Raw genomic sequence first — 144,179 nt, 5'->3', positions numbered from 1 at the left:
AAGTTATTAGCCTAATGCATCGGGAGGAATGATGCATTAAGACATTAAGAATCAAAACAATCACATTAATGCTTGACAGCGTAAGGAGGAAACAAAAGATGAGAGCTGTAATACAAACCATATGGCTTAATAACTAATCTCTCATTTAAGAACCATTATTAAAACACCTCCTAAATGTTTAGGCCTTAACAGAACATCTCAGCATCATTATTTTATATATTTATCCTTTTATTCCCTCCTCCCCCAGCCTTCTCCCTACTCTTTCCTCTCCCTAAAAATATTTTCTCTGAAAAGATCCTCAAACTGCTTCTCCTTTCACGAAGTCCAAATCCTACGTCAACCCAATTAAGCCTACACAGTCATAATAAATGAGTGTTGTCAGTTAGTCTCACTTGAGACACAAACTGCAGCTAATATTACTCAATATGCAGATGTTTTCTGTCTCTTTCTGTTGGAAAAAAAAAAAAAGTATTATTCAGATGGATTAATGATAAATTGCTATTAAAATGAAGAGGATATGCTACAGGATGACACAAGGTTGCAGAAATGTCAAGTGGAGATGTGTGTGAACAATGAAGTCCTCTCAACATGATGCGTTTCAGTAATTTATGGATTGCTGTGTTTCTGGACCGCGCCAGCCAGCCCTTAAAACAAAACAAAACAGGTTGCATACAAACGTTAGACCCTCTTACGTGGGTTCCAGCACGCAGATGGTGCTCAAACTGATTTCAGATGGGGACCTGTCAGAGGGAGGCCTTCCCGTGGAAATTGCTGAGCTCATTTTCAACTCCTAGGGAAGTTGCTGGGAGTTACAAGTGCTCTGAATTCCTGAAAACAGTTTGCACCTGATTCTAGAAAGCAAAGTGGCTGCAGTACAAACGCAAGGGTAGCGGCTCAAGTGACTCCAATGAAGATGATCTCTACCCAAATTAAAACATTGTCTCTGATGTGTTTTCAGCATCCTCAGCGGCACCAAGACCAACTTCAAGTATTAAAAGTTGTCTCCAAAACCATCAGCATTTGTTTGAAAACCATCCTTTGATTTTATGCTGCTTTTTCTATGATCCTTGGGGTCCCTTCCAACACAAGCCATTCTATGCTTTTATGATTCTACAGCTTTCCTGATTTTTCTGTTGTTATTTCCCAGATCAATGCATACTGCTAATGGCAGAAAACTCAAGCTGAATTTCAGACATTTCAAGGCTTGGGAAAGCATTCAAATCCCAAGTCCAAGACTTATCTTCAAAACAGAAAATGTATATTTGAGTAACAGATGCAAGAAGAAACCACCAAAACAGGTCTGGGAAAGCACTTGGAGCAATTTTTTAAAACAGTATCTTTAAATTTATTTTTAATTGAAGACATCGCTGCTCGGAGGAGCTGCAGGGATTTAAGAGGAAGAAATACATACCATTCTGTATTGCTCTATTGCTCGGCCAACATTAAGGCATAATGCAAATAATTCCAAGTTCCCAAGTTTTCCACAAAAAGAATCAGAAAGGACCTGCAGTTTGCTTCCTCCTCAAGAACCCTCTGCTGCATTTTGTACTTCACCAATCACATGTTCCTTCTGAGCAGAAATATAAACACTGATGATTATGATCATTCTTTGCTTTGCTTTCTCCCTGTCCTACAGTTAAAGATTTCTGCAGTGTAACCGAATGCACGAATATGTTTACATTACAGCCAATATTTAACTGAAGACAGAGTAGTGTTTTCATTCAAGAACAGCTTGCTGGAAAGCACCCAGAGTTTGAAATTTTGATGATGGGTGGTTTTTCTTTTCCTCTCCCCCCACTTTTTTTTTTTTTTGTTTCCTGCATTGTTTTCAAGGTAATTTAATAGGGCATGAAATGTTATGGAAAAATCAGATTTTCAATAGAAATGAGCACTAAAAAAATGAATCTCTTCTATTTAACCAGTCTTGGCATAAAAGCAGATGCACTAAGTGTTGAAATTCCAGCTATATCTGCCGTTACATAAACAATAACATATTTCACCAAAAGCCAACTTCTACCAACCCTTTTAAATGAGGTTCCAATAACTACCTTGGGCTGATACTTCTGTTGAATTACAGCTCTCCAGAATGAAAGCAGGAGTTACCATTTAGTCTCTGGATTACGTGTGCAACTCCACAATTGTGCAAAATTGACCTCAGTTGTGCAATTTGTTACTGCAATAAGTCATCTACCTTTCAACATTTTAAGCTTCTTTTCTAGAGAGAGGGAAAGGATTTGATTACAGTTATCGATAAATAAATACAGACTATTTGTGGTTCTAAAATTGAGATGCCGTAGATCTGTGTTGAACTCAAATTATAACAGTGTCATTTGTAGCAGTTACAGGAGGGTAAGTTCATTTACTTAAGACACGAGGACGAAAGGGGGAAAGGCCCCACAGCAAATGAACATGAAGGTTGTCTGCTTGGACTTGTACATTACTCAGCACCACCTGTGCTTTGGCAAAGCTTAACAAAACAAGCTTCCTCATAGCATCGTAGAACCTTTTGAGTTGGAAGGGACCCTAAAAGACCATCTGGTCCAACTCCCCTGCAGCACACAGGGAACCCACAGCTCCCCCAGCGCTCAGAGCCTGATCCAGCCTGACCTTGGCTGTCCCCAGGGATGGGGCATTACCCCCTTTCTTGGCAAACTGTCCCAGCATCTCATCACCCTTGCTGCGAAAGACTTCTTCCTTATATCCAAATCTAAATCTCCTCTCTTTTAGCTCAAAATCATTTCCCCTTGTTCTATCACAACAACCCTGCTAAAGAGCCCTCCCTTCTTACAGCCCCTTTAGATATTGAAAGGCATAGAGGAATCACAAAGAAATGATGATTCCAAACTGCATAAGAAAATGCAGGAAAGCTTAGATTATCTTATTTAATTTTTTATTCACTCATTTTGCATCCTCTGTTCAGAAAGAGTTGGCTAAGTGTGTCAGTTTCCTGCCTTAATTGGAGTCTCTGTCTACTGAGATCTACAGTAAGTAATAAATAGATTCTCACCTACCTACTTTCTGAAGCTATTCGGAGCCCACCTGGGCTACCGATGTTCTTGCTTACAATGGAGAATAGAGAAGGAGCTGAAGGATTTGACACTGCCTGAAACAGACACTTAATAAATAGTGTTCTCTTGAAATGATTAAAACCAGCTGGCCTCAGTAAAAGAGTGTAGAATTCAACTTGGAAGCTGAAATAAAGATAAAGTCAGAATAAATTCATCCTCTCTTCCCAGCCTCACCTTCCTCATCCTTTTCCCCTCCCCCAGAACAGCAAACCTGTTTTTCATAAAAGAGGAAAAAAAAAAAAAAAAAAGAAAAAGAAATAATAATAATCCCGGAATTCCTACTAAAAGAGATGAGCCAAATTTCAGCTGTTCCAAAAAACATGAAAACCATTTGAAAATCTTCTGTGTCTCCAAGAGAATTGTAATTCCCAAGATTTGGCTGCTTAGCTTCAAAAACTGAGGGGGGGGGAAGGAAAATTTAAAACACAGGAACAAGATTTCCAGTCATGAGTGATGATTTTCAGGGACCTAGACTGAAATACACTGAAAAACACCTGCCTGACTGATAACCAATTCCCTTTAAGAAACATCAGATTGGGCTGCCTGGAACAGATTCACCTAAAGTGATTTATTTTTTTTTTTCTTCCACTTTGGAGAAAAAAAAAAAAAAAAAAAAAAAAAAAGAAAAAATCTGAGCTCTGAGATCTTCCATTAAAATAACATCAATCTTTTTTTATCCCTAAAGGAGTCGCAAAGTGTTTCAGAACCAGCACATAAGGGAACCTCTGTGCTCAAGTGAAGTCCAGCCGCCACTTGGGTGATGAGCAGCAGCTGCCAGACAGCACACAGCAGAGCTGCTCAGCCCATTTAGCAGAGCAGAGCATGTCAGCTCAGTGGAAGCACAGAGAAAACGAAGAAGTTGGAGCATCATTAACTGGCATAGAGTTTCACCAGCATGACAGGGCCAGTATCTGTACTTACAAAAGGGTTTGTGAAGGCCTTCAGTTCTAGAGAGGGGCTGGTGCCTGTTGTACTGGGGGGTCCAACACTTGTATTGGTAGTACCAGCACTGCAGTAACCCAAGGCAGTGCTACTATCAGCTCCACAGATAGTGAAAGGCTGACTATGATCAGCTCTGTGCGTATAAAATGAGCTCTGTGCGTATAAAACAAGACCAAAACAAACCTAACCATTTGTTTCCACTCAGGTTTGCAGGAACATTCACTCTCTTGGCCAGGAGCTGAACACATCTATCAGAGGGGGCACACCTAAAAGCCATTGCATAGTTAAGGAAACTCAGCGAAGGGTTTTCTGCACAAAAGGTTTCCATCCAAGACTGAGAGAACAAAAGTTGTTTTTTTCAGACAGAATGCAGTGAAAAAGAAAAATATTCTTAGAACTTTCAGCGTTCTAGAAGCTCATTTGTCATGCAACACATTATAACTGACTTGAAGAAATACAGACACAGGCTGAAAAAAACAAAACCAAGCAGTAATTTTTGAGCTTGTGTTCAGAGGTCACAGCTTGAGGTTGAAGGTAGGGGAAGAACGTTAACACATGCAGACAGAGGGAAGGAGTCTGATCTTTCTTACTAATATCAAGCTAGAATGATCCCTCCAATGAGTCAGCAGCAATATACTTGAGATTAACCTCATTATGAAAGCTGCTTCAAGATATTCAGAAGTTCAGGATTTAGTTAGGATGTCTGATGGCCACACCTTGAATACGTCTCCTTCCCAAGACATTGGATTTACTCTTTTATCCCTTTCCCCAGAGCATCAATGAAAATTACACACCTATATCTAAGGGGGAGGGACAGCCTGATGTAGCCTACAAAAAAAGCCAGACAGCGTTTCCACAGCCTTGACCAGGCAGGTGAATGGATAAAGCTGTCAGTAAACCAAGGCCCTCCATTTCTGGCAGCCCACGCTGCCTCCCTGCTCTTCCTTGCCTGTAGCATCCCTGCTTTTGCAGGACAACGCTTCCCCACGTATTCCAGAGTTCTTTGCTTGATCCAATGATAACATGATTTGGAAAAGAAAGAATAGAATTGTCTTCTATTTTTTTCCCCGTAGCTAGAACTACTTTACTCATAAACTTTAAAGTATAGGAGCACAGTGTGTTGTCTTACTTAGATAATAGGAGGGGTGCACACATTCCTCTCCCAAAGCAGAGAAGTTAGCTACACACCAAGACGCTGCATTTCATACTAATTTTATTTATTTATTTCCTTTTTAAAAACAAAGGTTCTATTAAGATACCTAGCTGAAAACCAGCAGCACCTTTTGTTACCAGACTATTTGCTGGAACGCTCCCATCTGCCTTTCAGAATTGCACGGCAAGCATGATCTGAAATCAGAAAGCTTCTCCAAAAACAGCAAGTCTATGTGTACAAAGGACCCCACTTAGCTCCTTCAGCCCCATTTCCCAGTTAAGCAAGGCTGTTATCTAAAAAGAACAAAACACCAATACTAATTTTTACTGTATCCACGAGGGTTTAGGCTTCCAGTTGCATTCATTTTATTAGGAACCGGGTGATCAAATTCCTTGGGCAGCCTGGGACACTCTGAAAGCAACATTTTCACCGCCTTATAACGAGAATAAAAATCCCAGTTGGTGAAAGTAAAATACTTGTAAAGAACGTGTCACCTCCTCAGCTGCTGGGGGTGCTTGAAGCGCTCCGTAAGAATTCCCTTCCGCAGCCACTTAACAGAACGACGCCTTCGCTGCCATTCACTGAAGTCTATTGGTGCCAAAGTCTACGGCTCAACTCCTGCCAGCCACCTGCTGCAGCGGTTTCTTTTCACAAGAACTCTGTTAGGGTTGTTAATCTGGGGGCAAATTTATGACCCATTATGCACCACTGTTAGAGCTGAGAGTCAAAGAATGAAACCAATGAGGCTGACTAGGAACAGGCCCTAAAAATGCATGCTTTAATTTAATTTTAATAAACCAATGTTCAGCTCTGGCAAAAAAAAAAAGTCTCTCTTCTGTAGATTTCAAAGCTGTTTGTACGACAGAGCCCAAGTCTTTATGTCACAGATAGGGAAACTGAGGCAGAAAGCTGCATAACGAGTTGCCTAGAGCCATATGGGAAGCCTGGTTAAGAAGCAGAAGTAGATCCTGACAGATCCACGTTCTAGCTCTCTTCATGGGGTTGACAGAATCCTATGGCCATTGGAATAAATTAAATGAGCTGTGATGCACTGAAGTCTAGGATGAAATGTGGTCTCACTGCAAGAGCAGAACAAGTGCTGAGAGAGAATGTCCATGTCCTGAAAAACATCCTCCAGACAGAGTGGAAATGGAGAAACTGAGGCAGAAGAAGTGGTGGGTGCAAAAAGCAACTGCTGTACGGGAGATGCAGAACAGAAAGCAACCTCCTCTATCCACTACTATGAATGCACAGAATGGCAACAATGCAATTTGAGGTCTGCCTGACTTATCACGGGTACAAAACAGAAAGGAAAAAAGGGGAGAAGAGAAGAAAGAAAAACAGGAGAAAACACAGAGCAAAGAGAAAGAACTTCCCCCAAAAAAACAAACATACAGAGCCTGACTAGTGCTGGTGTGAGCGGCACAGCTGTCCCAGCAACAGGGCAGACCTCCCACACCCGACGTGTTGCAGAGCTTACCAGCACTCCATAGGACTATCAAGAGACTGCAAATCACGATGCCAGCAATGCTCAGCCCGACAGGAGTGAGCCCCCTGACATGCCATTAACAGTATGAAATTAGAACACCAGCCTTGATTTATGGAGGCTGGATGATTCCGTGTCACTCACTCACTGTAAATCGATTAGGAGACAGCGAGGTCCTATTAGAGAGATGTCATATTCATGCAGTATTTATTGCCTGATCTCACAGAAGCACATGGGGAGACCGCTAATTGGGATCAGCCTTCCCAGGGACAGAAGCCCTCAGAGCCACCACAGCTCCTAACAGAGGGCTGGGACACAAGGGAGGAAGGTGCTCCAAGGTGGGACCTGCAGACAGAAGGACCTGGGCAGCACGAGCCGCTTCAGATCTCACTGCTAATTAGCAACAAGCTTCTAATTGCTTTCAGTAGGCTTTGAATCAGGATGAGCAGGTAGAGAGCTGGCAGCTCCCTAGAGCCAAAAACCTGAAATAGTCACTGGAAGGTGGAATCCCAGCGTGGCTCATGCATTGCTGCAGCCACATCCTTGCTTATGGGGAGCAGCATTTCAAACCCATTTCCCGTGTGTTCTACCTGTTTACCACTGTGTGTGAGCACCAAGACGATCTGCACGGAGATTTTCATCTTCAAAGAATTTTGCAAACCTGCATGTCTTTGCCACTGCTACAAAAGGATAATTACCATCAAGCAGACAGCACGGATTTGTTTAAGTGAGAGAAGACTCTCAGTCTAATTTTAGGGATTCGAACAGAAGGCGACACTCCAGCTGGGAGAAGATTTCCTCCGAAAAGAATTTTTTGATGAAAACCAGAGGGCGAAGGGGGAGTTTCACAACATTATTTCCCTCCTTTTCCTAACCTGCTCAGTGAAATACACACGGGACACCCATTGGTAACAGCCATTATCACTGAGGGAACTGCGATGGTCCCTGCAAAGGCTGTCAGCAGAATGCAAACCAGAGACCTTCTGGAACAAATATAGATCTCTGCCAGAGAATTTAACAGAAAGCTGGTGGGCCAGGCAGCGCAGACAGAGCACACTTTGCGAGTTGTTTTCATGGCAAGCGGGGCAAACTGGCGGCCACAAAGTAGAGAACCTTTGTGGATAGCAAATGCAAGCAGAGCACCACAACCTTGCCTTTCCTATTAGTGAACAGCCCAACACAGCACAGTGAGGAGCAGCCATTGCCTTTAGCTGTGGCAAAGAGAGAAGGTCCTCCACCTGCTGAAACGCGTATGCTTCTGCTCCTCCCAAAGAGCAGGACTACAGGAATCTACCTGAACTTTGTTGCCATTGCATTTGTGTTGGCTTTTCCCCAGAGAAAGCAGATATTTGGCAGAAAGGTTCAGTTAGTGAAAACTGTGACATTTCCCAAGGAGTTAAGTGAGGTGTTGTTGATCAACCCTGGTTCTGCTTCACGTGCTCCCTAAATAATAACGCCCACTTTTTAAGGGCAAGACAAAAGCAGAAAATTCTCAAGCCAAGGAAGGAATTATTCATTCTAAATCACAGAAGTAAATTCTCTTTGAAGCACACATTTAAAGTACAAAAATAAAATTAAATCACCAAAGTGCAAAATACTGCAAAACTCTGAGTTACTCTTTGAATTGATCATCTAGGAATAACTATGCCAAAGCAGGAAATGCTGGAGGAAATTCTGAGCAGAATTCACCCCCTCCTTCTCATACGCACTGCAGCAATGCACCCCTGTGCACTTTGCTTTCCCTCTCCTTGCAATGCATGCCAAAAAGAAATGAGACAACGGACCCGGGGCAAGTGTCCCTTGGTGCCCATCCAGATCTGTTCCAATTCAAAGAAAAAAAATATATATAAAATTCAAGTTGCTTAAAAAACCCAAACGAGTATTTATAGCTTCCTGATAGACCGGATTGCACGAAGGTTTAAATTTGCTGCAGTCTGCCTTCCCTTCTGCTTCTCCTCTCCCCTTCTAGATGAAGAAACTCGCAGCTCTTCAGGGACAGCCATCGCTCCCCCAGATCCAGAAACAATGGCTGGCATCTGAAGACACCCCTCACTTTTAACAGCACCTTGCTGTCAGCATCCTGAGCTGTCAAATGCTCTGCCTCTCCCGTGGCCATCTCAGGGCTCTGAGCTCCATTAGCGCGTGTTTCTTGAGAAGCCCTGATTTAGAAGATAGTGGAAGGCACAAGAGGAAAGCCTTCCAAGTAGTAGGTTTAAGCGATAGAATGAGCATGAATCTTGGCAAAAGCCACGGTGGGACTGCCAAGAAATTCTATATGATGCAGGTGCAAATAGTTTTTTTTTTTTCCTTTTAATTCAGACTCATTAAAATATGTATTTTGCAAAGCAAATTAAATTAAAACATCTGGTAAGTAAGGGGAAAGGCTGGGGGGGTTGAGAGAACAGGGCTAGGCATGCGTGTGCACACACACAAACACACACAATATCTTTGTTTCCAGTTAAAAAGTGGGTTTGAAGGCCCCAGACTTCATCAGGATCCATAATTGTGGGAAAGTAACCTGAAGATGCCAAACAACAGGAAATTACCAGAAGAATCTGTCAGCACAATCAGATGCTATTTTCATTGTTCTTTGGCAAATTTATACACAGTCGGGAACACCTGGGCTGGCACACAGCCCGGCTTTGACTAATTGCCAGGGGAGAGGAGCAGTCATTTGTCTTCGGTGGGGTTTCCTACACTCGCTCCTCAAAACATGTGGTTTCACTTTTCCCCTCTCTCTGCAGGAAATGGCAGGACAGTGAAACGCAGAATAAATGAGTTCGATTCCAAGAGGTTGCCTCCTCAGAGGCCACTCCAAAAATAACTGTCTTGTGAGAGGCTGTTAATAACCAAGATTCTATATACTGTCTTCAGCAAACAACATTTCAAAGGCACACTGTTCCTTTCCTCTCCCCAGACCCTATGTGCATTAAAAACATTGTGGGGAGAAGAAAAGGGAGGGAGAGAAGGAAGAACCTCAGCAGTTAAGAGCCCCATATATTTTTGTGGGGAATTCACACTCCGCAAGATTGCACCAACCTCAAGGAAGCTGCTTGGGTTTTGCTTCGTAGCTGAGCAGAACATCACTACGTGTTTCCAGCATTGCTTCTGGATGAGCCTGAGAGTGTTGGTAAGCAGCCGTGCCCACCCCAATGGTCATCTGTTGAGGCACTCCTCTTAGTGTGACATTGAGGACGTCTCCCTCCCACTCATGCTTGCCATCCCTCATCTCAGTAGGGTCACACCAATTTTCGACAGGCGATTGTTCAGCATTTGGGCACAGGCCCACCAGGTTATCAGCATGGAGTTACCAACACTACTGAGGTCTCCGCTGAGATCTGCAAACCCGTTGTTTCCATGCCCTGCATTTCAAGGATCAGTTTCCAGCTCGCTAAGTATTCCAAACAAATACTCGGTGCATGTGTCTTGTATTAAAAAACCAACTCCCTTCCCAAACGCAACTTTTGAAACAGATTTTAAAGCGTTATGACAGACAACAGAAGAGTCCCTGCAATCACCTGCATTATAGCTTTATCTCTGCGAGACGTCGGCTTTGACATGCTAAGACTGCACTTTAAAAGATCACCTCTTTACAAGAACCACCTGTCTAAAGCGACAGCTTTTTCCTTTAACCTCTGAACATGTTTTTAAGGTTAGCATACCACTAAAATAAATAAATAAATAGGTGGCCCCCTCCTCCCATTCCCACTGATTCTTCACAAATCCAGGCCATGATGTCCCCTCCATACAACAAAAGCGTTTTGTGTGTTGCTCTTTTCAACCTGAGTGCTTTCTAATTCAAGTGGCATCGTGCTTTACCATTTTGGATGGTGTCACAGCAGCAGCGTGCTTTATATTGAAGTGTATATTCGGGTTTGGTATATTTTCACCTGCATCTTGCCCAAATCCCACGATGATTTAGTGTCTTGGCACTCTGACAGCAAAGAATCAACTCAAGAAAAAAAAAAAAGTTCTTAAAAAAAAAAAAAAACATTTAAAACATACAGCAGATGATCATTAGGTTGGGCAAAGGAGCTGAAGGAACATTTGGGTTTCATTTGGTTTCTGTTGCAGACTCCTTAGCAGGGCAGAACTAAGCTGTAATTCTAAACTGACCCACCTCTCCTTCCCTCTCCTCCACAAAAGGTGAAAAACGCGATGGATTTTACAACATGCTGCACATTGGTTACACTGCAGCACTGATAGAGTTCAGACTTGGCTTATTTTCTCTACGACTGAGATGTTTTGACATGTTTATTTGTTTAATTTGTTTATTTTGACTAGCTCTGATTATAATTGGCAGCAACGAGCAGAATTAACATTAGACAGTGTCTTAGGCTTGTCGGTAACAATAACACAAAAGGCACATGAAGGCAAATTCTCCAAAGAAGTGACAACAGAGTTGGGTTCAGCTGCACTGTGGCTTTGCTAATGGGTGCTGAATACAGACAAAGCAGTGCAAATACACACTTCTGCTGACTTCCGTGATAAGGGATAAGAGCCTTAAACAGTTGAGAACAGCTCTCAAAGCTAGAAAATTTCTTGCTTGTTGCTGAGAAAGCAACAATCAAATCCCAACTGAAATAGATGGGAGAACCTCCAAAGCAACAGGATTTGGATCAGAGCTTCGCCATGAATACTGCAGCTCAAGGATAGTGCCTTCACCCTGTGATGTGAGGTACACTTGCACTCACAAGCATTGTGGACTGTAAGACAAGAGCTCCTCATCTCCAGAACCAGACCCTTGGTTGGCTTCTTATTCCTATCGAAGGAAGCCTCATCAGCTTCACTTGGCTGTGAGCTTCATTCATCATCATCTCTACTCCCTTGCACCAGAGCAATGACTTCTAGGGTAACAAACTTATGGACTTTTTTTTGTTCTTAGTTGTAGTCACTGAAATACGGGGAGAAGGGAGAGATCTATTCAAGACCCTGTGAAGCATTTTCTTCAAGCCATAGCAGTCCAAGTGTTTTGCTTCCGTTCAGTTTTAAACAGCATGTCTTTAAACTGTCAAAAGCAAGACTATTTTCTGAGCTGCTGCATCCTTCACACAGGATGCTCTGCCATGATATTGCAGCCCATATGTTCCACGATATCACACTTCTCAATGCTACCTAGGTAAACGATCATGCTAACAAATCCCCTTCTGTGCATGTAGACAATACAGCATGTGGGGGAGAAATCTGGACCCAACCAACAGTTTGCCCTCTAAATCTTAAGGCGCTCTGCACAGGTGAAGGCACCCTACCCTTCTAAGTTTCTCCCCTGCTCCCTGCCCTAAAACAGAATTGCAGGCCACATTCTTGGCATCAGAAGACATTCTGAGTGCAGATATTATTAGAACACAGGGTTGCTGCCCTGCTGAGCACCCAAAGCATTTCCTGCTGAACCTTGAACACCAACCACAGCCTCTACCAGTTGGACCCAATACTCCATCCGCACCCTTCCATGATTCCCCCACCTCCCAGACCCTGGCTGCAAGATCTGGATATTAATGCACCTTTCTGAAAAGACTGACATTTCTAAATGCAGAGTCCAAGCACCTTCACAGTGCAATAGATACCCAGGCCAGATATCAGTTTCTTCCACCTTCTCAAAAGGGACATTCAGAGGATCCAGAGAGGATCTTCCGACGCTTCACCTGCAAATCACCTTAGAGAATTATAGAAGGGGGAGGAATATAAAATAATTCCTTAAAAAAAAAACAACAACAACAAAAAAAAAACAAAAACAAAAAAAACAAATAGTTGAGAATCTGAAGCACAAAGAAAAATGTGATGTCAAACATAAGACCGTAGAATTCAGTACATTTCTTGGTTCCACAAAATCATTGCCTTCTTTTCCAGAAACAGGCGTTATCACTAAGCAAGCTTGTTGATGACCACTGGTAATACAAGATGTAGAACAGAAAATAAATGTAAAGACCACAACAACTCAGTAACCAGGCTGTCTAAACACAAATAATATAATTCACGTCCCAGCAAAGGTGGCAATAGCATGGAGAAAACAAAGCAAACGAAGCCTTTGAGCAACTGACTGGATTAAATCTGTATTTACCATATTGAACACAAAGGTAATTTTTTTCCCACACGAAGCCTCTCCAAGAAAAGCAAATCATCTACATATCCCACCACTAATTAGCCAGGAAAAGCAAAGATGCTGCTTTACTCATATTTTCAACAAAATATTTTCTCAGTGTGCAGCATGTCGCATTATTATGTGTGAGACCATATGTGTGGCAGTGCAGGGGGCCAGGCGAAGGTTCTCACGTTCACACCGAGTGCTACAGAGAGTTCACCACATGGAAAGGGGTTGCTTTCAATACCTTTGCTCACTTGCTTTGTACTTTTTAATTATTTAAAAGGGGGTTGAATACACGCTTCCCCCTCCACCAAGCCCTGTCTTCAGTTTTGGGGTCTCTCCAACCGCTATTTAAAATATCAACACCACCTGGAGCTACACTGAAGCACTGCACTTGCACTTGGAGTCAGTTGCAGCAGAAGGCAACAGACGTGAATACAACAAAAAGGTGAAATCAAATTGTTTTAGACTCAAAAAAAAAAAAAAAAAAAAAGCAAAGATACCAAGAATTTCTTCTCGCAATGAGACAGAAGGATGAGGCCCTGCTGAGGAATGTACTGTGCTTATTGTCCTCTAAGTTGTATGCATTTGGAATGAAAGAAACAAAAATGGAACTGAACCTCAACACACTTTCTGTGAATTTCTGTGGCAGTCACATTCTTCTTGCTGAGTTATTGTGCCTGTCTGTCAAATATAAAACATGCTTTAAAAAAAAAAAAAAAAAAAAAAACAAAAACACAACCTTTTGGGCAAAATCTACAGAGTTAAATGGAAGGTAACTACTTTGCAGTTATCAGAGCAGTCCTTTGCATCGGGGGCAGCTTCACCATAGCTGTGAAACTCAACATTTCAGCGATGAAGTCAACATTTGTACAGCTCTGATCCCATCAAGGCACTTGTCAGCCCAGAAAGTGGCTGCTCCTCTCTTGGAACACCATGCCTATCTTTTGAGAGCACAGGCAACAGAAACACAGACTGCGGCCAAAAGAACCCAAGAACCAAATTCCTTCTCAAAAGCCATCCAAACAAAAGGCAACCCTAAAACTTTGACGTGTAAACACGTGCCAGAGTTTGGAGGCTTGTAGAGTGAAACAATTCGTCCTGGCAAACTATTTGCTTAGCCCTGCTCTTTGCCTAGGAACACATTGTCAGTGCTTATGTAGTAAAGAAGTCTAACTGGTTTCAAACAAGGTACAATTTTATCTTATTGATTTCACAGAAAACATTGGGGTATAGTGGTTAATACTGAACAGCATCACAATGAAATATCTCTGCACTTACATGGCAGTTGTGCCTCTTATCCAGCAGTTATCTCTATTTCATACAACTGGAAAGTTAACAACATTAGCAAATAAGGTACCATCATAATCTTGCTTTCATACCCCAACAAAAGAAGACGTATGCCAAAAATCACACTTGCTCATAATGTACAGTTTCAGAGTGTACCATTACCATGAGCTTCCATTAATTTCAACATATGAACAGACTGCAAGGACAGTGCAGTTGTAATGGTAGAACCCATCTGTTAAGGGCCCTGAAGGCACAATATTCTTCTTTAGAGGTAGAGCAGGTGGCTTCCCTCACTCAGTCTGTGATCAAAACTCTATGAAAGATTATATCTAAGGTAGAAAAGCCAAGAAAGTTAAACCCATCCATCTCCAGATTTCCAGCAAGAGCTCGGTAGAGAAATGGAGATGTTCTATTCACACAGGTCCGGAGTGAGCCCTTCCAAAGCAGCTCCCACATGAGCACAGTCTCTGCACACCGTGATTGAGCTTACAGACAGCTGAAGATGAAGCTTCATACGTCAGTTGCTTAAATGAAACAAAGCTGCCTGACTCTAAGGCTGCTTTCACTCCTTGTTTTGACTATCAAGCCTTTCTAAGGGCATCAGACCCAGCACCTGTAATCGACAGCTGAAAAACTCGGCATCAGGCCTCTGGCCAGAGTCTGACTATTGCTGCTAAGAGGCTTGAGAGTCCCTCATAAACATTCTCTGACCACTACAGTCTCCCAAACTGAACAGACTCAATCAAGTAATTGACATTTTGATAGCAAGATGATTCATATCCCTCCCCCCCAACCACACACACACACACAGCCTGTGGCAGAAGGGTTGGAACTTGATGATCCTTGGGGTCCCTTCCACCCCGAGCCATTCTACAATGTGTAAGCAGACAGGCAGTTAAGAACACTGTGTGGGATAAACTCTCACCTGCCAGTCAGTAGGATTTTGTGAATAAGGTGAGCAGGTTTTGGCCTCGTGGTGAAGAACAGGACAACCAGCTGCATGCATTCAGTTTAAATATTCAGCCAATCTTTCAGTGAAGATTTGTTTGTCACATCCGTTGGCGCTTCCCAGCCTAATTATTCCAGGGTATACATCCCTCCCCTTCCCTCCCCCCATCTATTGTTTTTAAAGTGATAGCATACAGCTCAATTGAAACAGAGAAAAATAACAGGTGGAAACAGGCAGAATTTTCCATTTCTATTCTGCACTTCTGTAGAGGATAAGAGGCAATGGCCTCAGGCCTGCATTGCACAGACAGCACTTGCTCTATAGAGGACAGCATTGAAGTCCACCTGAATACAAAATGGAAATACCCCATTGGTCTTCACAACACAACAGCTTGGAAGATGAACACGCCTCAGTAGAGAAACGGCTTTCAGAAGAGTTGCAGAAAAGGCATTTCTCATCTTGTTCATGCTTCTGATCCCTCAATATTCACAATAGCATTTTGCCACTCCACAGCACCTTTCCAGAACTGATGTCTTTACATTCCCTTTGCATATGACCTTCTAAAAAGGCAAGCTTACAAACAAGCTAAAATCCCAACGTCTGTTTAGGAATGGTTCTCATTTAACAACATCACAGTCCAGATCTTCTATAGAGTTCTCACAAAACTTTCATCCTATTTTGCAGGTAGGAAATGAACAAAGAGTCATTTGGACAAAAGGGACATCCACCAAGGTCATATCTTAAATTGCCAATGAGTTGGAAATGCATCTTTCTGTCAAAGCATCAGATGACAGACCTTTCCAAACAATTCTACATGTGCAAAGGGGATAAAATACCTGTAAGAAAATTTGTTCTACTGGTGAGCTTCCCGGGGGGGTTGAATGACAGAGCATACAACACCTTGACAGTGTCTATTTAAACAAAGGAAGCACATTGTACATGTCTCAGACATTCCTCCATAGAGTTCAAGGCAACAAAGGTCACTGTATACTATACCCTTAAATAAAGTAACTGAGATAAAGGGAAGGAGCCCAAACTGGATACTGGCTGCTGCTGTGACAGAGCTCTGTAAGCAGCTGTCTGTTGCCATCTAGTGGATTGAAAAATTAAACCAAAATCAGAGTAGCGAGGACCCTCAAGAAAATTCAGCATCTTTCCTTTGGACAACCATGGAACTCCAGTTCCACCATGTCACTAGCTGCTTGCTGTTGGCTCGAAAGCTGATGAGTTTTTGTTGTTGTTGACTGAAAAATCCAATGAAAGAACAGCTTGGATCAAATACAGATTTCCCATGATTTGTTTGAAGGAGGCTGGAGGAGAGAAGGGGGATGGATGAGACAGAAGGGGAAAAAACAGATTAAGCTCTTACACTGCATGGCAAACAAAGGGTCTGCTTTACAATTTCATGGGTCAAGCAGTGGTAAAGGAATGAACACAACGAGAAGTTTAAAAAGGTACTAAATTAGTGTGTGTTGGAAAACCAGCTAGAAGTTTTCCTTTGTCATTAACAGCTGTGACTCAAGTTACCTCCTGGCTCTTCCTCTCCCACTACAGTTTACCCAGAGGTGAAAGTGCTCAGTGTGATTTATGCAATGCCAAGCCATGGGACTATGTTGACTAACTCTGTAAAACAGGATCTTTTTATGCCTGGCAGCCCTTTTCAAGTCACAGGTTCACGAGAGTGAACAGCAAGAGAGGGAACCGGGAACTCTGCCTGTAGGAGTTGTTATTCCTAATCCCACCCTTTGAGATTTATGCATGTTGGCTCAGATCATGAGATCGGACAAGCTCAGCAGCCCGCCAATAACAACAGCTCGTACATTTGCATCACTTGCCATGCAATCCAGAAAAAGCCTGCCTCAGTTTCCCCACAGAAGCAAACACTGTTCCATGCCCAAGTCTGAAGCATCAGCACATCAAAGCAGTAATCTAGCAAAGTTACTGTGATCTTCACTGGAATATCAGCCCCACACCTCCGTGCTCTGCTCAGAATACAAACGCACAGAACCCCTAATCTTACCTGGCAATACTAAGCAGGATTTGCTCATATGCTTTGATTCTTCTAAAGCACTTCTGGCTCTGATTACCAGCATAAAAACTGGAGAAGCCCTTCCTGAGTGCTTCACTACCCTCAAACAACATGCTGGGAACACACAGCGTGGTACCATTAAAGACAGACCTTAATTTGAAATGACCTGATCAGCACCACTACCTATTAGCCAAACACCCACAGATCTCTAATAAGTGTATTGACATCTTACACTGCTTGTCTTTTAAACAGAACTTCGGTTAAGTAAATTACCATCCAGTGGACAATATACGAGTATAGGGAAAATGTTTTCTAGTTATACCGTGCCCCCAGGCAATGGAGGCAATCATTTTCAACCTGCTACAAAGGGCTCCATTAAATGGTAACAAACTACTTAGGGCTACATGCTTGTACTTTTTAGTAACCACGCGGTAACCAAACTTCGGTGTTACTCCACTGAAAAGCAGATCAGAAATGGTTCTGTCTGTACAGTGGGGCAGACTCGGAGAACAGCAATCACACCTTGCTCATTGCTGGGCTGAAATCAAGACTCAGAATGGCTGGCAGAAGGATCTCCACACTTACCTGGGTCCCTTACTCTGCAAATACACCATCAAATTCAGGAGTACTCAAAGAGCACCATGTGCAGCAGAAGCTGGGTTTTGTTCACCTTCCCTCTCTACCTGTCCTTTTAACTTTCTGAAAGCATCTGGAAAATGTGGTCCAGCTTTGTGACTTCTGTGACTCCAGAAGTTATGGAATTGGGTCCTTTTCTTGGCTTTGATGTATGGTTGAAGGAAAAAAAAAAAAAAAAAGAAATAAAACAGTCTTTGTGTTTTCTGTGTCCTCAAATCACATCTTGAGGTGCTAAGCTGTTTGGGCAAGAAATGCTCCTTAATAGATGTACAGAACTGCACTTCTTCAAATACAGACTATGAAGAGGCACTGAATCTACTCCAAAGGCACCAGCTGGAGAACTGGAAACAGAAAAATGGTGTTGTGGTCCTACATCTGCATGTGTTCCATGGAAGAAGTTGAACTGTGAGCCCAGACTGCTGCAGTGAGCTGGATGAATAACCCAAATCTTCCCCCATGCTCGTTTGCCTTTCAGATGCTGTTATTTGTTTGGCAAACCAGGCTCTGACTTCTAAGAAGGGCTCCTGAGTTCAGATCTGGTTCCTGGTCTTACTGCAGAGATCTCCAAGTGTTCACACAGCAGCTGTTGAACCTGTGCAGTTTTCAGCTCACCGCATATAGAATAACCTTCAATGATTTTGAATTACCCTAACGCTTATGATTACACAGTTTGAAAAGGAATTGCCACCAATATTTCAACTTAAATTCATCAGTCAGATTCCTCAGTTTGCCGGGATGGATTGCATTCCTGGCACGCCTATTTCCATGTGATTAAAGTGTCCAGGAACATTTTCAGCTGGTAAATCAGCAAGGTTTTCACATTGCCCCCAGAGCTCAGGGAGTTCTGCCACCCTCAGCCTAAGCTGACACAGGAGCAGGAGCCCAGCTGCACAGCATCTCAAGGGAGCAGACCACGAAGTAAAGCGCCCTGAGGGAAATGTTTTTTTCTGACCATAGCGAGTTCCTCGTTGATGATGCATTCAATACATACAGGGGTCAAACGCACCACCGGATCCATCAGCATCAAACAAAGTAACTCACTTCAATCTGGAAGTCAGTTGGCGCTGCTGCAGGATATTAACCTCAAAACTTTAACCCGGGGTTCACGCACACCAAACAGGGCTCTAGCAGCACATCATGGCCATAAGTTCCACCAGTTGACTTCCCACATGCTGGTGAGTACAAGAAATCTAATAAGTGAACTACTGTGGCGAGACCTCCAGTGCAATTTCTGCAGATGTCCTGATAAATATCCATTTAGGCAGTTCTCCAAGCACACGCTGCATTCAAAACCTTTGCAAGACCTGCTATTGTTCTTCTTCTAAAAACTTCATCTAGTTTGGAGCGTGAGGCATTTGGAGACTTTTTTTCCCCCCCCCCCTTTTTAAAGTGCAAAGTGAGTGATGTGAAGGGGAGCGATACATTGGAAACCCACCCAGCCATATTTACCCTGCTTTGTATCATTTAAGAAAGGAGCACTAAAAGGCCGAGCAGAGCTCACCCGACTTTTTTAATGTACTGTAATTTCTCAGGAAAACGCTTTGTGAAAAGTAAGCAATATATCCTGGCCTATAAGTATGTAACCATAGTTTCCCCCACCATGCAAAACATCTGTGACCTTGCATAGAGGTCATCACTGCAGCAGTGTTTCTCTTTACTTTTAAAGAAATGTCAGGCCATTTTTTATACAAGACTTATGACAGGGTGCTGTTTATTGTATCACAAAGCCACTATAACTCCAGCACAAGGAAACTGCTATTATTTGGAGAGCATATATCTTTTTGACTTGCAGTAAAGATGAAAATGAGAAGGGTTCTTTCCAGAGAGGGCAAATCAGAGTCTCCCTCAATGATACCAGCATCTTCCCCACGTCTGAAAGCAGAATCATTATTGGGCTGCTGGGTCTGATTCAAGCTCAGATTTTATGCTAGGATTTTCTATTAGGCCATGCAGGGTTTGTGCTCATCATTCCCTGAGAAGAGCATCCAATTCCTATTTTTTGAGGTTTCTAAACAGACAATACCATCGCTTTAACCATCAGACTTCAAATCCCAGCTCCCCACAGCACCACTTGTTTCCCTCCCACACTACTTTACATTGAATCAAACTTTTTGTTTCACATGGAAAGCATTGGAAAAAATGCCAAGGACAATTAGGGGCAGAAAGAAAAAAAATGATTCCCAGTCACCTCTATTTCCTTCTCACCTTTATCATGGAAAATTGCTTGTGGCTTTTTGTGGTAGCTCTGATTCAGTCCTGAGTGAGTACACTGGGGGGCACCAAGCTGGGAGGGCTGCATCTTTTAAATCAGGAGTCTAACTGAGATCCTAACTAGTTGTGTTCATTGAAGGTCCCTCGGTACTTTTTGCAAGACTAACCTCTGTATCCTGGCCAAATTCCAGCTCAAGTAATTACAATCCACTTTCCTAAATACCCCTCTTCTTTCCCTGCAGCACTTTCAATTGCATATGAAATTATTCTATTATCTAATTATAATAATGCCCACAGACTCCTGTCAAGCTTGGGGATTCTGTGAGGTGCTATAGAGAGAACAAATGCACACACAGTCCCCTGGTTTCCCAGCAGCACACCATGCAAGTGCTGAGAGCTGGGACTGCCTTACCATGGCCCTGAAATGCAAGACTGAAGAGCAGTGTTCAATCTGAAACACAACAGCAGAATAGCTGGAAAAAGTGGGAAAAAATGGGAAAGTTTCAGGGGGAAAGAAAAGCAAAAGCAGGCCAGGTCCCTGCTAGTGGTGTTTTTGGCTGCATGCTGTTTGCTCTGTATCTCCCCTCATAGAAGTTAGATGGGACAACAAAGTTTCTCCTAACCATTCTCCATCACCTTTGATACATTTAAAACAGAATCAATAGAACATTCACTGATGACAAACATCCCAGCAACACAAAGGGCAGGACAAAATAAAGCAATCGGAAAATTGTCATCAATCCCATTGAAACATCTGTACATGGTTCACTGTCATGAGGGAAACTCATTTTGTGACTTTCTGTGGGGAAAAGAATCACTTGTTTGTTGTTCTCTACTGTTACTCATCACAAGCCTTGTATTTTTGTAGTGCTATGAAGACATTCCAGTTTAGATTTTTGCTGCTTGTGTGCCTTTAAGCACAGGTTTTGAAGTACGTAGTCTTACAAGACTATAATTTAACTTCAACATTTTAAAATGAAAATGGCAGCAGGATGCAGCCAGCATATGCTATGTAGTCCACAGAGGGCAATTATTAATTTCCCAGTGGATACCTTTTCTTATGGTGACTGGCAGTGTTGGTTTTTTTGTTGTTGTTTGCTTTCTTATATTATTACTCGTGCCCTTTATTTAAAGCATCACTAGATGTCTGTATCTCAATACACCTGCTGTGCCAGTGATTACAGTGTGTTTAATGGCACGTCTATCCTGGGAGAGCATAGCCAAGCATAAGAGGAGACTGCAGAGGACAATAAAATGGCTGTTGAATTTGCACATCCCCGCATTCCATTAGAGGAGCTGTCACCAACCTGCTAGGGCCTGGAAAGGGCCGTGGTGATATCTGAGCTCCTCCCCTGATCCTGACATTAACGAACTGTTGGGTAACTAAAGGCTGAAACGGTGCAGGAAAGAAACCAGCATGAGCTCTTGCAGAGATAGCCCGAATCTTCTGTTTAAACACAATGGATATAAGGATAACAACTCCAGTAACTATAGCACCTCCAGTGCTAATGAAAACATTTCAGCAATGAATTTCCAAGGTACAGCAAGCTCATCCCTAAAGATGTAAGTCATCATCACAGGTCAAAATCCATTGATGCCTGAACACAGACTCTGGCACTCAGCAAACACAGATGAGGAGAAAGCATGCAGAGTCAGAGCTGCGTATAACTGCAGGTCTACGTCAGTGGCTTTGCCATGGGTCACTTCAACACTTCATATTGGTCCCTAGCCTGGGAAAGATCAAGTCTGGAGATGGATGGTTCCTTGTTTTAAACGTGCCAGACCTCTGTAGCTACCAAACACCTACCATCAGAGCTGGGAGATAAGTTACACATTACAGACACCAGCAAAAATAAATAAAATCAGTGGGAGTAAAGGTTGGATTCTCATAATGCTTGGACAGTTCTTTATTAAAAAAAGCATTCCATTAACTGCATCTTTTCTAAGTGGCCTCTTGTCATCCTTGAGGCTGAAGTAGTTACTGAAGAAAGATCAAGGGTTAAGCTGCATGCTGCACAATAACACGAGACTTTAAAAGAAATAATAAAAAAAGACTCATCCAATTTTTTTTTCCAAATTAAATCAAGAACATTCATAATTAGTTTTTACACCAGAGACATCTAGTGGGAAATGAAAGAACTGAAAGAGCCATAAGCTGCCTTCGCCCTTTCATTAATATTTGCTCCCAAATGCAGGTCAAATAAATCTAACTCACAGTTTGAAATGAGTAGCTTTAAAACTGATGTATTACTTTCTGCTCGGATTTATGCCACCCATTTTGGATAATTACTCCCAACGCTTTTTCCCTATTGTATTCAAAGCTTCTTCATAAGAACGAAACGAAGTTGGGCTCCTTGAGATCTTTTCTGCTTTTAATAACTTTTCATTCTCCCCCAGCCCCTCCCCACCCTCAAAGATTACTTCCACCTTTGCAATCTGAGGCAACTGGATTTGTGCTGGCAGACACCTTGCACTCATTTATATATGGGGTTTGTTCCATTATGATAAATTGCACCATCCAGGCACACAGTAAAAGACCATCCTGCCCCACATTCAAGATGCTATGAGCATTTACCCATGTGCTTGAGTTTATACACTGAATAAATTCACTGAAACACGTGTGTGAGCCCTACTCTCACAAGATTTATGCACACCAACAGGGTTACACGTAGAGCACAAAGCTAAGCACGTGTTTAAGTCATTACAGGACTAGGAATGAAGCAGAGAAAGGGTGAAAGGGAAAATGGATGCACAGAAGGGTGGAGTAACTTGCCCAATGTCATCAAAGCTATATCCAGGTGGCATAACGCAGCAACTGTCCTCAGACACATGAACTAGTTCTAAAGACTGAACTCTCTTACAGAAAGCAGTTTAGTCCCACCAGCATAGCAGCCTGCTCAGGCTAATATAACTACCAGGCACAAGAGCTAATTAGTCTGAGCAAAGCATCATGCCAACACAGCTCTACAGCTTTAGAAGCCAAACTAAAATAGCTATCACTGAGGAGCATCAGACTGTGCTCGTTAAGGGCACAGAGAGCACCAGTAGGAACAGGATTAGATTGTGGTTGGACTCTATGATCTTTAACATCTTTTCCAACCTGAGCGATTCAATGATCTGCCTTTCTGCTCAGCATTTCATTTTGTGTCTACTTTTCTACATGTGGTGAAGCTATCCTGGCAAAATCCACCATAGGATTATGTCTGTATGTCTCAGTGTGATAAGAAAATGAACCTAAGGGAAATATCTACTAACTTTTGTTCAGAACACTGCATTGTAGAGAGGAACAATGTTAAGAAGTCAACCACTATAAATTCAATATAACTTAGGAGCTAACTCGGAGCGTTTGGTGCTGCAAATACAAAGCATTCTTTAAGCATGAGCTGCCTATGCCCACATAGAAGAGCCTAAATACTCAGAGAAGCCCTTCCCTACTGGGAAGCAGCACTGAGGCATTCCAAGTTGATTCACTGGGAACATTTACATTGCATTTCAACTTAGGAAATAAAAGCCTTTTCTGCTTCCCCTCTGTTGATATCTGCAGGCTTTTAGGGTTCCTTAAATGCTGTATTGCAACGGAGTTAAATTATACTCTTTAAACAAAGGGTGATTGCTTTTTATTGGTTTCTGGCTCCTACATACACAGAAAATTAAGGAGAGGAGCACACTAATGACTGTTTGCAGGCTATATTTAGAGTTAGCAATTGCATAATATTGAATTAGCCTACTGCTGAACTTTCTATTTAATTTTTTTACTTCCAAGATATAAATAACTGTTTAGCCATGGCTTTTCCCCCCTCAGTTGTTCTCTGTAATATGCAAATCAACCTGCTTTTCCCCCCACCCCCCATCAAAACAGCACGTACCCAGGTGTCTTAAATCAAAGATAACAGACCCAGACCCTTTTTGCAGCTGTTAACTTGCAGAACAGAAGGAGAAAGGAACCATAGGTGGTTGCCTGAATTCAGCCCATCTTAAACCAGCAGGGCACACAGAAATGATCTCATCTGGACAGTTCTTAGTCTAAATCTCAAACTAAAACCACACCTTTCCTTTGGCTGTTTTACAGGCAGCACATCCTGCGCAAGCAAAAACACACCCTGTGAGGGCTTCAAAACCCAATTTCATGCTTGGCTTTTACCTTCATTGAGCAAACACCCCCAATACTCTGCTCTAATTGCAATCAGGTTCTGCTGAAACACCCTAAAGTTCATCAAGGTTGTGGCTGATATCTATGAGCATTTCACATTGAGTTCTTTCACTCAACAGTAAGTGAAATTTCAGTTGTTCTACAACCTTTCAAGAAGGAAAGGAGCCCAAGCATCCTAGGAGAACCAACTGAAAAGGAGGGTGACCCAGCTACCAGAGTCAGGTTTTTTTTTTTCCCCAGATGCTTTTTAATCAGGAAACTCACTTAGATGAACAAATTCCATTAAACACCGCAATTAGATCAAAGAATCACACCACTCAGATAAACTCTGAGGAAAGCCATTGTAGGAAGAAAATAAGCATTATCACTGTTATCTACAGCTTTTCTTTAACACAAAGCAATATTTTATCCCATACACAGAGCACAAAGCTAGCCCCAGGGCAACACCCCCAGAAAGCACCCTTAACAACAGGCAGCACATGGCTTCTACCTTTAGCGATCAAAATTATAATTATCAGATCATAAAAGCAGAGAAAAGACAAAAATAAGAAAATCCTTTCAGAGAACTCACCCTCTGCAGACTCGGTGCCAACTGACCAGTGCTGAGGAGGGAGCAGGCTGTAAATAGGGCTGATGAGCAGCACCTGAGCCCAGCCAGCCCCGCAGCTCAACAGTTCCCCTCCCTTGTGAAACAGGTGTGTTTGGGCTGATCCCACAAACGTTTGTGCAGGGAAAGAGGTATTTTGCTTTCTAAACTTCGGCGTATCTGGAGTTACGGTCACTTCTGTTGGGAAGGGGAATGCTTGTGAACTTTTGGAGTCCATTTGGGGTTCATCGCAGTCATTTAATCACTGTGCTATTGATTCCCGTGCACGTGTATACATTCCTTTACAAAGTAGTGCTCTTTGACCATGCTAAATGTCTGAAAGGGACAAGCCAGCATGTCCCAGCCTTCCTTCTCTCTGTGCGCTGTGCCTGCTGAATCTTTGGATTGCAAAGATTGGCTGTGCTGAGGTGTGGTTTTCGAGCAGCACTTTACAGAGGAAGTGCACGCCCTTGGCAGTCATGAAAGTCTGATTTCTCTACTTGTTTATTTCTTTGCTTGCCTTCAGCACGTCTAGCAAGTAATTGTGAAAGGAAAGCTCTCCCAGAATTGGAAGCTCTATGATATTTGAAAGCTGCATGTATGTGTGTATGTTTGTATAGAACAAACAAGAAAGCAACAAAAGATCATATTTGCTTACTTCTCTGGACAGATTAACTGAAGCCCTGCAAGTTAACAGCAAAAAACAATGAAGAGTTAGAAGAGGATAAATAGAAGGGAAAATAGGAATGGTTTAGGTGTGCAGGCTTTTTCCTCTGCTGAAGAGAGGAAATGAAATTGGTTCCTCTGTTTTGATTCTTCCTCGATTATGAGGGCACAAATGTTATGAATTCCTTGTCCCCACCTGCTGGTAGCAGAGCGTTATGTATTTCCTAGGCAGGACTGTAGAAGATGTTTGAAATGGAAAACCAAGCGGTACGGTGATGTGAAGGAAGGGGAAATTTGAGATAGATTGAGGAGTTTGCTGAAGTGCAGCTTTGGCTGAAGCAGGTAAGATGCATGTGGCACTTGGGCTTAATCGTGAGTCAGGCAGGCTATTTTCCACAGTGACTTGCAGCTGCCCTGAATGAAAGCAGGAAATTGCATTTTTGCTATTTATAAACTGTGAGACTGAAATAACATGCATACTGTATGCCTCTCCCAAACCCCATCTGTAGGGTTTTATGTATCTCATAACCCCCAGTAGATTTTGCTTTTCATATCTTGTAAGGGCACTCTTATTGTACCAACTCATATTGTGGTTCAGTATAATTGCACCATTATCTTCCGTTGTATTAAGTTGGAGAAGTTATCTTTTGGGTCGTAGCTCCTGCGGAGCTCAAGCTGAAGTCCTTCTCTTTATTTCAAGTAGCAGGAGCCAAGGATTTTGGAACCTCTGCTTCCTCTGCACTGACTTTGTTACCAATGTAACCATGAACGACAGATATAAAATCCTAACGGCTACAACTTGCTTACAGGGCTTAGTGCTCCTGGACTAATTCATGCCTTGTAACTTCTTGTATTTCAGAAATGCAGTATAAAAACAAGTGCAGCCTCCTGTGAAGTCAGTGCAGTAATGATTCTCTCAAGTCAACCCAGTCTGCATGTAACTCAGCATGAAAATGTTTCAACGAGTCTGTGACATTGAAGACAAGTGCTGGCAATAAAAGTGAATGGGTCTTTTCCCATTCTAAATGTGGGTTATTCCATCAGCTAAAGATCAATAACAGATTTGGCATCATGCTGCAAACAAACATTCAACTTTGGTTGGCATTACAGTAAGATGTACACATACAGACTGTGTACCTTGTGTAAGGAGCACAGCTTGGATTGCAAGCAAGATCCTATATTTTGCAGCATTGCTGTTCATTGCTATTTCCCAAATGAGTCCCCTATGAGAGTTTACAATGAAGCATGAGTTGTTGCCCAAGTGAGTTGTTCAAATAGATTATGGCTTGTAAAATTCCCCAAGTTGAGCACTGTTAACTAGAGACTCCGGTGCTGCACTGCTAACCAGCTGGGAAAAAAATGCAGTTCCTACCAGATATTGTGAAGTTCAGCTTTTCAGGGCAGAGAAATTCCCACAGGGATGGGAAAAGCTATGGCTGATGAGCACATCCATAAAAATAATAAAAAAGTGCTTGTGATTGTATCGAGATAATGGCAGGAAATAAAAAAGGTTTCATGCACTGAACACTGCAGTATATTTAATCAAAATGTTTTGCCAAAATGGCATCGTAACTAAAAGCTTGCTCTGGCATTTTGGAGTTCGTGCAGTGGGACCCCTCCTGTGCTGTCACATGTAGCAATCAGCTCTATAGCCTGTGCAAATCTCATGCCCTTCCATGTCAGACACTTTTTCCCTGTTGACAGGAGGCTTGTTAAGACTGATGTCTCCAAAGAAATTGGGAAAAGGACACAGTTTTCCCCACAATGCCGCATCCTCAGATCCCCCAAAATGCGCAAACCTGCTTTGCAGAGCAATGAAAAGACAACTAACTGTCCATTAAACAGGTTGTAACCTGAACATTCTGCTTGTAAATGGAATAAAATGGGAGAAAGTGTCTAAGGGAAGGGGTTACATAAAGTAATGCTTCAGGGCACAAAAAGAGCAAGCAGAACAGCCCATCAGCTGAACATGCAGCTCCAAGAGTGTCAGCTGATCTAACCAGCACGGTGCAGTCCTTTCTCAGATGTTGCTTGCAAGCAAGAGCCCTTAATCTGACTTCTTTTCGTCCTACAGAATCCTTGTAAGAGAAGGCTAAAAATTGTCTATGGTCTTTTGTTTATTTTTGCCCTTCTCTATTTGTCAGCATCCAGTTTCAAACAAAATGGCCAGAGAGCTCTCGGCCCAGGGCTCTCTTGCACTGCCCGACAGGACAAGCAGCACGCAGCCATGAGGCTGTGGCTCGGTGCACCTTTAAACCAGTTAGATCAAATCAGAGTCCAGAAAGAAGTGATTACCTCCCTTCACTTAAACATCTATTCTTTCTTAATAAAGTATCTCAGGCATTAAGTTTCAGGCCCGGTGTTTTCAGGGATATACGGGTTATTTCCAAGCCGAGCTATTACTAGTGAATGCGGTGACATTAATATGAGTAAATGCAGGAAAAAGGATGAAATAAAACATATCCTATTGAAGGAAATGAGAGCTCCTTAAGAAAGAAAAACACACATAGGAAAGACGTGGGCATATCAGGATACAAATGGGACACTGGGGAGTGCCGGATTCCACAAGCATGATGTTATTGAAGTGTTTGATACCAGAGTAAGCACCTGCAGATATGAATTACATCCTTGTTCAGACCACTAACATCGGAGTACTGACATCTCAGGAAGTGCTTATGTTATATTTCAAATCCCACTGCCAACTGCATAAATATCAAATAAATCAATCATAGATATAAAAGACATTATCTTAAGGACTTTAAAAAGCTGAACAAGCCACCTCTCTTCTGAAAGCAGCACCACCCTTAAATCATTGGGGCTTTTCCTGTCAGTCACACCTGAACAGCAGTAACATTAATGCTGTTGACCATCAGACATTAACTACTTCACCTCTGTACCCACAGATAGAATTGGTATAGAAATAGTTAAAAACAGCAGCAGTTCACTGATAGTGCCTGAGTGGCTGGCACGTTTTCCATAGCCTGCAAGAGGTGGAGAACCTTCCATTGCACACATGCAGAAACTGAGGCACAAAGCTATGAAGTGAGCTGGCCGGCATCAGAGCTCCAGAATGTCACGAGCAGAACAAGTGCAGAACTGAGTCCTTGTAATGCTTATCACAAGGACAGAGCAGAGCAGACAGAAAATGCAATGTAGAAGTGTTTTTGAGACAGAAGCACATTTTGTCCCATGCAAGTAAATATCAGATCAAAAGAGAGTTAAAACACAACTGCAGAGTTAATCTCACTTTAAAGAAATCTTGCCATCCAACTGAAAGCATCCATTTTGTGTTGAAAAACGGAGGTCTTGTGAGTCTTAATGCATTTTAAAAAGAATGGAAAATGTACAAATATTGAAATATACACAGGGAAATTAATTTGGTTTTTAATAACTCTTCACATTTTAATAAGATTTCACTTCCGTTAAGGAGTTCTGGATTTTAAGTATGCCTTTCATTTTAAGAGCTTCCCCATAAGTTCTTATTAGATTAATTTGTTATTTTTCTTCGCTTGCCACGGGAGTCTTAATTACTATTGCTCCAAATGCAGCTACCATCCATCTTAATCAAGCTGGGACTATTTGGCCATACTGCTAAATCATCTGGTGCAAGCAGTTTTGAGAAGTTTGTTCTGCAGTGAAAAGATGGCTGAGAAGGGAAGCACGAGTAAATGTATCTTTTCACTTCTTGTTAACAGCAGCAGGAAGATTAAGTGACCATTCTACTAAAAACTCCTAACAGTTCAGAACTGCTAAGCAATGTATTAAGAGGCACATTCTGGGAGACGTTGCAAAGGACAGTTGTTGAATTGGAATGAGTTTGTGCATTAAAACTAAAGTGTTGTAGAGCCCAAATGTCATTACTGGTGATAATTTTACTCCAGCTCCTAAGGACACTCATTCTCCACAAGAAGCTAATTGCCAATCAGAAACATTTGTAGGATCTCTATCTTGCATGGATTTCGTGGGGAAATGCAGCAGCTCTCCTCCTACCTCACGGCTGCTTATGCTGTGCAAGGGACTGAAATCTATTTTCAGAGCAGCACCCACATTAGAGAACGCTAACATGACTTGTCACTTGCTCCAGAGATGGCATAAGTCTTGCAAACCAAGTACCCCCATCTGCTGCATTAGAGAGCTTGGATGCAGTGGGAATTGCCATTGTCAGAAGTAGGCACCATTATCAACTTTGCTACATTCATCAGATGGCAGAAATGAGTCATCTAAATTTACATCAAGGTTTGGGACTACAGGGCAAAGCACTGATGCTAAAATCACAGCCTTTTTATATTAGAAAACAGTATCAGTGATACGTGCTCACCTGGAGCACGCTGCAGCCAACATGAGCATGTCCATTGATTTCAGTTTATCTCCTTTTCCAATCATACATTATCTACTGTATGACTTCATAACCGGAATCCAGCACACAGAATAATTAGTGTGTGTATGATTACATAATTCCAATCTATTTTGGCAGAAGAATTTTACAATCCCATGCCAATTTCCAGTCATCAGTTTTACTACCAGTCCCTTAGCAGCTGGACCAGCTTAATGGTCCTCCTTGTTAGGAACAGCTCAAGTCTGCCCGTTCTTTGGGTTTTGTTTTAATGAGAAAAAAAAACACATCGTTTAGAAAGCACAGATATCAAACAGGAACAGAGAAAGCATTTCCAGGGCTTGACCTTCCCTTTAGCCCCTTGCAGCTATAGAGTATCACATCATTTGAGAGGGAGGATAGAAATTTAATTAAGCTCTTACTCCTTTTTGATTCCTAAGGAGTGATTGAAGGTGTCTGACAAAAGGCTCAGGACACAAAAATCATCTTTTTGTCCATCAGCCAAATCCGGGGTAGCAGAACATGTTTTACCATGGGAACATGACTCAGAAGTATTGCCTCCTTTCTAGCTCAGCTCCATGCACCATTTGGGCCACTCATGAAGCACCAGCGTGCCCTGCCCTGGGGCATGTTTGTTTAGGAAGTTATTCTGGTAATACCTGCCTTCTAAGTTTTATTACGTGAGTATGTGCTTTCAGACCCTGAAATGCAACTGTATGAACTAAAGAGGAAGAAATTGAAAGCTTCCTAATCAACCTTGCACCTTGAGTAGGCTTTTAGATGCTGAATTTGTCTGAAAAACAAAATGCAGACCCTTATGAAACTGCAGGCTTACCAGGTTTCAAAGAACAATTCTACGGAGCACAACTGCTATATTTTAAAAAAATCTGTTGATTTGCACAACTAAACATGAGGAGTACGTTCCTTCTTGTGCTATTTTCATTTGATAAAGGAAACCGTATCAAGTGCCTCCATCTCTGATGCAGAACCATCCCGTACACAAGAGGTAACACAAAACTGTTCCACCTCAGACGTTGTTCACAAGGCTGCCTTCCCACAAATCCACCCAAATCCCTCCATCCTCCACTCTTCTCAGAGGTTCCTCTCATTTTAATCCTGAAACAAAAACTAAATCCGAAGCTTCCATGGAAAATATCGTAATTAAGATTTCGTTAACAGTTTGCATACAAGACAAATGCTCCTTTACCCAGCACTGCTGTCAAAAATGAGACGTTCCCTTATCAGAGTTCAGTTCACAAGATACAATAAGGGGAAAAAAATAAAACCCCGTAATGACAAAAACAAAGAAGTTTCAAGTTTCTTTAAAAAAGCCTATCCACCCCCTACCCTCTCTGTTCAGCTGCAGCAAGGTGAAAGGCTAAATGTGGACAGAATGGTAATATGTAAGCGGTTTCTAAGCTTTCTGGTGGGAATACTTAACAGCATAAGTATGTTTCCCCTGGAGACCTTCTCCACCATTTGGTCCAATTTCTTACTCCAAGAACTGAACCAATTCATGATGTAATGCTCTAGGGAAAACATTCCTCTCAAAAAAGAGTATCTTCCTAGGGAGAAGTTTGAAGAAAACATCTTAATATTGTTTAAACAGCTTTTGGCACAGTCATACTACTTGCACTGCATTCAATGCTGAAAGCAGAGAAAAGCACACTGAAAATATGGAAATGGAAAGTTTTAGGATTTAGTTTAAGACTTCTCTTCAACTACCACCTCAAGCGTCCAGCTCTTGCTGATCCTTAACGGAATGAGAAAAAAGACATTTTCAGGAGCAGAGGTTTTCCTTGTAATAAAAGAGGAACAATGTGTAGCTTTGGCTATTCTGTGTGTCAGTGTGAAACCACATAATTAATTCTGTCTGTGGCCTTATCATTTGCTTTAACTCCTGTACAAGAGTGCAATCCCAAGGCACTTAACACCAAAGCTCTGGTTGTGCCTTAAACTTTTTGTGGCTCTACTCGGAGGCACTATGTTACAGGCACTGGAAGTTCCTAGAAGCAATGCTTCCATTTGCTATCTGGTGTATACACATATTCCCCGTGCTACAACTGCATTGCTTCCCTTTTTGGACCATTGCTCTGCAAACCAACTTGTCACATTCCAAACCAGGGGCAGCAGAGCGCTGTGAAACAGGAAAACTCAGCAAGGTACAACAGATGTCTATACTGTGAGAAGCAAGCAGTAGGAATGATGCAAGAGACCAAAGTACATTTAAGGTTTATATTCTCTAGCTTATATTATGTACTGCTCAGCATTAAGCTGTATGTACCTTACGTACTGGTTATATAAACCTTACAAAACTTCCCTTGCCAAACATACCATGAGTACTCAATTTTTTTCTTGAGGGGAGCATGAAAGGACCTTTTTATTAATCACAAATCAATGTTAGTAACCACGTAATTCCTTTTTCTCAATAGTACCTGTGAAGACACTGAGCATCTCCAAGTCATAGTTCAAATAGGAATTCCAAAACTCTGTATTACTGACCTTTTGAGGATGGCACTTAGCACATTTGTTTGTCCAAATATTTCTGAGGTTGGCAAATTATTTATGACAGAGTGAAGCACGACTTCAAAAGTATCTTCAGTATAACTCAGTTGCTGTAATGCTGATATTAGATTTCTATTTTTCATCCTGTCGCTACAATACTGGCAAATAAATGAAAAAAAAACAAAGCAAGGAAACTGAGTAACACTTAATTCAAAACCAGCATAAAATCAAACCCTGACCTCAGAAGGACCAAAAAGCCCAATCTTCTAATTCTGAGCTCATTTAATTTACTACATCATCAGGTCTTTCAAGAACGACCACCATTTGTCCCAGCAAAATCTCTTCAGATTTTGAGATACCTTGTTTGTATCTTCAATGATTTCACCATAATGATTTTGAAAGTGAGGGCCATTTATCTACTTACAAACCTTTGGAGTTTTGTATTTCATTTGCACAAAGGGATTTTTGCTTGGAGGGTGGGATTGTGAAGAACAGAAGATTTGTTTGCAGGGCTGGCAGGGAGCTGTTGTCCAGGCATGGTGTCTGCTTTAATAGTTTATGCTTTCAGTTCTTCGTTGTTACAATACCTGAAGGCCTCTGGGCATAGGTGTCTAAATTTAAAATTATTATTATTAATAATAAATACGGTTGCTCAAGCTGTAAAACACGTTGCACAACGTGAATTATCTCAGTAACACACAGCAAGGTCTTCACTGAACTGATTGGCAGTGCCAAAAACCAGCAGTAAGCCTCCACCATAAAGAGGGTATTTAAACTAAACTTTAGTGGAGCTGGAAGCCAGTCCATAGCAGGTTTCTGTCAAGAGGTTTTACTGCTGGTTTGCTGGGTCTCATGTTTGTAGAATTTTCAGTTTCTTGGTAGACCCTAAACTTTTAAAGCCTTGAATCACAGCTATTTATCACCCATCAGGGAGCTACATAAAGTGTGTTTTCCTTCAGAATGACTATTTTCTTTTTTTTCTTTCTTAAACCCTCATTTAAAAAATATTCTTGTCTCTTTTTTTTTAACATTTACAATATATCCCAACCAACAAGGATTCTAAAAAACTAAACAGTATGAACTGCAAAAATTAATGCCACCTGCAAGCTGTAAATATGTGTATTATTTAATTTTTTTCCAAGTATTTTCTTTGGCTGCTACATTCAGCTGAACAAGGCCTAAAAATTGTCAAACTGAATTCTTGTTTAAGAGTAGAGCTCTAACTACTGCCAGTTTGAGTGAAACACACATCCAGGTTTAGGGAATATGTTTTGTTTGTTTTGGCTGCAGCACAGGGTAGAACATTTTCCATCCCATCCGAATGCAGTCAAAAAGGTTTTGAAATATTGCACAATAAAAGCCATTCATTATATCTGTCTCCTCTCCCTTCCAAAAACAAAAATGGCTGACCAGTTCCAAATCTGTGCAGGGGGCAGGAAGATGGGAGTCAAGGGGTCACTGGAAATAACCCAAGACTAACACCAGGTTTTTCAGGTTTGAGTTAGGGAATATGTTCCATACCCTCATTCCCAGTGCACATTGGTTTTTCTTCTTCTCCCTGCAAAGCTTGGTTAAAGTAGTTAATTGCTCTGTTATGCACAATTTACAGGACTTAATTACAAAACTAATACATTAGCCTTTTTGTCTATAAGTTAAAGGCACAACTTCATCTTTTCCACAGGGACACAGCAGAGTGAGACCTCACCTTACTGCAAGTTAAAACTGTGATTTGCACTATTTACCTCCTGATCTTAGAAGGGTGCAATCTGAAGGAATATTCAGCCACACACTGCAGTTGTTTTCCAAGTTATTTCCATTGTTTACATACCTGTTAGGTTGAAAATGAAATTTCTTCCACTGCCCACTCCTGTTCCTCTGTGCTTAAGCTATACTTGGCGTACCTCACTGGCTTTATTTTTTTCTTCTTCCTCTCTCCATCTCCTTGTATGTAGAACTACTTTGTTTGCTTCTTTGTGCGTAGGTCAGCTCATCACTAATTACTTCCCTGGTCTTAGTGAACTGTGAGTGCTAGAGGATGCAGAGCTGGAAAGAAAAGCTACAGCACGAAATTCTAAAGAACCACACAGTTATCACCATTAAATGACTATAAAATAGCAACGTTCACACGCAGCACGGAGGCATTTCAATATCTACTTTATCAAATTGGTCAGAAGCAAGGAGAGAAAAATAAACCAAAGCCACGAAGCTTTATTTACAATTATTTTAAAATACAGCTTATCAGTAAATCAGAAAAATGGCACAAGTTGTTCTCATTGTTTACTTTCCCTGCCTACAGTAACTACCAAGTTGAGAAAGTTGTTTTAATCCTGTTAAACCACATGTGAGAAAACTTGAAAATATAGTCTGCATTTTTGTAACTGATTCTTAAGTATGGCAAAATATTAGCATAAAATGATGACTGGGAAAGAATAATATAAAGACCCTGCTTTTCACTTTAAAGTTTTCTGCAGGAAGGGGTGGAACACCTCCCCTACAAGGACAAGCTGAGAGCTGGGGCTGCGCAGCATGGAGCAGAGAAGGCTCTGGGGAGAGCTGATAGCAGCCTTCCAGTATCCAAAGGGGCTGTGAGAACCAAGGGGGCAGACTAGCAGGGTCTGCAGTGACACAGCAAGGGCAGATGGTTTCAAACTACAAGAGAGGAGATTTAAAATGGATATGAGGAAGTTTTTAAAATAAAGGCAGTGAGGCACTGGCACAGGCTGCTCACAGAAGTGGTGGATGCCCCCATCCCTGGGGACACCCGAGGTCAGGGGATGGACTCTGAGCACTGATGGAGCTGCAGGTGTCCCTGTGCACTGCAGGGGAGTTGGACTCAATGACCTTTAAGGGTCCTTTTTAACTCAAATGATTCTATGAAAACATGTGTATTACTGTTCTTTGCATTCTTGACTCACTAACATAATGCAAATTTAAGAAAAGACCATCCGAAGTGTGATGTACTTCTTGCTAGCTCCTGCATAGTCAGCTATCTACAAACACATGAAGACTGTGTTTCATAGGACAGAGTAAACAAAAGCAATATGATTACTTTTACTTATTAGTGACATCATAATTACATTGGACTGGCAAGATAATCAGCCTTTCTAGGACTCACCACTTGTTCTGTTAATCAGACCGTGATCGATTCATGGCAATCAGCTGAATACAGTTCCCTGCAGTGTCTACTCAGAGCTACTTGAAGCCATTTCATGTCTATGCAATGCAAAATGTAAGGTTGGTGAATACTTTGAAATACAAAATGGCCTTTTATAATAACCCTCTCTTCCTTTGGAAAAACAGGGAGAACGAATGAGAGCTGAAAGAGACTGTCCAACACTATAGATTTCTTTATAGTGCTGCAATAGCTGAAAACTAGAACTACACACTTAAAACATCTTGCACACAATATACCTACAATTAAATTGCTATATCCTTACTCAGAAATAAAGGCAAGAGACCAGCCTGGAAAGTACTTCTGCTCACTTGATAAGGACTGCGAAGTTGTTGGTCCTTCAAAGACTAATGGTAACTCAGAACAGCACTGTTCACTCTGCGGTCCACGCTTCTGTGTAACAGCACAGCCATCAAATCATAGGTTCCACAATTGTTGGGGTCTGTAGAGATGGTTTGCCTCAGAAGAGCAAATCACATGAGAGCTGAATGTTTAAAATACTAGAGGACCATCTCATTACCTTACTTGAAGGGCTCTTCCCTGATTCCCCAGTTAGTTCCCTTGCTACACAGCCCTCAGAGTCAGCAAATCTACTCCCTGTTCCATGACAAATTCTGGCTCAGACCTTCATATTAGCCAGTCTCAATTCACTTTGTAACCCTAATCTCTAGCAATCAGCAAACACAGCCAGAAGGGACCTTGAGAGCCTGTCCAGGCCCCATCCTTACCCCAAGGAAGTATCGTATGTCATTTCAGACAGATATTTGTTTAAACTGTTCGTAAAAGCCTCCAGTGATAAAAAGATTCCACAGCTTCCCAAGGCAATCTGCTATCTCTGGTGCTGGAGCTTCCTCTTGCTGCTTAACCAGATTTTTTTTTTTCTTCCCAATTTAAAAACATTTTTTGTACCATTTGGTAGTGACAAAGAACCAACCATTAACCTCCACCACGCTTCTGCATAACTGAAGACTTGCCTCCTCTCAAGTCCTCTCCATATTAAACCCAGTTACTGTAACCTCTTATTTTCTGCAGGTTCCAACCTCACCTTCATGTGAGGCAAACTGCCATTGGGTACGTGGCATCCAACTCTTTATTGACCATGTTGTGCCAGGAGGCAAATCCCAGCTTTGTTTTTCTCCTTACCCTGGCTCTTCTACTTTTGATTTTATTTACACTTCACATCTGAAGTGCACTTAACACATCCACCCAAGGAACCTCAGGGGAGAATACTCTTCCACTGCTGCTGTGAGTGATGCATAGGACAGCAGCACCACAAGAAGTGTGTTCTAGGCAGATTAAGCCCTCTAGTATCATCCATGCTAATTTACTGCCTCTCCCTCCAGGATATCTCAATGCTTGACCTGTTTAAGGCAGATCTTTAATCTGACATCCACAGCCTCAAAAGGTTTGCCTTGCTGCGTGATTTAACAGGTAGACCTTAAAATTTCTGCTGCAACTCTAGAGAGCAATGCTGTATTTTAAAGTGCTATATGATTTCCACATGTAAAGTCATATCTGAATACAGTGCCTAAGTGTTTCACTTCTCTGGTATTGACTAATTTCAGTGCTTAGTTTGTTATTTTGATTTTTCTGAACGTTAAATGGTAGCAGTTATTATTACTTAGTTCTGATGTCACACAGCATCTGTTCACTTTATACATTACATTTTCAAACTAATTCAGCTATGACCACAAAACTCATGTCAGAGTGCCCTCTCCTGGTAAGCCAAAATCCTGCTATCACAGCAAAGCAACCCAAGTAACTGTGGCCACCTCTATTCCAAGCCTAAAAATTGCACTGTGACACAAATACAAAGCCTGAAATAAAACATCAGGGAGTCTGTTTTGACAACTTCAGTAATGTTTCTATACAAGTACAAGATGAACAGCATTTAATCAGTGAAGTTTCTTTCAAGTTGCATTAGGAGTTCTTGTCTCAGGAAAAGCTGATGATGTCTGCAGAGAAAAGTAAAACATGCATAAAAATGAAACTGTTCTGTTTGCTTTCCAGCTTTATAAAAGCAGCCATGTTCATGAAATATTTTATTCCATCTCAATAATGGTAAAAACAAGGTCACAGAAGAGACCATTTTCAGCAGGAAGCTCTATTTACTGAAAGGTGACACAGGTATTTCACTGGGGCTGACAGAACAGAATGAGAAATGAAAGCAACACCAACTATTTAAAGGGCCTGTAGTCATTTCTTATTTCTACACTGCTCAAACCAGAAGTACTGAAACAATAAGATGACAGGTCAGCTGAGTATTATGCAGTGTATGCACAGCACACACACAGGATTTTAAGGGCCCAGAAATGAAAAATCAGTTCTAAGATACTCAGAATATTAATAAGGAAATAACAAGTAACAATTTAAGTGGAATAGAAAATTAGTATCTTATTTCTAGTCAAACTCACAAAAAGAACATAAGAATCTAATACTGACCTTCACTTAAGAAAATGAGAGGCAGCTGAAACCTCACTACGTGGTAATGCTATTTTGAAGAGGTATGTTCATTTCTTCAGAGTATTCTTGGCTACTGCTGTCTCTCCTATATACAGAATTTGTTATGCTCCTTTTCCTGGTTTGAGACCAAGTTCTTGTTTCTTGAGGTGTGGATACACAAATGCTTTTCCTCCTCCTTCTGCAAGGACCACCAGCAACATGAACAGATTCACTGTTCTCCTTCCCTGATGCTGCAAACTGGATGTGATTTTCTTCTTGATGGTGAATATTCCCAGATTCTGTTAGGACAGATGTGCTTATTCTTCTCCTGGTTTTACAGGCGGGAGCTAGCAGAGAAGGGTTCTGCAGAATCTCATTGGTTACTTCAATCCATGCAAGTCCTTCAATTTCTGCATCTTTCTGTAGTCTCATGCTGCGTCTCACCCGACTTGTTTCACTGCTCATACTTGACTTTCTTCTCAAGGGCTTTTTTAAAGAGTTACTTTTTAGCTGTGGAGCAGATAAAACTTCTTCAACATCAAAAGAAAACTGAAGGTCCTCTGCAGCCATTTCAAAATGAGACTTTTCAGTAGGAGGAATATTCACAGTACTGCTACTTCTTCTTTTTGGTGGCCTACCTCTTGAAGACCTTTTAGGTGGACACTCAGTTCTTTGGAGAGTCTCATGTACATCAGTGTCCTCTTGGTTTGGAAATTCTAGCTCTGATAGCCACTCTTCCTTCTTTGGGAAATCTCCCTGTAATTTCTCATGTTCTATCAAGAAATCACTTTCTGTTTTCCCTTTTAAACATGCAGTCTCTTCAGCTTGATGGAAATATGTATTGAGAACATCATTTGTGTCTGGCACATTTGGAAGCTGCAAAGAAAAAAAATTAGAGGCAAAAATAATCCATACAAAATTTGTTTCAAACAGCTGATAATTAAAACAAGTGCTCTAGATTTCCTCACTAAGTTGAGTCATTCTCAAAAATAAAAGCTAAACAACTAAAAAAAAAAAAAATCCAAATTCATGGAACCCCACACGTTGGAAAGAACCTGCTCCAAAGAGGAATGCAGTTTATGCTGCTTGAGGCCTTTTCAGCCAAGTTCAGAATGACTCCTTGCAAGGATGCAGATTCCATGATCTCTCCAGGCATCCTCTTTCAGTGTTTGACCATTAACAGCTAATTTTCTTTTTCCAATTTCCCTAAAATCTTCTTTATTATTTTTTTTTAATATAACAAAACCAAGCACAAGACTTACTTTCTAGCACTAACATTAAGTAGATCAGAAACAGACTTCAGATCACCTGAAACACTGTATTGCTGGGGCTGCCTTCTTCCACAGCACCCAGTTCCTCAGAGCTTGGATACACGTGAACAACAGGGATGATTTTCTCTCCCAGTCTTTCAGTCACTTGCTCCTGTTGAACATCATTATGAACATCCCTGGGTGTGGAAAGATCTAAAAATACAAGGAATGATACATGGTTACTTGGCTCCAGTTGTGAGTGCATGATTTCTGAAGTATTACAATAAAAAGTCTCTAGTATTTTACCACATAGAAGACTACTAAATAAGCATTCCACATAAACAGCATTAAAAAAAACTCCCCAGAAAGCTACTGCACATCATGTTCCTATTTGTCAGTATCCAGTAGAAGTACAGAATCTTTTTTTGTGGTGATCTTTTCACTGGAGCCCTGTAAGAGTTAAATTTATGCAGCTGGAGACTAATAATCTATTAGATGCTTTGGACTCTGCTTTATTTATTTCTACTTCATTTTACTCCAGAAGCCATTAAAAGTGAAAAATGCATATTGGGCTCTTTATCTGTGCACAGAACTGTTTTGTAAATAGCTATGAAATAAAAGCAAAGGAATGACTAAGGCAAAATAAGACTAAAGAACACATCACCTGGAAAATGTGCAATTGTCTTTGGTGAATTTGGAGATGAGGAAGAAGAGAAAACTTCTGGAATCTCAAGGATAGGACTCAGAAGAGGTTTCTTTGAAGCCATTTCTCTTTCCCCATATAAAGATTTCTTCACTTTTCTCTTTCTTCTTTTCCCAAAGGTTGCACGTTTTGTTTTCTGAAGAGATCAAGAGGACCACATTAGAGCACAATGCAAATACAAGGATCCTTTTGGAAAACACCACAAAGTAATTTGCACCATTACTGCATTTTATGGAAAATAATTATCTCCCTACAAATTATGCCCTGCTTGTTCTGCTTTCTTCATATGAATCTAAAAACTACAATATAAAGAATTATTTCTCCAATGAGATCTGATTTTTGACTTAACCAAATTAAGAAATCAAGGAGTTTTTCAGATCAAAACTCTCTATTTCCAGTTTTATTTGCTCTCCTTTCCAACACACAAAAGGCTCAAATACTTCAGAGGCCTCACACCTTTGTAACTCTTAAAGCAAACTGGGCAAGTTCAAAGAATTATCAGCTGTGTGCAGTTGACAAGGGAACCACAAGCTGAAGTCTCAAAAGTTGTGCTCTTCACTTCTGAAGTGCCTTCTTTACCCTACAAGCACTGAAAGCCCTGCCAGTCAGCCCAAACAATACGGGGTGATGGTAAGTCAAGGAAAACAAGAGACAGACATGGTGAGGAAAGTATTGGCAGCAACAGGAAACAAAAACACCCTTTAGAAAATCTGTAACATAAACATCAAAATAACCATGGAAAACATACAAGAAAGAAGACTGATTGTGTGAGATGTTGGGACAGAGAAATAAAGGCAGCATTCACCAACATCACTGGGCTGTCACTTACTTGCTTCTTTTTGGCAGCAGAGGCAGTCACACTCTTTGGTCTTTGCAGTTCATTCTTCCTTGGATTTTTAACGTCTTTAGCATTCTTAGTGCTGGTTGCTCTTGAGATGCTGCAGTCAGTGCCCTCGGAAATGGTGCTGTACTGTTGAAGAGTAGGAATTTTAAGTTATTGGGGTGAATTGGGGTGAATTAGGTGCATGCTTGTTTCCTCAAAAAAGGAACACAGTGCAACAGCCCTAAGAAGCCCTCTGTGACTACATGTCAGTGACTGAAGCCCTTGATCCCATGACAGCCTATGGATATCTCTCTTCCAACTTTGACAACTCTTTGGAAAAGTTCCTGCAACAGTTAACAGAAATAGTAAGCTTAAGCATCAGATTGTAATCCAAGCTGGTTCTAATAACTGAAAATCCACTTCCTGTCAAAAATGAGATTTCCTTCGCTGCACCAAGTGGAGATATTTCCATCTACCTGGGTATCTATAATTCTGATATCTGAGGATGCAAAAGCTCTGATGTACTTCAACAGATATGCAAAAATATCCTTGTTGGAAGAAGTAGAGAAAACAAAACCCCACCACTGAAGAACCTCACCTTCCTTTTAGTAGAGGAGCGAGTCGTTTTCATGTCTGATTTGTCAGTTTCTGCTTCTATACATTAAGAAAATAAGAATATTGGTTCAGATCAACAGAAGTCAATCATATTTTGAGGAAATTATTCACACCATTTTAACACTACGCACAGCATGTTTAGATCTTAGCCTTGAGTAGGATTTTGTGCACAAAAAGTTATCAAACATGGCAAGATTAAAAAAAAAACCAACAACTTGTTTTACAAAGTAGATCAGAACAGAACAGAATAATACTCAGTAACAAAATAATTAACACCAAGTTTTCTTTGAGACACAAAATTACAAATATCCTCCTCTATTTTCTTACAGCTTTGCTCACTATTTTAAAACCATCAGTACCACAATATCATAAATCCAGATAATAAGCCCAGTTATTTGAAGCAGTAAGCCTGACTATATCGCCTTTTGTGCGGAAAAACACAAGCTCAAATAACGTCCAGTTAATCTAAACACTAGGCAAACTCTGGCAGCTACTGCAATGACCTTTACAGGAAAGGAAGAGCATTTAACTTCAGGCACAACACATCCCATGTCGAGCAAACAAACAAAAAAAAACAACACAATCGTGTCATCTCTCAGTTTTCAGGTACAGAAAGATGTAGCGTCTAATGACAAAAATATGACTCAAGATTACCTTCTGCATTTTCAACAGGTAAGAGCTTTTCTGAAACAACAGAGCTCTCCTGTAGCTCCTGAGGAGGCTCAATACATTCCTGTAAGATAAAGGAAAAAAAGGTAATATGTTGAACACTTAAAGAGCTGTGAGAAGCTGTTGGTGCAGCTGTAAAGAAAACGAAAGCTTACATCACTGCAATCGAAGTTTGGCTGAGTTAATGGCTCCTCTGTGAGCCCTGCCCTCGTGCAAGGGCTGCCATGTGCTGACCCCGAGCGGCAGACCGGCGTCGATCCTTTGCGCAATGGAGTATTTGCAGGCAAAGTTTTATCAAATATTTCTGGGCTGAGATCTTCTCCAAAAGTCACTTTTTTCTTCTTCGCCCTTCTGGGGCTGCACTGTTCAGTTCTCTCCACTGCAATAAAATACAGCAACTGCTTAGCAGGCTTAAAGCAGAGCTTTCACAGAACAGAGACTTTTCAAGGCCTTTTTACAGGTCTTAACATTCCCTTAAATAATCACCACCAACCAAACAGCAAAATATCGCCCTTAGACATCAATTCTACAGGAACTTTTAGTTTAGCATTATCAAGATATATCAAGATATATCATATCAAGAAATGAGGAAAAAAGAAAATAGAAGTCTAGAAAACACCAGCTATCTCTCAAGTTGTATCTGGTAACTGTAAAATCTCATGAATAACAGGATTTTTTGCAATATTGGTATCAATATCACTATTTTTTATATTAAATATTTTCTGAAGTGTATTTTTTTTTCCCTTGGTAACTTCATTTTCTACTTCACACCATACGTTACCACTTATGAGCTACTTCAGTGGTGGTTAATCCATAATACCCTTCAGATCTTGCAAATCTTGCAATTTACAGAACAACAACAGAAGAAAAAAAGAAAAACAAAAAAAAGCCTGAATCAAACCTGTTTGCAGCGCCTCACAGATGTGATCAGAGAGTGTAAAAGATTCACCTCCTCCTCCTCTGTGAGCAGCATTGTTTGAACATTCCTATCAAATGTGATAAGAGAACCTATTAAGTACCATTTAAGGACTGTCCTTTCTCATATCAAAAGCGACAAAAACTCCCTCTGAAGGCAAACTTTGTAATCAGCACAACTCTAACAAACCTATTTGTTGTTCTGAGTAAAACTTAAAGCATCAAAATGGATCTTCTCATAAGAAGAAAGCTTCAAACCAACCACGATACAAACAGAGAACCACTGATAACCATCTCCAGTGCATACAAATAGTCAGGAAGCATCTTAAAACACGAATCAATCCCACTGCGATGTGATTTAATTAACCAACCTTCACGCAGTCCATCAGTTGCTTCACTGGTGTTTTCTTCAGCACAGACCGCAGCTGGGAGCCGCTCACTGTGGATTCCATTAACGAAGCAGCCCTCGTTTGGAGCGGCGTGACAGGCGGCTCACTTCCATCATATATCCCCACAGCCAGTTCTTCTGCAAAATTAACCTTTTTCCTGCTCTGATCTGATATGACATTACTTCTGACTTCTTTACTGATATGGTCAGGACTGAAATCTTTAAAGCAAGTATATAAGAAAATTAAAAGACTGAAGTAAAACTGAGAAGCCTTCAGCATCAGCTCTATGAAAAGCAGTGTACACCCTTCCACAGTGGCTGTCAACTACATTCAGTGTCTCAAGAAAAATCCATTCTCTGAATGTTTGCTGCTGTTGTGCCATATTTACATTCACATTTTGAGCAATTTATGAAATAAAAATGTGAAAATTGAGCATTACATGAAGATTTCTGGGGAGGATTTCTCTGCCTCAGAGTCTCTCACTCCCCTCTGCTTCACAAACACAAATTGCTCAACTGTATTTTTCCTTAAGAACGGTCCAAACAACAAAATTAAGGGCTGAATGGACTGCAATATGAAGTAATTTTTTTCCCTGTCATTATATGCTCTGTTAGCTTTTATCTCAAACTTATTTCAGGTTTCTGCTGCATTAAAAATTGTAGCCAAGATGATGAGCATGGAGTGAGTGCTTGTCAAACAACTCTTTAGATACATTCTAATTGTTTTTCTTTCTTTAATAAGAATATAACAAGATAGTAATAGTGATGAATCCTCTTACCACGGCTTGTTTCTAAGATATCTCTAATTAGAACAGCCTCCGAATACTCGATAGGACCGCCTTGCTTATAAGTCTGTTCCTAGAGAAGTTGCAAGAACAGAAAGATGATAGAAATAAGCACATATATGATAAGGCAGAGGTCAAACTGATCTGCTGGGTTTTGTGCAGCTCTTCACAAAACTGACATTTCTGACATCTGTGTTTGCCAAATGTGTGAATTCAACGTGCCACACAGTGACACAGCTGTGGACTCACAAGGAATTTACACATATTTAAATTTCATTAATAGCATAACATGAGCCTTCTTTGTAATTATCAGAATAACTTTGCTGCTTACAGCATTCCCACCATCCATAACACAGCATCTAACCAGATTCTGCTTCCCTTCACAAGGCAAATTCTTCCCAGGGAGATTTGCTGTGCAGTTTACTTTCTTTGCCCACACGTGGATAAATACCTTTGGAAGAGCAGCCGGCTCAATGACATCGGGCTGTAAAGACAAGATGGTGCATAACCTCCTACCAGACTTATTGCTATTGCTCAAGTTTTCTTTTACATTTTCTTTGAAATCAGCTCCATTGCAGTCAGACATGAAAGCTTCACTCTTCTGATCCAGACTGTGTTCTTTTGTGACAGGTGCTTTGTTCTGAGCTACTGTGATTAAAAATAAACCACAATTTCAGATTATTCTGTTAATGCTATTTTTGTGTTTCTTCACACACAAAAAAGATTAAAGAAGGTATTTTTTGAATTAGTAAAAAAAAAAAATAAAAAAAACCATGAAATTTTTACTTCTACTTTGAAAATAACATTAGCAAATCTTCAATAAATAAAAAAGTTCTATAAATGTTATCAAGACCAGCATAGAATCACAGCAGTACAGCCTTCTCACAGTTGCCACAGCATTGCCCTGACTTGCTTTTGCAGTATGTACTTTTTAAATTAGGAAATAAGGAAATTCACAGTAATGGAACCCAATTTCTAAATGTACCTAAAAGCTGTTGAACAGAAGATTGCACATCACATTGAAGACAGGTAAGAGTTACAATCAAGAAAACCTCAAGCCAAGCAAAAACTCCCAAACCATCATCAGCTCTCACAAAAGAAAACATTTTCAGTGTCGTTTCATATTTATTGGCTGAAAGGAAGCCCTAACATTTAAATCAATGAACTTACAGCAGCCATCTTCCCGAAGAGCAGCAGATACTTGTGAGAGTCCAGAGAAACCCGTCTTCCCTTCAGCCTCTTGAACTGACTTAAAAGTTCTTTGAAAGATATCCATTTTGCTCCTCAGTGACCTGGCAGACTGACAAGGACTCGCCTGCTAAAAGAAAAATCAGTGTCAGCAGACACTTTTTCCAAGATGACATGCAATTTTTTCAGTTCTTACTCATACCTTTGACATAAAGCACACTCAGGGAAGAAGCAAGTATTTTATCTCAGTGCTGCTTTACTCATATGGTCAAAAAAGGAACAGCATCAAGAAATTTGTTGTTCTCTTTTCTAATCTGTCCCCCTAGGCCATTTCCAGAATTTATTTACTGTGAGTCTGTGTTGGTTTGAATTAAAAACAAGTCTGACTTCAAATTAAACAAAAAAAAAAAAAAAAAAAAAGAAACATTACTGATGTTAGTATTTACTTAAATCTGAACCATCCGAGTTTAATTTGCCAGATATCTAAGTGCGGTGAATGCAGATAAATGAAAGTTATGGTAAGTGAAAATAGACAAAAAAGATTCCAGACTCTACAGAAACAAAACCAGCATCAAATTTCTATTTTAAAATAAGGTGTCCAAGGAAAATGAACAAAATAAGGCCACAGTTATTTCTTCTACTGATCCCTTCCTTGGATTTTATTTTCTTTCTGCCAGCAGGTGTTAAATTGGAAGACTTGCATATTGATCCCTAGGGGAATTAAAATGATGCATTAGACACTTGAGAACGATCCTCACCTGTGCAAAATCTTCTTTTTGCCTGTTGCTTTTCTGCTGGGCAAGATATTGAATGAGGGTATTGTTTTCTGGAGACCCTCGGGCTCCAATGGCTGATCTTCGTCTCAGCTTTAGTGCAGCTGGAGACTTAGCTGAAACAGAGACAGGAGGGAAAAAAATACAGTGAAGATGCACAGCAGAACATTGTTTTAATGTTCAGGTTTTTTTTAAAAGAGCGCTTTATGTTTATTTATAGAAACAACCTTATTTAGCTGCTCGGCTCAGAAAACTGTTAGAGAATCACAGAATCACCAAGGGTGGAAAAGACTGACAAGATCATCCAGTCAAGCCCTTCTCTTTCATGTTGTTCTTCAATCAAGTCCCTGAAAACAGATTCTAAAACTGCGTACAACAGAAAAATAAGACCTGGGCCTCTGTTTTTCCAGGTAAGAAAATAAGAAAGAATAAAAAGCAACTATACCGTATACCAATAGAGAAACTGAAGTGTTTTTTTGGTTTTTCAATTGCAATTTAGAAACACAAACAATACTTGCAGGGCTCACCTGACTACTCCCATATTAAACTCACTGACAGCTGATCACCAGAACAGAAGAAAAGTAAAAGAGAATTAGAGCAAATAGGGAATGAAGTCAAATTCCTACCCTCGGACTTACTCTAACTCAGCTGGTCACCATGAGCCTGACTGAACTCAGAAGCTTTTGATAAGGGATTGGACTGGACAGTCCTCAGAGAACAGCAGACAGCACTGATCACTCCAGCCTTGCCTTACCTGTAGATCCATTAACAAAGCTTTCTGGAGTAATCCCAAAATCAGCAGTTGTTACAGTTGCAAAATCAACACTTATCCTCCTCTGTTTCTCCGATAATCCACGGTAGGATTTTTCTTCTGCTTTGACTCTTGCAGGCGTCGAGTAGCACTCATCTCCCAGAGGCGTGGGTCTACCTGAAACATTCTCCTTGCTGCTCAGTGGCCGGGCAGCTTCACCAACCACAGCCCTTTTTGGAGTATCAGAGGGGCATTCTGTGCCCTGATGGCTCTCAGCATCCCCTGCATCGAGGTGCGATCCCTGCTCTCTCCCATTGCTTACATTCTCTTTCTCAGATGCCATTTAGGCTTTGGGCTCAGTCACTTTACAAAGCTTCCACTCTTCTGACTGGGATCTCTTCCTTCACTGCAGGATTTCTGCTCTCATTGCTGTCAGCTTCCAGCACAGCATCTATCACCTTTGACCACGACGAGTTTTTAGCCTAAAAAACTGCCGACTTGCTCTTTGTTCTCCTACAAAGGCAGCTCCCTGTCAAAAAGGACAAGAAGTTTTAAGCTATTTGATAAGGAAAAGAGTCCTCTGACGATGTGAAATGACTGCAGAGCCAGGAATTCCCCGACGGGGGAACAGGGAAAGCCTTCAGCCCAGAGCATACAGAAACGGCCAAGGAAACGGGGCCGTGCCTTTACTTCAAACGTATAAATCCCGCGTTTAATACGCGTTTTAAACGCAATCACATCGCAGTTTACAACAAGTACGAGCAGTTTAAAGGGGAGGGGAGGCTGTTTAGGACGCTCACATATTTCGCACTCGGTTTCTCAGATTTTAAAGCTCAGGGAAACGGGCTGGGAGCTTTCGTTTCCACAGCAGCCCACGCGGCCACGCGTTCGGTTCCACGGGCGGACGAGGCGGCGCAGGGCGGAGCGGCCACACGGGGCATTTTATTCCTACACCCCCTCAGAGCTTCCCTCTCCCCTCACCACAGCCCCCACAGCCCCCGCTCCCCTCAGCCGCCCTCTGCCCCTTCAGGCGCTCGCGCCTCTCACGTTCAAAGCGCGGCGGCTCACCGACCGTTACTCTCGCGCCGCGGTGCCATTTTGAAAGCAACGGTCGGTGCCGCGAGCCGCGTCCGCGTGACAGCTCGCACCAATCGCGGGCAGCGCTCGGCTTCAAGGACCCAACTCCTCCCTTGACTGGCTGTCAGCAGCGCTGTCCCCGCCCTCCAACCCGCCTACCCATCTTTTCTCCGCCCCGCTGGTGGGACGCGTTTCTCATTGGCCGGTGGCTCGGCTGCGATTGGTCTCCGTTCCCGTCGCTTAGGGAGCGCTGCCTTCCGGGTTTGGCGGCAGGAGGAGCGGGGCGCCGCCGGCGCAGCATGAGGCGGGTCACGCTGTTCGTTAACGGCAGTCCCCGGAACGGGAAGGTGAGGGGCGGGGGTTGCGGGCTGCGGGTGGGCTTCGGGAAGCTGCGCGTGGATTTCTGAGGCGTTCTGCTTCCCTCTGCTCGGTTTGGGGCCGGAGGGCTGGCCACTGCGGCCGCGACTGGGGCGCTGGAGGCTGGGGTTGGGGCCGGGCCGGGGCTCAGGCCGTGTGCGGGGCCGCGAGGGAGAGCCCTGAGCTTCTGGCTGCGGCTCTCTGCAGCTCAGCTCCTCTTCAGTGGTGCTGTGCTGATGGAGCCGTGCCCTGAGCAGGTCAGGGATGTGCTGCGGCCTTCCCATGCTGTGCTTTCTGTTGGACAGCTGGTAAATAATCCTCCTTCCGCTCTGCTCAGAGCTGTGGGGCGGCGTCTGTAGTGAAAGCAATGGGTTTTAAGGCCCAACATTGTTCTGGGATGGCAGTAGCCCTAGTTTGGCTCCCTTCTCTTTGCAGGTGGTGGCTGTGTATGGCACGCTGTCGGATTTGCTGTCTGTGGCGAGCAATAAGCTGGGAATCAAAGCAACCAGTGTTTACAATGGGAAAGGTGGTCTCATCGATGATATTGCTTTGATTAGGTAAGATTGATCCCATAAATGCTGAATCATGGATGGGAGATGGGCATGTCTAGCTTGAGAAGACTCCAAGGAGACCTCATGGTGGCCTTTCAGTACTGGAAGGGAGTTTACAAGCAAGAAGGGGACTGACCTCTTACATGCTGTAATAGAACAGAGGGGAACAGCTTTAAACTAAAAGATGAGATCTAGGTTGGGTGTTAGAAGAAGCTGCTTACTCAGAGGGTGGTGAGGCTCTGGCAGTGCAGCCCACAGAAGCTGTGGATGCCCCATCCCTGCAGTTGTTGGGAGGGCAGGGAGGGGCCTGGACAGCCTGATCTGGGGCAGGGGGATTGGAGCTCCATGGTCTTTAAAGTCCCTTCCTAAGCCGTTCTGTGAATAACAACTGCATTTCATAAAACCAGATCTTTTCCAGCCTGTATACTCAATGGAATACTCACCTCAAGGAAAAATAATGCTGCCTACAGAACATCATATTTTGATGAATCTGAATTTGATGCAAGCTGCATTGTGTGCTTTTTAATGTCCCTCTGAGTAGATTCACAAATGCCAGGAAGTCCCAATAGTCTGTTCGGCTCTTGGATGAGACTTTCTGAAAAGGAGACAAACTGGCATGGCTTTGGCTTCATGTAACATTAACCCATTAGAGTGGGAAGAAAAGGAACTATCTCATAAAACTAAAGCAGAAGTGATCCCTACCTGGCTGATACGGGTCTCTATCAGTAGCATCTCTAGTGCAGCTGGTAGAATTGCAGTCATCTGGAACCTGCAAAGTTAAGAGAAGGATCGGGTTCTTAATTCTAACTAATGGTATCCAATTGTTATGTACCTGAAACTGATCAGGAGGGGATCCCAATGTCGCTTCGATGAACAAAAAGCTGTTTAATCTTTTTTTTGTTTCTCTTCCCCCTGCCCTATCCCCTTCCAGAGATGATGATGTTCTGTTTGTCTGTGAAGGGGAACCATTCATTGGTAAGCCTCTAATTCTTCAGCCTTCTGTTCACATAGGCAGATAGTGACAGGATAGGGGAAAGGGATTTATACTAAAAGAGGGAAAAATTAGTTTAGATGTTAGGAGGAAATTCTCTACTCAGAGGGCAGTGAGGCCCTGGCAGTGCTGCCCAGGGGAGCTGGAGGTGCCCCAAGCCAGGCTGGATGGGACCCTGGGTACCCTGATCTGATGATGGCAGTGGCAGGGGATGGGTGGGCTTTGAGGTCCCTCCAACCCAAGCCACTCTATGATTCTATGCTTTCCTTTAGCATAAGTTTAAACTTTAATTTTCTAGTGTTTTCAGAAACCTAGTTACCATATGGAGGATTTGGAAACGTTCACAATTCTCACATCTGCGTTCTTCTCACCTGTGTAGATCCTCAGACCGATGCAAGACCTCATGAAGAGCTAACAGGGGCACACACAGACTGGTTAACACTTAATGTTGGAGGTCGATACTTCACCACCACACGGTAAAAATGGGGCTAGTTGAGCTGGAATTAACTTCAGTAAGGTTGCTGTAGTAGTTGGTGTGTGTTCAGGTAGTGAGACTTTGGATGCTCTTGAGAAAGAACAAGAAAAAGTCATTTGCTATGGAGTAGGAGACCTGCAGCTTGTAATAGGCATTTGTTGCCACCATTCTGAAATGAATGCTTAAACGGTTCACATGTGCTAACAGTGGTGAAAAGCCTGAACAGGCCTGCATTTATCCCTGGAACATTTCAGCTAACGAAGTGCTTTGTATTTAAAATACCTTTGATACGCCTTAGATCAGAAGTGTGTTTTGTTTTCTCTTCTGAAATTAAATCAGTACAGAGTTGGAATGCATATCACACAGCACTGATTACCTTCTAGGTGCCAAGGAAATGCATTCCCTCCAGCAAATGGGTCTTGTAGCAAAACTTTCCATTTGAAAAATAAAATTGCACTGCCTTTATTTTCTAGGAGTACTTTGGTTAATAAAGAACCTGACAGTATGTTGGCCCACATGTTTAAAGATAAAGGTTAGTATCTCGAAATAAAACTCACCCTTCAAGCTAATGAGTAGCCGAACAGGTAAAAGGCACTATGAAGTTAACGGTTATTGCTGTGTTAAAGTATTAAAAGTATGTTAGAGCATCAAAGCACAACATACGATCGTCTCATGAATTGAAAATAGAACTCCCACCCAAAGTTGATACTTCAGACTCTTTTTTTTTTTTTTTCTAGTTTAGACTTTCCTGACTGTTGCATTTCACTCGGTTTTGTGAACACCAAATGAGATGTGTTTACCAGTCTTAATGCTGCTTTTGCAAGGGTTCTTAGGCACACTGTGAAATGTGTTTTAGCTATTTATAGCAAGAAGGGGTTGGATGTAAGGGGGGTTTTCCCCTCCACTCCTATTTTCCTTCCTTCTCTCTAAAAAATGCCCTTTCATGTGGGAGGCTTCAATCCTGTAACCCCTTGGTGGTAACAATCTGAAACTTGAAGCAAACGCTTTCAGATTTAATTGTGTGTATTTTGTGGCAACAGATGCTTGGGGAAATAAGCAAGATCACAGAGGAGCATTCCTAATTGACCGCAGCCCAGAGTATTTTGAGCCTATTTTGAACTACTTGCGTCACGGGCAGCTCATTGTAAACGATGGCATCAATCTGCTCGGTAGGTGTTACCTGTACGACATCTCCTACATTAATATTCTTTAAAGGTCTAACTTTGTCCTGAGGTAAATGTGATAAAATCACTGGGGTTTGTGTCTGCTTATCTAAATGTTTGGTGTTTTACTGTGGAGAACTTATTCTCAAATGGTGCCCTGGATTTGGTATCTTAATACCTGTATTTGAGATTCATTTTTTCTCCTTGACTGGAAGCTCGCTTTTCCTCTGTCCCATTGCAGTGTAATACGATGTGCGTGGCTGACAGTTCTATTAGCTCATGCATTTGTTAGGCATTTCCTAAGGTTCAGCAGGTGCTCTGTTCATCTGTTGGTTACTGTAGCTAAAAGAGAGTTATGACAAACAGGGGAAGTCAGTTGAATTGGCAGTCTTCTGATAGCAAGGTTGGATTAACCTGAAGCTTATGTTCTTGGCATGGCTGTGCATTGCCTTTTCCAACAAGGGAAGAGTGGTATCTCATTTAAAGGCTCTGTGTAAATAACAAATAACTGCTTTGTTTTGTTAGGTGTTTTGGAAGAAGCCAGGTTTTTTGGTATCGATTCATTAATTGAACATCTAGAAATAGCTATTAAGGTAACTTGCTTGCTTTTATACATGGATGTGCATGTCCTGCTCTTCTAGGCAATACATAATTTAGTCCTATCCGTATTAGCTTCTAAACAACTCTCTCAACAGAACTCGCAGCCAGCAGAGGACCACTCTCCTATATCTCGAAAAGAGTTTGTGCGATTCCTGCTGGCAACCCCAACCAAGTCTGAGCTGCGATGCCAGGTGTGGAAATGCAAAGTTTGCCTCGATCTGTTGTGTTGGTGTCAGGTGCTGGGATGCCCTGCAGCATCATGTGATGATGTGAAATTCAAGCGTGTGCTTCCCCACCCCTGCCTTCCTCCTTTTAACTGAGTTTTGATTCCAAGTAGCAGAGTAACTTTAGTATGAAATTTGAGTGCAGTGTTTGGGCTGCTTTACTTCAGATCAGTTTGTTGAGCTGTTCTATTTAAATGTAGGATGCACTCTAATAACTAAAGTCAGTGCTTTACAGCTTTGCATTATCTTTAATCTTATGTAATAGCATAGATGCTCTTGTTGTGTATGCACGCATCTTTGCATGTGAGAAATGATGCTCTGAACTGTTCTGTATTCAGAGCTGCGCCTTACCTTCTGTAACTTTTGGGGTTGGTTTTGGTTTTAGGGTCTCAATTTCAGCGGAGCAGATCTTTCACGACTAGATCTTCGGTACATCAATTTCAAGATGGCTAACCTAAGCCGCTGCAACCTCGCACATGCCAACTTATGTTGTGCAAATCTTGAAAGAGCTGACCTCTCTGGTTCGGTGCTCGATGTAAGAATTGTGCTGTGGAAGGTTTGGGCTGTCCTGTTATCTTAAGAGGAATTAGGATAAGTTGGGGAGAGGGGAGGAGAAGGAGGGTGTGGAACAGCAGGTAATTCCAACCTGTTGTCCCAGTGAAGTAACGCCAAGTTCTTACACTGCCTTGAAACAGTAAGGCTGTTGTGCTTTAGTAGATTCACTTCCTAAACATAAATGAAGGCTACAGTCTGACTACTTCTGGCGTTGTTCAGTTCTGCACTTGCATGAATTTCACTGATGCATTTATCTCTATCAGTGTGCGAACCTCCAGGGGGTGAAGATGTTGTGTTCCAATGCAGAAGGAGCATCTCTAAAAGGGTGCAATTTTGAAGACCCATCAGGCATTAAAGCTAATTTGGAAGGTAAGAGGTCTTTGTGTGTTAAGTATTTCTTGCAAACTGAGTTGCATGTGTTTTAAGATCCATATGTTATGTACAAGATTGAGCCGTGGTTTGCACAATTCATCTTTACATTAGAAGAGCCATATATGTACATAAGACTGAGTGCAACTGCAGAATCATTACATGTAGATACCAATTTACATGGCACTGAAAAAGCATTTCTCTGGAATCCCATGTTTCTAACTGTTCTTCCTTTGTAAAAGTACTTTTGTGTTCCAGGTGCTAACCTGAAAGGTGTTGACATGGAAGGCAGTCAAATGACAGGAATTAATCTCAGAGTTGCAACACTGAAAAATGCCAAACTAAAGAACTGTAATCTTAGAGGAGCAACTTTAGCAGGAACTGATTTGGAAGTGAGTTACAATTCCTTTTATAAGCTAAATGGTCAACTGATAGAATTCTGGGGATTGCTGGCATTCGGCAAAACCAAATCCAGTTGTTACTGTGAAAAGCAGTCACTGCCTTACTGTAGTTTTAGTTGTATCTTGTGACAAAGTAAGGACGTTGAAGTTACAGAAGCATATGTGGCTTCTGCATAAATGCATTAAAAGTTTTGAACCCTGAGTTCTGTGTGCATTCAACTAATACTCGATCTCTTTTATCCTTTAGAACTGTGATCTTTCAGGTTGTGATCTACAAGAAGCTAATTTGAGGGGATCTAACGTGAAAGGAGCTATTTTTGAAGAGATGCTGACACCTTTGCACATGTCTCAGAGTGTCAGATAAGGAAGAGAACATGCTAAAGACAAAGGAGTCAAAACATGGTGACTTTCTTCATGTCCTCCCCTCATTAAGTTAGAAGCATTGGTTATTAGACAACTTATATTTGCAGTAGTGCCTAAGTAAACTATTTTGATTGCTTTTTGGGGAGGGAGCTTTAACTGAAAAGGTAGAAATAGATAAATGCTGTTTCTACCTCTGAAAACAGAGTGAGGAAGTGGACTGGTTCTAGGATCAGCATGCGTGGCTTTTTGTTGACAAGCATTGCCTCACTTTGGAATTCATTTTAATTTATAAAGCACAATATATGCAATTCTATTTATTAAATCTGTAGCTGCAATATGAATAGAAGATGTTTCTCATGTATAGTAGCATCAAAGTTCAGGTTTACAGTTAGACTAACTGTAAATACACTAGTTTCTTCATTCATGCACAGTACATTAAGTGGAATGTGGTTTAGGTAATGTCCACACGATGTTTTCAGGTACTACGTTGAAAACAGTAGTTAACTGTCATCATAGGTAATATATTGCCTTGTAGTAGTTAGGATTCAGGTATAGAACAGCTTTATTATCTTCTAAACGTGCTGTGGAAGCTGCTTCCACTGAAGGGATCTGCATACACAGCAGATCTGGTTATAACAAAACCATCCTTGTTTAAAACTGGGATTGCATACTTAATCTTTTCCAAATCAGCACACGATTGCACTATCAACTACAGCTGCTAAGGAAACATTCTCTTGCTTTCAAATGTCCTGTCCATTCCCAACCTGGAGTACCTGTACATTTTCTTTGTTCTTGGTGGGGGATTAAATGGACATAGGAGAATCCAATCCACTGTCACCAGAGATGAGCGCTGCAGCCATAGCACCCACTCCTTTCTCCCCTGCCATGCCTCCAGTATATATGAGTAAATGGCACTTGTTTCCCTTCCATGTACTATGCAAATACTGTTGTACACTGCATCCTTGACCACATGGGCAAAATCCTTTCCCCAGCCAGATGTCAGTATACCACTTTGGGCCTGCTTAAAAGTGGCTGTGAAAGCCTCTTTGGATGGGTGGAGTGCCCTTTCCACAGCTGCTTTACATGTGAGTCAAATATGGAATTATGTGACTTCTGGAGTGCAGAAAGTCTCACAGCACTTCTTTAGGTGGTGATGCACTTCATCTCATAAGCTGTTTCCACTGCAGTATCAAGCTGAGTTCTCATCTAATGTTTATTTTGGACACAATCAAAAAGCACATAACCTAGACCAAAAAAGGTGCATCAAGAACTCTTACCTCAGATGCTTCTTTAAAGTACCCCAAAGTTGAAACTAACATTGAATCTATGAAAATAGAACTGTTACTGAAGTCCAGAACAGATGTATCCTAACACAGAACGCGATCTGTTAGCAGTGGTTTGAGTCCCAGTTACTTTGGTGCGTTGTCTCTTACATGCAGTGCAGAATTTCCCATCCTCTGAAGTTGTATTTGTTGTCTCAGTGGTTGCTATGAAAATGCTGCTTTGCCATCAGTCTAGAAAGATTAGTTTAGGAACAGTTTATGATGTGTTTGGGGAAGTGTGGAATTCTTATCAAGTTGGGTTTGATGATACTCAGGCATATCACGTGAACTTCCAGGACTCAAAATCCTACAGCCCTGTGGTTCCGAATTGGGATTTCTTTTCTGGATTCCCTGGCCTCTTTAATTTGGCTCTAGGATAACACCCCATCCTTGGTCAAAAACATCCATAGGGAAATGCTTTGTGATTTTTGGAGTCCTGTCTCCCACCTCATCACTTTCACTGATTGATGTGTTGCAGAAAGAAGAAGATTCCTAGGGCTAGAGAAACAAATGAATTATTTTTCTTTATCATATTTTGTAGCTAGAAGTAAAATATTGTATGGGAAAATATATTTTCATAATCACTGTGTATAAAATATATTTGAACTTTCACTGAAGTACTATGTTTTAAATAATCACTGCATGGGGCATCATTCATTTGCAGATGAATTTAAGGTACCTCTTTTGCTATGACAGAGCTGTACGAACAGCTTCAAGTGGCGTATTCAGAACATGCAGGTTCCAGCCTAATTCAAATTGCATTAATAAAAATGGGAAATACACAGGTGTCTTTGTCTTACTTAATTTTACTTAGAAGGACAAGAAGTTAGAAAAGAGGGAGAGCTGATGTGCAAAACCCAGCTCTACTCTTTGATTTCTTCTGACTGAAGCTCTCCCAGACCTTGGATCAGCCTTCCACGTGGGCTCCACCTCTGCCACAATCGGAGTCCTTTGCTGGTTTCCTTTACGTGGGGCTGTGGAAATATTTGTGGGCAACCAGAACCAGCTGTAGTCTTCTCCCCAACCTCCCACCTCCTTTATGTAACTTGGGCCCGGAGTTGAACATGAGACGAGAACAGTTTGCTCACCGCTGTGCTTCCTTCTGCTGTGCTGCAGGAGCAGCTCTAAGGAGCCCCACTGAGGAGCACAGCTGCTGGCAGCCAGCGAGGGCAGGTTGGCAGACTTGGCTTCAGAATGGTGAATTAAGGGTGAATAAGAGGTGCAATTACCTGGCTAAGCAGGCCCCTTCCCTTCTTTAAATGCCATCTTTCAGGATGAGCAAAATCTTCCATTTCCTTTGTAATGTTAATTTCTGCTAGGAAGAGCAGAGAAGGAAGCAGTCATAAAACAGAAAATCTCCCTTCTCAAGTGATCTGCCTACGCTAAGGTAACCTTTCTCCCACTGAAACCAGCTATTTTCACAGCTTGATCAGTTTATCAGCTGAACTGCTGCTGGCTCCTCTTGCTGTGAGTAGGAGCATTACAGCAGGAAGAATTGCTCTTTGCTGCAGTCACTAAATCCTCCTTCAACTATTTACTTATTAAATTACATTTAATCCATTAATCTCAAAGAGGTCACAGGGGCAGGAAGAGAGGATGTTTAAACACCACTAAACATGATACACCCAATTGCACATAAACCAGTGCAGAGCAAGTCGGAACAGTGGCCAGGGGGATAAAAAAAAAACAGGTTTCTGCCATCAAAATTATTGAATTTGACTTTTGCATGCAGATGGCGACCACGACCTCTTCAAAAGCTGCAGTGCATGAAGTCTCAACAAAAAGCTCCATGAGCGTTAATGCCTAACTTCACACACCCATATATGTGTGCATCTGTATATACACATATATCCATATGAACAGGATTCTCCATTACATGTATACAGAGGGTCCTATTCAAGCGAGAGAGCCCCTTCCTCAGCACTCACAACCTCATCATCGAGTCTATTTGATCCATTTAGTACTGCTTTGCATTTTGTAGAGCACAGAACACGAAGGCATTTTTATTTAAGCATTAAGGACTTGCAGAAGAGCATGCAAAATGCCACGTGCTGGTGCAACCTCTTGTTTATGCACTGAAGGTCTGTTTCCTTCTGATATACACAGAATAAACCAAATTCCTCATCCATTTCAACTCCTGTAAGGAACTCTTCAGAAAATCAAACCCACAGAAGAGCTTTTGCTTATTGCTCAAAAACCAGAAGCCACTGAAAGACCATCTATTTATTTTCCATGGGGCAACAGCAGCCAGCTAGGTTTGAACATCAGGTTTACGGCCTCTTAAAAGGAAAGCTGTAACTTTCATGGCTCTAAGAGAAAGCAGCTGTAGGTAACAGCTACACCCAGCTGCTCCAATTATGTGCTTTACTTCTTTAGTACACGACAACAACTTTAAGAACAAAATTGCAGCCCGTAGGATAGAATGAGGCAGCGTTACCTGCTGTGAAGGGTTTGGTGGCGGGGTGGCTGGATATAAAGGGAGACAAGAAGCCAACTCACGGCACGTTTTCCAGCAGGGAAGCGTTGGAGCAGTTCTGCAGCCTCTCTCTGCAAGCAGGTAATGTACTTGAACTGCCATGTCCATTTCAACTTTTCAGTCCTTACAGATGCTTGCACTGGAAGGAACTTGCATTAGAAGGCACTGCAAAGGGCACTTCTTAGAACAGAAACTGGCTACACCAAACCTGTCTGTCAAATATCAACAGGGATTTTCACTGAACCTTCGAGGTCCAGGGGTTCCTAAAGCTCTGAAAGGGCACTCAAAAATCCCAATTTAGATCTCTATCCAAATGTCTCGGATGTCAAATCTCTTTGTGATGAGTTGATCCACGCTCTGAGGGGCTCAGAACCCAGCTGTGACCCACGCGTAGGCACAGTGCCACCGGGGTGATTCTGTAAGATAAAAATTGAGCTGTGATGACGCAGGATCAGAAATACGCTTTGTTCTCTCATCGCAGAATGGAGAAGTCCAGGAAGATCTTGGCTGGTGTCCTCCTGTTTACCACGTCTGTGGCAATCTGCTTGGCTCAACACTGGTCTTACGGCCTGCAACCGGGAGGAAAAAGGAATGCCGAAAATCTGGTGGAATCATTTCGAGAGGTAAGTTCAGGACTGTAAAACAGCTCTTGCTTTTGCTCCGATCCCTTATCTGTACTAGATGCAAGCAAAAAGCCTCGTGGCACTACCAGAGGTGACAGACTATACAGGAGTCTCTCTCTCAGCACACTGGTGTGCATTATACAACACACGTGTAGCCTTTGTGTCAAGTAAGAACTGGGAAGCAGACTGTGCTGTGGTGGTACAGCGACAGAGAGCCTTGCACACACCGCAGTGCTTCTGTGACAGACGGAAAGCTTCGTCAGTTTGCTCTACAGGAGGGATGGAAGCCTGATTCCAGGTCAAACCTGACTTCACCGTCCCTTGTTTGAGCTGCCCTTCTGATCAGCTGCTTTGTGACAACATCCATCCATCTCCATGAGAATGTGGCAATGGCAGCTGGTGCGGGATTCGATGGCAAGTGCTTCACTGAAGGACTCAAACCACAGAGCAGATGGGAAAGGTTCTGTCCACCAATGGCTTTTCTGATGCTTTCTAATATTTCACATGTACTCCCTTGTAACCACAATTCCAACATTCTACAGCTGTTATAGCAAGTGTAACATGTAGGAAAGAGGTAAATGCAACTGTGCAGTAGAAACTTTGCCTTTAAACTGGGGAGATTTGCCTTCGGAGAAAAATCTGTTTTCATGAAGGCTGTGTTTATTCCCCATTCAGATTGCAAATGAAATGGAAAATCTTGGGGAAGTACAGAAGGCTGAATGCCCTGGATCATACCAGCATCCCAGGCTGAGCAATCTGAAGGAAACCGTGGTAAGTAGTGTGGTTTTCTCTAATTGCTGTGGGAAAATCTCAGACCAGTCCAGGCTGGCAAAGCACGGGGTGGAGGGGTGCGAGCGGTGGGGCAGAAGAGGCAGGAAAGCTTAGTTCACACGTGGCAACCCCAGCTTTGCATCACTCTCAGTATGTCCAAGTTACAGCGCTAGAATATGACCACATTAATCCTGATGCTCCTGTTGTAACTATGTCATTACTTACTGAATTAAAACCAAAATAAAGTCAAGCACGTACTTCCTTCATACAAATGTAGGCAGCATTCGCAGATGCTTAACTTCAAAGGCACACTTTGCCAGCTGAAGGATTGAGCCATATGGAAGTGCTGCTCCCAAGGTCCCCGGACTGGGAAATGTATTTTCCATTAGATGCTCTAATGCAGTGACAGCAGAGACTTCACATACACACGATCTGCCACAGAAACAACACTCTCAAGCAGAAGAGTGCTCTTCAAACAATACAGCAGCACCTTGACCTGCCCAGATGGTCCTCACTTTCTGGGAAATATCTCTGAGTTGTCCTAAAGTTGCAACTCTCCCTCTACAATTAATATTTGAAGCCCAAACAAAAAAATTTCAATTACATAACTCTCGCCTCTGAATACACGCTCAAGCACACGCCTGGCATACCTTGTTCCTGTGGTATAGACTGAAATGTGTGGCTTTCTTACTTCTAGCTGCTTAATGATGCTGAAAACAAATTAAAGCTTTTCCAGATGTAGGTTTTCCAATGTTAACACACTGCTGAAGTTGACACGGGAGCATTATGCAATGAGAGGGAAGGTGTCAGGAAACGAACCAGCCCATGGAAACAGCTTTGCAGGTTGCCTTCATCACTTCCTGGAGCTGCCAGTAGTGAGGACAGAAATACAATGAGCTGAGATACAAAAGGGAAAGAATAATATACTGAGAACTCCTACCCAAAACACGTTGGGCTTTCAGTTCCAAGGGAACAACATAAATAGATGCACAAATAGGAGATCAGGTCGAGCAGGATGTGACACAGGAACTCTGTTTCCATTCAAAAAGAACTAATGTATACAGAGATGGGAACGGGACAACTGTCCCACCCTGTAACACTTCTGCAAGCACAGCTTTCTTCCCCTTGGTATCTTGGCCAGCTGCTTAAGTTGACGGAGACATTTTGCATAGTGATGCTTTGTGTAAATTCATGCCAAAATGGAGTGTTCTGCAGCTGCTGGGCTGCCCTCTAAGAGCTGCTGTGGCGATGGGCCCCTTAACAGATGTAAAGCTGGTCACGCACTTTGGGATGAAAAGGGCTATTCTAAGTGTCAGTTACATTATACTGCATGATCAGATCCATGGGCAGGTGGCAGAGAGATCACGTCGGGTCAGATTTATGTCATTCTAATCCTCCTTCCAATGGAGACCTCAGTAGGAATATGTTAGCATCTGAGCAGGCTTTAAAATTCCATCATCAAAGTTCTTTCTTCTCTTTTAAAATAATATATGGTGTGTGCTTACAGGCAAGCCTGATCGAAGGAGAAGCCAGAAGAAAGAAGATTTAAATCCACAAAGGCAACAACAGTCCCAGAATAAAATTTCAAAGCAATGTTGAAAACAGTTCCTCCTGCCTCTGCTTTGATTGCAATACGTGAATAAATACTGTGAAATTAGTGGGGAATAGTGGAGGATACCATTGTCCAGCTGACTTGCTTGTAGGTAAAAGAAAACACGTTGCAGTTCAGTGGAGGGGAATCAGCTCTGTGGGGTCGGCTTTGCATTCCATAATGACAGCTTTTGTTTCACACCTACACACAATGTCTGGGCATTGCCTGATCTCAACAGTAGTACAACTTCATTACGAATTACAAATAATTTTACTGCTGGAATGGAATTCTGCTCACACATCAGTAGACCACACATGAAGGACTTTTGTATGCTTCATTTTTTTTTACTGGTTCACACATAAAAACTACATTTATATTAAAAAGGTATTTACAAACTTTACAATAGTTAATGCATTAAAAAAAAAATTATACACCTTGCTTTACAGTGAATCCTATGCCATTTACCCAGAGAGATGCAGCCTCCTTTCCCCACACTTAGTTCCTACCCTTCCTTCAGAGCCAGTTTAAAAGCCATACTTTCTGCTGCTTCAACTGCAGGGGATGAAAAGAGGAAAAAAGGATTTGCAGTCTGTAGAGGTGGCTGTTTCCTAACTAAACCATCACACGCAGCATCTCCAAATGTTAACAAGGACGTGTCACACAACACCCATGTTCTCCTGAACTCAAGACAAACACATCCTGTGGTTCCTCATGTCATTAAAATCTTTACAATACCAACAGGGAACGACTACATCCATTGACACCATGGATGCTGGGGTCGTACCACGCCAGGAACCTCACTCAGCTCCAACTGGGATATCCATCCTCACATCAAAACCAGTTAAATACACTCTGCAATGCACTGTGAGGATTAATGAGAACATGAACAAGAGCAGAATTGGGTGAACCTCACGTGCTTCTGAACAGCCCAGCTCCTACTGCGCAAGAAATGAAATCACATCTATGCGTGGTTTGATTTTCCTGACTGAGTCCCAGGAAAAGCTCATGCCATTCCACTGGATAACGTACTCTGCAATGGTAAACGTAAGATAGAGAAGTTTTTAATTAAAAGAAACAAACAAAAAAAATAATGGTAGCCAGTAGTAGTCAGGAATGTTTTTACATTTGAGAAAAAGGTTACAGTTAAGTTACAGACATTTCAAAACTTCTTATTTCCATTTACAATTATAAAAATAAATAAGGAGAGGAAATCCGAGCCATTATCACTGCAAGTTCAACCTGCTGCTCGTGGGCTGCACAGCGTGGTGGGGGCTGGATACAGGTTCTCAACAACTGCTACATGCACACGATGGCATTTCTGCTGCTGCAGATCACAGAGCTGTTCTCAGTGGAATCGGTGTCCTTTCCTAATCCAATAATCCACTGAAATGGAAAGCTGTCTGTTTCTCTCTTCCCTGATGCGGATTAGAGCCTGTAACATTTTTGAAGGAATTTATCACAGCGTGACGAGTTTTAATTACAAGCTCCAGAAAGCAAGTGTTGAGCATATTTCTCCAAAGGAAAAAAAAAAGATCCTCTCTGTGACTTGAAATTCCCCAGTAGCTGTGGACAGTGTGGATTTGAGATGGGATTCAGATCTTGTCTCCTCCACAGGCTGCACATGGAACTCGATCTTATCCCAAGCAAGGAGCTGGGCACAAATGCCACCGTTTGCTTTCACTTCTGCGTGGAGATCACCATTACGGATCAGTCTTGGACTCCCATTTTCAGTCCTATGCTTTCAATGACATTGAGTGATGTGAAACACTGATTCTCATCTTGAAAATGAATTAGTGAGATCTTAAACAGTCTCTGAAGGTTAAATATCAGAACTTGTAGCAAAGAGCAGAACATTTTCGTTAAAAAAAGTTTTAAAATCAGAGGTCTGGTAGAATTTTGCACTAAATTCTCCTTAATTAAAACCAGCCAGGCCCTGTGCTTACACCCTTAAATGCCCAATTGCTTTTAAAAACCCAACACAGAGGACAATGCTGTTTTCCAAAACTGGCCCAAACAAAGGCTCACGTCACTCGGGACAGCACAGAAATCCCATCTGTAGCTCTATGGAGGCTCTGCTGACTTGTATCAGCTAAGAACAGAACTCTTCACAATCAGTAATACTGACTGGCAGGCAGAACCAAACATCCTCAAGTTCAGAAGCATTGCATAAAGGTACACTGAGGAACTATTCCCAAGGTCAGGCTTCCCCCAGGCCTTTCTGCATGGACCAGCTTCCTGCTGCAGGAAAAATACCCACTGGCTGCACAAGGTACATCTCCAAGTTCAAGTTAATAAAACAGATCAGAAAAGCAAGCAATTATGACTCAAATGCCATTTAGAATTGAATCGACCAAATCAGATCACTGTGCTGTCAGCCCATGAGAAGCCACTACCTGAGCTTCCTGCTGCCTTACCAAAGGAGTTAAAAGCAAACCTGCTTTGGAAAGGAAAAGCACCTCAGAATGAGGGAACAGGCAGATACAAAGGCAAGGCACTGAATTACAAAAGGTGGTGTTAAGGTATAGGTTTCTATCACTCACACCTCACCCTACCTGAAGACAAAAGTTCTTGTTCAAGGGAAGAGCTTCAGAGGATCCTTCAGTTTGTGCAACAGCAGCAGAAGGGAGATTCTGCTTACAAGAGGGAGAAGTGGACAAAAATGAAGGATGAGAAAACCCTGTGGTGTTCCAGTCAGGCAGCATCTGTGGTCAGGAATGTAACACAGAGCTGACAAGTCCTACAGCACACAGCAGAGGCACTGAAACACGCTCAGGTTGTCCAGAAAGGTTTCAAAGATTTCCCCTGGGAAGGCAACAGCCCAGAAGACAATTGCATGTGAGCTGCTGTGAGCACAACTGTGACTGCAGTGCAACTTCCCCGACGTCTCCATCCTGCTGTGATGGGAATCTGATCTGACCCTTTAATGAGTGCAATCTGTTTGCAGAGCCATACACGCAGCAAAATAAATGCAGCTCCTGCAGGTTTCCTTAACTGGAGTCACACAGAAGGCAAAGGAACACATAAGAACAAGCGAAAGGGCAACTTTGGTCCTCACAGCCAGAATAGGGTTTCTTTCTTTTTATCTGAAAAAGAATTTAAACCTAATTACAGCCTATCTCAAACAACTTGAGTTTTTCAGTAAGGCAATAAAACTCACATAAGTCACGTGAGCAGAAGATTGGTGCAGTGGGCTGTAAGAAAAGAAACAAGCCACAGCAAAACAAAACAAAAAAATGGTATCTTCTGAGCAACATCCCCAGCAAGGATTTAAATGCATCTCCATAAATTATACCCAATAATCAGGAGCTTAATGACAGTGACAGGTAACAAGCAATATTGTTCGCTGGATGAAATAAATGTGGCACCAAGTGGCAGTGACAACTCTGGGGGGATGTATCAGAAATAATTATGCTGCTTGAAAACAGTGATGTTCCTCACAAGCAATGAGTTCTGAAATGGAGAGTTTAGGAAGGTCCTGCTCCACACAGCAAGAAGGGGTTGCTGAAGCTACTGCTGGGATGATCTAGGTAATTCTGTGGTAGAACAGTGCTGAAATGCACGCTGCAAGACAACTTTCAATCAAACTTCCTTCCAGCTTAAGCACTGCACAAAGCCCATCTGGGCCACATGGAGTAAAGATATTTGTGCTCCATCTGAGCTGAGGAAAGGCAGGAACTTTTAAAGGTTAAAACCCAAGATTAGGACATTTTTCTTCTTTAGAATAAATAAAATGAAAAGACTTGTTGACATCCTGAGAGAGCAGGAAATAAATAACTAAGAGAGAATAATTAAGCAGATTAATAACATACTTATAAATAACATAATTATCTTGTTCTCCAAGGCAAAAAAAGCTGCAGAGCTGTAATAATCCAAGCAACAGGAAGCATGGAAGGACAAGTTGATTGTCAAGTCTTCCACAAATCCCAGGTCCAAGTGGTTCCTTAAAGTCTAGTGGCTGTGAACAACTCAGACCAAGGGAGGCTACAAAACAAAGTGCAAGTATTGCCCTAAATGGAGTGGGGGAGAGGGAGGATGATGTTTATTTCTATTTGTGAGGATCTGGCCAGCCAAAGTGTTACAGTACACACTCCATCCTCCCCAAGTTGCTGGTATCAATACAGTGCTGGTATCAACACAACCTCCATTCATTCTAAGACATTCACAGGAGAAAAGTCACTTTCTACACTCTATTTAAAAAGCATGAAGATGAAGACTTTGTCCCAGGTGCAAAACAAAGTAGCAACACAACAAAGGAAGGGATATCAGCTGCTCTGTAGTGTTAAAACCAGAACCAACAGTGAAACTATGATTAAGTACTGGCAAACCTAAACTCTCCATTGGGAGTGAGCAACTGCCACCACTTGAGCAGAAACGGGGAAGGCAGAACGTCTGCACTTCATCTTCAATACATATGATGAGTAGCAGAAAAGAGGTTTCTTATCCTGCTCACAATGCTCAGCTCTCTGCCTGCAATCACGAATCTTAAGAGACCACACATCACACACCAACACCTGACGCTGCACGGCTGCGATCCGTCTCACTTCATGCAAATCAGGGCTTGACTACAGCAACAGGAGGAGGGATTTGTGCTTTAGCATAAAGCTGGAATGAACCCATGTGAAAATACTGCAGAACACATCTCATACTGGTGTGGCTTACCTCGGTGAAGCACTGGCTTCAAATCACTACTGTGATAGTTTGACATTAGGAACGAGCTGCTGAAATTGCATCAGTGAAAAAATTCAGGATAGACAAGGCTAATATAAGAATTCCAGTAGGCTGACTTCTTCCCTTCTGTGATTAGTGTCTCATTATTGGAAAAATAAATCAGAGGTTGGGAATATAGTTACACTCAGAGTTCCTTTTGCTATTTTCCAGGGAGAACTTCAGTGGAAGTAAATGGAATGGCAACTGAGATCAATAGTCTTTAGGGTAGAAAACCCCAGCACGTCAGTGAAGAGAAAGCAGCCATCTTTCTCTAGGTACTTGCTGTTAGACAAGCAAGTCTATAATCCTCACTGCAATCCTTGCTCTGATGAGAGGACACTGGATTTTCTGGTTTTTGGGGGTGGAGGGGGAGGTTTGGATTCACGTCTGCTCGGTAGTGGTGGAGCAACCTGAGAAGATAAAATGAAGACACACAGGAAAAACAAACCATTACCAGGCAAGTAAAGACATTTGGCTTGACCAAACAGAAGCAAAGCAAAAACTCCTGTGGTTTTTGATTGCTCTTTCAGGATCACATCTCTGAATGCATCCTTTCAGTTCTTCATGCCATCAATGAGAGGGGCAAAGAAGGACACATCCCCCAGAGGTAATAAAACAGACATGTTTTAGTTGTTAGAGAAATCTTTAGCCGTAAATATGCTTTGCTTGCTTCAGACCCACAGCCTGACCAAGCCAGTTATTTGCCCAGTGTCCCAAGTTTTATCAGTAAAATGGAAATAAACCCATTTCTCGGGGTTTCAGGATTCAACCATCTTTATCTTGCTGGCTTGACCTCCCGGTGAATTGCACCACACACCAAAGGGATGTAAAATGCTTCCAAATCAGAATGGTGCAACTAACTCCATAAACAGAAAAGTTCTGCTAAAACAAGCCACAGAATTCCTGCCCAACACATGGGGTTGTGGAATTCTTGTTGTTCTTGCATAAAACCACTCTAAACGGGTCCTTTCAAGTTGGCCCTTTGCACATCCTGGAAACGCATGAAAAATGAAGGCCAGGTGAAGAAGAAACTCCTGTGGTTCACCCCTAGCTGAAAGCACCAAGATTTCATGATTATTTTAACCAAATGAGGACACGCTCAACTTTACACGAACAGCAAAAGGAGCCAAACGCCTCAGAAAACACTTCTACAATCTCTCTTTACAGCCCTTTAAATCCATCCATTTGGCTATAAGCCAAGGTCAACGTTGTGAGCCAGAGCATGTTAGTAATTAGTTTTCTTACAATACTCAAGGGAAGGGGGCTCTTTCATTAATCCTCTTGAACCAGCAACTCCCACAGGGCTGGCACATTTCCGCCATCCACACCACCTACATCAGTTCCAATGCCCCTTCTGGGAAAAAGAGTCTATTTGCAAATGAAGCAGAAAACATCCCACTTATCCCACATTTCAAAACCTGATGCCATTGTCAATGAGAAATAAATGATCAACTGCTGCACTGTCATTCTGTGATGTGGAAGTAACGTATTTGGGAAGTGTCATCACTCTTCAAATTCACGACTTTTGGTGAAAATCCCTATCTTGTTACTTAGGTACTCCACAATTGTCAGTAGCACTGGGAAAGACATTGCTGTCAGGGCTCCAAAAGGAACTGTGCTGCATAGTGGTAAGCAACTACTTTCATATCAGAAGCAGCAACATTTCAGGAGCTGGTGAAATGGTTTTGACACAACTGTGTCCACTGGACGTCTCCAATGCTGATTATCTGACATTTTTGCCTGGCTGAGGCATTTTACTCAAGGTTGAAGCTCTGCTTTGAGATCCAGATATGTTGCTTTTCTACGATAAACAACCTTCCCAAGAGGGGATGTTTCTCTTCGAAGACCTAAGAATGCCATAAATAAGAAACTAAAAGGACAGACATCCCTGAGATGAGGCACAAATCCAGAACAGGAACCAATCGGAAGAGATTAAGTGCCCTTGTGCCAATTATAGATGAAGCAAGGAGTGGGATACCTCCCCAGATGGCCACAGAAGAGCCCCACACAAGAGCAGAAGACTCAACTATGCTACATAACCTTGTTCTTACATAATCCTTTGAATATTTAATAGGTGTGAGTTATGCATAGGCATATAGTGAAAACATTTTGACTACAAACAGACGCCAGTGTAAAGATTTGGGGTGCTTGACTTATTCTGTGCAAGGCATGGGGTGGAATATTTCCACAAATCCATCTCTGGCAGTATGTAAACCAGATTACTGTACTATTTTACATGTGGATCATGTTTTGGAAACTCTTCCCTGCCCCATCCCACACAGTTTGCCTAATCAGGGATAGCACAGTCACCACCTGAAAATGGGGCTGCATTTGACAGCACTCTCTCAAGACTTCTTATTCTTCTGTGGTTTCAGGGGGTGAATCAGAAAAATGACAAGTTCCAAGCAGCACCACTGAGAAGCAGCTTGGAAAATTTCACTGGTGTCTTTCTCAAATGCTGCCTTCCAGAGAAACGTCAGCTCTCATTTCCTTACCTCCACAGAGTTCCTCGGGTTGCTATTCTCATAGGGTTTGCTCTTGGGAGGAGGTGGGGGTGGGGTGCTTTGCAGGCTAGCAGCTGGCAATCCATCCGACTGCAATGAGGGAAAACCTAGAAGAAGAGTAAGACAAGACATTAAAGTAGGAGGAAAAGGAGTGGGAGAATGAATTGACCATGTATTTGTTCTAGCAGCCAAATCTGAAAAGAGATGTCAAAGTAGAATCAAAGTTTTATCTCCCTCAAGTTCAAAATGCCCCAAAGGATTCCGTCTCCATCAAATGAATCTAAGCTTATGTGAAAAATGCATGCCTGAGAGAACAGAAAATTGAATCCATTATCACATCTGCAATGTTCACTGGGGTTTCCTTTCAGCCAGGGCCTCAACCCGAGAATTCACTTTGATTTTAACTCCAGTTGATGGGGTAGATAAGTATTGAAATTTCAGAAGAACTCTTGGGAAGCTGTCCTGCTACTAATGGCAATTAAAACTGCTTGCTATGAGGTTTTATATTCCTTTCACAGATCTCTATTTAGGTATTATTTCTACGTTTGTTTGTGTTCCTGGTTCTCTCCTCCCTACTCCCTTACCCCAATAAGTACTTTTTGTTTTAAACCTCCCATACAGGTTTTATCTCTTCGCTTTGTTATTCAGGAACATTGGATTCTGAATTTATATCCACGTAAGAAGATCCTACATACGATTTTCTATCCATTTAAGAAACAGAGCAGTGGTAGAGTGAGAAACTTCACACCAAGAACAGCAGGAAACCAGCAGTGGTGAGAATACAGCTGCATTTTTACCTTGGTCATTTATTCATATGTGGCTTCATTTATTCATATGTTGCATATGAATTAATGACACAGCCTAGCAGAGGTAACTGCTAATTACTCAGTTTGTTAATTCTTCAAGATAAACTCTTCTTTCAAGTGTAACATTACCTAGGTGAGTGCCCAAGCTGCAGAGCAGTATCTCCTTTAAAATGTTTAACAAAGCCTGCAGGGTTGTGCTATTCAGCCAGAGATCTGCTCAGAAGCCAAACAAAGCCACCATGGAGCATGGATGCAGTTCCCTTCAGTGGATTCACTACAGGTGTTCCAGTAGCACGTGTTGTCACCATCCCACTTGATTTACTTCCCTCCTCCCCTCCCCAGTGAGGTGACCTCAGCAAAGTTACATTAACCCATTCGGCTCAATTGCTGTATTACAGAACTTACTGTGGGTTCTCGGGGTTTTGGGAGTGATGGGAGGTGGGCTGAGAGGCGTTGGCTGCTGGAGAGAAGAACTCTGAAGCAAAGTCAGCCTGTTGTCTCCTAACTGAAGACTCTTTGGCCTTTGAGCTTTTCCTGACGTGCTCTGCTTAAAACAAAGAGTAAACAAAGCCTTTAGGAGTCAGCAAAGTTGCTGCACACGTATCAGATCATCAGACCTGTCACAAAGGCACCAAGATGCTCCAGGAGAGCTGTGTGTAAGAGAGAAAGGTGCATTCAGGTGAAACCACAGCTCTGGCTAAGCCATGTCAAAAGGCATCCACTGTGCTCCTGTGACACGTTCAGAATTCTCTGGGACCTCAGGAAACGGGTAGCAATATTAAACTGTTTTTAATGACATCAATATATACAGTAAATAAGGAAGATGCCAGGGAAGGAAACCTACAGCCAGTTGGAAGAGGAGCTGGCACCCAGCATCTTTGAGGACCTCTTCCCAAAGCCTCGACCAGCTGACTGTTAAATGGCTGTAATGACATCCACGTACTGATGCCAAGGGGTAAACGGAGCCACTCCAACTGTCACAAGTGCTACAGCTGTGCAGGGGTCCTTAGGCGGGCAACCAAACACCACACTCAGCTTGGTGATAACTGCAGTGATAGGTGCTGCTTTGGCCAGCTTGACTCAGAGTGCCTCCAATTAGCAAACCTGCCTCCTCACAGTGCTATTAATTAAAAGTGTCAGTAAGACAAGAGACATCAAAAGCTTCATTCGGCCTTCTGAATTCCACCTCAATCCCAGTGCCCCGGTTTCCTAACAGCACTGCATGCCTGAACACAGAGGCAGCCAAAAGGACATTCCAGCCAAGTAGACAAAGGTGAAATTTATTCTTTCTGAACATGGACTGGAGAGTCCTGAACTTATTCAAGCCTTTTAAAATATTATTTATTGCTTTACAGAGAAGGCTGTCATGCTTACATATGTTATTAAACTCACTGAACTCCTGGAGATCAATTCTCACTGAGCAATTCTCACTGCACATTAAGGAGTGCACACTGGTGTGCAGTGAATATAAAACGAACAGAGCCCAAAGCTGCTGGACATACAGTGAGCCTTTGGTTCCCTCTGGCTTTCTGGCTCCCACACAGCTTATTCAAGAGCTGCATAAAATCACTCTGCCTGATTCCTGTGCTGCACTACGCAGACATGGAACAAACCAGCTATTAAAAAAAGCTTTCTGTATACTTTGCAACATTCTTCAGCATGAGTATAACCCTTAACTGCTCATATACTTCAGTGAGCTTATCACACATGCAACGTGCCCTCAGAGAGATGGTGAGAAGGATGGGTGGGTGTTCTGGTTTGCATCTCTTAGCTCTCTGCAAAGCAAAGTCTTGCACACACATGCTTTACTGTCCCAGGGAAGCAGTCAATAAAACAGGCTTTCTGCCAGAAACTTTCCATCTAGCTTTACTTAATGAAGCAATCAGCAGCTGACCTCACGATTTGTGGGTTAAACCCATTTAATTCAACAGCACCATTTCCAAAGGCAGAGGGCCAGGCCTTCTGAATCACTAATATTTACAATCCCGGATTTTCCTATCAACACCAAATGGCAAGATTCTAGAACCACGCTTCCCCTTCTTCAGAAATATGCTGGCAGCATCGCTCAGATTTGATGAGAATTCCTCATTCTATAGCAACACAACCCATTCGTGCCAGATCCAGCTGAGATCTGGTCAAGGAAAGGGAATCAGAAGAGCTGATGGGTTTTTATTATTTATACAACTTGTGTTATGTCAAATCACTGTCACTGAGCCACCAGCTTAAATACCAACACGCCTCATTGCTGCATACCCTCTGACAGTGCAACACAGTCTTAGCTGTAGGGGTATAATTCTCTTTTATTCCTGTTTTGCAAAAACTTTTCTCATGGAATAAACACTCCTGCTCTCATGCAGGAGGTCTGGAGCACAGTGCAGACTTGGAAAACCTGTTTCTCAAAGCGCCAAGCTAATGACCTAACTAGCATACCATCTTTTTTCATCTCCCCAAAGTACCAAACTGATGCAGTACATTTGATTTGTGCAGTGATGCTGACTGACAGCAGCTGAACATCTGGCTTGCCAGCTGCATTTTTGTGTGGGCCAGCAATATCTGCTTGCTCCAATACAAACAGAACAATTCTACACAGCTCTGAGTGTACTGGAGTCCTCCATCTCCTAGAAGAAATGAGAGAACTGAGATGAAACATCAGTGCCACATACTTCCAGTTTTTATACTTTAAGTCAAACTGCAGTTTGGTCTGTGACACAAATATTCCAAATAAAAAAGCAGGAATTACTCAGATGACCAAACTTTTGGTATTTGAACCCCTCCCATTATTTAATGAAGTTCCCAATGACAAACATGGCTGAAATGGAAACACAAATCTCCTGCTGGGATTTCATTACTGCTATTCTTCTCTTGTTGTTGCATTACCATTTTGGAAGTCAGTTCCATTTCTGGCTCCTTCTCCACAATAACTTGGGACTTGCTGATACTCCATTCCTTCCGCTTCAGTTTGCAAATCCTGTTATCACCATCTTCTTTCACGGGCAGTTCTTCAGCTCTGGAAGCTGTTGATATTCTTCTCTCCAAGAGAGGCTCCAGAATAGATCTTCAGCCCAAAGGAGTGAAAAAACACAAAATATTACTCCATCATCAGACATTCCATGTGCTGTCAAAAAGCCATTCTCTCTTATTTTGCAGAACAGATTACCACAAAAAAACTGAACTAGGACCACAGAATTTTCAGCAAAATTTGTTCTCCTCAGTTGCTTGAGCAATTTTGAGTTCTATTCTTTTTTTAAAGGCAGAGTACAATCCACTGGCAGAGGGAGCCAGACAGGCATTTTATGATTAAACCTGCCATTCATTTTAAGAGTAACTAATTCATAGAACGACAGAACGGCCTGGGTTGGAAGGGACCCCAACGATCACCAAGTTCCAGCCCCCAGCCACAGGCAGAGCCACCAACCTCCAGATCTGCTACTAGAGCAGGTTTTTCTAATTACAAAATTAGAAGTTAGACAAATCTCATCTTCTGAAAGAAACAAACCCACTCTAGCAAAGGCATCTCCCTGCACAAAGGCTGACTACTCACCCATCTGAACCTGGCCTGGAGGAAGTGCTATCAGATGACGTGGAAGATGTAGAGACCACAGAAGAGGCCACAGATGTGACAGAGAGCCGTCTCAGCGTGGAAGACATGATGTAGGGCAACACGACAGAGCCTGACCTGCTTGGTTTCCTTTCGGTCAGGGAGGGAGGCTGCAGAGAAACACATCCACAACAAATCACACAAGGCGAACTCAGAAGCTGTATGGGCAGAGTTGTGTTTCTTCGAGGCAGAACATCAGACTGTGCTTACCAAAGTTATTACACCGTACTGCTTCTCCACCTTCTTCTTCAGCTCTTTGAAGCAGGCTGTCAGTCTGTCGTGCAGAGGCTTCAGCTGCTCTGTCAGCTTCTCGCCATGGATTCTTATTCCCTCTGCTAACAATGGCATCTGAGAGCGGAAACAACATAGGGAAATGAAAGGGCAAATCTGATCTCCTGCTCCAGCAAGAAATCTTCTGTGCATGTCATACAGATACAAGCAAAGGACTTGAATCAGTATGTTTTAAGTTTGCACAGGAGAAAATAGCAGTCAAAGTACACAGTTACTGACTCATAACTTGTGATACTACAATAACCTGGCAGTCTATTTAGTTGTGTGTGTGTATTACCAAGAAATGTGAACCCCATCTACACCAATGGTTCCCTCTTCCATACTCAGATCCCATATTCTGCTTTGGAAAATAAGGCACGTTGAACATTCAGGCATCACAACTCAGCTTCCAGAGCTGTGTGAGTGTGAAGCAGCTTTAACTGCACTCTGCTGTAACAGAGGTACACACAAATTGGTCTGTGGGGCCATTTACAGATCTGCAAATTTAGGGCAATTTTTCACTGCTATGCAGATGAAAACAGACAACTTTCAATGGTCAGACTGAGAAAACATTAGGCCTAATGACTTCAGGAAAAGTTAAAAAAAAAAAAGCTTTGTAAGTTTACATGAAACATCCTAGGCCACAGTTTTAGAACATAACTGCTCTTAAAATAAAAATCAATTCCACACATACAGAGATTGCTCTCAGAGTATCTAGTTGCATTTTCTCCCTCCAAAAACGAAGCTGGAAAAACACCTGCACTCATACATAGTGCATCTCTATGTTTGCAAACGTGATACCTGTAGAGCAATCAATTGCTTAAGCAGCTCAATTTTATCTTGATCTTCAGGATGCTCTTGAAGATATTTCTCTGTGAAAAAGGCCTGAAACAAAGGGAGAAGATGATTTAGACATGATGCTGTTTGCAGAGCCAGCTCTTCAATGAAGATTTCATTGTATTGTCAGTGAAAATTGTAAGTTACAAAACTCCCCTCTGCTGGTATTGGCTTGAATAATCAAAGCTGTATTACTTGCCACCCAGACACGAGCAGCAGAATCAGCCTCAGTGTGTGTAAATAACTGGAGTCTCAGGAAAGTGAACAGGACAGTGCTCCCGATGGATTCCTTGAGATCTAGCATTTAAGTCCCAACGTACAACACTTCACGTGGGATTTGCTACGAAGAGTCAGTAGAAATAAGACTGCAGAGATGCTGACTCGTAGTTCAGCGCCCTTAGTCCACACTTCCCATGCATCTACCTTCAGACCAACAGAATCTGGCAATGGTTTAAAAGCTGAACAAACACATATAGACTTTCCTCGACTGAAATCCTAAAACTGTGCCAACTCACACTATGTGCTGCAGAGCATCGCCCTGAAATGTATCACAGATCCCAGTCAGAAGAATTTCATTTTTCTTTTCCTAGATAAAATCCCTAATAATTTTTCACCTGGTGTTTCAAAACACTCTCTCTGGTCTATTTCAGCCTTTGCATGCGTTTCTAAGTTCTGCACTCCATTAACTGGACTGCATGCACAAGTGTTTGCAGGGCTAGATAGGGCTAGGTAGGATTCAGCGTAGGATGTCAAGAGGAGGTGAGCCATGAAGGATGGCTGGGTAAGTCCCAATGGATTTTTCTTGAAAGTGTTTAATTATTGCAAGAAGGCACATGTTAAAAATGCAGACTTTGGTTTTTGGCTACAAAGAAACAATTAAAACTTAAGTTTTTAGCCGCCCACAAAAGCTGAATGTTCTGCAGTGATCTCCAGTTGAAATAGGAAAATGTGAACCAGAAATGAGTATTTCCAGATGTGGTTACAGATACTTTGTGTTTCCTAGTTTTAGCTGCTTTCCCACTTTTGTAATTCTAAACTTTATGTCAACCTTAATTCACGAAATGGGAGGATTCAGGGCCAAATTCACCACTGGTGAAGCATGCAGCTCCAGTTATACCCCAGATATTTCAGACCCTCTCCTATTCAACTCTTTCACTTCATTTTGTGTGACTGCAACACGTTTGAGAAGAATTAAACATCTTTTAACACCGTCCATTCAGTGCAGTGAAATAAGCAATGCATTTCTTGCTTGGGAGATCGTAGCTAAATATTGGGAATAAACAGCTTAAGTTAACATCACAGAAGGAAGGAACACACACCATGTCAACTGAATAACTGAATAAACATGGATGAGAAACATTCCCTGTCTTTTTTTCTTCTTTTTCCCCCTGAAATACCTGCTCTTTTCTGCAACGCTGTAATGAGAGATGATTTGCTGGGCAGAAAAATCTTCACTTACCTTTCCATTCTGTATTAATGGAGAAATGTTAGCTATTTGGCTTCTGTTTCTTGCACTGCCAAGCACCTCACCACGCTCCCACAAGGCAGTGCCACACTGTTACCACCAATGTAAATATGGCCTCAAAGAGGAGGACTACTCCTTAACTCAGCGGCAGTACACACCACTGAAACCTAACACTGAAACACCCAACACCACATCCGAGTAACTGCTGAAAACTCCACCTTGATGTCCCATGCTTCAATCCAGACCTCCAACTGACTGAGGAAGTCAAACTGAGCTACCAATAAATGTGGAAAAGACCTTTTCGTAGTTGGTGTATCCCCCCATGACCGCCGGGTCCACAATCCCATTGAGGAGCATGGAGAGAGGATGCACAGGAAGGCTCCGGTCCCAGACGTGCTGTTGGACAATGTTGCTGATTTTCTCATTGGTGAGTTCCATCGTTTCTATGGCGTTCTCCAATGGGCTGATCTCTTCCTGGGAGAAAGCAGAAGACAAATGACTGGTGTGCCCTGCCACTGGTGGAACAGCCAGTCCTGAGTGTGGCAAGACTTCATTCCACGAGAGATCACAGAGGGTGAAAAACAACCTATGTGCAGAACTCACCGTTGAAACCTGTCTGACTTCAAACCACTTGAGGATGCCTGGAAATGAATATGCTGTCGTGTAGGTTGTCCTTTCTATCCACATAGTCTAGAAGGAAAAAATTACAAGACGTAAAGAAAACATTGGTCTTGCAATTCAATACTCTTCTGCACTACAGCATGGAACGTGGGCTTCCAGCACTAAGCTGGCAAGATTTACACATTCATTTTCACTGACTGGGGTTTTGGCAACAAATGGTATCAACACAGGCAGGCAGAAGGCAGTTGTCTTCCACATAAACCACTACTAGAGGCACGATTATGGTTCATTTAGCCAGAGCTGCATGCAATGTGCCCAACCACTGCATGTGAGCCACAGAATGCCTCACAGACAGCAAGGAAATATGCTATTAAACTACACTCTCCACTGCACATCTAAAAAGTTGGCCTGAAGTTGATTCTTCAGAGTCAAATGTTGGCCTTGTTAAGGACAGCTACATCACCCACAGGCAATAGCAGGCACCAGCAGACACCAGACCACACTCTGTAGAATGTTATGGTTAAAAAACACAGTATTTGTGGATCCTACATCAAGGATTTGAGCACAGGTACAGAATACCTCAGTATATCACATTATCTTTGCATAAAGATCGCAACCAACATGAACTGTAACCCTTTGCTCCTCCTACACCTTAACAGCCAAACTCTATTGCCACAGGTGAAAGAAAAATGGTTACAGTGCTGTTCCAAACACCGCTGGCAGAATAAGCAAATGCACAAAGCAGTTCACATATAGCACGGACAACTGAGGCAGCCTGTACTAAAACTGAAGGACTCACAGCAAATTCGTTCTCTGGGTCCTTTTCTCCTTTTCTGAATGGTCGTGAGTGTGTGAACTGCTGCACCTCGTTTGCTCTGTAGTAGCTACAAAGAAGCAGAGACAATAGTGAGTTTTCTCACCACCCATCTTCCTCGCACCACCGTTCTCCTGTTGCCCTCAAAAATAATTAAGTTTAGACTGGAACAGGATACGAGTTTATAAGAGACAAAAATACACTCCATCTTGTGACTGCACTGAGAAAAATACAGAGGATATGTTGAGAGAAAAGGAAAAGAAATTACTTTAAGATCTGCTCAGGAACAGGTTTGTCTTTATAAGTAGGTGGCAGGTTCATCACAGGCTTCACTATAAAGCACTGCACATCTGAGATGCTACAGTTAAGGATGAAAAACTACAAATTCTTTTGGGAAAAGAGAAAGGGGGAGAAAAGTGTCCTTTCTGTTTTCATCAAACGTCAGATTTCTCAATAATTCCCTGTGCTCTCTCATGTTTGAAGAGAAATACTTGGTGTTGATCAACAATAACAGAATTCATATTGCTTGTTGTGGTCAGTATGCTACCCACAAACTAAAAGTCCCGAAAAAGATAAGGGCTAAATGAATGCTTCCAGCAAGCTAAATTCCCCTGGTGAAATGCATGGGAAGCCTGGGTGCTAAAGATTTTTATCTTAAGGACAGGAGAACAGGATTGTGTATAAGGTCCTGTAATGCATGCATCCATCTCTTCCCTCTACCTGCCCAATTATTCCAGGACAGTGAAAATGCTGCCCACGCAATTTCTAGATCAATAGAGCTACTTGTTTTTAACCAGTGAACACCTATGCCATCCTCATCTTCTACATCTGTGAACCTTGACAGAAATTCAAGACAAATTAGTAACAGAATCCCCAAGCACAATGTCATTCCTGCAATATTCAGTTTTTAGGACTGCACTGAAGGCTTTATGTAACTAAAAATCTGTATGGAAAAGTGAAGTACAGTTTGGCTCACATTAACAGACCATTTCTGCCAATCCTACTCTGAAGAGGCAATGTTTTACTGGTGGGTAGGGCAGCCCCTTACATCCTTTATTCCACCATGGATATTTCTATACGGTATTCTAAAAGCGAAGGCAAGGTCATTCTGCCCGCTTTGAAGAGCCAGCTGGGTATTTGCCAAGCCTGACCAAAACCACACAGCTACAGCTGATCAAGCACTGAGCCCAAGCTAATATACTCCTTCTCTCAGGAGAGCTTATTAGCTTGGGCTTTATGCCATTGCTGAGCATTCTATACAGCTTCTAGCTCCAGACTGGTAGAAGAGTGGCCAGTTTGTGTGTGTAGGCATTCCCTGAGATGGTGAACAGCTTAATTAGCTCCAGTACACTGTTATGAAACAACCAAAGGAAGCACAGGGCATTATATCATACAAGTGCAGGGGAATAGATTTCAAGCAAAAGTTAAAAAGAGCCCGAGACCAAGGAGGTTTCCAGCATAAAACCAAAAAAACCCCCATGAAATTAAAACAAACTATGGAACCTTCAAGCCCTGCCTAATATAACAGTGATTTGGGCACTCAAACCTCTCATCTTTTCAGATGGTGTTTGTAAGAGTCCGAGAAGAACCTGTACCACATCCAAGCTATGCAGCTGCTCCCCTTTACGATGGGGCCATGCCAAAGACCCGGAACCAAACACCCCCAAACTTTCAGGAGAGTTCAGATCTGGATCCAAATCTTGCAGTTCAGGTTCATCTCGAGCCAAAACCATTAGAACAAACACAAACAGATGCAAAGGAAGTAGCTGAAACAAAGCAGCAACAGAGAAGGCATTTTTTGATACCAAGTTTGGCCTTGAATGAATTTTAATTTCCTATGTGGATTGAGTGCTTGGCAGGCTTAGTGCAAGGGAAGCATCTGGTATCACTGCTTGAGCTGCGCCTTTGTACACAGAGCTTTAAGGCCAAAGCAGACCATCAGTTTCTCTAGCCTGGCCTGTACAACACAGGCCAGAAGCCTAGCAGCTTGGTGTTCACTAACATGTGTCTTCCAGGAGCATATCTGACACAGACTAGAAGTTACAAACAGAAGAGTTTGAAGCATCTTCACTCAATTGCACTTGGGCAAGCTCAGAAGAGAAAGAAGATCTTATGCCCAGCAGCATTCTGTTCAACCAGCACAAAGGAATAAGAATAAGGAGGGCTGCTCACCCAACAGCTTTCATCAGAATAAAGCAATCATTTCATGTTTCCTACAAAGCAATTTATAGGAGGAAAAAAAAAAAAACAAACAGGCATTTCATAAAAGCTTGTGAACTGCAAGCAAGAAGACAGCATACCTCCCTCCTCCCACCTTTACTGCCTGTAATTTATGTCTTCCACCTGGACGTACCAAGTGGATCACACACACAGCAGTAAGCACTGCCTGCTTGAGAGATGGGTACAAGAAATCCTTCCCTGCAACATGCAAAGCTCTCACTCCACCAGCAAGTCATTTAATTCTCACAGTACCAAGTCATCTCCTGTCTAAGGTGACCACTACAGTTTTGGATCATCTTATTTTCATGCACGGTGTCTGCTCCAAGGTTCTCCTGGAATAGCAAATCCCTCGCTTACTGATCTGTTGTTTAGTAATTCTGTAATTCCAGGCAGGAGACAGATGTGTGTCAAAGCATTTTAGAACCAAAAGATACACTGTTTAGGAGAAGATTTGATCTCCTCTCCTGGAGGGGCAGTGCTGGTCATCTTCTCAGCGCTAGGAAACTGGGTGAGGAGCTTCAGGTTGAAGTCTTCCCTCCGTTCATACTCCTTGCCACGGTAGATAAAAATTTTGTTCTGTGGGCAGCAGAAAAAAAACCACTCAGAATTAACATCAAAAGCACTGAGAAAGAGCTTTCCAAACACGCATCAAGAGGTGACAGAGGTTTAGATGAAAGATTTTCTCCTAGCTTAACAGTAGAAACATATGAAATGTAAATGTTCCCTGATTTTAAGTAATAGTTTGGAAAATGTTCTAGTATGCTGCACCCTGCCCATCTGACTCACTTTGGCTGGGTTCTCCTGTTACAGTTAGCACACATCCAGCAGTGCTCAGCAGCAATCTCAAACAGGAAGCATCTCTGCATTTTAATTCTTCTGCGTGGGACCACACTCTCACTAATGTGCTTGAGCAATGCAACGAGCCCTGTCCTTAAAACAAAGTTCAGACTAAAAAGAGATGGGCAAGCTCTTTACAAGCTGCACATTTTCTAACAGCCACAATAATTCTGAAGTAGCTTATAGGATACTAATACCAAAGGTAGACTCTGTTTAAGCTCGTATGTAAACACAACAGCGATCTAACAGACCCAACTGCATTACAGCAACTTTAATAAAGCAGTTAATTAAAAAAAAATAAAAAAAAATCAGACTCTAACTTGTCTTTTTTTCTATGCTGAACAGTTTTGAAATACTTCAGGGGTTCCTATCTCTCAGTAGCATTCAAAGGACAAAAAGAGTTTGGCATCTGAATCCCTCTGGGGGAGTTCTGGATTTTAGGGTACCCACAACTCCAGATGCTGAGTACTGAACAACTCTTACCCGGAGGAAAGAGGGGAAACCCTGACCGTAGTATCCAACTGCAAAGTACTCTGGTTGAGGTCTCATTGCCTTCATAATGTTTTCATAAAAAGTAGCTCGTTTTTTCTGAAAAAGAAAAGTCAGCATTTTCACTCTGGAGAGCTCAGTGACATTGGCAGGCTGCAGCTCGCATTCCCAGTGACAAGAGCTGATCGACCAGCTCTCCCCTACAGAACACTTCCTACCATTTCTTTTTTCCTTACAGACAATATTTATCCATTTACTTGGTTAAATATTTGGTCTGCCTGGGCCAGAATCAACTCCATCTCCTGGTCTGCAGAACAATGTCATGTTTTTTGGGATTCCAGAAGGATACTTGGAATCTTTCACCAGTGCAACACAAATTAAAAGTAAACACATTCCAAAGCTGAGCAGACACAAATGGTGACAAATGTCAGAGAACTGGCAGAAATAATATCAGGCAGATGATTCTCATATGAAAATACATAAAGACCATCTGGTTACATTCTTAGCAATTAGAAAAAGTCATTCAGAACCAAGGCCATTCTATAGGCCTGCACTGATGCACAGCAATTTTACAGCAGGAATGAGAAGGCAATGAATTTATGGAGCCTGATAACACGCTATGCAAACGTTAGCTTATTTGATTAACATTAAGGATGCTAAACATCTTCACACAATATTGTCATGCTAATTGCAAGGTCAAAACCACATACTGTTAAAGACAGAAAACATTCAAGAAAACATTCTTCTAAAACACCCTATGGTTTTGGAAAGGTCAATATGTTAGTTTGCTCTTAACATAATTCTATCTGGGGCTTATCTTGCTCAATGATATTAATTTAAGCAATTAGCAGCCTGCAAAAAATACAGGGAAAAGTTCTTACCAAGACATTACTGAGTCCCTCATAATCGAAAACCTTGTTTTCATACATGTCAGCCAACTCTTTGCTTAGCTGAATGGCTTTTTCCCACATCTCCAAGAAAGATGAAGGGAGGGAAGTCGGGGAAGAAGAGCACAAAGAAAAGATTCAGTTAAAAGCATTCACCACCACAGGCAGGTCACACAAAAATTCAGCTGATTTTAATGCACACAGCAGTTTAATGCACTGCCAATGTTCTCTTTGACTCCACGTTGTACATTTTTTGCAATGACTGCCACAGTCACAGCTTTTCACATTTGTCAATCAGCAAATTAGAGAAGCCCATGTGTTCTCCTCCTGCACTGCATCATTCCATTCACCAGGCTTCTCTGGGTCTGTCTCATTTAGATTTCATAGAACCATCCACCCAAAAGGCAACTGACACAAGTTTGCTATCAGCCAGATAAACCACATTTATTGCAATGCAAAAAAAAAAAACCTAAAAACAACCACCATACCAGTAACAAAAGTCATCAGCCAGGAAAAGAAAGGAAAATACCTGTGGTTTTCTCATCTAGACAGTATTGAGAATAGGACTAATTTTACAACTAGTTAGTTCCCTTCAACTAACAAGGGAACAGAACTGAAACACATGAAAGACAAACAGGTTTGCTGCTCATGCTAAAGCTTGGTTTGTTTAAAAGCCAGGCCTTAATCATCACGACTTGTTATTCCCATTGAAAACAACTGCTGGCAGCTATTTTCACCAATCTAAGCACCACTGAACCCCAAGAACACCACAGAAACTCACCTTGCCCCTGTCGAAGAAGGAGATAATTTCTTGGTAGAGCTTCTCCTTCAGTTCCTGTTGTGAGTAGACGTAGTAGCTGTCCCTCTGCAGCAGATGAGGGACACATGGCTTCTCAGACCACTAGCATAGAAGAAAACAGGCAAAGCTGAAAGAACTGGAATATATGCAGATGAATAAATCTTCACATTGGACACACTAACCTACTGCATGATGCACTCATGACAAACCAGGCATCAATGCTAAGAGAGGACAAGAAAGTTCTGCAATGATGTTAAGTCCCAATATATCTGCAAAAAGTGTGAGATTGTGGCTTAAGGTCCCACACTGAGACACTAAGTGAACTTGTATGCTCTTTTACTTCACGTCTTCCATAGATTAACTGAAGTTGACTTAAATCCGAATTGCAGTGACATGCTAATGCACTTACACTGTTCACATAGAAGTGGAAGAAACAGTACCTTGACATGGGCATTTCCACCCAGCTCTCTACAGTTTACTGTTCACCAAATGCATGCAATAGATCGATGCTAATAATATTTTTGCATGTAGCTGCTACGTAATTTGCAACATTAGGAAGCTCCTTAGTGACCAGTGGAACCTAACTTATGCAAAGTCTCTTTAAGAACAAATAGAAGAAGGGAAAAAAAGCGTGCATTCTTTATTCTGCATGCACTTCCTCTAAAACCCATCCTCTGATAAAGGAAACTAAAACTGCCTTCAGTGCATTACCTGGAGCAGCTCTGCATGGAGGAGGAGGGTGTTTGCGGCCTCAGTGAAGTTCTCACAGTCCGTGTGCAGATCCCGGAGTTTATACAGGTATCTAAATGAATGAAAAGCAATTGTTACCTTATGTGATGGACTGCTTTGTAAGATGAAAAACAAGGAAGTAAAGGCTTCTGTGCAGGTCTATGGAAGGAGTCAGCCTACCTGATATAAATGTCCTCTCGTTTCTTCTCTTTGTAAAAATTCTGCCAGAAAGTAGAGAAAGAAACAGTGCAACTGATGTAAACCACCATGGATCTGCATAATCATTGCTAGACAAGTAACTTATGGATCAATCTCAGATTTCAAAGATGTTTGCTATCACTTTGCCCACTAAGAGGTACATATGCCTCAAATCCCCCTGACATAAGATGGAGCTAAAAAAGGGGCTAAGGGAAAAACAGAAAGCAACTTGTCCAAAGGTACACAATTATTCTTCACAGTGGAGCAGGGAATTAAGTTCACATCTCCCAAGCTATCAGCTAGTCATTTTTCCTGCCCGTATTTCAGGGCCTCAGGTTACCATATAAGCAAGGCTCAGACACATGATTTGCTTTTGGATTATATACCTATGTTTTATAGCTGCCAATAGATGGTAGCCTGATTTGGACCCATAATTACCAAAAAGGAACAGAGAATATTATTTAAAATCCTAAAAAAATTATTTTAGTGGCCTCTTACTTGATGGCTTTCTTCCTAGAGACTAACAAAGAAATTACTCTTCCAGTGAATTACTCTGCATGGCAAACTGAGGTCACCGAATTCATACTGCAGCACCCAATCCACCCCAGGACCACAACACAAAAGCCAGGTCACTAAAGCTGCACCCCACCCAAACCCAGCCTTCCCATACCAGCACGTTGACAGTGCAGCTCATGCGGTTCTCCTTGCTTTCATCATGCATGATTGTTCTGTAGTCCAGCAGGTTCTCCAACAAGCTGCTGACCAGCCAAGCAAACTTTTCTCCAGAAGCAGAGAGATATTTATGCTTCCGACAGTGCTCCAGGAGGCTGCAGACAGAATCCAATGAGATGAAAGGCAACACGTCCAGGTCAGATATCCAAATTGGACGGGTCAAAGCTTGTCTTATCAAGCTCTACTCTTGGTGCTTTAAGGCCCTGACTGGGTTAGCTCTGAGCCTGCTGCTCCCAAGATGCTCCCCATGGTGCCACTGGCCTTCCTGGCCACAAGGAAGTCAACCTGTTGTCCACTGGGACACCCAGGCCCTTTTCCCCATCGAGTTCCTCTCCAGCAGCTCGGCCCCTGACCTGTACTGATGCATACAGTTATTCCTCCCCAGGTAAGACTCCACACTTGCTCACATTGAACCTCAGCAGCTTTGTCTCTGCCCAACTCTCCAGTCTGTCCTGGTCTTGCTGAATTATGGTGTGTCAGTCACTCTTTCCAGCTTTGCATCATCAGCAAACCTGCTGAGGGTGGACTCCATCCCTTCATGCAGGTCGTTGATGTGGATGTTGAACGAGATCCAATCCAGCACCAACTCCTGGGGAACACCACTAGTTACAGGCTTCCAACTGGACTCGGAGCCACTGATTACATTAAGGTTTCTGTTTCTTTGCTTTAAGAAAATAGCCAGCTACACTGTAAACAAAGAGCCTCCATCTTCACTATAAAACTTACAGTTTCTCCAGCAAAATTTTGTACTGTTCATCCCCTCGGCCACCCTCGACTTCCTGGTCCAGTCTGGTTATTAACTCGTTTTCAAACTGAAAAGGCAAAAAAAACCTGTTAAGTGGACAGCAGCTCCATAAGGCATGATCAGCAATGCTTGTGGCTGGTGCTCTGAACTACCATTATGCACTGGTTTTACAAGCCAAGCTAGAGAATGCTTTCACTGTTAACCAGAACAAAAATGCAAAGACAAGGATCGAGCAGGGAGATACAAGTTCTCCCCTTCTCATCCCACAAACACTGGAAACAGATGCTCTGGGTAGTGCCTTCCCTTCTTCCCCATCAATCAGCAGTTCAGTTTTGCCATGAAAGAAAAGTAACTTTAATGACCAGCTATAGATGATAATGATGATTCACTCACCCTAAAGAAACTGCTCTACTACCACCAGTTAAGGGCCAGTCACCAACCTCTGATCAACATAAAAACTGTGACTGCTAATTGAAGCAACTTCTTATGCAACAAGAACAAGCCATGAAGATACGCTCTGCTACATAAAGCAAGTCAAGTACATAGCTTTAGCTATAAGTCAATTACTGAGGAATAAAACATTCCTGTTCCAAAACATGAAGAATATCACAAATTTTACATACAGAAAATCCATGCCAAATAACCAGTTTCCTTCTACTGATTCCAAAAACCCCTGAGACCCTGGGGCCAACCATGCCAAACACTGATGACCTCAAGGGAAGAAAGATCCCAACACACACAGTGAAGCTGGGGTCTGCACTGGACAGAGTTTGGTGCTTAGGGAGATGCACATCGCATCTGACAACAATCTGAAATGCCAAGGTGGCTGCCTCTTGGATGGATGTCTCCTATCCATCTCCAGGGAGAAGTCTGTCTACAGCATAACTAGAGGGTCCCCTGTCTGCCAGCTGAGACGTTAAGGTCTGATATCCCCAGAGGAAAAATGGAAGAAAAAGACCTTTGAAACTGCAGAGAAAAGTAAACTTTAGGACTAAAGAGACCCTCTTTTTCTTCCTTTCTGTCTGGTGCTTTCTCAGTAGCAACAAAAGGGAACTTCCAGAGGAATTAGCACAGGGTTGGAACTCAGAGAACAGGTCCTGTTCCCTGCTCTGTCCTTTGACTTGTACAGCCTCAAGCAAAAGCAAATTGTGTCCGTGCTCTGTGTAACTGTTCCCCATTTCATAATGAGAGAAACAGCACTCACAACCCTTCCCATCTGCAAATACAGAAAGATACTAAAACAGAGGAGTTTATTAACTATTAAAGACATGCAAGGTAAAACCACTTAATAATTACTTCCAAAGTTTAGCACAATGTTTATGTGTTTGGTGGTTTGGTTTTTTTTTTTTTTTTTTTTTTTTTGTAGTTTTGTTTTCTTCTGGTTTGTTCAGTTTCATTCAAATATTCTCTTCTCCTTCTTGCCCAATGCACACTCTAGAACATTTGCCCTTAACAAATGGGGCTCCCTTACCATATGAAAGTTTCTGTTCCCACTGAAGTTGTACTCGCACTGCATCATATCAAAGAAGATGGGAATGGTAGCTTTCCGCAGCTCAGGCTCTGGGACCAAAGTTACCTCCAGGATTGGCCCCACCATTGCTGGAATAAACTTTATTTTGTGGGGACCTGCAAGAAAGGTGATGTCAGATACATCCTAACGGAACATGGTTGCTTGAAGTCACGTGATGCATGGATGTTCAAATGTGCAAAGCATTACTCAAATAAAATAAATACCATAAAACTCTGACATTTCGATTAGAAGGCATTTTTGTTGGTAATATTTCGTCATTCATGTGCTGCAGCTCCAATTCCAACACTCAAAAACAGTCCAAAAAAAGAGAACAGAACTGAATTGCATGAATAATGCGTATCACAAGGCTCCCTGGGAAATTCTCCTCCTGGAATTCATATGGTAGAACTTCCTTTGTTATGTTTTAAGGAATGTCTTGAAGATCATCTCATCAGTGGACGCCAAAAAGGATCAGCTTTTGAAGGTCACTCAGCGAAAAAGGAAAAGGAACTTTGTCCTTTTGAACAGCTGGACTTAGATGTATTTCCCCACATTAAATACAAAAAGCTTATATGAAGAAATAAGCTATAAAAAATCCAGTTTAACAGCTTGAATAAAGATAATTCCTTAGATGGAACTCACCCAGATTATACCACATATCCCTTATTTTGAAGCCAATTTCTTTCCTCATGTCCCCATACCTAGAAAGAAGCAGAAGAAAAAGATGAAGGCCTATTTATTGAAGTTACCTCTGCAAAGCTGATGCCTAAAAATAAAAAGGTCTGGCAACTTTTTAAGTGTAAACTCACTTCTTGATAATTTTGCTGCGCTTGGCTTGTGAGAAGGTCTCCAGCTGGAGGGATTCGTGAGTGAGAAAGGCCACTGCCAAATGGAAATAGTTATTCCAGAGCTGTGGAAGAGAAACAAGTCCAAAATAGGAGAAGGCAAAGGAAAAGCAGCAAACAAAACAACAGAGACACACAGGTCCAAATGCTGTGGATCTCACAGTTAACGAGGAAGGTTACCAACAAATAAGTGCAGTAGCACAGATGAGTCTGTCTTGGCCAACATAGAATCTTAGGTTGAAAGAGACCCCATAGCAACTTAAAATCTACCACCCCTTTTACCTTGGACTTTCCAGCCTAAGGAAGTGACAATAAGTTACATCCCAGAGTATTTTAACCAGTCAAGCACAATTCAGCTTTAGCCAACAGACCACTCAGCTTGACCTTATAAATCCTATAGCAGTTGCATTGGTTTGTGCTCACTGCTGCACTAACCACTGCTCTGTAATTCAGAATGCAGTGACTCAGTTGACTCTACAGACATTTTCCACTGGCAGCAGTGGGATTTGCTTGCTCTCCATGCCCCTCAGGAAACACTGATGTCCAAAAGAAAATCAAGAAACAACAGAACTGTTACCTGGAGTTCAAAATTTGTTTGATCCAGGAAGAAGCGGTTGAGCACAGAGGTAAACTGGTTCACTGCCCGAAGGAAAACCCTGAAAGAGGTAAAAATATCAAAGAAAAGGTGACTTTTGGAGGAAAAAAAAAAAAAGTAATGCTGTATTCTGGGTTTACATGTCTCCTAAAGGTAAGCTCAGTTGAAAAGAGCACATGTCTCCAAATGAGATTTGGGAAGAAATTCTTTTGCAGTAAAGAGACACTGAGGAGAAGCTATTCCTCTGTTTCTAACCTCAGCTGGAGGCAGATGAAGAAATAAAACACATTTTGGCTCAGTCTGTATGCATGCAGTGCTGTTCCAGATGATTCCTTCTCCAGAACTCAGCCTACCCTCAACACTGATGCATTCAAATAATTTGTCACTTCTAAGTCCTCCTCCACATTGCAGCCCTATGACAAACTTCGTATCACAGGACAGAAATGAATCTGGATTTGCAGGCCAGCACACTGAATCTGTGAGCATGGAACCACCCTCCTTTCAGAAGGAAGACGACTCCAAATCAGACTTAAAATGGCAGCACTGCATACCTGCTCTGCATCATATTCATGACCATCCAGTCAGAAGCATAGACGTTTTTTCCAATCAAGTCCTTAAACATAATGAATGTTTCCATCAGGAAGTCCTGTTGGAAAAATAAAAAGCACGGGTTGAAATGAGAAGCCTTTTTATTTGCACAGAAGTATAGGGAAATGTAAGCATTTGCAACTGCAGTGATTAACTACTGCATTGATTACCTATCTATACACTGTACCTCCTAAGAAGGATCTCTCATTGCAGGAATATATTCCAATAACTAAATTATTTCTGACATCTCATCCATTCTATTGCAGAAGGAGATCAGGTTCTGTGGAATTATTCCTGTTTAATTAAATCTACCTTTACTGTTCCAAATTAAGCCATGCTGTAATGAGTTCTGGTGCACAAGATGGATTGAAAAGCAAAACCAACATTTGAGCACTTGCATCCAGAAGCCTGAATAAAAGCAGCACAGCAGCCCTATGCAGTACCTTCTATAAAGATGGAAACCCAGAATATATTTTTTGTTTCTCCAACCACGTCTTACTTTAGAAATGCTGTTATAAAGAGGTAATTAGCAGAGCTTCAGATGCATGGTTTAGCATATTATCATAGTAAAGATACACTCTGCACAAGTGTCAATCTGCCCCCAACAATGTCAGCACACCTGAAGTCCTTGACAAGGCAAGGATAAGAAAAAAGGAGAAAGACAGGATGAGTGAAAGGAGATATATATATCAATAATATTGATCTCTCTGTATTGTGGTCCCTACAGACAAAAATGCTAACTGTGGGAATTTAAATAGATTCTGTTCTCTGCAAAGACAGATCAGCATTCAAAAACAGAGGGACACAAAGGTCACACAAGAAATCACCACCTTGCAAAGAACACCACCCAAAAAAAAATCATTCTGTGAGGTTGAACAGCTTGCTCCATAGAATTGGCAAGCAATTTGGATGTGATGAGAGAAATGGGCATTTGGTGCTGCCTCAGTGAAAACCCTCCAGGCGTTATTAAATCAGAGCTTGACTGAAAGGTTTGGGCTTGTCCAGGGGCACCTTGAGGATATGAATTAACTTATTTGTGTTAAACCAACCAAGTCATGATGCTACGCCAGGGCTGAAAAGAAACAAAGCATGTAAAAACCAACAGTAAGCAACAGAAAGCAAGAGAAACAATTATTGCAATACCAAAAATAATGCAACTTTGTATTGGCATTAACAACTCGCACATCATCACAAATGGAAACTTGCTTCTGTAGATTCTGAGATTCAGGAATTTTAAGTTGGTATTTTGGATCAATACCTCTTTAAATTATATTCAGGCAGCTTTAATAATTACATAAATTCCCTCTCCTGATATGTCTCTGTGCAGAAGCTGTACATAAACACACAGAAACATACAAGAAATACTCCATTTCAAGCAGAAGATGCAGAGCTAAAAGGGCAAAACAAGATGCACCTTGATTTCTGTTTTCTAATGAACCCTTCATAAAATATATTTGCAAAATATATTAAAAGCAGCTCTAAAACTAGATGCTGAATGCTCCTATTGACTATCAGCCCCGTGGGTGCAGAAGTGACAGAAATGTGCGTGTCCTGTAGGTGGCTATGTTGCTCAACAGATTGCAAGCAATTCCAGCTGCATAGGGAACCAAAGCATCACCTTCCCATCCAAAATGAATTACAGCCCTTTTTGTGTGGGTTTTGATGTATCTTTTACAGGAAGAACACAACTCCTGGCTCCTTCCCAGGCAGTATTTCAATAAGCAAGCACCTTACGTTGCAAAATTAGGAGCACAAAGACACGTTGTGCTATGGAGACTTGAATAAATCCTGTTTTTGGTTCTGACTTTTCCTAGAGCAGTTTGCTGACAAGCCTAGTCAGAACAGTTGGTTCTAAAGTCCTCAAAAACCAAAACTCCCCCCCAAAATCAAAGCCTGATGTGCCCCCTGGTTTTATACTGAAAGTCTCTGAGAAGATGAATTGTACACAGATGTAACAGGGAGAGAACTACTTCCACTGCCATCCACTAAAGCAAGACAAAGCATTCTGGTTTAAATTAGAATTCAGTTTTAGGGTTTTAGCTATTATCCCATAGGACTTCATTAATAGAAGGCCTCCTGGTTTTCAGAAATTAATGCAGATATATTTTGAAAATTGCTGTCTTTTCTTTAGATGCACTTGAAAGCTTTCTAGTCTCTTAATTAAGCTGGGAGGTGGGATGAACAAGAAAGAAGTAGATAAAGAAACAATCAAAAAGTCACACAGTGAGAACATCTTCATTTTCTCCTTTGGTTCCTGACCTTTTACTTGCAGGGACTTGAAAAGTTATTAAACATGTTTTTATCAATGCTACCAATGCTAATATCTCAGGCTTGAGTCTCAGCAACATCTATACCCATACCCATACCCAACTGCCCACGTCCAGCAGCGGAGATGTGAAAATATCCCCCCTGGTTGTAGCTCTAGGAACACAGAAGTCATTGTTGATGAATGCATTCTCATCACTCTAAAATGAATACAGTAACTTGAAATGACCTTTCAGAAGGAGAAAATAATTCCTCATGGACTAAGCTAATCCCTTAGCCAAGCTGACTTACAATAATGTCCTGCCTGGTTTTGAAAGTATTGATGTAATGGTTGTAATGGTAGTCATCCATCTGCCTCAGGATGGCTGTCATGCAGGCCACAAAAATACCCTAGAATATAAAAAAACAAAACATTTGATTATTTTTCTGTATTAAGCCCCAAAGCTCAAAGTGCAGCACGTGGCTCCAGGGCTCCACCCAAACAAATACCACTAGGCCCAATGCTGCACATATAGGTCTGTCCTGGCACTGTGTGTCTGGCTGCTTTCTCCTCTCCCTCATTCAGTTCAATTCCTAATTTTCAAGAATTAAGTCAGAGTACAGCCTTCTTTTACACCCAGGGATCACAGTTTGCAAGAAAAACACATCCTCTAAACATCAGAATGAATATTTATGTATGTGTGTGTGTACATATATATGAATCACTACATTTTTAGTTGATCATATCCATCTGTAATTCCCACGGCTGACATGCTGGTAATAGCAACAACCTGAACTTAAACCTATGAAATGGCTATCTATGCTTGCCCTTAATCTTTCCATCTTTCTGCACACTTATATACAGTGCAAATCAGGACATAAAGCTTCTTACACTTTTAAGATGCAACACAATAACCACAATTCCCATTTAGAGATGCCAAATCCTTCAGCACTTAGTCCTTTTTAGCAAAGGTGGCAAAAGAGCATTTTCTTCTGAGCAGAGATTCCTCGTGTGTTAGAAAATGGGCTGAAACCAAATTCTCTGTGCATGGGGCCCAAAGGAACTCAGAATCACAGCCAACTGTGACTCAGCTGATCTGTGGCTGGAATGGAACCATCTGAGTCCCAGTACCCATCCACAGACAGCGAGCAGAAGCCATGCTGGAGCGGCACAGAAGTGCTGCAGGAAGTGACGATTTCACAAACCACCCTACACACCGAAACCTCCCAGGATAATAAATTCCAATATTACAGAGGGGAACGTAGTAAACGAAGGAAGGAAAGGGCTCTCACAATGTGTGGAGACTGTCTGTTCATTCCTATCACCGTGCGGTTGATTCTCCTCAGCAGGCGTTCCATGATCTGCTGGATGTGCTTGGCTGTGGGCCCCTGGGGGTGTTCAAAAAGGAAAATCAGACTATTTTCTACATATACTGTCCTATAGAGAGCTCCCTGACGTGGGAGGACTGCCCCAGAAGTGCTTAATTGCTATCTGAGGGTGCAAAGAAGATGTCTTACTACATAGCAACAGCTGATTTGAGTACTGTTGGTATAGACTTAGAGAAGAGGTAACAGCACAGTTCTTCTGTTACAGCTTCACTGGCTCACCCCAGCACAGCTGAACTGAACAATTTTATTTGACATTTGTCCCTTCATTTCAAGTTACTTTTTTCAAAGCAACTTAGAATTAATTCCCATGACTCATAGGGTGCATAACTGTACTCCCCAGCTGAATGACCGTTGTTTCTATTCAGTGAGAAACCAAATACTCGAATCAGTGGCTCCATAATAATCCACCAAGCCACCAAAGTAACTGAGAACTGCATTTTGGTTCCTAGGAAGGAAAGAACTTTTCTTTGTACACAGCAATAACCACCAATTCAATCTCTGCATGACCTCTTTTTGGACACAGCTACTTTGTGTGAAGAGATTGAAAAAAAAAATACAGAGCAACACAATAAAATTTCTATAAGCACTGGGGTTTTTTTGAGGAGTTAGGGAAAAGACAGAATTAACCTTAATTTGCACCCTTGAGAGATCATGCTCACCACATCTTTCCTATCCAGCACTTCCAGAATGCTGCTCAGTAGCTGTGAGCTGGCCTCGTGGTCAGGCTTGTTTGAGTTGTCATCCAACTGGCCGCTCAGCTGGTCTATCAGCAGAGGGAGAAGAGCATCTCTGCATTCTGAAAATGAAACACAGCACCATATCTTGTTGGTTCTTCAGCAGTCCATATAAACAAGTAACACACTGCAGCTTTCTGCTCGTAACTTTAGCTCTGACACCAAAACATACACTTTAATCCACTCTGACAGACTAAGAGAGACAAATAATCCATAATGGTATGCGTTACACCAAACAGGTCACACTCTTCCTTGATTTTTAAACCAACATGCTCCATCAGGATCTCACCATAGTTAACATTGCATAAACACTGAACAACAAAAAGTTTCAAGTTCTGGAGCCACTAAGGCGAGGAATATTTCTGCAGATGGATTTAATTGTGGACTACTGCTGATGACTGATTTAAATGCATAAATGTGAAAGACATTTTTGTTTGCAAAGGTGCTCAGCTCCACAAAGAAACCAGTGACCTCCATTCACTACTCACCAGGCTGCTTGAACAGGTCGCTCTCAACGATCTTGGTCATGCAGTTCAGCTTCTGTCGAACCAACTGGTTGTCAGGAATACTCTGGATGAAGTTGCCGAAGAGGTTGCTAACATGCAAACCACAGAGCAAACAGAACATCAGCATTTTTCACCCAGCGTGCTTCCATCCACGCTTACACTGCCCTGCACCTGGGCAAGTTGAGCAGTTTTGCCCCTGTGCTGAATTGTTATTTTCTTATTAACTTGTTTTCTACAAACTTAGCAAAGCAATCAGTAGAACTGAACAGCACCCAAAAACTGCAGGCAAAAGGCTCTCAAAGTAAAGTTTGCAATAAACATGCCATAAAAGCTTGTAAATAGGAGGTACTGTACATCCTCCATTGCCAGGGTAAAATAATCATACAAAATGAAAGCAGAATTTTGCACTGCTGAAGCCTGAGACACTGCTAGGCACAATGGCACATCCTTCCAGATGCCCCTCTCATGACGAATGATGACTCATGTTAATCTTAGACTCCATTAAATTAAATTCCATGTACATTTGCTGTCTGTCTGCTGTTGAGAGCAAATTATCCGTGTCAGAACAAGGAAGCATGAAAGGGAGGTTCCTGGTAAAGCTACGAACGCCAAAGAACAGAAGTCCACAGTGTCATGAATTTCTTGAAATAATACAATTTTTGTTTTGTTTTCTGACCAAGGTTGTGTCACACATTTCAGTCTACTTCAGAAGCAATCATTAAGAATTGGAAACTTGCACATTTCCACACATGGCTCTCCAGTCCTTAAATTTTGGATTAGAACAAATTCTCAAAGCTCCTAAGAAAAAGCAGTTGAATGGCATAGACTGCTTTGAAGTAATCTGAGTTCCTCCAGAGCCCTGGAAGGAGCTTCCTATGAAATCATGCACTACATGCATGAGCACATCATAATCAGAGCAGCTGTTTTTAGGAAAGTTTCTTATTTTTTTCCCCAACAGATGAGTTGAGTTTGGAGGACAAACTTCATTTGCTTACCTGAGTTGAACAGGGTCAAAGACTAGTTTGACATCATTGATGATGCTTGGCAAATACTTTAAAGCTGCACCCTGCAAGAGAAAGAGAAACAGAAAGCAAACATGGAAACTGAGTGAGATTGGGCAGTTCATTCTGGAAGGGTGTAAAGCCTCAACAGCAGTGCCCATGGCTCACGTGGCAAATCTAGTTCTGTCAAGAGCAAATATGCAGACACTTGCAAAGATCTGGCTTGAGATCAAATCTATGCATCCAAAAAGCCTCCAGCAACTACACAACTGCAGCACAGAGTGGAAAAAGTGAAGGAGGAAGAATTCAGAGCCAAGTTGGTTGGTTTTTTTTTTTTGCAAACATCCTGCAGTTCCAGGGATTAAGCTCCTTCAGCACGTCCACACACAGAGGAATATGTATAACAGTTCCCACAGTGTGGCTTTTATAGATTCTATAGCATTCAAGCACCTGGGTGCAACCATAACCAAAGGCCTCTGGGTGATGCTCCATGGCTGCTGCCAGCAGGAACTCTGCTTATCATAAAATCAAAGCTGGACTTCAAATGACCCAAATACTCACTCCAAGTCTAGAATCAATCTTTCCTTTAAGCATAGAAAGGCATACAGTTAGAAGAACTGAAATAAACCATCTAGAGGACTCACTTTACCAATTTAGCCAGGCTTACTGCACGGTTGCTCTGTTCCTCCTCGGAGGCCAACACAAGGTACATAATCCAGTCCAGGCCATAAAAACAAGCAAATATACAACCTAAGATACTTTTAGGAACCATCTGCTTTTTCAGTACTTTCATTTCAGGATTATGTTCATTTCTGTAGTGGTGTAACATCTGCATAACCATCACTTGGCACTAGTGGTTGAAGAGCCTTTCATGCCATGCTATGTTACATCTTAGTTGGTTGTTAGCTTTCATCCTAGCAGTTGCTGTAGGGTTTTCAGCAAGAAGCTCACATCTTCATTTGATAAACTTTATGGCTTAAATGCCTTTTTTCCTTTCACATTCAGCACTGCAACAGACATCCTGAAGATTCTGGTGTGATTCATCTGCCTGGGATTATGCACCTCAAAGCTTGACCCTTCTTCTGCCTTCCCCCAAATGTATCAGTTGATGTAATAAAAGGCATTAGCTCTTCCTGCAAATTATGCATACCTTAATCTTGACAGCCTCCTCTAAAGGACGGTCCATGAGGACATTGAAGGAGAAGAACAGCTTGCGTATTGCATCATTAAATTCATCACCATCTTCACTTTTCCCATAAAACCTATAAAAAACAGAAAGGAATATAGTTACACACGTAAATCTAGGCTAGCAGAGTCACAGCAGCTGAAATATCATTTTATAGTTTGGAAGAACATCTTACAGTTATCTCTTCTACAAAGAAATGAGTGCAAAAATGGCATTTGGGATTCTGCAGTTACCATAGGAGTAATTTCCTGGTGAAACCTGTAACAGAAAAGCTACATTTCTCTAGTTGCCAATGCCTCAAAATCCACTTGGTTTCCAAGAATCAAGTCGCTCATTTCTGTCTTTAAATGAGTTTCAACAAAGCTGAAGAGTATTCTCTCCAGTGATACTGACTGGAAGCACTGACTTCCACGAAGAGACACACTGAAGATGGCAGTGACAAAGCTCACCTCAGGTACAATATTCTCGACTGAACAATGAATCGGAAGAGGTATTTCAAGGCTTTCAGAGCAGCAAACAGCAATTCTGTCTTGCTGGAGTCATCAGCATTTCCCACGTAACAGTTCAGCACTTTAGTGAGTTTCCTTTGGAGAATCAAAAAGGGGAATAAATAAAGACAGAGTTAAATTTCCGTGCATGTTCAGCTTTGTTATTCCAGAGAGGACCTACATCTAATAATCCCAAAGCAGAAGCTATTCTTTACAGCTTATTTTCTTCTGAAGCTTTTGGCTTCCTTGGGTGCCACGTTTTTATGACCAGCTCCATGGATGAACCACGGCTGCCACGTCTACCTACAGATCCCCGTTGTTTTTTTTTTCTTATTCCCTAAAATAAAGGAATCAGGGATTTGGAAAACCTATTTTAAAGTGGACTGACATCTTCTGCATGTGTCAGCTTTCTGCTACACAGAGCTCAAAGTGCTTCTCAAGCAACACTGAAGTTGCGCAACACTTATTCACTATCCAGTCTCTCCTGAATTAAAGGATGGGAATCTTACGGTCCTTCAACCAAAATCCTCTTCATTAAACAACTCCCAGCACTCCAAGTGGTGTGTGAGCAATAGATAAGTATATGACAGCTTTTGCACTTGCTCTGCTTCCACACTACCAGCATCCAGCTTTGAAGTTCAAAAATGCAACTGCTGTGGGAAAACAAAATTACCGCCATCGTCCTCAACCCATTTCTGAACGTGAAGCACTGCAAATTTGTTCTAAATAAACGGCCACCTACTCGAGTTTTGATATATAGAGCATAACCTGTGTGTGTGAACCCTCGCCCACGACATCTGGCCCTTCTCTGAAGGCTGTGGCCACCACAACCTGCCTGCTGTTGGCAGACGGGTGGAGCAAACTTCATTTTAGCTGGGTGGATACCAGCAAGGCAAAGTAGTTCCAGCAGCAGCAATACCTATTAGATCAGGCTTTTAATGAATTTATCCTCTTTGATCAATTCCCCCAGCCCCTGCAGTGACTTACAATGACATCTTCCATACAGACTGACTGCAAGAAGCCTGTTTTTGATAGGAAAGCAGGCTGATAAAAACAAAGACCCTTTTGTAATACACACACACACGCACAAAATAAAGTGTGAGTACTACAGGTCAAAAGACAGTCTGAATCACACGCCCTTAATGCAGCATTTGCCATGCCAGCAGCATCTTGTCCTTGCAGAAAAGAATTCTGACAACGGAAACTTTTAACAAAGTAAAAAAGCTAACTGCAGGGTTTTTTAATTTCCTGGAAGCAGAGAAGAACAGGACAAAAAAACAATCATCTGGGGTCTATGCTGTTGTGACCACATTAGTTTAATTCACTATCAGTATCAGAGAGATGCTGCCTGGAGGTCAGTCTGTAGGTTTGTGGTTACCAATACTTACACGTATGCGAGAGTTGCACTGAAGTGTTTGTAAATGTAAGTTTCAAGTACAGGGTTGAAATGCTGGAACTTTATGTCTCCAATCAAAGAAATAATAAATACCTGCAAAAAAAAAAATTAAGAGGAGGGAGATGATACAGAGATGCACAATCTTCAACTAACTGCAACACAACTCAGTCTCCAATCATGTCATTGGTTTTTGTTGATTTCTTTTTCTAATAACATTGATGGAAAAAGTCACTCACCAGTGCATCAAACACAAGGAAGTCATAGGTTTCGTTTTCTGACATTTCCATCATTATGTTGAAAAGTGCATCAAGAGTGTCTTGCAAAAACTAGAGGAATGAATAGCAAGAGTGTAAGAAAGGAGCACTGGAACACTGCACAGGAGTCTGTTCTTTTGGATCATGGTTCCCCTCCAGCCTAGCTCAGTTAAACTGTGAAGTCATACACAAAAGACCATTTTTAAAGGGATCTTATGCTCATTCACATGCTGCTCATGATGATCATCCTATTCTCAGCTGTAAGAGCAAGGAGGATCTTTTCTTATTAGCTCTGATTGTCCCCACTTCATTTCTGCTCTACTGCTTTTTTAACCAGCCATTATGCTGCAGCTAGAACAACAACTATCCCTAGCCCACACAGGGAGCTTTTGGGTACAACACAGTGATAAATCTTCAAAGTATCTGCACAATAAGGAGACTCAAATCTCTATGTATACCTTTACAATTTCTCCTCCTTCCACCTCCATTAACTTCCTCAGGTTGTGGGCAATGTTCTGAGAGTTGGAACGCCAGTTCAACAAACCCAGCAGGTCAACTAGCAAGGACAGAACATCAGCAATTAGAAACAGATTACAACAACACAGCTGACTTAATGGCTGTAGAATAGTACAGAATAAGTACTAGAGGTCATTTTTAGAATCAGCTTACAAGGAAAAGTCACACCGTGTTGTGCAGAAAATTACCTCGATGTGGCTCTTTTGTCTTGGCAAGAAAGTCAGCTTTGCTATTAATGGAAAACCTTGATGTACTTTGATAACATAAAGCATTCAGTAGACAATTCTGCAGGAGTCTCATTCACTCAGGAGAAGACACCTCAAACCAGGACATTTATAAGAGTACATGACTTTTCTTGTGCTCTGCTCTGTGTTTGCTTTAGAGAGCAGGAACTCTAAAGCAAATAAAGGCAATGCTGGTGCCAACAATGCTGGGACTAGGCTGTCGCTGATGTGTGAAGCAGCAAGATTAAAGTTAAAGCAGTATGCTCACATGTGCCACAATGCCATAGACATCTGCAGAAAGAAATGGCCCTTTTAAATTCAAATGCACAGCATGAAATACCACTGGGAGGCTAACAAAGACCTACCATTCTGGGTGAGTTTGGTAGAGCAGATTAAAGTGGCAATCTGGAAGCTGTCTTTTGTACTGTCTTTGTTGGGTGTAAAGTTGGCTAGATGGTGCAGACTTTTCCCTGAGGGGGTCTCCTTCTCCTCCATTTCCACTTTTGTATAAGGAAGAGTCAAATAGCACTTTGCATCTTCCATTTTCTTGTTATCACCCTGTTAGTTGACCACAAGAAAGAGGAGGTTTATCTCACACACCGAGCACTTCTCTGAACTCTTGCAGATACATTATCCACATAAACACTTAAACATAGGGACGGCCACAGAAGGCTTTCAACACACTTTCACGTCTGTGGTCATTTACTTGCATTCTTTGGACTTCTAACTTTAAGGAATAGAAGTTGCCTGCATCCTGCCAATGAATTCAGCTCTTTGAGAGAGTGAATCAAGCCACACACTGTAGGAGTTCAACCCACCCCATCCCACTGTAGCTTTCTACAGCAATGCATTAGCTTCTTCCTCTTACTGTGATGAAAGGCACCGTATCTCTCTCCCTGTCACACACTGATCTTCTAAATGAGGTGCTCACCAGGCCTGTTTGCTGCTTGCTGTCCAGTGAACAACGGGAGAGGAAAAGCATTGTACAGACACACACTAGTATGTACCAGATTTGTGCCCAAGTCAGAAAACCAATCCCTTAAAGCTGTGTTGATGATAACTTACAAAAACAGGCTACTCTGCCATCATCCTGAAAGGAATCATTTAACATTCCCACAATGATACAGCAGTGTTTACATTGCTTGGAAAAACATAAAGTAAGTCAAAAGAAACACTTTCATTAATTACACCAAAGTGAGGCCAGCAAATGCCAGAGCTACCTTATAAATAATCAAGTTGTGTTTGCCATCCTGCAGCGTTGTTCCGTCTGCATTCATCAGTTTCACAAAGCCCATGCCAAAAGCTCTCTCAGACTTATCCCTTGCTATAAGTATAAAGAAAAAAAATGTATTAGGAATTATCTTAATTATGCCCATACTGCTCATAATTCATGAAGCATCTTTATTTAGCACCATCACAAGATAATGTGTTGGAAGTAGAATGCTTCATGATCCACAGCAGAAAGCTCATCTCAGGGCACTTGGCTGATATCTGCAATTACAGAAAAAAACTTCCTCTCTGAATCTTCCTTCTCCACACAATTTCAGTGGCTAGTTTTTTGATAGATGGACAAACACAATTGTGCACACAGATTTTGGTAGGGATTTTCAAACTGACATGTGACTATGGATGCAGAAGCGTGTCACTGCATTTCTCAACTGCCTTAAAAGATTTCTTCCAAGAGATCAGTTTGACTTTAATGATCCTGTTTCATGTGGTTCTGAAGAAGTCTGCTGAAGTTTTGGCTCTAAATTTCTCATTTGCCTTTCACCAGTGTAATCAGAAAACCTTCTGTAAGATCATTAGACTGAATGGGACTGAACTGTGTGAAGGTCTCAAAAGAAATTAAAAGCACAGCTATACACAGAGAAGCACTGACAAAAGTCTTCCAAGGGGGCTAATGCTCTGCTCCCTATTTAACTCCAGTTTTAGAACAAAACCAGCACTAAACCTTTTCTTAAGGCTATAAAAAGCTTCAGTTACTTGTCTTTGCTTCCAATGACATCCCAACATTGGAAACAAGCAGAATGCAAACTGGTACAGCACTGCAGAAACTCAAAAATCTCAATGAGTAGGAAGAGGGCAGTGCTCTGCTGGGCTTCTCTTTGAATACTTACATTCCTGTGATGATCGATGACGAAAAGTGAATCTTAAGTGGCAACGACTGACTTCCTCTATTGCAATGGATACCTACAAATGATGGGACATCATCATCAATTTACAGGACATTACAGTTTTAAATTAGTTTTATAACAATTTTAATTAATTGATTTTAAATCAGGTCTTTTTTCTACGCAAAGAAGCAAGATTATAAATTATGCACTCTTACCTTTACAGTTTCATACCAGTATGGTTGCTTGACTTGATAATAAACAACAGACTTATACTCAGAGACACCTTCGTAACCAGCACCAGGATGGATAGCTTTCTTTGGGAAAAAAAAAATGAGGGTAGGGGGGAAAAAGAAAAGGTGAGGTCTAGAATGAAAGACAGGAGGTATTTGGGGATGAAAGTTTTCAAAGCATAGAGCTTGTGGAGTTGCTCAAAATCCATGCTTTCCAACCAAGGGAACTGTGTCACTTCATTTTTTACTCACATTTGATAATAACGTAGAAAATTAGTGACTTCAAATTACTCATTGAGATCACCTCTAATCTCTCTTGTTCAGTATCATGCAGTCCTTGCTCACAAGTTGAAGAATGAAAAAGATCCTATGCACCAGAGCTACCACTATCCAAATGAGCAGCTCTGTTCTCCTCTGCAAAGGCCATCATACCTCTTGGAGATTGCCATCCTCGTCATGTACAGACATGGTGACTTCTACATTCTTAGGAGTCTTCTTCTTCCCTTTGTCAAACTCTCCTTGTATCAGAGTGACATAGATATCATTTCGAACATCACCTAAAATCCACAGCACTCAATGAGTTCTTTTTACTGTATGGAGAGTCATAGAAGTTCCCCAGTTAGTATCTAACATCATAGGGTAACACATCATCCTTTTCCTCTTCATAGCTATTGACAGCAGCTAATTCATGGCACCCAACATCACACCATTTCATCTTCATTTCCAATTGTAGAAAAGTTTTTACAATGTAGCACTGTATTTTTATTTTCAGAGACCTCTGCCTTTATGCAACACCTTTTTAAATGCAGTGAGCTGTGTAGGTCTAAAGTACTTCTGAATGGATAAAGCAAAGCAGGGTCAGAACTGTAAGCAACAAAATTATCTTTTCAACTAAAGATAAGATCTTCCTCCAAGGAGGACTGATGCTATCATTTTTCAGTATTTCTCAAAGAAAGCATTTTCACACAAAAAAATTGGACATCACCGTGAAATATCACGAAAAGTAAAAACAAATTGGCTTTAAGCCATCTTTGAAATAAACCTGTTCATGGCAGAAACTCCAGAATTTCACACGTCTCTTCTACACCACAGAAAAGAGGAAGAATATGGGACCTACCAGGAAGAATTATCTCAGGAAATCCCATTTTGCGAGCCACAGCAGTGGATCTGTCTACAAGGTGGGAAAAATCCTTCTGAACTTGTGCTAGGTCACCAGGAAGCAGCTTCAGGGAGACCCAAAGACCTAAAAAAAGAAGGGTAACATTTGCTCACTGGGGTAAAAACCAGACATACAAGAGCAGGAGAATCCAGTACAAAATACCTGGAATACGCAGTCAGTCATGTTCACTTAAAAATATTTTATGCCCACAATTGATAAAACAAAATAAAATGACATAAGTTGCAAGCATCAGCTAGAAAAGGAGGGTATATTTTCACTCAAGTAAGAACAGATCCTATTTTTAATCTCTCTAGCTCCCAAAGTGCTGGGGTGGCAGCCATTGGTACAAAGAACATTGGTTTAGCTTGGTGAAGGTAGCAAACTCCAGTAAACATCGATCTCTGGACTTTCATGAGCCATTTACTTTCCTCTGTAAGCAAGAGGAACCTTTCCCCACACCAGCTTTTCACGTCCCGCCTGACTGCTGTACCTTGCCCTTTATGATTCACTTCCTTTGCAGCGATGACTTTGTTGAAGACAGAAGTGAGGGGCTCATTTTCTCCAATCACATGGGAAGTTATCAGCGGGGACATAATTAGCTGTCGCTGTCTGATGTATGTTTCCATGGCAATCCTGAGAAGAACAACAACAGACTGGGAAGTAGATAAACTAACATCACCATGTGCTCTGCAGACAAGGGCTGGCCAACAGCTAACTGTTTTCCAAGTAGTGTAATTACTTCTAAATTAAGACTTTTTCTTCACCTGCCTAAACCCAACTGAAAAAAAACATCTGAACTCTCATCACTGCTGGTCTAGGATTAGGATAAATAACTTGTGCCTAGTTAAAAGCTCTGTGAATACATTTGTAGCATGCTGAACCAGCAGCCTTCAGGACAACCACAAAGGCAGCCAGTTCTACTTTGCTCCTTTTTCCATCCACAGACTGCCTTGTAGAGCAGCTATGGCTATGGGGAACCACACAGCTCAGCAGGTGGGGTTTTTTGCTCCTATTAGATGAACTGAGCTCTATCTTCATCTGGGCCTCAGTGCTGCCCCCAGGAGATTATGTTCATTAAGCAGCCTTAAATTAACATGACTAATGACACCACAGGGGTGTTGAACCTCTCCCTGCCAAACACATCTAGCGAGCCTGGATGTGGAACCAGATTACACTCCTGTTCCCACACCATCAACAACGAACTAAAGCATACAAACATCCCCACAGACTCCCCACCCCTGCAGAGGTAACAAGATTTGGGTCTAAACTCAATCTGATTATAAGAAAAGAAAAACAGGGTTAAAAAAAAAAAAAAGGAGACTCATGTTACTCTGCAAATTAAAATACATCCTTTTTTGCAGTCTTGCAGGTGCTAAAATGGTAGAGACATACAACAATCTCCCCTGAAAATATCTTGCAACAACATAAGCTACACCAAATGGATCACTATATTTAGGACAGTAATAAGCTGAGTCTACCCAAACAAGCTCCATTCTAATTACTGTAATGTGCTGAGAAAGTGAGCAATGGGAGAGCAGGCAGAACACACACAAGTTCTAACATTTCAGAAATGCACATCACAATGGGGCCTGAATTTCTTCTCCAGGAAGAGGGAGAAATCTCTTTATAACTCTTTTCTGACTCACCCTGAAAAGCTACAGGCTGGCAATGCCCAGGGAGCCACAAGCTGACAAGGAGCAATGCTCCCTGTCTGTTCAGGTGCTCCTCAAAACCTTGCCTCACTTCCATGACAATTTTTAAGGTCACATCCCCCAGACCCACACTATTTTGCTCTTCTTTCCTCCTTCATATAATATGAATATCTACCAACTCCAGCAGCACTGCTAAGACTCCCTGAGTAACTCACTGTATAGACATGTAAATCCAGGGGAACAAAAGCATCAGAGGACCAACAAAAATCTTTTCCTGCAAAAAGCTGACTACTGCCATTAGCTAATCTATTTGTAGAGACCTTGGTCAGCTGCCAGGCTGCCGTACAAATTTGTCCTTCTCTGAAGGACAAGTGCCTTAAAAGAGCCAGAAATGTGATGAACTCCAAAGTATGATACTTACTGCTGAAATGGAATAAAATGTTGCTTTTCCTCATCGTCCACCTTCCCATGTATGATATCTGTTATGTCCATCACTGAAACAACACAAACCCAACACACAGTTCTGCCAAGTGGCAAAAGAGAACACAGAGAGAGCTCTCCCTATCAGAATGGAAACAAAAGCTGCTTGTTTCGGTCCAAGACCACTCGTGACAGCAATGCAGAAGGCCACTCTCATCCTTTTAACTTTTTAACAAGCATATTTTTATTGATGCTTAAGTCAGCACATGGGAGTGAATGTGAATATTCTCTACGATAAAAAACAAAACAACCACAGCTGGGATTCAGGCATTTCGAGACACACAAAAAAAACAACACCTCTCCAAACGTTTAGGTTTCAAATGCTGATTATTTTGAAACTGTTTTCCCCACAGACCTCAAGCAAGGCTCTTCACAAGCCATCACAGCAACCGAACAGGAATTGGATGTCTCATTCACCAAAGCTCCTTTGAAAAAATCCATCTTTATCCTATTAGTTGTGGGGAGCAAATCCCTCTTTTTCAAACATCTGAAAAGTCCACTGTACTGACAGCAGTGTGTTATCTATTCAGATGGAGACTAGCCAAAAAGCGAGCACTGACAGCGCGTCACCTTCACGTATGTGAAGACTGAAAGATCTCAAAGGAGTATCAAGCAGCTCAGCGTCATATTCTCAGTCCTCAAGAGATGCTGACATGAAAGAGTCAACAGGTTTGCTGGCATACAGCCTATGTTTCCTAATTCACCTCCCAACCACTGGACCACGCTCTTCTCTCCTGTGTCTGAATTTGCCATACCTGCCACACCAAAGGGCCTCCGGAGTCCACACGTGTGTTTCTTCCCATCTTTCAGCTCCATATGCCCCACTCTCACAATCTGACACACTAAGCTGATTTTCGGCCTGATCAAATCCGAACTGCTTAAATCCTGGAAGTTATTTAAAATAAAGTTACATCAATCTGCTCTATAAACGGGGGAGAAGAGGACAGAGAGCAAAAGGCTTTTTGCTTTGTTAGACTGTGCACATTTAAAAGGAAATCTACTCTTAAAAAAAATACTTCTCAGGAGCATTCCTCTGAGGCTGCCCATGAGATCATAAGTGCCCATAAAACCAACCTAAATTGCCACTTCCACTAGAAGCAGAGGGGCAAGAAGGGGAAAGAATCCCAAACTCCAATGTCTGCAGCATGGGGAAGAATCTCCAGGATGTAAATACAACAACTTACAGTAAAGACTGCTTGAAGGTTATTTAGCTTCTCAATTTCCTTAGGCATCCCATTACTGCCCCAACGAACAAGGTAATTTTCACTACAAATGAAGCAAAAAAAAGCAAAAATCAACATCTAACATTCCAATTATCTAAGAGTAGTTTGATCTTTTCGGAGTGTTTGAAAAGCTCTGCCAAAATATGCGATGCCAACATGATTCTCAAGAGGCTCGTTTCACTGAAGGCAGAAGCCAGGCGCAGGGGGAATGGCTACTCTCAGTTGACTGCATCTTCACACCTGATAACTTCAGTGATAGAGATAGATGGTGCCTGACACCTAAACGCCTCCTTATACCTTGTATCCTCCCTGACTGGTACAAGATAGCCAGCTTTTAAGTGTGAACTTGCACTAATTTGACAGAAAACAATATGTGTACATCACATCAAAAGAGAAGCAATGAATCAAATGCCTCAAAACAGTGAAAGAAACAGGGAAATTAAAGAACATAAAAGACACAATCTGGGATTTCACTACTGTATCACAGAAACACCCAGCTTTAAGAAGCAGAGTACAAGTGCTCATGATCTTCATTTCTTAGCTGAAGTTAAATAATCCCCTTTCAAATCACTAGTGGAGCAGCAACCAACAGAACTGAAAACACTTCTCTGCAGACTCTTGCTTTCTAACTTGCACTGGCTTCTTCAGAACAACTAAATTGCTCATGTGTACACAAAGAACCCCAACACCCTACCTGATGAATTTGGAGAGGTCAGGGTCATAGAGGCTCATTAAGAGCTCTGCATCTTCTCCAATATTACAGACAAAATTCTTGAAGTTTACATAGAGGCTGTAAGTGTGTGTTGTGTTAAATATTGGCTGCCCTCGGAGTTCCAAATTCTGTTGCAGGGACTGCAAAGAAGAACAGTGCTCCCATTAAAAACAACATAAAACATTTCAGTTCTGCTGCCAAAGTAGCACAATATCCCTAAGAGGAACGTACAAACACAGCAGGTACTTGTTCTGAGAGGAGGGTAAAGCCAGCAGCAAGAGATGTACCTTTTCTTCCTGGATTCTTTCATCAATCCTTTTGGATGCAGTTTCATGGGCCTTGAAAAGAGAGACGGTGCTGGTTTCATCTGGGTCCAAGATGTTCCCATTGTCATCTCGTACAACCAGGTCCAAACCCAGGATCCTGAGTAGCGTGCAAACCAGAGGACAAAAGCAGCAACACAGTATGTAAGAAGCAAAGGTGACTGAGAGAGCACAAATGACAGATCAAGCTGTGGGCTGCACCAGGCAGCCAATATTCATTGATTCTATTCCTTCTAATAATCACATTAATGGTTTTCCCACTCAGAAACAGAACTTCCTCCACATCCAGTTTCCCCATTAAAGGGAAAAATAATTAGCCATGTAACTTTGTGCTAAGATGACATCTTGTTCTCACTTACGGGTATTTAACATAAAATGGTAGGTATTTCTATGAAGCTCACGGGTTGTGGCTAATTATTATTCTTTGCCATAAGCTTTCTTTTTAATTGACTTATTTGACCTGAATCAAGTCTGACAGGTAGATAAATGAGTATTGGAGACAATCCCTATTCTGTATAAACCAGCGAAAGATGTAGTTTTGGTGGCCTATAGGACTGTATTGCTCAGTTGCTGATAAAGCAGTTTAGTTCACAACCAGCATCCAAATCCCAGCTCCAGTCAGCCGGGCACAAACTGTGCTCCATGGAAATGCAGCCATGTGCCAGCATCTCTGCAGAATTAAGACAGGTAAGCTTTGCTGCCAAATTTAAAGAGAATGCTGGCATATGAAGAGCCAACTGCTACATGCCCACCTATCACGTTAGTCACATTCTGATGGGAACAGAAAGCTGCAATCACCTCCTTTCCAAGGCAAAACGTACAGCCTGATTCACTGTTGTTCTTGTGTGCTTCTTTACACCATTTTGTATTAATAGCCACTTACATCCATCCTCAAAACAGTTCCAGAGCCTGCAGTGGGATCTGGGACCCTCCCCTGCCCTCTGGATGTAGTTTGGAGTCTACCTGTTGCCATAGTCAATTTTAGCAGTGACTTTCTTCTTGAGTTCAGCCAGCTCATCTTTGGGAAGAGTCCCAGATAGTATCTGTGATCTCCACTCTATCAGGCTGTAAGTCAGCTGTTGGACATGACGAAACTGTGTTGTTTTGTTATCCTACAGGAAGGAAAGGGACCATTTTAAGCTCATAAATAATAAACTGAAAACTACAACCTCAGATAACTTCCTGAAGTGTATTCATCTGAATCCACCACGCAAGCTGCATTTAATTAAAAATATCTGAGCAAAAGGCATCATATGACACAACAAGATTAAACCATGGGGAAAACTCTCCAGCACTTCGCACTGCCAAGGTTTAAGTGCCTCAAGATTTGGGGTCTGTCACTCTCAGAAAGTGTGACATAGCCTTACATTTTTTATGCATGCCTCCCATTTGTTTCACCTATTTAGATACTAAGATTCCATGGTAAACTCCTTACCTGCACCAAAACAGAAATAATAATGACACTGAAGCCCACATAAGCTTTATCTTCACACCTCCTACAACCTAAAGAAGACTTCAATCCAATTATTACGCATAAAAAGGAACAGCAACAAAATGCAGCAGTATTTGAGATACACTGCCACAGTATTTCAAGGTTCCTCTCCTACTCACCACTAACTCACACGTGGATTGCTGTGCCCACGCCTGACCTCCAGACAAGAGTCTCATGGAAACCAGAGTAGCTCTGTTGAAACACAATCATCTCCCTGACTGGAGCCTATCAGCAAATAAGGGTGAAGATTACCTGCTCTTCAGAGCACTCGTTTTTGTTTGCATTTGCACAGAATTCAGACTGCAAAATGCAGTCGTGAATCACACAGTGCTTTTAAGCACTAGCAAAGGCAGAATGGCAACAGAGGTTTCTGAAAGTTCTATACACTGGTTGCTCAAAACCCACCAAGGCAGAGATCAACCAAATAATGCAATCAGACCATGTGACTGAAGGAAGCTCCCCAGATACCACCTGCCCAATCTACCCAGGTATTCATCTGTCTTTGCCAAAGTCGCTGCATTTTCATCTTTTGTTACGAATGCAGCATCTGTAATCATAAAGAGGACATCGAAACCTGCACTGTGAAGTTTCCTTCTCCCATTTCTACTGTCATCATCTTCAATTAATGAAAATATTTTTTATGCTATTAACTGGTTCCACATCTTAAAAATTAGTTACCCACACCTCCTTCATAGAGCTTCGGATTCCAAGACTGACAGTGTAATTACAAAGTGGATAGTGATGTGATAATAACCATATTTGCAGCAGAATGTGCCTAGATAAGTAATTAAGCCTTTTAAAGCATCAGCTGTTAGACTGAAGGAGGAAGCCAGGCCCTGTCCTCACTCACCAGCACCCAGTTAGCTGGGCACTACAACAATTCTGACCCACAGCCAGCTGCAAGGGCAGCTCATTTTCAGAAGGAAGGTGCCATAAATCAACTTACATCAGCTCTACTGGGACAAAGTTTATGGTTATGCAGCTCTAAAATGGTGGTTAAGAGTGGGGCTTTTTTTCTACCAACAGCAAGCAGGAACTGGTCAATTGTGTACTGCAGGGACAGTCACCAGCAGCTGACTAATGGCAGCGTTTGGTATCAACTGTTAATGTTTAACTGTGAGCACCAACTGCTCACACACACCTGACAAAGAGGCTCAGTGAAGTTACTGCCCCATTCTGTAAAGGAGACAGAAGATGAAATGACACCAAGTTTGCCCCTTCAGAACATAAACCCAAAGGCAGCTATGAACTGGGACCCATCTTCCACCGGAGTTGGGTGAAGGTGCTGGGGGAAGCTGGGTTAGTCTACAGTTGATAAAGGGAAGGTACAGCAGGTGTATTTAGGAAAGAAGAAATAAAAGCGCCCTGTTAACCTGCAGCTAAAGTCACCTAAAGGAATGCAACTCAGGTGAGCTTTTAGAGAAATGCAGAGCAGGCCTCAATTTGGCAGCTGGCTAAACCTGAGTTATCTCTCCGGCTGTTTACATTTGTTAACTGCTATTAACCAGCCCAAGCTAAAAGTGCCACCCATTTTTGTATTTGTTTGCAGTAGAGATATACCCGATGGTACAACATCTGCAGAAAAACACAGAAATTAAGGGGAAATAAAGCGCTGCCAAATAAAGAAATCCTCTGTATTTCCTTTCTGTCCTCAAATATCCCCTTCCTCCTTCAGTGGCGTCCTGTTTCTTTATTCTTCTTTCTCTTAATACATACTGCAAGGGAAAATAAAATAAATCCATCTCAAACCACAACATTTTCCAAGGCTATTTTAAGACTTGTGTTGGTTAATCAAAGGAACGCGAAAGATTTCTGCTCGTAGGAAAAAGAGATTCTGAAACAACTAATGCATTAAAAAAATAAAAGCCTATAAATAAAGCCAGGATCAAAAGTTCTGCTTTCACACAGTAATAATGTCACATACGCTTTCTCATTAAATTAAGAGGGTGGAATGAATTTTTGTGGTTTTGTAGACCACAAACAAAGTATACTTGTGGCCCTACATTTTCAATAGGAAAGCTTGTTCTGGATACACTGAATGGTTAGAGCTAATTTAAAATAATTCTCTCATCTTAATTAGAGTCTCAGAGCACACATCCATGCAGGCTGAACTCATTACTGACCAAAGAAAAATCGTTTGACTCTTCTTAGCATGCCTTAACAACCACCATTGAAAGACAGCGAGTCATTGTGAGCACCAGTTTCTCTGTGCAAGAATTTGACCTATCTTAGCAAAACTATCAAATCCATGCACTAACTTGGTTTGACTTTTCCATAGTGATTTATCACATGGCCAGGCCACTAAGCAGATCACCACCCCAGCTCACTTCTCATCCCGTGACTTTTTGGCCCGTAGGCACTCCATGGCAAGGATGCGCCATTCCATTCAGTACTTACACTATGTCAAGAAAAAGAGCTTCTACTTGTTAAACGTTGTTAAAACAACATGATGGGTTCTCACCTAACTTCACTGAGACATTCTGTCCTCATACAGAAGGCAGGAACCTTCATTCAGGTTGTAAACTGTGACTCGCACACACAGTCCCAACCAGCTGACACGATGCTGAGTGTGACTTGTGCCAGGTCAATGCTGAGAGTCAAGTCTTCATCAGTGCTGCATCACCACCCCATTATTTACGTACAGTGAACACTTTGTAGCATGGATTGAAGCTCCCTTCCCTCTGTGCTTGTAGATCTTGTCTAGAGGAGGGCTGAACATTTTCAGCCTTTCTTAAGAGCAGAAATGGACACACAAGTTCCAGCTGCACATACGGAAATAAAAGCCTTTAAAAGACTTGCAAGCTGTCTGCATTTCAACCTGCACGGCACAGCCCTTCTTCCACTTCATCCACCAAACACCAATCACTGAAACAGACTTACCACATATAACTTGTGCCAGATAACTGCCCACTCCCTCAGGGTGGAAGTAAGCTCTTGCCCAAGCGGCAATTCACCTGGAATCACTGTCTCATGTTGTCTAAAGATGGAGAACACAGAAAGAGGGTGTTACAATTAATATCCATACCCAGTCATAAAACATCTTTCAGTTGTAAATACATAACTGGAGAAGCAGCCTAGATTTTCATACAATTCACTTATGAATTGTGTGAACTTCACACAGTTTCTACATTGTTCCATTGGTTCTCCAACACATCATTATCCATTCTTAATGTGAAAATGATTCCAATTTCTTTCTGTCTTGTTATGTTCAATGGATCCATTCCAGGAACTCACTGCTAAATGGACAGAAGTTCTCAGCAATCATTGCTTCCAATGGTAACTTGGCCACATACACTTAAGGAAAAAAAAAGAAAAAAGTACTTTCTTAAATCTCTTCCTATTGCAACTGCTATTTTCCTCACACAGGATTAATCACAGAATCCTTTGTAAGAATCAAATGAGGAGTCACTTCCTACAGCGTTTTCCAAGACAGGAAGGAGTCCACACTCCTGCTGGCTCCTTGGCTGTGAGCAGGAACACGTTAAGATTTGCAGGATTCCCCAGAGGGCTCCGTGTAACTTGTCTGTCCTGTCTTGCCACTAACTTGTCTAACAGACCTCTTTTATTTTTGCACACAGTATTCTCTTGCCTCTCTGCCCACAGATGTTTTGAGATGTACCATGCTCTGAAAAAACGAGATCCAGAAGCCTAGCACAGTCCAGTAACAACACTCATGACAACAACCACTAAAGTTTCTGCTTTCTTTTTAAATGTGTTTTCTTAAAACGACAACAAAATGAAACGGTGTTCCTTTGGTTCTGTTCTCAGAGCACATCTCAAAAAGCTCCAACCTACCCCCGGTCCTTCACGGTTGCCTCTTTTAAGTGGATATACGTTTCTGGGAAAATGCCCTAAAAATAAATAAATAGAATAAGTGAAAGCAAACAACAAATCACACTGTAGCATAAGACGTGCCTTCAACAAAAAAGCAGGGGAAGGGGTAACGAGCACAAGCAGCAGGTATTTGCTGTTTACCCACAAGAGAAAGGTGTTAGGTCAGCCAGACAGCGCATACAGGAGAACTCCGCCAGTGTTTAAGCCTTCTGTTTGATGTTAGCACCCCAGCTAAGTTAATCTGTTGCTTCGCTGTGTTGACACTCATCTTCCTGTGCAAAACACCGTAAGGTCTTGCAGACTACCAGTTGTACCCAATGCACTTGCTACAGAGCGGACTTGTGGTTCTCTAGGAAAGCTCACAGCTCATGACAGCATCTGTAGGAATCCCAAGCTTTAACAGAACTGACCCTTCTAGGAGCATTCACTCCCCTTTAGGGCTGAAAAATGGATTCAGTAAAGGATGTCACCACATGAGAAGAGGCAGGACTCCTATGGGAAAAGAGATTCCACGCATTGTTCAGACTGATTTTGCAAACCCCAAGCAGCCTGGCTGTGATCCACAGGTGTGTTATTTTTGGGATATTTTCTAAGTCAAATTAAAATCCTGATCTCACCATCATATAGTTAGCTCAATCATACAGTTAATGCTGGATGTGTTCATGTCCAAGACTGTAATAATGAAGCAATATGCTAGCATATACAGATATACAACAGTCAACTTCCCTACTTCAAACTGCATTACGCATGCCTACATTGGGGAAGTACCTCATTAATGGGTCTGAAACATTCACCTCAAGGGCATTTATTTCTATTGCTGAGGAAAAGAGGATGTTGGTCATGAGACCTGCGTACAACAGAAATACAGCAGCAGCACAGCCTTTACAGCGCTGGATGGGGTCTGGAGAGGTACAAAATGAAAATCAGCTACTGACAAGTGAGCTCATACCTTCTTTGATTTATTGCGGAGCGTGTATCCTCGGTACCAGCCTGTCAAAGAGAAACAAAAGCAGTTTTTTTCCTATCTACAGCAGTTAAGTACACATTGTCATTCTCAGTGCAATCCTACAGCATTTATCTCTTGATCGTGTTCACTGAGATCTGCTACTGAGCAGACATTTCTGTTGTCTGCAGGAAGCTTGGTCCATAGACAGAAGGCTGCATGAACTGACATCCTCTATTTAAGTTACACTGATTGGGCTGAATACAACATCGGGCCACCCTGTGCTATCCATTTTCAGACTGACAATCCTTGTTCTGCAAAGCTTATAAATTCCCAACACAGAATTATTGCTTGCAGCATCTGACAGAAGAGCACAGAGGCAAAGACAGCTATGCACACACAGCTCCTATACAGTTCTACTACAGAATGCAAACCTGCATTCTGAAAGTCAAGACACTCAGCAACCCCAAATCTGTTAGCCATGCTCTTGGAGAAACCCTTTTTGATTCCTCTGAATGCAGGTAGAGCCTTAGGAAACTGAAAACACCAATCCTACTTCTTGGAAAACATGAAGGTTAAAGATCATGGTGTTCAGTTATCAAGATAGACATCACCGATCCAAGATGATTATGATCAGTCAGCTGGCACAGGAAGCATCAAAATGGCAAGGAGATTTGAGAGAACAACAGGCAAAGAAGATGCCTTTAAAAAATATATACATTCATTTAAGCAAAGAAGATTCAATTCAGAGTCATGGATCCAGAGTTCTCACTCTTGGAGAACAAACATGGGTTGCTTTGTTTGCTGACTGCAGTTAGAGGAACAAAGACCTAAACCAGGAACATATTCAATGCAAACTTATTTGCATCAGGGAGAAGAGACTGGTCTGAATCACAGCGTGTGGGCACACATTCCTTCTATCCATGATGTGGCTATTTCCCACTTGCATGAAAGTAAGGATATATATTGCAGATGAGGGAGGATTCAACTCTGAACAGAAATGTACCCTCCTTTGCTCACCACCACTCAAGGGCGAACTTCCAGAGAAAGTGAAGTCTGCCCTGAAGAAAGTCTTCAAAGCTCTGAGGGCAGCAAGTTTCCTTCTCCTCTCAGACTCTGCAGAATGATCCCAATCTTGCAATACTTAGCAAACAGCAGGATAAGTGCTATTTATCTTATTACCAAGTGGAAGAAGTCTTTTTTGTACAAAGATCTCTCGCCCTCCTGCAGCCAGACAGCTATCCAGGGAAAGGAAAAACATCACAGTTTCACTCGGCACAGAGGTCTGCACCACAAACTACACCCACGACTTTAATTCACTTCATTGCTGTTAGCTTCTCACCCAGCTCCTCCAGCAGCTGAGCTGCAGCACTGTTATGTCTTGAAGCTATTTGGCCAGCTGAGAGTCAGATAACATTTGTTAACACAAAACTGAGCGTGAGCCTCAACCTTGCAGCCTCACTGTTAGAAACAAACTCTGGACTTCTTAAATCCAATTCTCCAAGGCCAGAGCTAGCCAAAACCCCAGATGCAGAAGATAGAGAGCTTTCAAGTGAAGGCTGTTTCACGCACAGACAGCCTTCACTGAACACCGAGACATTCTGACTTCAACCAGGAGGAAAAATGGAAGAATTTTCTAGACAACAGAGCAGGAAGGGAACTGTAGTACAACAGCCCTCTGCTAACTCACAAAGATGCTCCTGTGCAGTCTGACACAGGCAACAATAGGAAGGAGTAAGATTTTCCAAGTCACTGCTACCATTACACAAGAGCCTTTGGACAACCCTGACCCACTTAATTCCCTGCAGAACACACCAAGAGCTGCAGGGATAACTTACACCCAAAAGAAGAACTGAATGAGGCATCCCTGAGCCTTTCTTGCAAAGCCAACATCTTGATTAAAGGGAACTTTATTTTAATTGAGACTTGTGTATCCAGATAAGAGCAGCGATTACAGGAACAAAAACCCACTTTTATTACACTGGAGTTATGTTTCTAAGTAGACATCATTAGCATAAGAAGAAATAGGGAAGTATTCTTTTAAGAACACTAATTCTCAGAAACACAACCTACAAATATCTGGAAACAAAGCAAAAGAGACAATAAGTCAGCAGAGCTTCCTTCCAAGCAGACTGAGTTCTAAGTTTTTAAGATGAATTATATGGGAAATCAGACCAGTCCCAGAGCAGAGCCACCATCTCAGAGACAATCTGTATTTTTTCCATTGGGTCCACAAATAAATGTGTGGCTCAAATTTTTGGCTTGTGTTTCCAGGAAAAGTATCTAGTAGTTCTGCAGGAATTTCTAAGTCCTCAGCCACAAGCCAGGATGCCACACTGATGGCTCAGCATATGAAAGCAACTCCGATGCATTTGCTTTCCCCAACAATTTACACATCAGTCCTCTCAGGCTGAAGTTTCAAAGTGGGACATTTCAGGTAAAAAAGGGATCTATTCATTTCCTATTCTCGAATGTCACTCCTGTTGAACAGCTTATTACAGACCAAGCAATAGGGCTGAGCAACAGCCCCCCTATACAAAACAAAGAAATAAAATGCTCCAACATTTTGGATCATGCAAGATGCATCCTTTTCATTACAGCAGTTTTTACTGATAAAGCAGCTCCTAAGTTAGTTGTATTAAGCACGATATTCACCTCCAGCTCCAAAAATACTCCCCACTTTGACATATATCAGTCTAAATGCTAAATAGTCTGCTGCGCCACAGGGGAACCAGCTGCCCATTTCAATTGTCACAAAGAGAAACGGAAAGAGAACAAACTGCTCAACAAGCAGCTTGTCACAGCAGTGATACTGAAGAAATTTTGTACAAAGAGTCTCTTCCAACCTGATGCTGCTTATGAAAATGAGCACATTTTTATTTTGGAAAGAGCATTTAGACTTTGGGGAGCGCAGACACAACATTCCAAATGAAGTAGGTACTAGATTGTTCTTTAATTAAATGGCTTCATTCCATTCTTTCATCTACCACCTCCTTTGTGACAGATCAAAGAACTAATTGGGGTTAAAAGTTACTTATTTTTTTCTTGTTTCAGCTGGATTGGTTCATCACATGACTAGGCACTGGGCCTAGCATAAGGAGGAGCTAAGATAAACAGGTGTGGTGTAAAACCAGGAATGAACTGCCAGAAGGGAAAGCATTTCCTTCTCCAACAGTGCTGCCTTGAGTTGCTGGTGAAATGTTACCTTGACAAACCTCTACCAGGAACAGCAGAGATGTGTATTTTAATACTCTTTAACAAAAAAATAAAATTAAGCGCATCCAGCAAGCATCACACACCAAGCTTTGTGCATGGGAGATGTACCAGAAGTTCAAAACCTTGATCTGAAGTTTGCACCCTAGAAATGCTGAGTTGTTATATTTAGTTTCGAGAACACAGAGGGTGGTGAGGCACTGGCACAGGTTGCCCAAGGAGGCTGTGGATGCCCCATCCCTGCAGGCATTCAAAGCCAGGCTGGATGTGGCTCTGGGCAGCCTGGGCTGCTGGTTGGTGACCTGCGCACAGCAGGGGGTTGAAACCAGATGATTTTTGTGGTCCTTTTCAACCCAGACCATTCTATGATTCTATGAACTACTGAGAAGTAGTAGGGAGTGATTCACAACCTACCTTCGTACATCTCCAAAATGTGAACAGTGTCGCCAACCTGCAGGGAGAGCTCCACATCTTGGACAGCATCGTAGTTGTAGATCGCTAGAAAGGAAGGAGATGGGAGAGAGTTGAAAAACACATCAGGAAACCTTGAGGTAATCAGATTCTGTGATCTCGTACGTTATCAGCTGTCCAAGGCAGAACAGGATTTTGGAAAAGTGCTCTAAAGTTAGTAAGCTATCCTGTATGTATGGCACACTGTGTGCAGCGTATCTATGTCCAGATTTTATCATTGGCTCCTGCAAGCTTCAGAAACATCCTTCTTACCAGCCCAGGTCAGTCTTTTACCTACAGGAATAAAGGCCCGTGACAGCTGCCCAGAGGTCTCTATTACCCCAGGCAGAGGCTTTGGATCAATTAGATAATTGTCATTTTTTATTAGCATTTCACAGGGCTAACTATGACACAGCACTCACAAGCACAGGTAAAACACTATAAATATTCTGTCACAAGCACAAGTGGCACTGTGCTGTATCAAACAATTCAGGCTGTTTGCTACGAATGGGTCTTCCCAGACAAGAACCTCAGCATGAAAACTTGAGATTCTCTGCAAATTTAATCCCTACCAAAGATAAAGCTAATCTGAATGCTTATCGGATTTCCAGCATGAAGAGGATTAAGTCCAGAAGCCCATGCCTCTGAACTGCCTTGTCCCTGGAACTTTCCTTCCACCTGGCAAAGCAGAGCTGACCTCAGAGCTTCCTCAAGGCCTGACAAGGCAAGAAAGCTGAAGCTGAATTTGCTTCCCAACCAATAAAAGTAAAAAGGTGCATAAAGCAGCAAGGAAAGCGCTTTGCTGCTGTTGAATGAATTGATAAATCAAGTCACATTAGACCACTCCTTAGCGACATTATCTTATGTATTCAAACAGTGGTGTGTAAGAACAGATGATAAAATCCACGTCTTACACGTAGCAACAGAGCCTTCTCAAATGTACTGCATTTACATCTCTAACTGCTTCTAGAAAGCTTTATCCCAAGAACAGCACAAACTTTTTCAGAGGACTTTGGAGAAATTCATCTGGTTTCAGAGGCTCAGCACGTGAAGAACACTGCAAATTAAACACACGAACTCGGGCTTCCTACGTCAGGCGATTCGCATCGAGCGCTTCTCGGCTCCGTCACGATGAGGTGCATTGCTTCCTGGCCAGGATCCAGCACAAACAAACGACTGTGGTTCACCACGCCGGAAATTATCTCACAGACGGTAACTTTCTTTAAAATGCTGTAGCTATAAATAATCCAGGCAAGGCTGGCAGGCTGTGAGAACCCCCTGCAGGATCTGAAATAAACGCTGGTCACAGAAGCTCCTACACTGCAAGGGCACTGCGTGCTCATGGCGGCTCCAAGTCATGCTGGCTGTACCCTCCAGTGCCTGCAGAGATCCACGTGTGCAACGTGCAATCTACGACACAGTCATCCAGAGGGCTACGGGTGTGTTACTGGACTTTTGCTCCTACACCATTAATTACTCCAACATCCAGGTTTCCCCTCCCTCCCCACAGCAGAGCTGTGAGCCAAGATAATCAGAACGGACTGCTGAGCTGCATATTCAGTTCAGACACCGAAAGGCCCCAGAAAAGGCCCGAAAGTAGAAACTTCCATCAATATTTTTGCAGAAAAACTTGTATAATGTTGAAGGGCAAAGTCAAACACAAACATACGCAGGAGGAGTTCAGAGTATTCCATTGAGCTCTAGCATGTAGTGACAGATGCCGAGGTCACAAATTAATTGGAGAGAAGAACTGGTTAACGTTGAATGCAGCTCAGTTAAAAAGAAACCCTTCTGCTAGATGCAGCAAATAATTCTGCAAGGATTTGCAGAGGTCAGCTTAAAGTGCAGCTCCCAACCCGAAGGAGACCAAACTCCCTGCAGCTTTGCCTCCTGCTGCAGTAACCCTGCCAAATCACTCCTAGCCCTAAAGCAGGGCTGGATGGGAGAGCTCCAAATCTCCGCCATGCGCAGCAGGAAGTGGTGTGCATCAATAAAACCATTCAGGCTTCCTAGCTGGGGATGCTGCAGTGCTCAGGAGGTGTCGTTCCCCAGGTGCAGTTCAAGCATCAAAGCCTATGGACAGACACTGACAATGCTTCAGCACTGGCAGTTAGGAGATTTAAACCACAGCACCTCAGCCAATTTCCAGCTCAGCTGATTGCATTCTGTCCACTGAAGTTTCCTCCTGTGGTTACAACCAGGCTGCCTCGCTTTCTGTCTTTAAATGCTGTTTGGAATTCTGGTTTCATGGCCATGCTCCGCTTTTTAGGAATGCACACATGCTTATACACACAGGGATTCCCACGTGGGATTTCTAGATGTCTTGGGTTTTTTGGGGACAAACAGACATTATATAAATGCAAGTCTGTATTTTTCCATAAAGTGCCACTCAGCTCTGGACAAAAGCAGTCTGACCAGCAGCAAGTGCCCAGCAGAAAGGTGGGCGGGCATCAGAGCAGCCTTTCTTTGGAGAGCACAGACAGCTAATTCAAAAGCCAAGAGCACAAGAAGAGGGAGAAGCAACACAGCTCCCTTCTCCTCAAATAACACAACAGCCACAGCAGAAAGAGCCACTGCAGCTCCTTCTCTCCCCTACTTCCCATGAAAGCTTTCCCATCCCAACAGGCAGCATTTATAAGCCAAATGAACATGCTTTCACCACTGAACATCAAAGAAAAGCAAGATTTGTAGCATCTCGCTTTGCTAGATTGAATTAAACAAGAACAGAGGGCCAGTGTACATAAGAACTCCTACCCAACAGTTATGTGCAAGGTTATAAAAGACAAATTGCTGGCATATTTTCCCTGGGAGCTTTGCTGTTTGCAACTGATGCTTCCTGCTGCTTCAAGCCAACCCCTCTGAAACAGTCCATCCGCAGCTATTTGAACTAGTTAGCCTCTTCTTCATCGTGTGTATTTAATCTGACCCCTTTTCGACTTGAAAGAGAAAGGAAGCAGCACATAACAAACATTGTCATAGCATGAAAAAATAGAAATTCTGTATAGAAAAACCTGATGGTGCAGCAAGAAGGGAAGAAATAAGGGACTTCTGCCCCAGAATTTGTAGGAATATTGAACATAAATCTTTTCCCTTCAAGCTAAACTTGCTGAGATTTTGTCCTTTGAAATTCACTTCAGAACAGTAATTGTTCTTTTATTACCCTGAAAGAAAAGCAGCATTGAAGTCTCAACAAATTTATTCTGAGGAAAGAGACAGAGAAAGAAATCATGATCCAGGTAAGAGATATTGGGTGGTTTTAATGATCACTACAGGCAACGTATGGCATTATTTCATTCTTGTGAAGGAGTTTGTTAAACAAAAAGCAAGTTTAAGAATTATTTTCTCCAGCCCTTGCACTGCACTGGCAGGGAAGGGCAGAGCAGCAAAACCTGGCGCTGGTTTGAAGAGGGCAGCTGATAACTTTATGGCCGGTGACAGCAGGCAGAGTTATGCAGGGAGAGATAAGGAGAAGCAATTTTCATGCTTGAGGGCAGAAGGCAGATCTCCAAAACAGAGCGGGAGGAGCTCCACCAGCGTTGTGCAACTGGGATGGAGGGCTGGATGTTGGGACACGCTGCTCGGTGCAGGAACATCACCCAGCAGTCATCGCCAGCAACAAGGGCTGCAAAGGAAGCCCTGGAGGCAGCTGGGGCTTTCCAGCATTGCCAGGGCCCCACGTGAAGGCCAGCAGTGAGTTTCTGAAGGCAGAGTTTGATACGGGCCAGCACAGCATGGGGTTAGGATGGGAAGAGCAGGTTTGGTTATGTCACTCCTCCAATCGCACGAAGGCACTGCATTAATCACAGCACATTCCTGAACAGTAAGAAGCCTCAGTGCCATGCATGGGGTGGAAAACCAGGCAAAGCACAATTATACAGATAGTTTTGGCAAATATTTCAATGAAACAGTGTCAGGCTCACTCCCTTCAGCTCCTAACACCAACAGCCATTTGGAGGAAGGTGGCAATGCAGCCAATTCCAGTGCTACAGACACACCTGCCCTCATTGGAAGAGCCGTGTCCTGCAGAGAGTAATTAATATCAACACGTCAGGCAGGTAGAGTCACAGAATGGCTTTGGGTTGGAAGGAACCCCCAGGATCATCAAGTTCCAACCCCCTGCCACAGGGGGGACCAACCTCCAGATCTGCTACTGGCCCAGGTTGCCCAGGGCTCCATCCAAGCTGGTCTGGAACACCTCCAGGGATGGGTAGCAGTTGTTCTCTTCTATGTGCAAAGAAACCAAGAAAAAAAAAAACCTGAACAGCACATGCAATTAATCTGAAGATAGCAATTACAGATGAAAATCAACTATTAATTCCTTGACCCTTTTTAATCTTAAAACCATAACTCATTTGCAGGACTCCTCTAAAGGGGAAGCTTAGCTATAGCATCTGAAACTAAAATGAAGGAGGCAGAAACTGCAGCATAGCATTTTGTGTACAATTCGAAGTAGAGTAACTTGCTTAAATGCGCTGGAAATGTGGATTATTGGCCTGGAAAACACTGCAAGATCTGTTATCTCTCACTTGGCTCAAAATAACCATCCCTCCACCCATTACAAAGACACGATAACAGCTTCCAAATGCCACTTCTCTGAAGCCTGCCCTCACCACTATCTGATAGCAGAGGGCTGTGCCTTGCTTCCTCTGAACAAAGACTCGCATTCAGTGCTGGAGCAATAACCAGACCTCATCTCATTACATCTTTCAACAGAGGAGTCAAAAACTACTGTATGGAAATAGAAGTATGTGCTTTTATGCTGCACCAACCCCGTGTTAAGCAGCAGCATTTAGGCTGGACAGCCCCATTTGGAGAAGCCTGGTATGCTGTCTGTTGCCAAGACATATCCAAAAAAACAGTGGTTTTATTTAAAACCAAGGAACTGTCCAAGGAATTAATTCTTATTGGGAACAAAGGCTTTTTGATGTCGGAGCAAAAACCTTCTTGTAACTGCCCAGGAATTTGTGTCTGAAGAATTGAAAACAGCATAATTAAGATTTATATGTAGTTTGAAAAAGAAAAAATAAGAGGATATGGTTCAACACTGCGAAACACACATATTGTTATGCAAAAAATGACTACTCCCGAACTGGCTCATGTTGACACTCAGCGTTGATTCCGCAAAGTTCTCAGTGAATGCTTAGCACTTTGGATGCAAACAACTCACAACAGTGGCATTATTGGATAGGAATGCTTTCCTTATCAGCCACCATTCGGCTCCAGAGTAAAACATCTCATGAGCCAGAGGTGGGCTCTCAACACGCTGCACACTTATTGCTCCAGGGTTGACCTCACACACGTGCACACATCTGGAAGGATTTTCACTCATTCATAAAATCATTCTGAGTTAGCTTAAAAATGAGCACTAAAAATCATCTGAAAAATCAGACAAGATAGATAGCACAGGAGAACATGGCATGACCCAAGCTGAATTCTGTTACTGTTTGTTTCTCTATTAATTTCCTTTCTTTTGAGAACTGTAAGATAGCAAGAGGATTCACACGGTCCTCAATGTGCTTCTAACGCTCAGAATTCCATCCTACAACTGTCAAAAAACAAATCCAAAAAAAGATGGTAGCCGCTCACCTGCCAAGCTCAGAAAAATGCCATTCTAGATGCACAGTAGATAAAAAGCATGCTAAGACTAACAATCTAAGGCTTAGCAGAGTCTGCCCTGCACAAATAGCCTCACTGCCAGATTGGGACTGGGAAAGATTTCCTCTTTCAGTCACGCCATCATCAACATTAGGATATTCCTTTCTCTCCCCACCACAGACTGGGGATCATATGCCAGGATCAATGGTTTAATCTCTTAAAAGTCTGCTTTGCAGAAACCCAACTTAACAACCTCAGCCCATGGGAATAGGAATGGCTTCGCAAGCATTACACCAGCGTTCCAGCAGGATTATCTAATGGCCTCTTATGGCTTTCAACCTCACCGACTAAAACCACACTCCATACCACAACAATACTCTGCAGCAAGTGGCAGATCCAAAGACAAATTAGCCCATGGATTTTAATTAGAGCTCCTTAGTAGCTTCAGATCAGACAAACTGAGATAACTCAGAACCGCTGAAGCAAAGGACATACAAATATAAAGAAAAAAGAAATAAGCTCCATCTTTTTATGTCTACAGAATTACCGTTACTCATCTTCTCTTCAATTATTTATAGTGAATTGTTTACACCACAGTAGCTGCCTGAAAATAAAGAAGATTCTGTTCTCGTGGTACATCTATACTGCAATCAAGGACAGAGATATAAATCCAGAACATAATGCTTATTTGGATACCAAGCAATAATGTCATCTCAGCATATGCTGTTCTGCCCACTGCAGCTGCTTCTGTGACCCGAACCACACTGATACCCCCAGCTACCCTGAAAAGACTTCAGAGTCAGTTTTCAGATGAACAGTGACTTTTCTGGGCTTACTTTTCTATCAGTGGCTAGGAGAGAGACTACAAAGCATTGGTTAAAGCATTATGACATGTTAGATCAGTGTGTGCAGATATAACACTGCAACAGCACGTCTGTGTCCATTGGAACGAGTACATGCAGGAGCAGCCAACTTACTCACATCCAAGTGCATAAAGATGACCATGCAGTTTGTTGGGTCTGGAAGGTGTTCCATGACTTTGTGGTTGAAAATCCAGCTGCCAGAAGTTCTTTGCTCATTCATCAAGCCAGCTATCCTTCAGTTAACAAGGGAGAAAAGAAGCCAATGACACCAAGATGCCATTTTAATCTGAGCGGTACTCAGTTCTGAAAGGTGCAACAACAGCTGCCAATGTTGTAATTACTGCTGCACTACAGAGAAATCTCAGATCCCAGAGCTATCAAAGCTGCACCTTCCACCAGCTCTCACTTCACAGAACACATCCACCTGGTGTGTTAATTATTAGTATTATTTTATTATTTTTTTTTAACCAAGATACACATTCAACTGCTTTCATGGCAGCGACCTTCCCAAGATGCAGGATGCAAGACAGGACTGCTGCTTTTCATCTGGTTCAGGAACCAGACACCAAAGGACAGATGCCCTATAGATCTTAGTGTCAAAGGGTGCTCAGTATTTCTCCAAGGTCACATCTTCTGAGCCCTGCAGGTTTATTGCACTTCTTTGAGCCACAGGACCTGGCCTGAAAGATCCTCAAAACGTATCAAATCATAGCCTTGTCCTTTCGAGCAATCATTATAACCTTGCTTCATCTCTTAGGGGACCACAGAAATCAGGAGTTTTGCCACTGGCTTGAACTGCACCAGAGTCTGGTTTACAATCAGGTCAACCTAAAGGTATCACAAGAGTTCCATATAACCAGAATCCTTCAACTTCGCAACTTCCATTCAGACACAGAAATTAGAGTAACTTCTGAAACAAACTTTTCAAGCAGATGTGTAGAAACAGAAACAAAATCCCAACACCAAAGCCATCCCTTGATAAATGGGACCACTCAGCTAATTCCCAACTTGAAAGCGTGAGGCACTTTCAAAAGAATTAAGTGAATTTGCCACCGGCTTTAAATTACTGTCCTAGATCTTACTGGGCGAAACATCAAAGGAAAGAAAAAGAGAACTTGGAAATACTACTGTACAGAATGCAGTGTTGCTATCTAATGAGTTTTCACTGTATGCATAACTTCCAGAGGGAGTGAGGACAGAGATGAGAGGAGGACTAATGAGTAAAACACTTGAGCACGGAGTCCAAGTGTGCCTACAGGCTCATCCTCACCATAAAGTTCACCTGAGTTAAAACTTCAGGATTGCATCTTGCTGGCATCACACCTCCACACAGCGACTCTGAACTCAAGCTGAGAGACCCACAGGGAGAATAAAGCTGAAGGATTCCATTCCACCAGCTGCAAACCCAGCTCACCAGGAAGACAGACACAGATTTGTGTATGAGTGTTCCCAGGCTGCTGATAATTTCCCCTTCCCATCCATGAGCTCAGAAAGAGACAGACGAGCTCTGCCACAATTTGCATGAGATGAATTCATAGCACGGCTTGGCCCTCTCTATTTCAAGAAAGAGGAGACGCTGCCAAAAGCCTCTCCGCTGCCAGCAGACAGCACCTCTGTGCAAACTCCCCTGAGCTAAGTCATGCTGGCAGGGCTAACACAAGAAGCGTTTCTAATAGGGATACCCACAGGGATTTCAGTTGGCCTCTGTACCTTCAGCATTTCCCATTCCACTCATGGATGCCTGTGGTCTCACTGATTCACATCTGCAGAACGACCCAGAGCCCACGCAGGGAACTGAGGTGGCACAGTGAGATACACAGCTCCTCATTGCCAGAGACCTTCCACCCCAAGCATTTTCACTTTGCCACGTGTCTCAGGTAACAAGCAAAGGGAAAACAGACCATAACTACACAGCACAAGTTGCAAGGAGATAAACAATTTGGAATCAGCTACAGCAGCCTTCCGTTCATTTTCCTATGTTATTTTATTCCTGCACATTAAGCTACATCTCTATGCAGCCTGAAGGTCCCATTACACTGTCAGAGCAATTTAAGTGCTGCAAGAATAAGGGCTTATTCCTTCTCTCACCTATTAATGCGAGCTAATTACTGGTATAAAGAGCAAACAAACAAAAAACACTCTTTCCAAGCAAACTGGCCACTATTCATGACATTCTGAAACCATATTAGAACTATATAGCTGAAGCTGAACTGTTTTATCACTGAGGAGGATTAAGGTTCCAAGCTTCCCAAGAGCATGGAATTATCACTATTCCTACTGGGTCTCTGTGAACATTTTGGCCAGATTCAATGCTTTCCAAACCAACGTCCATTTTTATTGTAGCAACACCTCCAAAAATTTGAGTGTAAGAAGTGGCTGAAGACTCTCCATGGAACAATCACAACTTGTTTTACATCCATCCTGACAACGTGCCAGACACCTTTCCAAGAGGTTCCAGAGGCTGCCAGAACAAGTCATCCTTCAAACAGCATTCTGTCCTCCACTCCTGGGAGATCCTTCTAGGAGGTACAATCTGTACCAAAAAGACATTCATTATCATTTAGGCTAAAAAACTGTATTTGTAACTCACCCAACGAGCACTCAACTTCTTCAGTCTTTGAACTGTCTGCCTAGCAAGCTGTCCAGCAATTCCTATTTATGTTTTGCAGTTCTATTAGCAGTTTTCTTGACAAATGGACCAAAATTAATTACATTATATTAGGTATTCTCAATAAATGAGATGCAGTGCATATGAAAGTACAGCTCTCATGTGGTAGTGAGGGATAAATGCATTTATGTCTTCAGACTGAGGTGCGTTTACACCTGGCCACGTTTGCATCTAACCATGGCAGCTTATACAGGATCATTCCCAAAAAGCACTAACCTCAAACTGTCCTATCAGTCAAGTTAAGTACGAGTTAATTGGCAATAGAAAAGCTGATTTAAATTAAAGGAACTTTGGCAAACTTCTGCTGCGCATCTTTTAGCTTTCTAATGACACAGGAAGATTATTTTCCCTCTATTCCTTCCTGATTGATAAGCAATTGGTTGAAGCTTTTCCAATTTATGAATTTGTCTTAACTTTTTTTTTTTTAATTGCCTTAGCTCCTAACTGCATTTGTGCCAGCAAATACAGCCCCATAGCAAAAGACCTGCAAGAATATGCAAGAGACCAGTGCGAATACAGAACCACTCACACAATCACCTCGAGTGGATGCAGATACCTACAGCCTGCTGACTCCTCTGAATAATTAGGCTTGCACCTAATTAATAGGAGATGGTTCAGCAAAAGCCCCTGAAGGCAAGTGGCCATTTGGGATGCCTCACAAGAGCAGATCTGGAGGTTTGTTCATTGTTAAGCTCAAGGCTTGCAGTCACATTTTAGGCTGGATATCAAAGAACTGAAGCACCCCAAAGTCACAAGATGCTTGCAGAAATATCACACCTACTTTTCAAAGTAAGAACAAGGCAAGGAACGGTTATAAGTCTTGTTCTTGTCAGCAGTGCCTTTGAAGTCCACACGATTAGTTTCACAGGGAACTACATAGGAAACAGTAATCACTGAAAGCAAGAGAAGACAGACTCCGGCTAACATGGATTAACAAAAAAGAGGAAGGACCCTGGGAGCAAGAAGCCATGCAGTCAACTCACACACCAAATAAACTTCACACACAGCAGCTAAATTGAGAAACCAAATTAAAAGAATCCATTCTTCTACACGTAGCTGAGCTGTTCTGTTGGGGTAACTCAGAATTTCTACCAAGCTGAAGCAAAACTTAAAAATATGCCAACATGAAAAACAAATCTCAGGAGAGAGCTCAAGGCTCTCCCAGAATCTTCTATATAAAGACTTCCCATGCACTGGATGTGCATGTAGGCTCCTCTTTTACTGACTGAGCAGAGAGGAAGTTCCTTTCAGAGCCATGCAGAGGAGAAGAATGCCCGTACAAACAAATCTCAAAGCACACGAGTTTATTTTTTGTTGAGTGAAAGCCACTGGAAGGCTGTCGCTACACAGTGCAGAAATCAGGAAGGACAGCGTGAGAATGCTGAGCCTGAGAGCTCGTAAGAAAAGTTGTTAAAATCGCTGCAAATCTGCTTGTTAGTGAATAGTGCAGTGTGCTTTGCTGAATGAGGCTGAATGAAACAGAAGAGGATGACAGCGTCCTCGTGGCAATGAGCAGCCCTTCAACTCTGCTTGAGTTTACTGCTAGCTGATTAGCCTACAACAAAATAAGCCTTCAACTGAAGAATGATACTCATGCAGGGGTTTGCAATAATTTAAATGTTCTGCTCCTCTTCCTTCTCCCTTTGAAAGCATCATCTCACATGCAGCCGATGTGAAGCAGTTCTGAATTTCTACTTTAAGATCCTTAAGCACACTTTCCTGCAAAAGGTAACAGAGCTTTCCTTCATCTGGGCTATTTCTATGTGCATCTTCCTGGAGCCCTTCTCTCTGTGGGACACCACAGAGCGTACCTAAAACTCAGCAGCAGTCTGCAGATAGGGCAGCACGCAGCAAGTTGAAACAAATATGACATCTGCTCTAATTTGACGTGAAGTACCACAATCAGCAGTGCAACTCCTGTGATCACAGGCTGTATTTCAAGACTGCTTTGTGGAAGATATATGAAGTTTGAACACGAAGCCAATACCGGATGGCCAAACGCATCAGAAGTGATCACAAATCAAACCATTAGTAAGAAAATCTTCTGCACCACTCTCTCTTCCTCCCTGATCCTCTGCGTTTCTGCTCACATAAATCACAACTGTAGCTGGCAGGCACTGGTTTACATTTGAAAAATTACTGCCATTCCTAAGACATGACGCAGCCGATTGTAACTCAACCACCACATGGTATTTCAACAGAGTAAATACTTTTTTGCAGCAAGAGCAGTCCTATGTGCTGCTCCTTGCAGCAGGGAGAAACAGAATGAGTTTAAAAGGTCACCGATAACTACTAGGGGTAATTACCTGTCAGTTTACCCAAAAAATCTATTTGATGCCCCCCCCCTAAATAAAAGATGATAGATTGCAGATGAAAGGCTGCTATTTGTGCCTGTAACAGGTAGTTTCTATTGGTAACATGGGTAGGGTATTTCAGCCATAGCAAACTATGGTTTCCTTTGGAACTGGGTCAAAACAAGCCATCCTCTCTCAAAGAGCCACCCATGAGTGCAGAGTTGAAAGGCAACACAGAAACCCCTGGAATGGGATGTGAAGAGGCAGAGAAAGCTTGGGAAATAAAGCTGCTCCAATGTTCACCAGTCTTTTTCTTGCCTCTAAAATGCACCAGATGAGCCCAAATACTTTCTGCAGAGCTGCAGCTCCCCTCCAACCCAACATTTTCTAAATAAAACATTATGATTTAGCTCAGAGTCTAAAGATTACAAAAATACACTGAATTCATTGATATACCTCACTGGCCAGTGAAGTCTTTGCAGGCTCATAATAATATATTCAGTTACACATTTAACAGTTTAAGAAGACCACAGGCAGCAAATAATGCTTTTGGTTTCTCCGGCCCTTTGTAGGCAGAACAACACACATTGTGGCTTTCAGACTTCTGCTGCAAGCTCTATATTTGCTGCTGGCTTGAACCATTTGGTGGCATGTGGAGTGAATGCTCCATGAGAGCCTCCAGCTGCAGAGGATCAGATGTGATAACCTGCCCAGTCCTCCCCCAGCCCCAGCATGCGAGCTCTACGGAGCAGCTCCTATTGCAAAACTAGAGTGCATACACATTTCAATAGACAGCCACAGCACTGCATGCAAGTGCAAGCCACCACCAAACTCCAGCTGGTTTCTCACTCTGGAAGACCATCTGAAGAACAGACGCCTACCCAAACCAACCACAGAACCGTACACAGCTCTTCTTATCCTGTTTGTTCACACAGGTGACATGGAAAGCCTACATACCTGATGCATTGTTACAGTCATCTGGAAACTGTTCTGGCTAGAAACTCAGCACTTTTTCTTTCTGAACTGGTTTTGAACTGGCTCAGTTCCCTGCGCTGGCTTACACCAGCACTGCTCCTTTTCTTCACACTGTTATTGCACGAGGTAGGAATCAGAAAAAGGGGTGCAGTGGCTTTTTCTGATAGCAGCCTGGATTTATACCAGAATAGAATAGTTAATGATTCCACAGACTCCAAACTCTCTCATATTTGGTGCTGAAGCCATTACTACATTTTTTTTTTCCAGTCCTCAAAGAACACTTTCATGTTAAGAGCAGATGATAACTAAAGAAAGAATTGCTTTTAGAACTGAAGTGCAATACTTAAGCTGAAGTTCATGCAATCCCGCGTTACAGCCAGCAGGAAAAAACAATTACGTTGTGGATTCCCTAAGTTAATGATTTTAAAACAAGCAGAAAACTGAAGCTGAAAACTGGGGCACCATTCCGATATCCTTTCCTGCAACACAAAAAGTTGGCACAAAAGGCACTCTGCAATGACAACTGTTTTAAAGAAGCCCCACTCCACAAACAGGCTATTTCATTTCATTTGGAGCAGACCATCCAACTTCAGCATCTTTCCTTCCCAAACCAGAGGTGAAGGACACTGCAAGGAAGCTTAATGAAACCCCAGAAATCCCACTGCTTCAAGAGGCATAATGCTGCCCATCAGACCCTCAGCAGCATCTTCATCCCTTTACAAAGCTGAAGCTCCCAAACCCAGATCTGTTATTGGGTTGAAAATCCATTGGGAGTGAGGAGCTGTGAGTCATTTGCATCTCATGTATGTTTCCCTTAGGATGCTGCAATTTCCAATTTTGATGTTTTCCAACCTCTCTGCTGCCTGCAGTTTCAAACTCAGTCCATACACCATCTGTATCAATGGTGCTAAAGGCAGTCTCTGGGCTTAACCAACTGAGAACAAAACTCCTGGAGGGCAGCAAACCCATCTGAACCCAAAAGTAACAGATCTGTAGACTGATGCAGATGATCAACTATTCTGAACTGCAAACATTAGGCACATGGCACTGAATCACACGTTAACTTCTTGGAATTTCTTTGTGTTTTGGTATGATTTACAGGGTTGTGTTTTTCTGTATTAGTTTCCAAAGCACAGCTTGGTAACAATCACAGTATGTGTCTGTTGAACTTTCTGTATTCATACTCTACAGCCACCAACCCTCCCCCCTAGCAGCGAATGGAAGCTCTTACTCTCACGAGAAGCTCACAATTTCCTTTCAATCCACATCAGCCTCCTGAAACTGAGGTATCAAGAGAAAACACTTAAAGCCCCCTATGTTTTCCAGACAGAAGTGGACCTTTTCCATCTCATGGGATCACAGGATCACAGAATGGCCTGGGTTGAAAAGGACCACAAAAATCATCTGGTTCCACCCCCCTGCTGTGTGCAGGGTCACCAACCACCAGAGCAGGCTGCCCAGAGCCACATCCAGCCTGGCCTTGAATGCCTGCAGGGATGGGTCATCCACAGCCTCCTTAAAGGCCTACAAAACAGCCATATACACCCCTAACCTATCTATGATGAGCAGACCCTACTGTTATTTCTGACAGTCAAATTAAGCACAGAAGCAAAGAGGATTGGCATCTGGGTGCAACGCTTCAGCATAGCACAGGGCACAACCGTAGAAGGGAAAGTGACAAGTCTGAGAATACCAAATTGACAGAATTAAGATTCATTAACACCACGTATCAAGCACTGCCTGACAAAGTTTGTCGCTGCATAAATAATTCTGCTTGCTGCCTGTGGGTTAACCCTATCGGCTGTGTTATGAAATAAAGGCAATGGACTCCACACCAGTTGGGCCCATGAACGCATTCAGGGACATAAGGATCAGCTGGCAAACACAGACCTACATGGAGAACTTCCTACCAGCACATCTTATGGTTGGTAACATAAGGGAAGAGGCAGTTTGTTCTCCACCCTGCTTACTCACCAGCCAATGCCCTTTGCGGAGAGGAGCTTTCATAATCAGCAGTTGGCTCAGACCAACAACACAAAAAAATCACCCTGGAAGCAAGAAGAAATGTTGACAAGAGGAGTGCCTCTGATTCATCCTCCTGCCCAAGGCCATTCTTCAGGTAGAAGAGCCTCAGAAAGGTATGTTTTAAAAACAACAACAAAAACAACACAAATAAAACACATCTCGCTCAGCCATTCGGATTACAATTCTATATGTGCTTGATTATAATACCAATATTTTTCAACCCTGACGTCCAGAGTAATCTCACCAAGTCATACACGTGCTCTCCCACATACAAACAGGCTGTTCCCTACCCAGAAAGAAACAAAGTTCAGGCTGTAGGATATTCCACACCCTCACTGATACCTCGATAAGATTGCGCTGCATGCAGTTCCTCTGAACTTATTTAGCCAAACTGAACCCGCAGTCCTTGCAGAGCCACCTGGAAATAATTCACTTCAAGCTCAATGTGCAAACGTGCAGGACGGGGTTCCGCCCTCTTCAGCTCACAGACTGAACAACCAACCTCATAGGATCTGAGGGAATCGACCCTTCTGCATGCTTGCAATCAAAAACTCTCCTGGCATCAGTTGTGGAATGCACCGGGCACAAACGATCACCCTTTGTTAAAAGATCTATAAGAGCTGAAATCGACTATAAGGGATTGTTTCTGTCATTAGTGGTTTCCTGCCTTCTGTTCCGCACCCAAAGCTTGCAATCGAGCTCAAAATTGTGTGGTTTTCTATTTGTCACGCTCTCACGAAAACGGGAACTTGTCTGTGGGTTTGCTTCCTCCTAAGGAAAACGGAGCCAGCATTCAGACATCCCCTGTGAGCCCCATGAGGAGGGCAGGGCAGCAGGCACAAGGTGTCATCCCAGCAGGGATGTTTCCGATCCTGACTTACAACCTTCTTAACCTGTCATCGCTGCTTCCACGCGCATCTCCTTTCGGGGAGCGCAGCTCCGTTCGTCGTCTGCCGCTGTTACAGCGCTGCAGAGCCTCAATCACAAAGGTCAGCGCTGAGCGCAGCTCCCCGGGCTGCAGCCGAAGGCGCACCGCTGCCTCTATTCGCGCAGGTCCAAAGACTGCAAACCCGCAACTTGAAAGAGGAGAGGCTGAAACAAGCATCCAAAGGAGGAGAAAAGAGAGAGGGGCTGCGGCGGGCGGAGGGAGCAAAGCGCCGCGCGGGAGCCGCGACACGGGAGGGGAACGGGGCGGGGGTCCGGGCTGGCACTCACCGACCCCGTACTTCTCCCGCTTGGTGGGGATCCAGCGGGCCATGCCGGCGGCCGCTTCCCCGACGGCTCGGCTCAGAGCGGCCGTTCGCCCTCCGCCCCTCCGCGCCGCCTCAGCCCGGGCCGCTCCGCCATGCTACGGAACTTCCCGACAGCCGCTCTCAACTTTGCAGCCTCCCCGCTGCGCCGAGCGGAGCCGAGCCGAGCGGCTCGGAGGAGGGGAGAAGCGGGGGGAGGCGGATCGGATCGGCTGTGCTCGGCCCGCCCCGCCCCGCCCCGCGCTGCGCTCCGTGCTGATGCTGCCAGGCTCCCAGACGAGTGTTTTAATATCAAACCCTAAATCAGTAAGAAAAAAAAAAAAAAAAGGCTGTTTTAAAAGAATTCAAAGCATCTGGGGAACAAATAAATAAAAGCGGTCACGGGGCTGCGCTTTGCAAAAAACAAAAACAAAAACAGAAACCAAACACACAAAAAAACCCGGTGTTCTTGTTTGAGTTGGCACCTGATGATGTCAGCCTGCACTGAAGTGCGGTGAGCTGGGACGTGATAAAGTGCTTAAAAGTGGTGATAGGGAGAGAGAAGCTGTGTGCCTGCCCGGATCCTGCTGTGCAGGTCTGGGGTTCTGACCTGAACCAGACTGGCCGGCTTCCAAAGCTGTGCTGTCTGCGCTGCGTCTCAGCACCACCCACTGCCGATAGCCTTAATTCAGCAGCACCACTGAGAATCGCACCGTCATTTCTAAGCGGGGTGCAGTGAGAATGTCCCGGTCCTTACGGGGTCCTTACATCTCCTTGGGAAGTAACGAGACCTCATCTCTGCCTTTGCAGCATGCCTGTCTCCCATGGCAGGTGATGAAAACTGTCAGCGTTCTGAATACATGAAAACTCAACCACCTGTTTCATTGCACTGAAGCATGAAAATCCAGGGAAATCAGCTTTTTTCATTACTTTACATTACAAGTCAGAAGCACTGGGGATAGCTCTTGTGCTCAGCTGCTGCACTGCCCTGGGCAGATCACTTCATGTGAGGCCCAGATGCATCCCTTGTGCATCTTCAGAGCAGCTTTCCATACATACCTCTCCCATCTATGCTTCTACTGAATTTAATTTGCCTTCATCTTCACTGGCGCCTGTAAGTGGTAGAGAAATATAAATAATAATTAATTACTAGTAATTTGCACTCTCCAACAGATAACCTTGATCCTCGCCAGCCCAACATAAGTACACTTGATATCATTACACGCCATAGTACCAGCATACAACATTTTCATAATACCTGCTGATCTGGTCAGATGCTCAGCCCATGCACAGCACATTACTCATCCAGCTGTGATGCACTGCAATGTTACCCTCACTAAAAAGACAAACCCTGCCTTGCAGTGACGTGCTCTGCTCCCAAGGGATGCTCACAACAGGACTGACCTGCTCCCAGCTATGCTTCTGAGCCACCAAACATTGTAACACTGCAGCTTAGAGGTTGAATGTGGACTCTTTCAATACCTGCACAGCACCTGAAGCTTCCACAGAGAATGTCAGTGGAAGTTGGAACTGGTTAACTCATTTGTTTTTCATAAAAACCCTAACTAAACTCAGCCACCTGTGCATCAGATGCTGTACTGAGATGTACTTCAAGCCCTTGCTCTAACCCATAAAAGCCTGTAGTTGCTCGAGCTGAAGATTCAGTAGTGCCACTGAATGTAGTCCCATAGAGATTCCATGGGGAGCTGAGTGCTGACAGGAATTGCACAGTGCTGCCCAGGGCGCCCTCACCAACTCAGGGGCACCTGACAACTTCTTAAAGTTTGGAGAAGGTATATTGAGATATTTTACAAATCCTTTGCAAATTCTGGAAGATTCACTTGTTCCTTATATAAGGTTAATGCTGCAACCACTCCAGGCCTTAAAGAGGTCTCCAGACAAAGAGCAATGCAATACTGCTATCAAGGCAGTCAAAGGGGTGGTGGTTGTTCTGAGCCCCTCTGCTCTGATACCAGACTGTCTGGATGAGGCTATTTGCTCTTTTAGCAATGCCTCAAGCGTTCTTCATGTAAAAGCTTCAGTACTTCAAGCCAAACATTCCTCACATCATAACACCCAAAGTTAGTTAAAATTACTCTCTTTAGAAAGAGGGGAAAAAAAATCTCTTTCCTTGCCGGTAAAGTTTGCTTCCTTTCCTTTTTCCTTATGCTATTCCTAATGGCTTTCCATAGCATCACACCAAATAAAGCAGCAGCTTGATGAGTGTCTCATAGATGACCAGAGAGGGACTGTGGAAAGTGGCTGGATCCGAGGCCAGAACAGCAAAGTGTTAGGAAGACAGTAACATGAGTTTTCAGAGAAGACCCACATTGTGGCTGCCAAGGCCTTTGGCTGGAGGTTCTCTAATGGAGAGTCTGCCAGCCTAAAAGCTTCATTTTACTGTAAGATTCCTGTTGATAGAGTTAAGCTGACTGAACTGAGCAGTATTTTCCAGCCCAGGTAAAGCAAATTCTTGGCAGCAAATGAAAAACAGAGCAAAACATGAAAGACAGACAAGCAGCAACTAGAATAGCTGGAGATAGTTGAATGATTTGTTAAATACAATGATTTGCAAGTGTTGGGGGCACAGGGAACAGGAAGCTGCAGCTTCCACTGAAAGTAGCTTTTGTTGAGGAAAGACTTTTATTAATCTTATTTTACCAAATATTTTTCTTTTTATCTTTCAGTGCTTAAGCAGGGATGTTAATGGCAAAGTCTGGACCCTGTTCTTCTCTGCCCCTAACGACAACAAGGTAGATAATTAAATTATCTTCAGGTTTACAGCAGAGATTCTCTCTCTTTACATAAATCCCACCTCAAACCCACAAGATTGATGTCATGTTACAGCATTTATGTACATTATGTACAGCATGTACATGTCAAATTTGGGGGCAATTTGGGTGACCAGGATTCATAGGCATTCATAGGCACTGAGAATGTTGTATTACTTTCACATTCCATAGTTGCCATTTATCTTACAGCTGTAAATCCTTTCTCTAAACTGAGCATTTCAGAACTTGAAGTTAGAAAGAACCCTGTGTCCTACAAACATTTCTGAAGCACTGCCTAACTGCATCCCTTGCTTTGTGCATAATTAGAGATGAAGAAATGTAATTCTAGTGCCCTCCTATGTTCCAAGTAAGAACTTCAATAGCTGAAGAATGTGCTGACCTTCACTGGATGAATGGAAACGGCAATGGAAAGCTTTTCCTATGGTAACACTTAGAATCCAGGCAGGTGACTGCAGTAGTTCTCATCTTGCTGGATTCTGTGCATAGATAAAGAAAAAGGTGGCACTTGGATCAAGCAGCTCACACTGTAATTTAAGCAAAAGAAGAGAAGCAGTGGAGAAAATAATAAAACTCTTGTTCAGGACAGTTGTACGTGCACAACCACACAGCAAAAAACCCTTCTACCACAATTCAAGCCCTCCACCTGATGAATGATCAGGTATAGATCAGAAATGGGCCCTCATTTTCCAATCTCCAGCAGAAGTCATAAATTAAAAGCAACAGAGGAAGCCATATATGCAATTAAATATGCAAATACATACACTACAATAGAAGTTTTTCTCTATCTGCCTGTACATGTTTTATCATGCAATAGCGTTTTGTTTTATCTAAAGATCTCGCAGCCCAGATATATGTATGTGTAGCTGACTATTTCACTGCATATTTCATTACCCAAATAAGGCAAATGCTTGTATAACAATACTAGCTTGCATTATCACACTGTCAGCTCATTTTGTTGTTCTGTTAAAGCAACAGTGAAATTTCTAAGCAACTTTTCAACAAAACCACTGATTTCACCAATAATGTTTTTTCTGGATTGTTCTCTACCAACACAGCTGTGAGAAAGTGCAAGCATTCCATATCTACACTGAGGTTTACAGCTGCCAGTACCCATCTTTTGATTATCACATAGAACTAAGGTACAACAAACTCATATAGAAATGTCCTCTCCGATTTAGGAGTAAAGAAAAAGCAAGATCTGCTCTTCTGCAAATACAGTTTGTTTTGTCTTCCTGCAGCGATGGAATGAAACACTTCCTTCAGTGGAAAAAATACACAGCAGCTCTATGAGCAGCCCATTGACCCAAGGTCTGATGTGGATGGGTGTTCCCTGTCTCTGTTTTATTTATATACAGTACAAATCACTTCTTAAGGAGGGCATACAGTATTTCTTTGTAGAAGGCAGAGTAGCAAACTCCGTGGGAGATAAAAACTGTCATCTTGCATGATATTTTGGGTTGACAAACAAGGAGAAGAGTGGGTAAGCAATGTTTCTGAGAGACCCGATAGAGAAGATGCTATGTAAAGTTATTGCTTTTGTCTAAAAATCCCAGAAGTAATGATGGAGTTTCCTTTTCCAAAACTGATGCATGTCTTGGGGACAGATTTGTAAAGGGGTTCAGATGCTTAATGACATGAAAGGTGTCTAGTAGGAATTTGAAAGTACCTCAGATGCTAAATCCTGTGGAGTAAGTTTGGAGTCTTGGAGGGGTCAAGAGGACTTTACTTCTCCTTAGCAGCAGCAGCTGGCATGACCAGCAGCCCCAGCGTGGGACAAGTCTGAAGCCACAAAGTTATGCAGTTCCACTGGATTTCCTCCACGCCACCCCTGCATTTCTTCAGTCTTGATGGTCAGAGCTGTTGATTTTGGTAGTTATGCATTGCTGAGCTGCAGTAACACAGCACTGTGTAGCATAATGGTTCACTAGACAGGCTTATCACTTTTTTCTCAGGAGGAATTCCAGATGAAAAGTAATCATCTCTGTTTCATGATTTGGTGCAAAAAATTCCAAAGCCATCTGAGTACTGAAACCTGACTCTTTTTCAATTAGACAGGAATGGGGACTGTAACAACCCTTAGGCAGCTTTGGAAAAGTCTGCCTTGATGTATCCCTAGGTCAGCTGAACAGGTTCTGAGTAATCAGTTAGTTGGTGTTTCCATTTTAATAGCTTTGTATTTTTATGTCTGAGTTTATTACAATTTCAAAGCAGTTTCCCTACTCCTCCTCCATCTGTCTCTTAGTAAGGATTGATAGAAGAATCTTCCCATCTACTCTGCATTTTCTCCAGATGGTAATCTCTTCCTTTGTTCAGACATGAATCCTACCCATGCAAATCAAAGGACCAATCATGCAATCAACTTCTACAATTGCTGCAAAACTCCAGTGAAGCAAAATACGCCAAGGAAAGTGCAAATGTTAATAGGATGTCTGTAACACTTAAGAGTATCTCCACTGCTGTATGATGCATGGAAACATTTTCACTTACCTGCACCAATACAAGCAGGCCAAAACCTTACTCCTGTAGGTTCTGTTAAGTCCCAAATTCAATGTTCCTGATATAAAATGCAAGGAGATATGGTACCACAAAGCGTGCAGCATTCAGAGATCTGGCTTTAAAACTGCTTCTAGCTATCTTCATCATCTGTAATTCACCTGAGCCCATTTACTGCTGCCACGTGCACTGAGAAAGAGCCCTGTGGGCCAGCATTAAATTCTGCTCTTCAGCTCACGAATGAGCTCTGTTGGGAGCCACGTTAGTAACTCATTCCGTGGACATGATATTCGGTGGATGTAAATCAGCACAGCTTCATTGAAATCAATTGCCTTGTTTGCTTTTTGCGCTTCATGCTCCAAATGTTGATCTCAACAATGACAGATAGAGTTGTGACATTCAATTGTTGGTCTCAGCAATGACAAATAGGGTTGTGACATTAACTTCAGTTGGAGATCACCTGACTGCTATGTTTCAACTTGGAATAACAAGACCTTTCCCAACAGCTGCATATTAAATTGTTTTATCTTGCTTTCAAACTCCTTTTAAAAAGATTAGCAGAAAGCATAGGTAAAGGTTATCTTGCTGTTCCCTTTCTCAGAAAGATTGCTGCATGTTTGATGAAAGGTTTTGCAAGCCAGTGGCCTCAGGTAAAATCTCAATCAAAATTGCTAGACTTAAATTTGTGGTTATTTCTAGGGAATAACAGAACAAGCAAGTTTGACAGAAATAGACTTCAAGCTTTTATTGCAAAATCTGTGAAGATAAAGATCTCTGTAACCTTGTTCTGTCAACAATGGATCTGAAGAGGTATGTGTTACCTAAATGGAGCCTGCCATAAAACTGTGAGCAATGTCAGCACGTTTAAGGAAACAGCAGAACACTTTATCAGCTGATAGAAGCAAGCAGTCCTTCACCAATGTTGGTGCTTCTTTGCATGAGCTGATGTTGTGCCAGAGGGGAAGATGCAGATCTTCAGTACGTGACTGAAACGGGACAGAAACTTCCTCTAGAAACGGTCATTATGAACTCATGTGACTGGTTTGGTATTTCATCAGAGATGGAGAGAGAAGGAAATTTGTCTTCGTGTCCCAGTCTTGTACCCAGTTACATTCTGGGTTATTCAGAACTCCCTCAGCTACTGATGGGAGCTTTACAAATTAAGAATGCCAAAAAGCAAGAAGCAAGCAACTCTTTCTTCAAAACTAAAGCCATTTCCATTCTTCACAGTAAAGCAGCCTAAAGTCCAAGAAAATACAGAGTATGAGCTTAAATAAACCATTTTCACTTGTGTTTTTTTCTCAAGGGACACTCTAAATCATAGAGGAAGAACAGTTTCAATGGCAGCACCATTTAGAACTAGATTCCATGGCTAATTGCTGTGAAGTGAGGAGCAAAATCTCATTTCTATCAGTCCATTATTAGAGACTTGTTCAGAGCCTGCAACACAAACCTAAGGATTCCAGATTCCCATACTCTGCTTTGGCCATTTCATTTTACCCATTAGCTATTTTATGACAAGAAAAAATGAGGCTGGAGGAGGAACTCTATCAACTCTATCACAGCTAAATGGTCATAGGGTTATATTTTCAACTGCTTATTCATTATTATATTGTGACAGTTATTCACTTTCTACCATTGTTTCTGTATAATACAGCAGTTCCGTGAATGGTTTGGAACTGTGATAAGAGAGCACAGAGTTTTGCTAGATTTGAAACAGAAAAAAAGCATCCCCAGGGCAATATTTGTTTTACGACACCATTTCACACTGTGAATATTTCTGGGCTCCTTCCTTCTATCTGACTGAATAATTGCTGTGGAGATAAATGTTTTGTAGAAATGTATAGCTGATAAATATTTAATTCCAAGGCTAACATACTGTGGGGTTTGTTGTGCTATATTGTTCCTATTTACTATAGAAAATTAAACCAGTTTTATCATCAGTGAGATTAAACAGAGCTCACTTGATTTCAGGATGGGAGAACAAACACATTGCTGCTGCTGTTGTGGCACAATTCACCCACCCATAAGAGACACTTCATTGCAATAGATGAGAGGATAAAAGATTACTGAATCTATAATTACTCCATTTACAAAGCATGGAACAGCAAGGAAAGCTGTGATGAAATTTGGTTTTAGCACTCTACATAGATAGAAAGAGATTTTGCAACACTTGAGTTGAAAGATGAAGTACAACGATGGATGTATTTGGGTCAACTGGCAGTCTGGGATCTCAGACATTTACTCTGCTTATTTACACCAGTAGGAAAAACTCAGCCTGCTTTCATTCTATTCCTGCTTCTTTCCTACCACGTAGGCCAGAACTCTCAACTGGGGTCACTGTGGCACAAGTGCAATAGAACAGGAGCTACCAAGAGGCTGGCAAACTCTCATTTTGTATTTTACTTTTGTTCCAGTGATCCCAGTCCTCCCTCCTCTTTGTGATCATGTGAAAGATTAAAAGGAGGAAGTGCTGGCAGGCATTTTCATTAAGAATCACTGGCTAATTCCAAAGTGGCTATTAGTAGAAGCCCTCTTGCAATGCCTGTGGTATCTATCCATTACAGATGAATCATGGATATCGACTATTTTATATTTTAATGCAACTCTTACATCTTTAATGTCTGAAGAGCTTGTTCCCGAAAGTGTCCTCAGCAGGGAGCTGTGTGGCCAGATTTAATCAAAATATGCAGGGCTGGAAATGAGCTTCCAATAATTCTTCAGACTCGTGAGCAAATGTCATATTTCTCTTCAGCAGACTGCAATCAATAATTCCTTGCATAAAAGCAATACTCCTCCTTCCTCTGCTCCTGGGAAGTCTCTATGTTGTGTGTTATCACAAGTCTCAGCTTACATTCCACTTCTCCCAGCTGTGACAATACTGCCTTCTTCCTCTGCCTTTCATGAAAGGGGCACGGAGCCTCAACACAGTTCTGCCAGTAACATTCACAGACACCTTCTGTTGTTTCAGTGCTCAAAGGCATGAGGTTAATTCTAACACAGGGTCCAATAGATTGTTTCATCCCTTCAGAGGAGCGAAACTATTACAGCTGTTGGGAGGGAAAAGAATCTCAGCTTAGAACTGAGGGCAGCAGAGATCATAAATCCCTGAGAATGGGGATTAATGACAGATGTATCAAAGATGAAGAAAAAACTCACTAAGTGCCAAAATCAAAGGAAAGCACTGGGATAGAGGGAGGGGGGGCTTTAGAAATCGTTTCTTTTAAAAGGTCTGAGCATACAGCCCTCACAGGAGTTGATATGCAGCACAAAAAGAGATCCACAAACGTTTCATCTCAAGAGAAGTCCTCAAGGTTACCGCAGTCCCATTTGCAAGTAGATGCTGTTACATATTTGAAACGCTAGATGCCACCAAGAGATCAACGTGGGGCACAGTTTGCTCTGCAGAGCTCTCAGCCCTCAGACCCCTTTGTGCCAAAGCTACAGCTCACCTGGGGACAATGGCCTGCTCCCTTTGCAGGAGAAAAAGAAAAGCAGTTGAAAACTGCTCCACAAATGTATTTTGCACAACTGATGAATCAGGATGCAGGATTTCAGTTTCTGCAATGTTGCTTCCTACCAAATTACTTGCCTAGCTCAAGTATTTCTGCAGCAAAGACAAGATTTCTAACTTCTGCATGAAAAACTACCTCCTCCAGCACACAGAAATGACACGAGATGTAACTGAATGACAGTCCCACTCTCAGTATTTACTGTGTGAAAACAAAAAGGGCATTTGTAGAATCAAGATCTTTAAGGATTTCTTATAGACAAGCACATCAACTTCAACCATCTTTGCCTTTCAAAGCCTGAACAGGCAGTTCAAAATTCAAACAGCGATTACGTGATTCCTACAAAGCAAATTGAAGATAAACCTCAGAGCAATGCAACAAATACCTTCTGCATACTTCTCTGTAAACTACACCATCCTCATTATATTTGAGCCCTCTGCTTGCCTATTTTTCAGTAAAACTTCATGTTCCGAGTCACTGTGGGAGCAGCACAGCCGGTGAGGTGTGATAGTGCCAACTGGCTGAGCAGTGACTCAGTGCAGCACATTCTCTACGGGTCCTACAGAAAATGGGGACCATTGCCTTGCACGGGATGGTTTTGTGCACTGTGGAAGACAGCAGTTCTGCCACTTTGCTACACACAGCAGTTGGCAGCAGCTGACAAGGAGTCACTTGTTCCAGTAGGAAACAGCTCGTGCTGTGCTCAGACCCGTGCCCTCAGCATGCACCACGCTGCCGCTGCCAGCACTGCCTGTGACCCCCTCCCAAGCTGGGCTCAGCACCTCGTTGGCGTTTCTCTCTGCAGGCGATTTAAGACAGACTGTCCCTGCAACAGCATAATGCAGCTCACGCCCAAGGAGAACACAGTGACAAGGCACTATTTCTGCTGCTCTGTGCCTGGGCTGACGTCAGATCACTGTTGCCAGGCATTCAGGGTATGTGAGCTGCCTGTGGCAAAGCAAAAGCAACCAACCAAGCAAAAGAAAATAAAATTACTTGCTGGCAAATGGTAACTCTCTGTAGTAGCTCAGAAAAAGCCCCGTCTTCCTATTATTCTGGATTTTAATTAGTGAGTTTAGTGTAGAAATCATATAGGAACAGATTGCCAACACCCTGCCCAAACTGTCCTCTCTAACACAGAGGTCTGGAAACACTAATTTGTTAATCAAAACGGCACGGTAAGAAAGGGAGGAAGACTTGATTGTATTATTTCTTTACTGACATTGAAGACTAATCTTAGCAAGACAACATCTGATCCACTGCCAACTCTCATGGTGAAGGATTAAACACTGCAGGACTCCAGAATCAGACCCATATTCTTTTATGAGTGCATGCAGTAGCACAAGTAGAGAGATCACATGATGGCCTTTAGCCCAGACCGCAGTATAACAAATAAAAGAAAAAAACTGCACAAAAAAGATGGAGCCTTTTGTCCTTAAGAGCATTTTGTGTGTGTGTGCTTACGTGCAATCTATAATTACTTGTCTAAAGTCTGCATGAGAAAACAAATGAGAGCGCTGGATCTCAGCTGCTGTCAGTCAGTCCCACTCTGCTGCCTTCAGTGACATGCTGACACCTCTCAGGGCTTTGAACGTTTCTCCATATTAAGACATAAATCCACCAATTAAGCAGCCAGCTCCAACTCTATTCAGTTTGGTGATTCAGCTCTTTGGTTTCAGTGAGTACCAGATGGGACGGCTGATTCATAGGTAGCAGTTCAATATATTGTTTGAGGGAAGGAAAGCAGAAGCAGATTTGATTTGCAATTTGACGAAGCCATCCCTGGCCCCACCAACCTGGCAATGTTTGTTTCAGCACTGCAGGGAACAGGCAGATCTCCTGGTGAGGCACACCATTGTTTTCTCTGCATTCCTTCTTCTAAGAAGGAAAATTCATAGTGCTTTACCTTCTGCTTGGCTACTTCCAGTTTTTGCCTACTTAGGAAAAATTCAGTTAGGTTCCATTGCAAACCATAAAATACACTGTAGGGAACCATTTCTCAGTTAGCTACAGCCCCCATTCTGAGTGGGATCTGCTCTCATACTCTCATTTCAGTCAGTAGGCTTACTTCCCTAAACAAGTATTCCAATCTTATTAACATCACTGCTTAATAGCACAGTACAATTAGCCAGTAAATCTCTACTGACAGGAAGAGAACAGCGTTTCTATTACTTGATCTCAGATGTGATACAGATTACTTGATACAGACATTATACCCCTCTTATAACTCAGAGGAAGGAATGCAGGACAAATGTGGATCACCTTGAGTGTTATCAAAAAAAAAAAAAAAAGCCAGCACAGTGAGTCCTGGCAGAGTCCACATGAGATTCAAATAGGGTATATACCTAGAAATGTTCCAGATTTCTATTTACGTCAGTTTTGGCAAGTTTCCTTCTCTGAAATTACATAAGATTAATGCATTCACATGATGTATTGTCTCATCATTCAAGGCTGCCACAATCTTGCATGAGTATCATCTTTCCTTTTCTCCATCTATCACCACAGGATTAGTGTTTTAGAGGCCAACACATAAGGTCCCTTCCAGCTCACCAGTTCTGCACATTTGCTTTCAGACTCCATCTCTGGTTTGTGAGGAATTGGTCATAAACAAAGCACTTGCTACTACCTTCTGGTCTTAGCTGTGCTGTAGGGTCAGTACCCAGTGTATTAACTGCTGAGCCATTATTTCAATCAGCCAACAGTTTTAAGCTGAGAACATTCCTAAATCTGTTCCTGATAGTTACAGTGAGTTTTAAGGCTTTGGAAGAATCCATGCTGTTATCCCAACTTCAAGCCTTCGTATTTCTGTTTCAGAGATGATGTTTTAGCTCTGGTCCCACCTGCTGCAGAGCACTGCATTCCCTGGAAAGGATCGTTTGGAAGCTGCCTGTTTCGATCAGGCAGGGCTGCTGCCGTCCTGCGGATTGACGCTTGGTGGCACTCCAGTTCAGGTAAGAGAACGTAGAGATAGAGATGAATCAGCAGCATTTCACTGCTACTATGGCTGATGCACTGTGTCATCTAAAGGGGTTTGCGCTGTTCCAGAGGTAACATTGCTCAATGAGCTTTGAAGTCTGGCTCTGCACTTCCTCTGGAAATATATGTGCTCCCTAACTCTAAGTGAAATGCTAGCCACTCCGTGTTCTGCAATCTCCTCTGAAGTCTCTGCAGGACTTCAAATAGAGAACTCTCACGACATTGGAGGAGATTAAACAAGTGCTATCTCATTTTCAGTGCCAGAAGTACTGTGAATTCTTCACAGATGAGCAGAAATTATGCCTGCTGCTTTATAATTACAGAGGCTGATCTTGCAAACTGTCCTTAATATTAACAAGAAGCCTGATTAGTTTTTGGTGGACTCCACATATTCTGCAGGAGCCCATGCATACAAACGTTTTAGCAGCATGAGTCTGTTAGAATACACAAGTTGCTACTAAAATGATAGCCTCAATTATTTAAGATTTGGTTAAATATCACCTTTTGATTTCAATGAACAAAATAGCTGACACTGCTTCGACTCGGTAGAAAAAAGACCAAGTCATAGATGCACATTATGATCAGAAGTTCAATTATAAGGATTAGATCTGAGTGTGAAACCACAAGTACATTTAGTGACATTGGAACTCTTCTTATAGCAACACCATATGCCAGAGAAGTAATAAATTACAAGGTAGTTTTAAAAAGTCTTCTTTAAACACAAAAATAGCTGCGAGCACTAAGTTGGTAATAGACAAATTCACAGGTTTTAAATATGATACTTCTGTCCTAGATGGATGTTTATATATAACGGGAGCAAGCACTCAGGAGACTACAGAAGGCTTTATACAATGTGCAATGACTTTGTATGTGGCTCTGGACCTGCCCAGTACAGTCAGCACTGCAGTCCCAAAGGCAGAGGATACATTTCAAGATCTTTAGTCCTCTAACACCTGCTTCTCAACACTTTCAGAAGCCTTTTATGACTGCAGGTAAAATGAGCTTGAGGGACTGTTAAAAATCTCAGGGATATTCAATAGCCTAATAATCTCCTTTATATAAGTGCCAAGTCGATCCAGAAACATTCAGCAACTGCTGCAAAACACATTTGATGACTACGTGTAGTTGCTAACAGCGTAAGATAGCACAGTGTGCCCAAATCCCTGCCTAGCCCCTTTCTACATGCAACAGAACCTTTAAACTCACCAAAAGCTCAGAATCACTGACAAAAGTTTTTGGTTTAAGCAATGGGTGGCAGAGCTGGGGATGTGTGCTACACCACGGTTCCCACCCTTCATGGGCTACTGGTCAGCTTCAGATCAACAGCCATTCTTGTTCCATCTCCAATTATCATAAAATAAGGAGAGTTAACAAAGACAGACAGAGCCTAAATTGAACCTCACTGCAGCAGAGACTGCAGCAAGTGGATTAGACACACCCTATTAAAGATGCAGTACATCATTTCTGCCCTTCAAGCTTACTTTATCCCCTTTGCTGCAATGCTGTCGGCAAACACAAAGCTTAACCCTTCTCTGGGCAAAGATAGGCAGGCATTAAACTTTGTGGTGTTCAAGCTAAAAGCACCAGAACGTGAAGGATCTATATGTACCTACCTCAGAATCTCAATATGTTTGTATATAAAAGCATCTGTAAAGAATATTTTGGTTTGTTACTTTTCACATCGCAAGTGTTTGCTGCAGAGGAACAGGGTTTGCAAATGCCTGCCTGA

The 144,179-nt window shown here is 42.3% G+C and overlaps 4 protein-coding genes across 4 annotated transcripts; 2 read left to right on the top strand and 2 right to left on the bottom strand.

The window, feature by feature from the left end:
• Positions 1-37,736: 37,736 nt before the first annotated feature.
• Positions 37,737-46,903, bottom strand: CDCA2 (cell division cycle associated 2; the record flags this gene model as incomplete). The annotated part of the gene is made up of 12 exons (XM_079547376.1): positions 37,737-38,576; positions 39,009-39,163; positions 39,615-39,789; positions 40,483-40,623; positions 41,075-41,130; positions 41,746-41,824; positions 41,916-42,139; positions 42,662-42,746; positions 43,047-43,282; positions 45,019-45,163; positions 45,795-45,925; positions 46,564-46,903. The coding sequence occupies 12 exons, from the start codon at positions 46,901-46,903 to the stop codon at positions 37,737-37,739; spliced, it is 2,607 nt and encodes an 868-aa protein (XP_079403502.1).
• A 1,033-nt stretch (positions 46,904-47,936) lies between these two features.
• On the top strand, positions 47,937-53,687 carry KCTD9 (potassium channel tetramerization domain containing 9; the record flags this gene model as incomplete). The annotated part of the gene is made up of 12 exons (XM_079547472.1): positions 47,937-47,984; positions 48,430-48,551; positions 49,477-49,520; positions 49,916-50,012; positions 50,485-50,543; positions 51,052-51,180; positions 51,700-51,767; positions 51,870-51,965; positions 52,384-52,533; positions 52,817-52,922; positions 53,181-53,314; positions 53,571-53,687. The coding sequence occupies 12 exons, from the start codon at positions 47,937-47,939 to the stop codon at positions 53,685-53,687; spliced, it is 1,170 nt and encodes a 389-aa protein (XP_079403598.1).
• A 4,279-nt stretch (positions 53,688-57,966) lies between these two features.
• GNRH1 (gonadotropin releasing hormone 1) lies at positions 57,967-60,427 on the top strand (the record flags this gene model as incomplete). The annotated part of the gene is made up of 3 exons (XM_079547449.1): positions 57,967-58,107; positions 58,783-58,878; positions 60,386-60,427. 3 exons carry the CDS (start codon positions 57,967-57,969, stop codon positions 60,425-60,427), a joined length of 279 nt encoding a protein of 92 aa, XP_079403575.1.
• Positions 60,428-65,484: 5,057 nt separating this feature from the next.
• On the bottom strand, positions 65,485-130,706 carry DOCK5 (dedicator of cytokinesis 5; the record flags this gene model as incomplete). The annotated part of the gene is made up of 52 exons (XM_079547354.1): positions 65,485-65,586; positions 67,672-67,787; positions 68,892-69,030; positions 71,364-71,541; positions 72,028-72,194; positions 72,295-72,432; positions 73,156-73,239; positions 74,954-75,130; positions 75,260-75,346; positions 76,077-76,161; positions 76,360-76,441; positions 78,746-78,887; positions 79,632-79,736; positions 80,519-80,608; positions 81,306-81,425; positions 82,035-82,125; positions 82,233-82,273; positions 82,921-83,077; positions 83,709-83,794; positions 85,199-85,353; positions 85,880-85,938; positions 86,047-86,147; positions 86,660-86,738; positions 87,229-87,323; positions 89,822-89,920; positions 90,803-90,898; positions 91,558-91,694; positions 92,121-92,227; positions 93,134-93,204; positions 94,290-94,401; positions 94,775-94,909; positions 96,202-96,302; positions 96,446-96,535; positions 96,922-97,019; positions 97,569-97,761; positions 98,424-98,527; positions 99,321-99,393; positions 99,533-99,631; positions 99,980-100,104; positions 100,665-100,790; positions 101,197-101,339; positions 102,780-102,852; positions 103,594-103,723; positions 104,023-104,104; positions 104,756-104,913; positions 105,061-105,196; positions 106,060-106,208; positions 109,469-109,565; positions 110,384-110,439; positions 111,372-111,412; positions 114,993-115,076; positions 130,664-130,706. The coding sequence occupies 52 exons, from the start codon at positions 130,704-130,706 to the stop codon at positions 65,485-65,487; spliced, it is 5,634 nt and encodes a 1,877-aa protein (XP_079403480.1).
• Positions 130,707-144,179: the final 13,473 nt, after the last annotated feature.

The sequence above is a fragment of the Tetrao urogallus genome (genome assembly GCF_951394365.1).
Source record: "Tetrao urogallus genome assembly, chromosome: 27".
Classification (NCBI taxonomy): domain Eukaryota; kingdom Metazoa; phylum Chordata; class Aves; order Galliformes; family Phasianidae; genus Tetrao; species Tetrao urogallus.
The sequence above is the reverse complement of the archived record's forward strand: the minus strand, read 5'-3'. Positions and strand labels throughout refer to the sequence as shown.